This window comes from Mytilus edulis, chromosome 1 (assembly GCF_963676685.1).
Source record: "Mytilus edulis chromosome 1, xbMytEdul2.2, whole genome shotgun sequence".
Lineage (NCBI taxonomy): Eukaryota > Metazoa > Mollusca > Bivalvia > Mytilida > Mytilidae > Mytilus > Mytilus edulis.
In genome coordinates this window covers 3,518,863-3,632,137 of record NC_092344.1, presented here as the reverse complement: position 1 = coordinate 3,632,137, position 113,275 = coordinate 3,518,863, and the positions used below count along the sequence as shown (strand labels likewise).

The 113,275-nt window shown below is 32.4% G+C and overlaps 2 protein-coding genes across 3 annotated transcripts; one reads left to right on the top strand and one right to left on the bottom strand.

Annotated features, from left to right (window-relative positions):
• Nucleotides 1-15,225: 15,225 nt before the first annotated feature.
• LOC139522037 (carnosine synthase 1-like) lies at nucleotides 15,226-18,509 on the bottom strand. Its single transcript, XM_071315803.1, has 2 exons — nucleotides 18,396-18,509; nucleotides 15,226-17,738 (listed from the first exon to the last, which is right to left on the bottom strand). Exons 1-2 carry the CDS (start codon nucleotides 18,507-18,509, stop codon nucleotides 16,563-16,565), a joined length of 1,290 nt encoding a protein of 429 aa, XP_071171904.1. The 3' UTR covers nucleotides 15,226-16,562.
• Nucleotides 18,510-38,177: 19,668 nt separating this feature from the next.
• On the top strand, nucleotides 38,178-97,175 carry LOC139522011 (protein O-linked-mannose beta-1,2-N-acetylglucosaminyltransferase 1-like). 2 transcript variants are annotated; one of them, XM_071315801.1, is made up of 27 exons: nucleotides 38,187-38,290; nucleotides 40,323-40,407; nucleotides 40,898-40,987; nucleotides 41,653-41,700; nucleotides 42,284-42,386; nucleotides 48,192-48,250; nucleotides 48,739-48,789; nucleotides 50,299-50,380; nucleotides 51,115-51,241; nucleotides 51,570-51,636; nucleotides 51,873-52,050; nucleotides 52,901-53,010; nucleotides 55,298-55,382; nucleotides 56,268-56,394; nucleotides 56,843-56,912; nucleotides 57,637-57,735; nucleotides 58,316-58,411; nucleotides 58,711-58,731; nucleotides 60,890-60,966; nucleotides 61,369-61,462; nucleotides 63,238-63,287; nucleotides 64,081-64,207; nucleotides 64,488-64,620; nucleotides 67,814-67,975; nucleotides 79,871-80,032; nucleotides 81,983-82,114; nucleotides 96,717-96,959. In XM_071315801.1, the coding sequence occupies exons 2-27, from the start codon at nucleotides 40,365-40,367 to the stop codon at nucleotides 96,826-96,828; spliced, it is 2,505 nt and encodes an 834-aa protein (XP_071171902.1). In that variant the 5' UTR covers nucleotides 38,187-38,290; nucleotides 40,323-40,364; the 3' UTR covers nucleotides 96,829-96,959. The 2 variants fall into 2 exon arrangements, with proteins under 2 accessions (XP_071171903.1, XP_071171902.1); XM_071315802.1 differs by lacking the exon at nucleotides 58,711-58,731 and having other exon boundaries at nucleotides 38,178-38,290; nucleotides 96,717-97,175.
• Nucleotides 97,176-113,275: the final 16,100 nt, after the last annotated feature.

Here is a 113,275-nt window from a genome sequence, read left to right as displayed (position 1 = left end):
AGTTGTGTATAAGTATTTCAATTGCTCTGAAATTGTACCACAATGTTTAATATTATAAGTAGAAGGTTGGGATTTCTTGTAAGGATTATGGTGCAAACAGTCAAGGAATAAAGGGCCAAAAAGGGGCAAAAAACAAGCATTTTTTCGTCGTCGTCCGAATACTTTTAGTTTTCGCACTCTAACTTTAGTAAAAGTGAATGGAAATCTATGAAATTTTAACACAAGGTTTATGACCACAAAAGGAAGGTTGGTATTGATTTTGGGAGTTTTGGTCCCAACACTTTAGGAATTAGGGGCCAAAAAGGGCCCAAATAAGCATTTTCTTGGTTTTCGCACTATAACTTTAGTTTAAGTTAATAGAAATCTATGAAATTTTGACACAAGGTTTATGACCACAAAAGAACGGTTGGGATTGATTTTGGGAGTTTTGGTTTCAACAGTTTAGGAATTAGGGGCCAAAAAAGGGCCCAAATAAGCATTATTCTTGGTTTTCGCACATTAACTTTAGTTTAAGTAAATAGAAATCTATGAAATTTAAACACAAGGTTTATGACCATAAAAGGAAGGTTGGTATTGATTTTGGGAGTTTTGGTCCCAACAGAATAAGGGGCCCAAAGGGTCCAAAATTAAACTTTGTTTGATTTCATCAAAATTGAATAATTGGGGTTCTTTGATATGCCGAATCTAACTGTCATGACTGTGTATGTAGATTCTTAACTTTTGGTCCCGTTTTCAAATTGGTCTACATTAAGGTCCAAAGGGTCCAAAATTAAACTTAGTTTGATTTTGACAAAAAATGAATCAGTTAGGTTCTTTGATATGCTGAATCTAAAAATGTACTTAGATTCTTGATTATTGGCCCAGTTTTCAAGTTGGTCCAAATCGGGGTCCAAAATTAAACTTTTTTCATCAAAAATTGAATAAATGGGGTTCTTTGATATACCAAATCTAACTGTGTATGTAGATTCTTCATTTTTGGTCCTGTTTTCAAATTGGTCTACACTAAAGTCCAAAGGGTCCAAAATTAAACTTAGTCTGATTTTAACAAAAATTGAAATCTTGGGGTTCTTTGATATGCTGAATCCAAAAATGTACTTAGATTTTTTATTATGGGCCCAGTTTTCAAGTTGGTCCAAATCAGGATCTAAAATTATTATATTAAGTATTGTGCAATAGCAAGTCTTTTCAATTGCACAGTATTGCGCAATGGCAAGAAATATCTAATTGCACAATATTGTGAAATAGCAAATTTGTTTTTAATTAGAGTTATCTTTCTTTGTCCAGAATAGTAAGCAAGAAATATCTAATTGCAAAATATTGTGCAATAGCAAGATTTTTTTTTAATTGGAGTTATCTTTCTTTGTCCAGAATCAACTTAAATCTTTGTTATATACAATATACAATGTATATTCACTTTTTACTACCAACTGATAAATTAAAATAATCTTTACCATTCAGTGATAACAAGCAGTTTTTTTACATCTTAATATTTTATGATGTATTTAAATGAGTAGTTATTGTTGCAAACTCCATTAGAAATTTTAATTGAGATTAGTATGGAATAAGGGAAAGGGGGGTGTGATTAAAAAAATTGGGTTCAATTTTTCTCATTTGAAATTTCATAAATAAAAAAGAAAATTTCTTCAAACATTTTTTTGAGAGGATTAATATTCAACAGCATAGTGAATTGCTCTAAGAGAAAACAAAAATTTTAAGTTCATTAGAACACATTCATTCTGTGTCAGAAACCTATGCTGTGTCAACTATTTAATCACAATCCAAATTTAGAGCTGAATCCAGCTTGAATGTTGTGTCCATACTTGCCCCAACCGTTCAGGGTTCAACCTCTGCGGTCGTATAAAGCTACGCCCTGCGGAGCATCTGGTTGTAGTTTCAAGACAATAAATTGTGTAAAAGTGTATGAATCTTTCTGAAATTATACCACAAGATTCCATACTACTAAGGGATGGTTAAGTTTGACTTTAGGGGGTTATGGCTCACACCATTTATGAATTAGGAGCAAACAAGAATGTGTCCAAAGTACACGGATGCCCCACTCGCATTATCATTTTCCATGTTCAATGGACCATGAAATTGGGTAAAAAATCTAATTTGGCCTTAAAAGTAAAAAGATCAACCAATAGGGAACATGTGTACTAAGTTTTAAGTTGATTGGACTTTAACTTCATCAAAAACTACCTTGACCAAAAACTTTAATCTGAAACTCACACTTTTAATTTCTATGTTCAGTGGACCATGAAAATGGGGTCAAAAGTCTAATTTTGTTTTAGAATAAGAAAGATCATATCATAAGGAACATGTGTACTAAGTTTCAAGTTGATTGGACTTCAGCTTCATCAAAAACTACCTTGACCAAAAACTTTAACCTGAAGTGGGACGAACGGATGGACAGACGGACTAACGAACGAACGGACGGACAGACGGACTAACAGACGGAAGGACGCACAGACCAGAAAACATAATGGCCCTCTACTATCGTAGGTGATGGGGCATAAAAAGGGGGAAAACAAGGTTTTTTTTCTGGTGAGAGGACAGTTAAGACAATTTGAAAGCAGTGTAAGGGAGGTAATCCAAAAGTAATATTTGAACTACTTCACACTGCTTTTAAATATGTGTATTTGAAATTTGTCAATATATATAACTTCAGTATTAATAAACTTCATTGGAAATTTGCCAATAACTTCAGTATTAATAAACTTCTTTGGAAATTTGCCAATAACTTCAGTATAATAAACTTCATTGGAAATTTTCCAATAACTTATGTATAATTGGAAATTTGCCAATAATTTTAGCATAATTGGAAATTTGCAAATAACTTAAGTATAAGTAAATATAAATCTTTCAAATTTAAACGCAAAGTTTGAAACCACAAAAAGGAAGGTTTGGATTGATTTTGGGGGTTATGGTCCCTTTGGTTTAGAAATAAGGGGTATAAAAGGGGCCCAAATAAGCATTTTTCTTGTGTCCAGACAATAACTTGTGGAAGTGTATAGAAATGCCTGAAATTGTATCACAAGTTTCCACACCACAAAAGGATGGATAGGATTAGAGTTGTGGAGTTATGACTCAATCCGTTTATGAATTAGGGACAAAAAAAGGAGAAAACAAGGGTTTCCTGGTTAATGGACAATTACTTTAGCTTTATTTCTTTATGTTGGTACTCTTTGCTATTTTTTTGCTAGTTCTAGTATGAATTTTTTTAAACTGTTTCTAGAAACATCAAATACTGTGATTTAAATACATATAATAATTAAGAAAATATTATTATCTTGAGATCATTAGCTGTAAATTTATTTTTAGAAGTTACAATTTATTAATATATTAATTTTAACCATGACTGTATGTCTTTTTATATTTTAATATTTTATGATGAATTTAAATGAGTAGTTATTGTTGGAAATTCCATTACAAATTTGAATTGAGATTATTTTTGAAATAAGGGAAAAGGGTAGGTGAAAAAAATACGATTTTTCTCATTTCAGATTTCAGAAATTAAAAAGAAAATTTCTTCAAATATTTGTTTTGAGGCGATTAATATTCAACAGCATAGTGTATTGCACAAAAGCAAACAAAAAAATGTTAAGTTTATTAGACCACATTCATTCTGTGTCAGAAATCTATGCTGTGTCAACTATTTAATCACAATCCAAATTCAGAGCTATATCAAGCTTGAATGTAGTGTCCATACTTGCCCCAACTGTTCAGTGTTCGACCTCTGCGTTCGTATAAAGCTGCGCTCTGCGGAGCATCTGGTTTTCTTGTAGAGAACAACTGAATGGAATGAAACCAAACATGGCATGAATGTTCCTTATGGGGTGCTGAATAAGTGCTGTTGTATTGAAGCCGATCTATCATCCAAGATGGGCACCAGGGAGGGACATGGCGGGGGGAATACATACAGATGTTTTCTTTTATAGAACTTATGGGGTGCTGACCACGTGTTGTAATTTTGTAGGCGATCAATTATCCAAGATGGCCGCCAGGACTTAATTTAACATAGCACCCTAAGGTAAATACATATAAATGTTTTCTTTTGGAGAACCACTGAATGAAATGAAACCAAACATTGAATGAATGTTCCATTTGAGGTGTTGACCAAGCAAATCTATCAACCAAGATGACTGCCAACGGGGGACTTGGACCCTATGGGAAATACAAATCTAATACAATAAAATTGAGAATGGAAATGGGGAATGTGTCAATGAGACAACAACCCGACCAAAGAGCAGACAAATGCCTAATGCTCTTCAATAGAGCGAGAAACTCCCGCACCCGGAGGTGTGCTTCAGTTAGCCCCTAAACAAGAATGTGTACTAGTTCAGTGATAATGGACGTCATATTAAGCCGTCTTCTAGAAAAACGCTTAATGGAGTAAAACCGAACATGGTATGATTGTTTGTGGTGCTGACCAAGTGTTGTTACTTTATATTTGATTTGTCTTTGTTTCATAAAGTCATTTACTCAATTTCAATTAATGTATTGATACTTTCTGTAACCCCGCCACATTATTTATGTATGTGCCTGTCCCAAGTCAGGATCCTGTAATTCAGTGGTTGTCGTTTGTTTATGTGTTACATATTTGTTTTTCGTTCATTTTTTTTATATAAATAAGGCCGTTAGTTTTCTCGTTTGAATTGTTTTATATTGTCATATCGGGGCCTTTTATAGCTGACTACTGCGGTATGGGCTATGCTCATTGTTGAAGGCCGTACGGTGACCTATAGTTGTTAATGTCTGTGTCATTTTGGTCTCTTGTGGACAATTGTCTCATTGGCAATCATACCACATCTTCTTTTTTATATTTACAAAAGTCTAATGCTTTTGATTAAATTACAGTGTAAATATTCAATCAAATTTGGCCTCAATCATTATTAGGGTAGCTGTTATGATTTTAATCTATTTTTACATGATTTCCAAACCAATGTAAAATCAGAACGATACAGGCTCTTGGGGGCCTCTAGTTTGATATGAAAATGTTGTGGGTTTGCTGGGTCACATCATACACCATACTTTGGTTTTATATGTTGTAAGCTTACCAGAGTATTCATAGATCGATTTTTCTCGAAACTTTACTTAATTGGAATTGGTGGACTTCTAAATTTCTTAATTACTTTTAGATTTCAGAGTTAAATTTAACACAATTTGTTTACTCTTGCATGTGTGTATAAACCTAGGACTATCATACATCTACATACACAGTACAATATTGTTGGGATATGTAAATATTGAGGATCAACTGCTGTTCCCCAGGTTTAAGACTCATAAAGATACCAAAGGGATATGCTAACGTTCAATGCCATGGCAATGAAAAAGAATAAAAGACAAACAACAGTATACAAATTGAGGAGATCCACGCGTAGCCTCTGGCTGTTGGCAATCCTCTTTAAATAAATAAAGAATTAAATTTAAAAACAAAGGTATACAAACACAGACTTGAAGCAAAAGACTGTCATTGCACTCCTTGCGTTATTTATCATGAATTGATTCCGTTTATTCATGTATATTAGTCAACATCGAGGATAGTGTATTAAGTTGTCTTCTTTTAGGGGAATTCATTATAACACCGATTTTCAATCTAATTAAATATTGATCTCTGATTACGTTATACTACATATGAAGTATAACGTAATCAGAGATCAATATTTTAATTAGATTGACCGATTTTTGAAAATATAAAGTGCCCTAAAGCATAATATATTTGTTTATTTATGTGTAAAAACGGTTTCGCGTATAAATCATTATTTATTTGAAAACTCATCAGAAAGATCATGACGAGTAAGGCTTGAATTCAATCTTAATTGACTAGGCTTGTCAGTTTTCCTACCGAAGACCGAGGATTCTCTCCGGCCACTACTGCTTCCTCCGCCAGTAAAACATTACCGCTTCGAATTAGCACAATAGCACCATAGTTTTGAAAGTGGTGTTAAACACAAATCAATCAAACAATCATAAGGAGAAAGACAAACGAAACAGCTAAACAAATCATGCATCAAATAAGATCATAATCACATCAGACTAAGATTTTGTTAGAACCTTTAATGAATTGTCAGTAAAATATCTTATTTATTTAACCACGACATATAACATGGCAATACGTATGGCCAATAATAACTCGTTTTAACCCTCTTGATGTCAGAATTATAAAATGCAATGTCATAACTTGTTTATGTCTGGTAAAAATAAAAAAACAACAAGTTATGAAGCGCTTTTCTTGAATTTAACTTCACCAGGAACGCTTAAAGCTGAATATTTGAAAACCAAAGATGTCACAGAACCAAAACAGATTAAGAGCTATATGATAACATACTACCTTATAAAAAATAACCAAATCCATCGAAGGTCAACTTTGACTGAGGCAGTTGAAACGTTAGTTTCTACATAAGTCTTCCCTAAATAAGAAACTTTTATTATGTCGTATCCAAAAACAAGACCAATAGCAAAAAGATCATTTTAATCTTGCAAAAGACTATTGCGCAGCGTTATGCAATACATATTACTATAGTGGTATACGATGTTCTACCAACACCCAGAAACCTTACAATGTGGAAACTGATTAAAAACCCTAGTTGTAAGTTGTGCGTTAAGCCAGCAAATCTAGAGCATGTTGTGTCGTCTTCCAGGACAGCTCTGGAGGATAGCAGATATACATGGCGCCATGACCAAGTCCTTCGAGAGAAAGCAGCAGTCTTGGACACACAAAGGAGGAAAAAGACTAAGATAGAGAAGGGCCCAAAGTTCATCAACTTCATCAAAGGAGGTGGAGAGTCATCCAAAAACACATACAGCAAAGCCAGAGGTATCCTAGCAACAACAAATGACTGGGAGATGCAAGCAGATGTTTGGGGAAAGACCACATTCCCTAGAGAGGTTATAACAACAAGCCTCTGACCACACATTGTGCTGTTGACCAGAATCAGCAGACAGGTCATTCTTGTAGAGCTTACATTGCCATGGGAAACAAGACTGGAAGTAGCCTATGAGAAAAAGCTAGCGAAGTACCAGGAATTGATAACAGACATCCATGAGGAGAACATGGTATTTTCCAGTGGAGGTAGGCTATAGAGGCTTTGTTTCTCAGACATTTTGGAGAGCCTTGGGGTCCACCTGATGAAGGAACCAGCTGAGCAGTGGAACACTGTATTTAAGGTATTCAAACATCTGGAGACTCACTTGACTATTCGGAAAAACTAATTGGCAACCATAGATAGGATGGTGACAACAAGGAAAGACTGTTGGCAACCGAGGAAGATCGGTACCAAGACATACAACGGTTTGGTAGACCTGGGTTAACTTCAGCAATGGAGAGTCTAGAGCATGCTATGGACAGATATATAATAAGACACTCCCTGGTCGTGCGAGAGCGTGGGAGGATGAACGAACAACAGGAGGGACAACGGAAACAACTGGAACTGAAACACGCACAACGAGACAGGAAATGGACATATCTAGAGTTTGTAGTTGTTGGAAGATATTTAAGCAAATTAAAGGACTTAAGATTCATTGCACAAAGATGGCTGTTCAGTGACACCAATTCTGGAACGACGCAAATAGTAACCTGATGAGATGGGGGAGGAGATGAACCAGGAAACACACCACAGTGTTCAAAACTTTCATGTACAAGTGGAGGAACTCATGGGAGAAAACGAAGCTCATGATCAGTTAAGAATGGATCTTAACAGTCAGAAGAAGGAGAGAAACCCCAAGGGAAAGAAGAAGACCCACCTACTCCACGAATTAAGTGGACAACAGCAGCTTAAAAAAAAGAGTGGATCCAGTTTGATGCATGTTCAGGAGATGTAGACTAAGATTAAAGCAATGAGTACCATTATCAACGCAATTGGGAAAGACAGGTTTGGAATTGAAGAACAGAAAAAAGGTAAAAGTCAGGCCATGAAAGAGAAGAGAAGAGTAGGTGAAATTGCTAAACTGAGAAGAGAACAACGCAACTTAACAAAGTGCTTCAAGAAAGCAAAAGCACACGAACAAAAGTCATTAAAGAGAAAGAATACAAACACGGAGGAGAACAGGGAACCATAGAAAAAACCAAAGGGAAAGAGCAAGAAAGAGTTCACAATTTACAGCTGTAAAAAAACTCCTTGGAGATAAAAGATCAGGCCGGTTTTAGATATGAGGTTGAACAATGTTCGAGAGATACTCACAGTGATCTAGACAGAGATAAAGATTTTAGAGACCAAAACAGATTGGTAAAACAATAGAGTTTGATATGTCATAATCCAAACTTCATTAAATGATGTCAACTTTTAAAAAAGCGAGAGCAGCATCAGCACCAGCACCAGGACCAAACGGTATTCAATACAGAGTTTTTAAGAACTTTCCAAACCTCGCACAACAAGTATGAAGACTCATAAAAGTAATATGGAGAAATATTGGTTACCAGATGAGCGGTTAAAATAAGATGGTTGTTTTATTCCAAAGGAGGAAGATTCTAGAGAGCCGAGGCAGTTTAGGACCATATCACTTCTCAGTGTTGAGGGAAAGGTTTGTCTTGCAATCTTGGCGGAAACGGTAACAACATATATGCTTGAGAACAACTATATTGACACCTCAGTCCAGAAATTTGGAGTAACAGGGTGCCTCGAACATGCAAGCGTTTTAACAAAGATTATCTAGGAAGCCAAAGAGAACAAACTGCAATTTGACTATCATGTGGTTAACCCTGGCAGACGCTTACGGAAATATACCACACAAGCTAGTAGACTTAACCTTCAAGATATGCCACACAACTGCTGTGGTAAGAGAAACGCTTCAGTACTATTTCAACAACTGTATAATGAGGTTTACAGATACAGATTACACAACAGCGTGGCAAAAACTAAAAGTGGGAATCGTTACAGGATTTACCAAATCAGTAGTTCTATTCTTAACTGCAATGAATCTACTAGTAAACTCAGCCGAGAAGATGTGCAAAGGACCTGTAATGTCATCTGGGGTCAGTCAGTCACCAACAAGAGCATTCAGGGATGACATCACAAAAACAGCATAGTGAGTTCTTGAAGGCATGTGGATGTTACAAGATATGGGTGAGCTCATAGACTGGGCACGGATGAAGTTTAATCCCTCAAAGTTAAGGAGTCGTATATTAAAGAAAGGAAATGTGCAGAATAGAAAGATCAGAATTGGAGGAGATATCATTCCAACAATCATGGAGAAACCAGTCAAAAGCTTGGGGAAGTGGTTTTGAGACTCCTTTAAAGACAGAGAAAGTGCAGATGATATGGTATCACAAGCAGGAAAGTGGACACTATTGACAAGTCTTATTTTCCTGTGAAGTACAAGGCGTGGTGCTATCAGCATGGAATATTACCAAGGATAATATGGCCTCTGTTAATGTACGAAGTACCTCTAACCAAAGTTTAAAGTTTAGAGAGGATGTTCAACAGACACTTACGTAAATGGTTTAGAGGTTCCAAAGAGGTTAAGCAGCATTGGTTTGTACACCACCAGTTCAAAACTTCGACTACCACTGTCTATTATAGAGGAGTTTAAAGTCACCAAAACCAGACAAGTCATGATGTTAAGAGACACTGAAGATGACAAAGTGAAAGAAGCAAATGTTGATGTCAGGACATTAAGGAAATGGGTGGCTAAGAGCGCTGTTGAAGATGCAGAGAACATATTAAGACATAGAGACCTAGTTGGAGTGGTAACATCAGGACGACTTGGTTTTGACAATATTCAGCAACCATTATGGCAGTCAGCAGATGCAAGCCATAGAAGGAAACTTGGAAGAAGCTTGGTAGGAAAGTTGGGAGACAGGCGGAGGAAGCTTCTGGTTGGTATGGAGGAAGAGGGAAGAGCAGTGAAAGAGCTACCTGTTTGTTTCTGGCTGAGCCTGATTAACCTGGAGATTGTCGGGAACAGCGCCGAAACAGTCGAGGAAACACTGTATTTAAGGTATTCTCAACTTACCATTTTTAACTATCTAGTTCATATTATCACACATATATTCTAAAAAAAGTATTTGCTGGCATTTGTTGTTAACAAGTCTCATGTTGAAAGACACAGAAATGTCTGGAGTGTTTATTTGGTCACAATTTTGTACTCATTTGGTTTTTTTTACACCTAATGTGGACGTGTATAATATATTTTTACAAATTTATAATGTTGAAATATAATATCACATTTTATGACCCAAAAAATACTTGTGTTTATATCATCAAAAAATGAGGACGTTTCACAACGAATATATAATAAAAATATGTATTTGTGACAAATTTGCTTCTACTGATACCAAATTGATTAATCAAACTATAAATGGTTTTTTTAGGGAGAGATCCGTTTGCGCCAAAAATATACACATGGAAAAAAGTATTGCAACACCTTGATTTTTTAAAACTTGAAAAATCAGTCTCTTATTTTGGATGGAATATGATAAAATATTTGTAAAATAATATTGAAACGTAGTTAATGATGACATTGGCATTAAAACAAACAAAAAATTAATGAAAAAAAAAGTTTTATCTAACCAAAATTTTTATAACAAAATGAAGTGTTTTTGGTACAAAAAAATGCATTTTACAACTTTTGCTGTAGTCGAACTTTACAATGTCAGACATTTCAAAATTAATCTTTAGATGATTGTTAACATCATGGTTGATCGTTATACGCTAGAGAATTAGTACTTTGTGCGCAGCCTCCATTCAAACGGATAACCGCATCTTAACGTCTTCTGATTCCTGCCATAAGTCGACTAATTTGTTGCTAAGGTAGCACCAACCATTCTTGACGAAGGGTATTGTTTATTTCATGACGTGTTTGAACTGGGATATCCTTTCGTGCACTTTACGCCCAAAAGTGTACCATATATGCTCGATATGGTTCAAATTCGGACTACGATTGGGCCAAGGAAGATAAACCGAATTCCATTGGAACAATGGATCTTCCTCCACGACGATAATTTCCAACTTTGGCGAGCTCTGCACTATATTTTTTTTTCTTTTTTTTTTAATTTTCATTTTTTTTATTGAAATCTGTACATTTGTTAGTAATGAAAACATCGAATACCGGTACCTTATCCCGGCCTCGTTAATGTTAGCAATAGATCCTGTAAATATATATGTGTTAGTATTTGTTAGTTCATTTTACAAAAAAATATATCAGCTGTAGTTACAATATAATACAACATTTTTCATTTGCAATAAAAAATAACATAATAAAAGTTCAAAAATAAGGACCACAAATACATGAATTCATCATATTAGAATAATCATTTTAACAAACATACAGATATTCAAGATTTTTTCGTTTTTTTAAGAATGGAAAATTTGAGGTTAAATTAATCAAAATTTAAAATAAAGAAAAAAAAAAGAAAAAATTAATACAGAAAAAAAATAAAAATAAAAATAAATATAATTTTCTGATGAATATTTGATGTAGCTTTTTTGATAGTTCAAAAATTAACATTCTATAATTTTTTTCACATATGAATTATAATAGGACTTTAATTACAATTGAAACAAATGAGTAAATAGAATCCACAATTTATTAAAACTCTCAAGTTTATTGTTTCTTACTGCTATACACTTCTCTAGATTATATAGATCTTTTAGTACTTTCTTCACAGCATGAATTGATAAAACTTTCTGGAAATATCTTGTATTATAACTATATTGTTTAAGACACAGAAAAATCAGGTTTGAAATTTCACCCTTGTATACATGTGAGACATCACCAAACAAAAAATTCTTTTTGGTGAATGAAATACTTATACCATTAGATAAAAACCATATATCTATTTTTTCTAATAAATTCTGGACATTTTCACAATTCCATAGTACATGTTCTATAGTTTCTATTTCTTCCTTACAAAAATTACATAGCTGGCTATTTATGACATTAATTATACACAAAAATTTGTTTGTAGCTAATATTCTATGATTTACTCTAAACTGTAACCATTGTAATTTTGTGTTATTAGTAACTGCAAAAGGAAGTTTGAAAATTTCTCTCCATTCCAATTCATTAAGTTCCAAAATTTGATTCCACTTTTTCTCCCCATTAGGAACCACTTTAGGTATTAACATCCAATATATATCTTTAGTTCCCTTTTTCCTTTTTAAAATGGTTTGAACAAAAGAGGGAATAAAAGGTTCTGTGAGCTTATTATCTCCCCTTGAATACAGCTTCTTTGTCTTATTTAATGCTGAAATGATACTATTATACATCATTATATTCCCAGAAATATCAAATTTGTCTTTTATTTTCCCATATGAGAGAAACTTTCCACTATTACTAATCACATCATTTACAAAAACAATACCTTTATTATACCAACTTCTATAAAATACATGTTTATTGTTGATATTTATATTCTTATTCATCCATAATGGACTAGCAAGAAAATATTCCCATGTAGAATTTATATCTTTATCTGCAAAATATTGCCATGCTTTAAATACATCAATCCAAAATTTATTTTTGACATTTGAAATAGTATTTGTTGTGTAACTATTTCCTAGTTTAAACAATTTTTCTTTATCCATATTTGTAAATAAAATAGTTGACCATTTACAGTTAGAACTAAACAATTTTCTTATCCATGTACATTTTAAAGCTATCATAAATAGATGAATATTTATCATCTTTAAACCACCATTCTTATAATCCATGTGTAACACTTCTTTTTTTAACTCTATGAACTGGTGAGTTCCATAAAAAATAATAAATAGCATCATTAATTTTCTTAATCATCTCAGCATTTGGGTTTGGTAATGTTAAAAAGAGATGATTAAGTATTGGAAGAATAAGAGTTTTAACCACAGATATTTTACCAATAACTGTTAAGTTTCTTTTAGACCATGTATTTATCAAATTTTTTATCTGATGATACCTATCAGTATAATTTAAGTTTAAAATTTTATCAAGATCAATATCAAAGTTTATCCCTAACAGCTTAAAAGAAGTTGACCCCCATGATAAATCTCTGTTCTGGCATAACATTTCTCTACTGTATTTTTTACTTCCTATCCATACTACTTGAGTTTTTGTAAAATTTATCCTTAGTCCAGAAAGTTTCGCATACCAATCTAGCTCTAATAAAGCTTCTTCCATAGATTCTTCACTTCCATCTAAAATCAGAGAAGTGTCATCTGCAAACTGAGATAGTTTATGTTCAACTTGAGAAATTTCTATACCCTGTATTTTCTTATTACCTCTAACCTTTATTGCCAAAATCTCTGCACATAATATGAAAAGGTACGGTGATAATGGGTCCCCCTGTCTACAGCCTCGTCCAATACCAAAGAACTCTGATAAATTTCCACCCTGAATGACTGAAGAGCTAATATTATTGTAAAGTACTTTTATCCAGTTGATTATGGAATTCCCAAAGTTGAAAAAAGTCAGAACTGCTAAAAGAAAATCCCAGGATACTGTATCAAAAGCTTTTTCAAAGTCTATCAACAGTAATAAAACAGGTATATCTTTTTCCTCGGTATACTGCAAAATATCATATATAAGTCGGATATTATCTCCCATATAACGCCCACTTATAAAGCCAGTTTGATCTAAATTGATAAGTTTATCTAAAACTTTTTTAAATCTATTTGCGATCACCCCTGACCCAATTTTATAAACTGTATTTAATAATGAAATTAGGCGCCAGTTCTTCAGAAAATGGCGTGGCTTGTTATCCTTTGGCAAACATGTGATAATACCTTGTTTTTGAGTGACTGATAATGATCCAATGTGAAATCCATAATTTAGAGATTCTACAATAAAATATTTTAAATCTTTCCAAAAAAATTTAAAAAACTCAGTCGAAAAACCATCAGATCCAGGAGATTTATTATTTTTCATTTTATGTAATGTTAAACCTGCCTCAGCTATAGTTATCTCCCCTTCTAAATTATTTTTTTCATCCTCTGTCAATTTTTCAAAATTTAAATTTTTTAAATCATTTTCTAATTGTTCTAATTTACAGCCATTTAAACTACAGTCCCTATTTTTATATAATGTTTCATAAAATACTTTTGTTTCTTTTAAATGTATCACATTGCTTTGTTATAATCCTTCCATCTTCTGTTTCGACTTTTGGTATAATTTTACTAGTAAAATTTTTTGACTCAAGACCACAAAAATATTTAGTTGGCTTTTCTCCTTCCTCAATCCATTTTACCCTTGAACGTATTAATTTATCCTTCATCTTTTCTTTCCTTATATCCTCCAGTTCTTGTTTTTTATCTTTTAATTGATTTATTAATTCTTCCTTAAAATTTGCTTCTAATAAATCAATTTCCCTTTGTAAATCTAGAACCTTTTTATCCTTTTCTTTTTTCTTATAACTTGCATATGAAATAGTCTTTCCTCTGATTTCCATCAATAAAGTCTCAAGAAATAATTGCTTGTTTATAGTAAGTTGTAAATTTTCATCATAAATTTCATCAATATGTTCCAAATCATAAACATGTGCACAATATTGTTTCTTGACATCAAATATTTTATCTTTAACAATATTTACATATTCTTGATCATATAATAAGGAATTATTGAATTTCCACAGTCCTTTACCTCTTATAAATGGGTTAAATTGTAGCTCTAAAATTACAAAAGAATGATCTGAGCGATAGCTAGGTTCAATTTTACAATTTAGTAAATTTGTTAACATATTATCTGTAAAAAGAAAAAAATCCAACCTAGCCTGTTTAAAGGGCTCTGCACTATATTGGATACGCGAATCTGTGTGTCTGTTCGTAGGCAAAGGTCCCCGAAATGGTATTATCGCACGATAACCAGTATCGATGAGCCAATCTCGAACAGTTCTTGTTTAAAGGCTCCTGTATGGTCATCACTCTCTTTTTAGGATTGTATTGTTTGCAATGGGTTTCCTTCCTGGTTGAGCAATTACAAGGTCTCAATCACATACATTTATAAACTTGGTTATTTTAAGTGTTGAAAACAATGAGGATAAAAACAGCTGTTTTAGTGTTTACGAGTACCGTAGCTGGATGTGCATATAAGAACTTATAGAGTCGATATTTATTGATTAAACCCAGGTGATATTTGAATAATGTTTAATTAGTTCTATTTCAACAAATTATTTAACAAAAAAATTAAAAGTGTTTTTTTAATTTGAATTTCAATTTGGTGTTGCAATACTTTTTTCCATGCGTATACATCCTTTTGCGCCACAACTTTTTTCTCCAATGCTACGTAGCGTTTGCGCCACCTGTTTTAAAATTAGATGGTATCATTTGCGCCAAAAATAAAACATACGATTGCGCCAGTTAGAAGATAAATTACCCCTCCTCCTTTATTCGGACTTGGAACCGGCAGTTTACACGGCTAATGTTTCCTTTTCTGAAACATACTTTCTTCTTACTACTACTGCATTGGTACTTTCCAATTTAATGTATGTAGTAGCTTGTAACTTCACTTTATTATCCAAAAAGAAAAACATTAAAGGATGAAATGCATAAAACAGTTCATAATAATTCCTGTGGAATACTTCTGTTCCATTACTGATAGATGGTGGGAACACAGCACTGTGTCATCAACATATGTGGCTAAAACATAATCAGTAAAAGCTTCTATTTTCTTCTCTTTTGGCATATCTTGTATTAAACATTCAGCAAAGCAATAAGTTTTCTTCTCTCTCTGTATATGGAATGTCTAATGCACTTCAAGTCATTTCTCTCCAGATGCTCATCTTCATGGTGAAATATCTCCGAACATATGATACTTTTTAAGCCAAACATAAGAATAAACACCAAATGTTAATCATTAATATTTATGATAGATATGTGTAGAGGTAAATTGGCGCAAATGAGTTTCGAATATTGGCGCAATTGATACATTTGGAAAAACAAAATTTGGCGCAAATGATACCCCTAAAAAACAGTAATTAGCGCAAAAGGACTGCTGCTATAAATGACCTCACAATATTTTTTAATCATTGTCTATGGTAAATGTTTTAATATATAGCAAAATCACGTCGACGACGAAGGCTTATTTCATAAAACTGCACAAAGGGGTTTGTATACCTAATTCTATTAAAGTCCGGAAATGAAAGGTCACTAATAATCGTTTATTCTTCTCACATACAAACATTGCTGCCGGCTGTAACACCCGTGTCCACATCGGCTGTGCCAAAGACAACACATGTGTCCACTCCGGCTGTCAGAGGGACACATATGGCCATTTTTTTAATTTATGCAAGCACCTTCTCATTAATTTATTGTATCTCTTTCAAAGAAAGTAAGTAATATTTTGATATTACAATACCGATACAAGGAGTAGGACTGGATATTGACATGATTTTAATTAACCCGCAACATTTGATTGTGTCTGTCTCAAGACAGGAGTCAGGTGATAAATGACAGAGAAATATTTATCAAATTAGGTAAGACTTCCTAAACTATCAGTTTTTACAGTCAAATCAACTATTTCACCATTTACGTGATATATACAGCCATGCTACTATTTATTTTTTTGTATAAATGTATCCCAAGGAGGAACATAATGGTTTTAAGTACAAATGAACAAATTGAAGTGTTTCGAAAAGATAAAAAAATTATTCTATTTTAAAAGTGTTGTAAAAACAACTTAACATCGTAACTGTCCGTGTTGAAACCTATTAAATTCCAAACTTTTAATAGTTTTTCTTTTGTTTTTGTGATACCTTGATCTATGACAGCAAGAGAACAAAATGGTATTTCATTGCCATCATTTTCACACTCGCCTAGACTGTTGCTTAACTGGTGATAACTTATAATTCCCTTTTGATCCATATCTTTGAATAGATCAACCGTTTGTGACTTAGACAAATGTTCTTTGTGTACAGACGGTACACAAGCTATGCCCATTATTTGATGAGTTGAAACCGGTTTTGTCATTTCTGGTCGAATTCCTAAACAAGTCATGAAAGTATACAATAGAAGATCAATTCTATAGCATATCAATACCCAGTCCCTTATATAAAAACTAGGCATTCTAGCATTCATTTCTATAAGCTTTGGTCCATTAGAGGTCATTTTCATTTCAACGTTGAAAACCCCGTCGACCAACCCTATACCAATACAACATTTATGTGCAGCAGTCACAAGTTCTTCTACTGCGTCTTTTGATAGACAGCTAGGCATTGTGGCGGCGGTTTCTGTAAATCTATCCTTCCTTGTTGGGCCATAGTCGGTTACAAACGAAGCAATGAGCTCTCTCTGAAATAATATAAGTTCAATACCATGCTGAGTCCCTTCTATGAACTCCATCAATGTGAAATTGTTTCCATGTGTTAACGCTTCATTCTCATAAGTCACTTTGAACTGCTTTAAATCTGTAATACGTTTTACACCGGCACCACAGCATCCGTTTTCCGGTTTCATAACGGCGGGAACTCCAACATAAGAAAATGCACTTTCGATGTCAAATATAGTATTCATTTGGTAACATTTTACTATAAACTGTTTTGTCTGATCTTTTGTTTTTAAAACCTCATAGGTCGTACCTTTATATTTAGCCACATATGCTGCTTCTTGTCCTGGGCCGTATAAATTTTGTTGGCGACAAATGATTGCGGCTAAAGGGCCACATGTGTCTAAAAATGTAACACAGCCGTCTATTGTTATTCCTTTCTCCTTTAGAATTTTAATTATGCATGTTGCATGCTCCTGGTCCGTTTGGTGACTCAGAAAGTCGTATTCAATGAATGAAGTGACCTTTGAAATGGCAAGGTTTTTATCATCCGGGTCAACCAAAACAATCTACAGTAGAAAATATATTATAAACAACAATGAAATAAAAACAAAAGTCGCTTTTTCCTTAGTCATGCAGGATAGACTATAATAATAGAATAAAATAGAATGGATCAGAACGATTTAAGTTCTATGGTTGTTATTGGTTCATGCTGTCACGAAATAGAACTTCCTTTATAAGTTCCAAGTGGAAGAAATATTCTGTAATATTAATTCTATTGGAACAAATATTACAGTATTTGTTCCGTACGGAACGGAATAAAGGGTATCGAATATTTGTTTCAACAGGAACAAATATTATGACATTGTTTAGAAACAAAGTTTCCAGAAGAACTTCTGTTAGACGAAACAGATATACATTGACGATACCAGTCTGTCATATCAGTTTTTCGTAAATTGTTGTGTTAAAAATTAGGGTTTTTTTATTGAATTTCCCGTTTGCATGCCGGTGACTTTTATTTTCTAATCGGCACTCATACCACATCTTCTTATATATGTGGTTAAATGATAAGTGGCTTTTATTATGTTTATGTTCAACGTGTACTGTTAAGATGTTATTCGCTAATAATTCGAAAATGAATATAAACTATTGGAAACGAAGAATGTATATCAGCATACACCATAAAATAAGGAAGTTATGTAAAGCCACTGTCATATGCCACTTACCTTAATTCCGAATTCTTTATAAACATCCCAAATAAATCGTTGACAATAACCACCAACACCAATCACCAACACAGTTTTGCCCAGCATAGCCAGAAATTCTCGTGGTGTGATCATTGCTATGATAGATAAGGTAGACATGTATTAAAAGATCTGTTTGTTTTGTTCACACATCGTTGTCAATTTAATGGAATTTTAAGCGACTGTCATACAAGTGAGAGATTAATCTAGTATTAATCCAGGTAAAATTTACCAAGAAAATGCCTGTACCAAGTCGGGAATGTAACAGTTGTTAACCATTTGTTTGATGTGTTTGAGCTAAAGCCTTTTCATTTTGACTTTCTGTTTTGACTAACGTTCCTCGGAGTTTTGTATTGTTTGTTACTAGTATTTTACTTATTAGTTCTTACAATTAACACGGCAGTATTAATTAGTGAAACATAAAGTTAACGACTTTTAAAATCTCTCTTATTCCATTACTGCATATATGGAGTAATGATGTAAAAACAATAATGATTAAATGTGGTCTACAAGATGTGTATTTCAATCAAAACTCAGAACGACGACCACCGGCTCATATCGTTTAGTTTAGTTTAAACATATTTATTTATAGTGGATTGGGAAACAAGTTTTGCAACTTATATTAATCCCTTTCCACTTTGCGGCTCATATCGTATCTTGTGTTAAGAACAAACTCGTTGAACTGCATCAACAGGAATGGCTAAATGCATTGGAAGATATGCCTAAATTCCGAACATATAAAAACATAAAACTGACTACAACGTAGAGCCATACTTGAAAAAGTGTTTATCACCACAACGATCAGTGATAGCCTGGGTGCGAAGCGGAACTTTACATTTAAAGATCGAAAAGGGAAGATTTCGTAATGTGCAAGTCTCAATCAATAAAGGACGAATCCCATCATTTGTTGTTTTGTGAACGCTATTACAAACAACATTATTTAATGATATCCGAGATAAGTACAACATAGACTTAACTACGCTACCAGCGAACATCAAATTAAAACATTTATTTTGTAATTACAGCAAGCTTGTTTCTTACTTTATTTTGAACTGTTTTACCATCAGACAATCTGTGATCAACTGATAACGTGCCTTGCTATAATTTGCATGTAAATTTGAACTATATTTATTTATTTATTTTATTTCAATAATGATACACAATGTACAGTGCATCATAAGCCTATTTGGCTGGCTGAAAGTTACTTGTATGTATGAATGTAATTGTTTGTTATAATTCAGGTCGCACTTTAATATTAAAATATTCATTCATTCATTAATATATAAACCGATGAAAATCATGAAATTACGCTTCCTGAATCTAGTGATAAATGTTATTGTCCTTTTTAGCTCACCTGCTTTTCTCATCACTTGGTGTCCGTCGTCCGTTGTCGTCGTCTTTCGTCCGTCGTCCGTCGTCGTTAAATTTTACAAAAATCTTCTCATCTGAAACTACTCAGCCAAATTTACCCAAACTTGGCCAAAATCATCATTAGGGTATCTTAGTAAAAAAAAAAGTGTCCGGTAACCCGGCCAACCAACAAAGATGGCCGCCATGGCTAAAAATAGAACATATGGGTAAAATGGAGATTGTAGCTAATAACTCTGAAATCGAAGCATTTAGAGCAAATCTGACAAAGGGGTTAAATTGTTTATCAAGTCAAGGTCTATCTGCCCTGAAATTTTCAGACAATTCGGACAACCTGTTGTGGGGTTGCTGCCCCTGAATTGGCAATTTTAAGGAAATTTTGCCGTTTTTGGTTATTATCTTGAATATTATTATAGATAGAGATAAACTGTAACAGCAATAATGTTGAGCAAAATAAGATCTACAAATAAGTCAACATGACCAAAATGGGCAGTTGACCCCTTAAGGAGTTATTGCCCTTTCTAGTCATTTTTTTACCAATTTTTCGTAAATTTTTATAATCTTTTACAAAAAATCTTCTCTGAAACTACTGGCCAAATTTAACCATACCTGTCCCCAATCATCATTGAGGTATTTAGTTTATAAAATGTGTGCGGTGACCCGGTCAACCAACCAAGATGGCCGCCATGGCTAAAAATAGAACATAGGGTAAAATATAGATTGTTTGCCTATATCCCTGAAACCGAAGCATTTGGAGTAAATCTGACAAGGGGTTAAATTGTTAATCAAGTCAAAATCTATCTGCCCTGAAATCTTCAGATGAATCGGACAACTGGTTGTTGGGTTGCTGCCCCTGAATTTGTAATTTTTAAGGACATTTTGCCATTTTTGGTTATTATCTTGAATATTATTATAGATAGAGATAAACTGTAAACAGCAATAATGTTGACCAAAGTAAGATCTACAAATAAGTCAACATGACCAAAATAGTCAGTTGACCCCTTAAGGAGTTATTGCCCTTTACAGTCAATTTTTAACAATTTTCATAAATTTTGTAAATTTTAACAAAATATTTTCCTCTGTAATTAATGGGCCAAGTTCATTATAGATAGAGATAATTGTAAGTAGCAAGAATGTTTAGTAAAGTAAGATCTACAAACACATCTACATCACCAAAACACAATTTTGTCATTAATCCATCTGTGTTTTTTGTTTAATATGCACATAGACTAAGTCGAGCGACACAGGCTCTTAAGAGCCTCTAGTTTATTTACCTTAATATTTAAATTTCTCCTTTTGAAAACATTAGATTTTTAAACATGACCTTATCAATAATATTTCATGTCAACACTTAGCTGCTAGGGTTATGATACTATCTACCAGCAGTGGCATCGACTCAGTGGTTGTACAACACTAAAGTGCTGACTGCTGGGGTTATGATACTATCTACCAGCAGTGGCATCGACTCAGTGGTTGTACAACACTAAAGTGCTGACTGCTGGGGTTATGATACTATCTTCCAGCAGTGGCATCGACTCAATGGTTGTACCACACTTAAGTACTGACTGCTGGGGTTATGATACTTTGCTGACTGCTGGGGTTATGATACTATCTATCAGCAATGACACCGACTCAGTGGTTGTACAACACTTAAGTACTGACTGCTGGGGTTATGATACTATCTTTCAGCAGTGGCATCGACTCAGTGGTTGTACAACACTTAAGTACTGACTGCTGGGGTTATGATACTATCTTTCAGCAGTGGCATCGACTCAGTGGTTGTACAACACTTAAGTACTGACTGCTGGGGTTATGATACTATCAATCAGCAATGACACCGACTCAGTGGTTGTACAACACTTTAAGTACTGACTGCTGGGGTTATGATACTATCTTTCAGCAGTGGCATCGACTCAGTGGTTGTACAACACAATCTGTATAATATTATACTCTATTTAAAAATTGAATGCTTATTTTTGTAGCTTCATTGGGGGTGTAAAACCGTTGACCGAAGTACATTTTGTATTTATGCGCTTCATTCAACTGGTGTAATAAATGTTAATTTTAAAAGGACGCGAAATTGCTGTTAGCCAATCAAAATAACTGAATCATAATGAAACATACATCTAATGTAATTATTTATATAGATATATGTTAGACCGTTAATTTTCCCGTTTAAATGATTTTACACAAGTCATTTTGGGGCCCTTTATAGCGGCTTGCCGTGTTCGATGTGAGCCAATGCTCCATGACTGTACTTTGACCAATAATGGTTTTTCTTTTACAAATTTTTACTTGAAATGGAGAGTTGTCTCCTTGACACTAATACCACATCTTCTTTTATCTATATATAGTTCATATTAATTTGACAATCGCCATTTTTGTTGGCTGTATTGAAAAAATTTTTGTAGTATCGATAATAATAATAATAATAATAATAATATAGGGTTATTGCATGAATATTGGGGAATATTGTCCCGAGTAGAATTTTATATTGCACGAGCTTGCGAGTGCAATATATGTTCTACGAGGGACAATATTCCCCAATATTCATGCAATAACCCTTTTATTGTATAGCAATATAATATTTGAAAGTAAAAATTGGTTTAAACTAAGATTTTGTCATTGATGACGTCATGAATTTTAAAGGTTTATTGCACTAGTGCAATATTAGAATTTATTGCACGCTAACTTTTGGTTACTTTCTGTTGGAAATATTATATTGCTATACAATAATAATAATAATAATAATAATAATAATAATAATAATAATAATAATAATAATAATAATAATAATAATAATAATAATAATAACAATAATAATAATAATAATAGTAATAATAATAATAATAATAATAATAATAATAATAATAATAATAATAATAATAATGATAATAATAATAATAATAATAATAATAATAATAATAATAATAATAATAATAATAATAATAATAATAATAATAATAATAATAATAATAATAATAATAATAATAATAATAATAAAATATAATAATAATAATAATAATAATAATAATAATAATACCGTCAGGTTTTTTCCCCGATGAGTCCAATTTTTATATCAATGTTATTGATGCTATTGTACCTTATATTAAGACGATAATACTAGTACTGTCAGGTTTTTCCCCGACAAGTCCATTTTTTTTTTATCAATGTTATTGTTCCTTATAAGACGTTATAACTAAACCGTTCGTTTTTTCCAGGGTTTTTTCCCGACAAGTCCATTTTTTTTTATCAATGTTATTGTTCCTTATAAGACGTTCACTAACCGTTCATGTTTTTCCAGTTGTTTAGTAAAGTTTAATAATGTCAGACAGCATAACTTATAACCAACGCAAGCTTAAACAGGATCTTAATTCAAGTCTTTCGATCAACTACATCACTTGACTGAGTTTCTTCCCATTTATATGAATCAAAGTTATTGTTGCATGAAAAATTTATTTGCGTAGTAGCAATTTTTTAAGTGACCCCGTTTAAAGCAAAGGTCGTTTATGTTCATATGTCAACAAAACCACCCACAGTTCTCGTGATACAATATTGGCTAAAACTAGTGAACTGAACTGCTGTTATCGGTCATTGCCATGGCGTAAATAAAATTTAGCCTAATGCAATCAAAGTACTCACGTACTATTTACTCGGATGATCCCAAGTTTGTAGATTATTCTTACGGCACGGTGGGTCCTCAGATGCATAGACAAAAGGCAATTTCAAAACAAAGTGAGGAACCTCGTACCTTACATTTAAATGTATATATTCCCTCTTAAGGTGGATCAACACTAAATATTTCTTGAGACAGATTTTTTTTATATTTTATGTAAATGCAGTTTATAAAATACTCTTTCGAAAAAAACAAAAAAAAATGGGGGTCACCGTGCTTGTTTGGTCAGTACCCTCATCCAAAGTATTGTGTATTTTCGAGGTTTTTTACATAGATATTACAGGGAAATCGGCATTTGTAATCTTTCCCTAGTTGAGAAAAAAATTCCATGAGACAGATTTTTTCTCTAAAATTGTAGCAAAGATATAGATCTAAAAAAAAATAATAAGAAAACATAGGGTCACCGTGCATTTTAAAGAAATATTTCATCATTTGCTTGAATATTTTCGAATTTTCAGAAAGGCGAGATAACTGTACCCAGATTTCCCGGAAAAAAGATTAATGTAAATACTCATTACTAATAGAACTAAATTAAGTCAATTCTCAGTCCTAATTATTATTTGAAATGAAGGAAAGCCTCATAAGTAATTTTGAGATATCTGGACCAAAATTTGGGTAAAATCCAATTTTTTTAACACAAAATCCCAAATTTTGAGAAACTAATTTTTGTACTTGAATTTCAAACCAAATTTATATACAATTTAGAAAATGTTATTAAAACTTGATTTTATACACAAAAAAATAATTCGATCTTGTAGATTCTTCTCGTTTTAAAAATAAAATCACAAATTTTGAAAAATGATGTAAAGGTAGTGTTGGGCGTTCCAAATCATATCCAGATATTTATCAAAATTTTTAAATATGTTGTAAAAACTGACTTTTTGACCCCATGAATTGGAGATGCATTCACTGGATGATCCAGAAGTAGGGGTCTGCATCGGTCATGCTTCGGGGATTCCCTACATAATTAACCCCCTCCCCCCCAAGCACTACCACCACCTACACCGCCCCTTTTTCCTGCATGCATCAATCTCTCTGTGTGTCTCATAAAAATGTGCAAGTGGTTTTCTACTTTTCGTCTTCTTACCTTGTTTTCATGTCAATTTTTCTATCATGTATTTTAAGGGGAAATGCTAATTTTGATGTACTATTTGTGGATTTTGAGGATTAGCATCTCTTTCTGAACAATTGACCAAAACAGTTCCAACAATCAATTATCAATGTCTTGAGTACTTGTAATTACCGTTTTTACCATGTTACAGATTTTAGTGGAAGCCATTTTGCTAATGATAATACCATAAGATAAGGTGACCTATTGTTGCTTACTTCAAGGGGGACGAAAGATACCAAAGGGACAGTCAAACTCATAAATCTAAAACAAACTGACAACGCCATGGCTAAAAATGAAAAAGACAAACAGAAAAACAATAGTACACATGACACAACATAGAAAACTAAACTACACCTGAATAGTTGTTCCATTGTCAAAAATATCACATTCTTATTTTTACAATAAAAATTTGATTAATGTTTACATTTCAACATTTTCACAAAAGAAAGCAAACAAAGATTTGTGGCTGGCCATGTGTTGTGGGCTTTGCTCATTGTTGAAGACTATCGTTACCAATCGCTGTTTCTGTTTCTGTGTCATTTGTCCTCTGGTTGAGAGTTGTTATATTAGCAATTGAACCACATCTTTTTTACATGTATGCTCTGAGATATAGTTATATACAGACACGTGTTTGAGCAACATTTACTTCACAACTTCTGCTGGAAAATAAATGAGTATTTATATTGTGTACCAATTTGCTGAACACACATTCTTTTTACAGGTTGATCAATAATTTGAAATGGTCCTCTATATGTTAATCAAAAAGAGAGATGTCAATTGGCTTTGTTGACTTTTATTCCATTTGCATCCAAGTCAAAAAAAAAATTATAAAATTAATTGAAGAAAACACATGACCTCAATCTGATGAAAGGGATCTGTATTATGTATCCAAGATGTATAAGATTGCACTTATTCTGTTCAATATACAAAAAGAAACACTGTCATTGATTGCAATATAAATGGGCATTTGTTATTTTATTCTTAATGTCTTTCGAAAATAATAACACAAGTTGATACATATAAATTTAAGGATATATTGGTTTAAAGTCAATAGCTAAAAAACCTTTGATATTAACATGATTAAGTAACCGGCATATATATATTTGCTGCTGACACAGGATGAGTCATGGACATGTTTAATTTCTACTTTCTTTTTGGCTAATTATTATATATTTAATTGATCCAACTTTTTGTGTACTATACATATGTGGATATCTATTTTTCTTTTTTTTTCTTTTTGGGCTGCTTGTTTGTTATCTATATCAACCACACTTGTAATAAAATGCATTAGTATTTAAAAAAAAAACATACTATAGATTCTTTATCTACGTATTCTTTAAGAACTTAAATAGTTCTCGTTTAACTTTTCTTTTTTTTTTTTATCTCATTGTTTGTATTGTATTATGAAAAAATTATTGATGTTGTAATGTTTATGCCCTTTGGGGCCCATAATTGGAAATAAAAATATCTTATCTTATCTTATATATCAATTGACCATTTGCTATCTTGAAATTCAGAGTATATCTAAACCATAGCTCTGCTTACGAGACTTTTAAGTTAAGTTTTTAACTAACGTCTAAGGAAAATAAAATTGGAAGAATTTAAGGTAAAATATATACAACAGTAAACGAAAATGTCTATGCAAGGGAAATATGGGTTACAGAAATATTGTTCATGATACCAAATCCCTCACACACTTGACAAAATATTTAAGCAAAAAATCAGTACAGATATATTTGGTAAGTTATCATGTAGTATTTTATGTTTAGTCGTATAGCGATAATATTCTGCTCTCATGAGGTAACTTTTAAAGTTTTATAACATTTGCACGCATTCATGTTACAGGTAAATATGGACAAATTTAGATAAACACAGGTAATATTACCTTTTATTTATTTATTACTTAATAACAAATTCCACTTCCGTAAAATAGATATACACTGGTGGTAAGCGGATGGTCGTAACTTAAAGTTACGACCATCCGAAGATGGGAGACAACTCTAGTAATAAATTTTTCTTTTCCGATTTTCGTGCAGTAAAAAAAATGTCTCAGTCAAACCGCTTGTCTCATACATACTAATCGTCAGTGCGTTGATATTGAAACAAAATTTGATACATAAAAACATTCCAATTTTCGTAAAATGATCATTCAATAATCCGAGCATGATGGTCGTAACTAAAAAAACAAAAATGTTCAGGATGGTCGTAACTTAAAATTGTGATGGTCGTAACTCTTTATTAAATAGGACCGATTACGACAAGTCAAGATTTTTAAATGTGTCTTTTTTTATATGAATATATTATATGATATATTTGTGGAGTTGATTTCACTAAATGATAAAAACTAAAAGGGATGAAGAGAGGGATACCTGTAAAGTGCGAAAGAAGAGAATTGGAATGAAAAAAAAAACAATACAAAATGAAATGACCAGTCACTGTTACTTAAAATATAATGTATAAAATCGACCAAGAGGCAATTAATTATAAGCGGTTAAGTTTAATAACAATATAAATTTCTCAAAAGTGGAGAATTCATTTTAAAACACAGCTCTGGTTATGATCATTCTTAGTTACGAATTAAGAAAAGGCGCTTTTAACAAATTTGACATCACATGAAATAACAGTATCCTGATTTATTTTCTTTATATTTTGCATGTATTGATACTTTAAGTCGAGATAGCATAAGTAAGGAATCAAAATAATGGTATGGGGGTCGTTATCGAGACAAGACCATATCCGCGAATTCGCAGGTCCGTAATCGAATTAAAGAACATACATCTTATTCTTAGCCTGGATTTTGAGAAGTCGTATTGTCATTTGGTATATAGTCAAGCTGATTATAAGGTGCAATTTCGAAGTTCAGGTATAATTATTACCCGTGGTTTTAGAAAGTATTGAATACGCCTATTGGTACCATGCTATCCGCTATACATCTTTGTGTTTTTTATGGGAAATACCATGAACCCTGGACCACAGGTTTTTTATTCCAAATTCACAAAGGGAATGATGCATCCGATCTTAATAACCATCGAGGAAGTACAATTACTGATTCATTGGGGAAGCTTTTTTAATAAGATAAACATCTTTGTAAATTCTTAGATAAATATCATATCATTGGTGATAGCCAAATTGGGTTTACCAAAAAAACACGACCATCTGACCATATGTTCATTCTAAAAACTATTATTAATAAGTATTCGTAATACAAAAGAAGGTAGAGTGTTTGCCTGCTTTGTTGATTTCCAGAAGGCTTTTGATACTGTCATTCTCCCAGGGATAAAACTTAAGCTATTGAATATAGTTAAAGAGTATGGTAAGAGATCTCTTTAGAACTAAAGTTGGAGTAAAACAAGGAGACAATTTGACTCCAAATTTGTTTAAAATTTGTATAAATGAACTTCCTGATTGTATTAAAAGTTCCCCTGATCAAGCTGTTGTTTATTCACGACCAGTTTATTCTTTACTATATATATATGCTGATGATATTGCCATTTTTTCAACTTCAGCAAAAGGACTTCAAAGAAAACTTGATGGATTAAGATCGGTGTTTGAAAATGAATCCCATTAATACCAAGGTGCTTGTATTTAACAAGACAGGCAGACATATCAAACATGATTTTTATTTTAATAACAGACTTATTGATTGTGCTCAACATTGCAAATATTAAGGAATAACTTTTAGTGCATCTGGATTTTTTCCTTCGCTCAGAGAGAATTTTATAATAAGGCGTTAAAAGCCTACTATAAGCTACGCAGGGACATTCTGTCACTGAATCCAAGTTTAAAAAACAGTCTTCATGTTTTTGAGCATACAATAAAACCTATTCTCTTATATAGTACTAAAATTTTGGGATATTTCAACCCTTTCAAAAAAAATTCAAAAAACCTATGACTACAAATGTAGATCAGGCTTATCCTAAGATTCTTTCAGAAAGACTACGCATGAAATTTTGTAAACATTTACTTGGTGTACCCAAAAGAGCAACACATTTTGCCAATCTTTCTTAACTCGGTAGATTCACTCTGTATTTTGACATTGCAAAGTCTATGATCAGATACTAGCACAGGCTTGACAATTTGGGATCATCTTTCCACTACTAGAGGAGCCATATTTAGAGTCAAAATTACTACACGAGTAAAAAAAATCCTTCACAGTATGAATCCTTAATCTTCTTTCTAAAGAATATCAAAGGGGTTAGCAATTCACATTGTTTACTATATGCTGATGATAATGTATTTTTTTGAATTTCAGCAAACAGTATTCATACATAGCTTGTAGCCAGGATAATATTTAAAAGATAGAACTTTATGCTCAACTCAGCGCGCTGGTCTTTTAAATCTGAGTACATTCATACAATATAAACATATAACATAAACATTATTTTCAACCTGCATATGTATGTGATAGTTGCCGCAGTACATTTAGTTCTACCTTCTAATATTATCCTAGCTACAAGGCTGGCTATAAACTACTAATATTTGATCTTATTCTTAAATTCAAAGCGTGTAGCATTGTAAAATATTTACCTGCATATGTATGTAATATTTGCCGCAGTACATTTAGTTCTACCTTGTAATATTATCCTGGCTACAAAACTGTCTATAAACTACTAATATTTGATCTTACTCTTAAATTCAACGCGTGTAGCATTGTAAAATATATACCAACCTTATTCATACTTTCTAGGTTAACACAATGTTCATTGCGACACCATGGATTAAGTTTTTTTTATTCTAAACCAATGCTTTTAACAAATATCAATGATATACCGCAAGATCGTCATGCAATCGATGAAAAATAAAGACAACACGTTGAAAACACCAGGCATTTGTGGATTTTCATTAATCATGATTCACCAAAAGCCGAATATTTGAAAGCCAATGGTTTATAAAAACTGCAATAGCTGATTAAAAATTAAAGAAGATTCAATGTTCAAAATTGTACGTTCAATAATTTCATCTGCCGACATGATTGCAGGTAATAAAAAGTTGTAAATAAAAAAAAAATCTGAAAGCAAATATTCAACAATTTTATGCCTTAACGTACAGTAAAAAAAATATATTAATACTCAACCCTAACATACTATTTGGCCTAATGCGAGTAGATAAGTTTTCAATGTTTCTCCTAAATGATGGTCGTTTGGAACATATCAAAAATGTATGTTTGATAATTCTTTAACTTAATTTCTGCATACCAATATCAGAGTAACAAATGAATTAATATTTTTTGTAGTAAACTTTATATAACAACTGAGTTTATTAACATGGTTATGCATGTGCACAGTACTTTTAAAATAATTTGATAAAAGTTCGTCTAAATACTTGAGTTACGGTCATCTTTCAAAGTTACGACCATCTTTTGTCGGTTACGACCATCATCCAAAATACTATAATTGACATTACGACCATCACAAGTTAAAGTTACGACCATCATGCTCGAATTTTTGAATGACTATTTTACGAAAATTGGAATGATTTTATGCGTCAAATTTGGTTTCAAAAACAACGCACTCACGATATGGGTATATGACACAAGCGGTTTGACTCAAATGAACCTTTTACTGCACGAAAATCGGAAAAGAAAAACTTATCCCTAGAGTTGTCTCCCATATTCAGATGGTCGTAACTTTTAGTGACGACCATCCGCTTACCACCAGTGATATAGGCAGATGTGGTGTGAGTGCCAATGAGACAACTCTCCATCCAAATAACAATTTAAAAAAGTAAACCATTAAAGGTCAATGTACAGCCTTCAACACGGAGCCTTGGCTCACACCGAACAACAAGCTATAAAGGGCCCCAAAATTACTAGTGTAAAACCATTCAAACGGGAAAACCAACGGTCTAATCTATATAAAATAAAAAAACGAGAAACGAGAAACACGTATAAATTACATAAACAAACGACAACTACTGTACATCAGATTCCTGACTTGGGACAGGTGCAAACATTTGCAGCGAGATTTAACGTTTTAATGGATCCAAACCTTCTCCCTTTTTCTGAAACAATAGCATAACATCACAACATAGAAAAACACACGATAAAATATCAATTGGCAGGCTAAACTCAATAAAAAACGTACATTAATACACTATAAACGAATAAATTTGATCTGCGATATCTGAATGCAAATGCACAGTTAATAAAATATTAGGGAGTAAGTCTGTTACGGAGCCTTGCTCACCAAAAACCGTTGACGGCAATCTAATTAAAATATTGATCTCTGATTACGTTATACTACATTGCGTTGACGGAATCCTATGGATTTAAGCAAGATAAGCGTGCGGTCTTTCTTAATTATATATAGCGTCATTTGTGTTAATCAATTTTCACAACAGACTAATTACAATAATGAGATCAGAGTGTACATGAAAATGAGTAAATGTATATCTAGTATATTAGCATTGGTCAGGGTCAGTATGATCCAGTATCAGAGCCAACAACGATAATTATTAATACAGAATGAATCACAGCACAATAAACAGATGATAAAATTCAAATCTGTATGGGTCCGTCGTAGCAACGAATATCAGTTGCAGATGCAGGTGGGGAAGTCCAGGGGTTTTAACCACCCCTTTTTTAACCGGATCAATGCTTTTGTATGTGGACCTATGGTTGGACCCCCGACCCCCCTTTTTCCCCTTTCCCTTTTTTTATTAAGGGTTTGAACCCTTTTAAAAATGGCTGGAACCGCCCTAGTCCAAATAATAATGACGTCTTGAAAGGTTATTTTTTTCTGTGACGCTTTCCTAGATCCGCCCCTGAATATGGGGATGTAATATCACCAGTTTCATTAACTGCAATATGTTGCAAAATTCTAGAACACATTTTAACAAGCAGCATCTTACAATTAATAACATATTAAATGATAGTCAACATGGGTTTAGAAGTAAAAGGTCTTGAGACCCAACTTATCATCAGTATACAAGATATTGCAAAATCATTGGGATATGGTAACAAAATAGATTGTATACTTTTAGATTTTTCCAAAGCTTTTGATAAAGTCCCCCAACAAAGATTAGCCCAGAAAATAGACTTTTATGGTGGTAGGAATCAAAATTTAAATTAATCAATGACTTTTTAGCTGACAGGCAACAACAGGTACTATCAAATGGTGTTAAATCTTCAAAATTAGCTGTTGACTCTGGTGTCTCTCAGGGAACAGTTTTAGGCCCAACATTATTTTTACTTTTATTAATGACCTACCTGAACATGTAACTTGCAATGCGAGACTTTTTGCAGATGACTGTTTTTTGTATAGAAATGTAAATAATAGTTCTGATGCACAATTACTTCAAAAATATTAATCTAGTTTAGTACAATGTGAAGAGGACTGGCAAATGAATTTTAATCCTGAGAAGTGTTATGTAATTCATATTTCTAAAAAAAAAAAGTAAACCTTCCGCTTTTGATTATATATTGCACAATCATGTTTAAGAAGCAGTAAACGACAGTAAGGGAACGACCATTTGATATTCTGGAAGGGGGCAGGAGGATTTTGAAAATAAATAACTCAGCCTTGATAATCACAAAAATAAATGGTTTGTTCTGTGGTAGTTTGAAAATAAATTACCTGACTTGCAATGTATTGAAAATAAATAACTCAGCAGGTCTAATCAAAAGTATGAGATGGCTCAGGTTCTTCATAAATTCATCTCCAAAACAAAATCGGGAATTTTAAGTATTATTTGAATATACAAATGTACTTGAAATGTCTGAAAATTGGTTTCATTTAACTTGGGGTATATTTTCTCAGGAGCACTTACCTCATTTTTTATAACAGGGCCGTAACTACATTGAGGCAAATGCCTCATGTAGGAAATTTCAAAACCAAACGCTTGTCTCCATATCAAATTGTGTACACGGCGAGTGCCTCACAAGAAGCAAGTTCTGTTCTCCCTCAGAAGAAGCCCCTGATTTTTGGGGATCAATGTTTCTTATTTATTTGTCTTTTGTTCATTGATTGCCCTTCTGTATTCTGTTAGTGTTGCATTTCTTTTGAAATTTAGTAATTTTGTTGTTAACTTCATCATGAGGTTAAAAAAAGAAGACTTAACTATGTGAATTACATTTTTGCATTATCATGCATATTGGTCTTTTGATGTTGTCCCTAGAAACTTAAGTCTTGCACTGAATCTGTACATTTTGCTTTCAGACCAAAATATTGTCAAAAAATTATTAAACAGAACTTGCATTTTTCAGATTAAGAAATGGTCTGGGGAACACCAAGAAAGCATGATTTTGCATCATTTGTTCTATAGCTTCTTGAGCCTTCAGTGGCTCCAAAACCCTTCAAAAAACAAAATTTTGCCTCGCTCCGCTCGCCAGGAATATGTTTGCCAATACTTTTAAAAAGGCTAGATACAACAAAACTTTAATACTGTGTATGTATGCAATATATGTATATGAAGTCAGAATATAGAAGAGTGATTTCTGCAGAGGATGATGACTAATTCTGATTAAATGGTACATAATGACGACTATACATGTATTATTTGTAATAATCAAATAGTTTTTAAAAAATTGTAGGTTTTCGAATAACAATATAGTTGTGAAAATTAAAAATAATCAGTCCCTTGCTTTAACGAAAATGAAAAAATCTTGCTTCAATAGTGCAGAAAATAATTAATCTGTCCTCTTAGTTTACAAAAATATATAACCGATCCCCCCCCCCCCCCCCCGAATATCAAATGGTCGTCCCCTAAATATTTAAGCTTAACTATAAGCCATGATCTTGATTGGGGAACACATATAAACAATATTACCTGTAAGGCAAATAAAACCTTAGGTTTTCTTCGTAGGAACTTGAAAAACTGCACACGTAAGGTTAAAACCTTTAAAAGTACACATCACTTGTCCGTGCTGTGGTCGAATAGTCTTCCCATGTCTGGGATCCGTACAAAAAGCAACACATCACTCAGATTGAGCAGGTACAGCGTAAGGCAGCCAGGTTTGTCTTCAGTGATTATAAATATAATGAAGGTAAAATGAGGTAAAACATTTAAAAAAAAAAAATTTAATATTTCATATAGAGCTAAGTGAATCTTCTTTGTAATTGTAGAAATAACTAATTCTTGTATAAAGCTTTTTGTATAAAAAGATATAATTAGAAAGTCTATTCTGTTATGTAACTTTTAATATACTTTTAATATATAAGTATTAGATGTGAAATTCTTCTTATTTGAAACTTAGCGATATAAATAAGGTTTGACAGCTTAAACTCTTGGAAGTATTTCCGTTAGCAAATATATCTAATTCTTTTCTATTGTTCACCTAGAATACTATCTAACCAAATAATCGGATTTCTCAATGGTAATAAAAACAAAGTATTAAGTAATTAAAGATAGTAACCCCAAATTATGTAAAAATGTAAATTAGATAAAAAGAGATCTAACTAATAGAGCCTGATTGTTCTAATATGTAGTCTAAAAGTAATTTTGATTGGTGAATAAAACAAGTCCAACCAGCAAGCGTTCTAGGGGTTTAAAATAGGAAACCCTTCAAGGAATCAAACATTAATTTTCTCGTAAGGTTGGACTCGAAATAAACATATATAGACATCTTTGTTTTATTCACCAGGAGGCCCCGAAAGAACGCGAACGACAGTCCCCCAAATTGTCGTACTTAAAATACTGAAAAGAAACCAACAACACATGCACCAATGAAATACAGATACCCTCGAAAAAACTCAGTACCATATATGAATAGAGAACTAAGAAAAGCTATTTTTCACAAACCGAAATGCTGAGAACAAAATTTGAAAAATACAAAACAAGCAAAACTTGGGAAGCATATAGAAGACAAAGAAATATGGTCACAAAATTAAAAAGAAAATCAGTGAACATTTATTTTCAAGAAAGATGTGCTGGAGGACAAAAATCAAAACACTTTTATAGCACAGTCAAACCATTTTTATCTAAAAAATCTACCTGTAGCCAACTAAAAATTGTACTTGTGGATGATAATAAAATTTTAAACGATACTAAAGATGTCTGTGACAACTTTAATACTTTTTTTGTTAATGTTGCCAATGACATAGGCAAAGGTACTATTTTTGAAGAAAAAACACATCCTAGTATTTTAAAAATTAAATCTCACATACAACATGATAAACCTTTTGATTTTAAACCTATACATGTTGACACAGTAAACAAACTTGTGAAAAAGATCAATATAAAAAAAGCTACTGGCGTAGATCAAATATCATCTAAACTACTACGAGCTGGTGCACCAGTACTCAACAAACACATAACAACATTAATAAATAACACCATAGAATCCAGTGAGTTTCCCAACAGACTCAAAGAAGCTCAGGTTGTACCATTACATAAAAAGAATGATCCACTTGATAAAAAGAACTATAGACCTGTGAGCATTTTACCAACAATTTCAAAAGTCTATGAAATGGTTATGTCTGACCAGTTAACTGAATTTTTTGAGAATATATTTCATGCTTTTTTATGTGCATTCAGAAAAGGTCATGGATGTCAGACAACTTTGCTGAGACTCCTTGAAGATTGGAAAACAGCTTTGGATAATAATATGTATGTGGCAGCTATTCTTATGGATCTTTCGAAAGCTTTTGACTGTTTACCTCATGATATTCTTTTAAGTAAATTATCTGCCTACGGTCTTTCTTCTAAATCAGTGAAATTACTTCAAAATTATCTTACAGATCGTAGGCAACAAATCAAACTTCAGGGAGTACTCAGCAGTTGGGCTGACATCCAGAAAGGGGTACCCCAAGGCTCAATCCTGGGGCCCCTATTATTTAATATTTTTATTAACGACATATTTTATTTTATTGAACATGGTACCTTGTATAATTATGCAGATGACAATACTCTGTCCTATGCTGACAATGATTTTGATAATTTATTATGTACACTCGAAAGAGAAAGTGCTGTTTTAATTGACTGGTTCAGATTTAATTGTATGCAGGCAAATCCTGACAAATTCCAAGCCATTGCAGTTGGAAATAAAACATTTGCAAAAAAACCTGTATTTAATATACAGTCAGCAAAAATATCCTGTGATGAGATTGTCAAACTTTTGGGTATTGATATTGACTATCAACTTAATTTTAATCACCACATTAAAAATATTTGTCGTAAAGCATCCCAACAACTGAATGTTTTGAAGCGCATTGGCTGCTACCTTACTAAATTGAATAAACTGACAATTTTCCACACATTTATTTTATCTAATTTTAATTTTTGTCCTTTGGCATGGCATTTTTGCAACAAAAATAACACCACCAAATTGGAAAAAATTCAGGAAAGGGCTTTACGATTTATATATGAAGACTATGTTAGTTCATATGATGAACTACTTTTACGAGCAAAGGTTCCATCACTGAAAATAAGACGTATGCGTAACATGGCTATTGAGTGTTTTAAAATTTTATATAAATTGTCACCACCATGCTTACATGATTTAGTTGTATTGAAAGACTGTAAATATAATTTTAGATATTCTAATATTGTAGATATACCTAGGGTCCGAACAACAACCTATGGTAAGAACTCTTTTAAATACACAGCTGCTGTTTTATGGAATGATCTACCTGATGATTTTAGAAAAATTGCTAATTTTAGTCAGTTCAAAAATATTTTAAAGTCATGGAATGGAAATGACTGTAAGTGCACAGTTTGTGCAGACTTTTAGTTAATATATTATGCAAATCTATTTACCATCTAGATCATATCCCATTTTTTCAATTTTTATGCTATGCATTTTTACCAGCTTTTATGCCTAGTTTACACTTATATGCTTTTAGCCTTAACACCTAGCTTATGCTTATATTCTGCTTTTAGTGCTTCATTTTTGGGCTGTGATATTTATTGCATGTGTACTATATTATGTATTGTGTTGTTATAAATGTTGTACTGTTATATAATGTCTCATATGTCGGTTAAAAGCTCATTAGAGCTTATGTTTGTCTATGTTTTATATACCATGCCGACTCTAAATAAAGCTTATTTATTTATTTATTTATTACATAAACCCATCAACGGGAAAGGGGAGGCAACTGCCTTAGTCTGCGCTTCCCCCTCTTTCCCGCACAACAGAAAGACAGATCACCTGGAGCAGTTTCAAATTTAATTAAATCATTGGAATGGGAAAATTAAGACAATAGACAATATTTATTGGCAAAAACACATTTACATTTTAATGGTTATGGCATACAAAATTAAGACAATAAATTGACAATAGTTAAGATGATTATAATTATATTAGAGTGACAGTGGTATTCACAGCGAAGAAGAAAAAGACTATAAATATATATCAACAGTTAACACATTATCAATGTTCATGAACAATTAAAAAAAGAACACAAACAAAAATTGTGTTGCATATTAAAAGAAATACAAGTTATTTAGATGTTCTCAATAAAACTGAACAATCATTAATATACTTTATGGTGATTTTTATAATCATGACTGGTAGACTGCTATTTAAAAGTGCAGTCAAATGCGTGAGTGTTATAGCGGACTGCAATTTAATAAAATTGAAATTAAGATTTTTATTAATATTTTGTATATAAGTATCCCTCAATGATTTATAGCATGGACAGATTGAGTAGAAATGGTATTCATCCTCAATTTCTTGTCTGTTACAGGATAAGCAAATGCGTTTACTTCTTTCAATGTTGGTATAACGCCCTCTTTCAATTGCTAGGGAATGGGCACTTAGTTTAAATTTACTGAAAACTTATCGGTCAGTCTTGCGTTTACAGATATCAATATATGGGGGCCTTTTTCTGATTCTTTTAGTATGACAAAAGAAATTTAATTTTTCACATTTATTGATAGAGCAATTCATAATTTGATAAGCCTGGTCATAGATTCTTTGTTGGATAGTATTTATGTGATATTTTAAATTAAAAATATCAAAAGTGAGATGACCAAAACCTAATTTATTTAACCAGTCTTTTACAATGTTAACCCATTTACTTGTTTTCTCTTCATTATTATATATTTTATGGACTAAAGTGTTAGGTGAGTTCACAATGTGGTTTAGAAATTTTATAGCTGAAAGCTGAATAAAGGGGTTCTGTTTGTCTCAGCTGAACAAGCTGTATTTGTTGTTTTGCACTGTACCCCCAAAATTTCTTTAATAAATTTAGAAATAAGAAGGAAAAAAGCTAGATTAACTATGCTATATAAAATAAATTGGGGGTTAATTGAAGTTCCTAAGGACAAGTTAACAATATCTGATAGACGTACTAGGGGGAAACATAAATTTAGGTAAATATCAACAAATAAAGATTTCTATAAATTTTCATTTTATCCTCGCACTATTTCGGACTGGAACTCATTACCTGAAGCAATAGGAATCCTTCAAAAGTGGCATATCCACTCTAACATTTGAAGGATTCACAACAACTTATTAAACTACAAAGCCACTGTACATAATGTATATATGTTATTTTTAACGATTTTTCTTTGTCATATTAATTTTAAATTACGTCCATATGTACATAGCACATAAGTTCCGGGAAGTTTTACACTCCTACCTAGGAGTCTATTCCCGTATTCGGAAGACAAAGAATATTCCATATACGGAAACCGTAGTCCGAACCGTAAATTGTCAGGAGTTTTAACAAGTTTTATCACTTCCGGATTAAAAATGATCAAAATTTTGTAAAAACAATTTCTTTCAGTATATTATTTAGAGGAAGTTGTGCACAAGCAAAGCAAAAAAAAAAAAAAACCAAGGTAATAAGTTGCTTATTTGCCCCATTTGCATCCTAGATATTTTCTGCAAAACGCTTTACAAAGAACATGAATGAAGAAAAATTTATTATGTACACATGTATGGGTTGCAAAGAGGTGTGGAAGAATCCGTGTCCGTTCGCTACAATACTCTTCCAATCTTTCTGTGTGTAATTTCCATCACTTTGGTTATTTACAATGCAGAATTTGTTTTACTACAGGTGTAGCAGAGTGATTTTTATGATAATTTTATATATTGTAAAAATCATCTATTTAATTACTATATTTATTATAAAGCTTAATTACATATTTTGAATATTGTATATTCAGTTTAAATTATTACTTGCAAACCTTACTTTTATGTATAGTAATATTCACGTTATTTTCTATGAATATTCATTAGGGATTTATTTAAATCATTGTATCTGATTGGTTGTTAATATTTCGCGGTCAAGTTTAATTTCCTTTGTTTTGTACCTGTACATTTCCACGGGACGATAGCCATGACAGTCCATTGAATTTATGGTCTGATTATATTGACCACATATAGTTTACCTGTAAACCTTATATTTTGGACAACATTATTATAGAATACTGTAAGTTACTTCTTTATTAACATTATTTGTATCTTTCACGTAAATGATATTTTAGTAAAGTTTCTATTTTGTTTTGTAACGTTCTCCTCATATCGCATGTATGTAACACAAGTACACGAGATGTACATGATAGTATTTTATTAAGCTAGAAGTATATGATTTTATAATATACGGTTTATTTGCCACGGTAGAATTGTATTGTTAATTTGCGTACATAATTACTATTTGATTATTGTCATGAATAGTCTATATTTTATAAATGACGGCTTATTAAGTGAAAGACGGAAAAGTGTTTCCATTTATATAAAGTAATAGTTTTGTAGTAAATAGTTTTTATCAAGTACAAATATGAATGAGTAAAGAATATTTGGTACATTGTATATTTTTATAATTAGAGTCCGAGTATTTATGTTCGTATTTTGGTTTCAGGACTCCATGTAATGTAATTATGTAGAGCACATGATTGTGATGTTTATATGATGTGCCGTTAACCGTATCAGTACAACTCACTCCACAAGTGGTAAGAGTATATTTATTTATAGTTTAGAATTGTTTATATTGTATTGTAAACATGACTTACCTCCCGTTAATTTGGAGCTTTTAACGAATCGATAATATTGACATCATAAGTCTTTATGATTATTATATTTGCAACTTTATGATTGTTGTATGATATTATGTAGTTAATTATTATACGTATTATATGTTTTAATGAAGTCATTATTAATAAATGTAGATGTAACATTTATTATATACCGTTTGTAAGGTAAACCAGTATTTAATACAAATACACAGATACACGTAAAGTATGTATCACATTCCGATTTAGTGTATATTCAAAGGTCAAGCATTTGTAAAAGTACACGTGACACCCGATGTCAATTTCACAGAATGTAATCATTGAACATTGTCTACTTACAATACATTTTACTTGCTACTTAGTTAATAACAGTTAAAGGTATTATTTATTATATTTCTGTACTATATAACCTGTGATATTCGTAAAAGTATATATATTATGTTATATGAAATAGCTTGTTATTTATATATGTTGTATTGCTATTTCAGACTTGTTATTTACATACTGGTACAATAAAGAATCAGAACCTTAAGCTCTCATTGGTGTTATTCCTAACGCATAGAAAACCACCTACTACACAGGGATCATCATTACATTTTGCCCTACTGTGCTGGTTAATGAAAGTAGGTCTAAGAAAATGGTAACAACATATAACATGTATAATTTAGACTTTACTTGTCGATGGAATTAGAGAAACTCATCAATTAAAAGTAATATTATGTATAGGCCTGACCTACCATTTACAGTAAAATCTCTGCTAATTCAAAATGCAAAAAAAGAGACTCTTTACAAATGTGAAAACATGACAAATGCTGACAAAAACATAAGCTTATAGAAATTATGTGTTTTTCTATTGCAGGTTATAATCATGACACATGTTTGATTACTTTATAAATTTGTGATGATCAGAAGAATAAGGAGGTTGTTTGGAAGAAAGCTTGCAGGTAACTAGTAAAGAGTTTAAAGATGCTTTAGGTCCACTATTTGTTAATCATGTTAATGTTTAAAACTATATAACTTTACTTTACTTTACAATGGTGAACAGACTCAACCATTTACATATATATTATTGAGGAATAAGAAATATGTAAAACATACAAGCAATAACAAGAATCACCTAAAATATAGAACAACAGACCACACCAACCACTAACATCTTACTCCTATAAAAAATGTACAAAACAGAAGTCCTGATTTGGCTCAGGATCAAACTAAGGTTGGGGTTAAACAGGTTAACAAGCTAAGGTAGTCTCATTTGTTGGTTAAATGAATTCTGCTGCTCAAGAATTAAAAAAAAAAAAAAGGAACAATATTCCTTACAGGTATTTTAATGTCGTCTCCTAAATATCATTATATGAAATCTTATTTTTGGTAAATATTTATCATGTTTATCATGTTTATGTTCTTTTGTTTGAATCAAATTTTTATTTCCAGGTTGCAGTAAAAGTTTGGCATTGCTTTGTTTTAGTTTAGCTGCTGTATATTTATACTTCAACAGATCAAGAAGTCAGTTTGAATTACAAGGTATGAATAAAAAGTATTTACAGATTTACTGTTGATAAATATTGTTTAATGGAAGAAATTTATTTTATGTTTGTTAAGATCATTAATTTGAAAATAGGAATTTTCTGGTTAACTGTCAAGCAAAGGGGATACAGATTTTAGTTTAAAGACTGGTTGGATAGGAGTCAGAATAATGGTAGGGTACAATGGCTTTCTGCACGTTAAACATCTGACTCATCATGAGGGTTTAATTTTGCATCTTGTTAACCCTTTCTAATTCTTATGCATGTGATATTTGCCACTGGATATTTAATACCACTCCATCATTATTATCATCATTCTAGGCTACATTGCAATCACCATATCTATATATCTGTCAGTCTGATTGTTCCAACAAAGGTTTGGGTAATTTTTCTTAGGAACCACCAAAGAGAAACACTTGATATTTGGTCAGCAGCTTAACAGGTATGGGTTGTAACATTTAAGGGCTTGTGATCAGTCAGACAACTTCTTTCTGTTTTCTAATTCTTTGAATAATGAGTGCGGCCTCAATTACTGTGGGGGTGTGCTTAGCACCACAAAAACTGTCTTGAAATTATTCTATCTTAGTTTAAATGATTATCTACACAACTAAATAGAACAAAGTAATATTGATATTATAGTAACTAACTTATTTTATTTTTCAGGAGTGAGAGATGTTTGGGATGCAAATGGTGTACAGTCACCAGAAAAAGGTATTAACTCAAATGGATATCTACAATTTTTTTTCTTTCTATTGAATATACTGTTTTGCCTTAATTTATACAGTGGGTTTGAAAGTTTGAACAGGTGCCAACCTTCACCCTTACCTTGAACAGAAGTGTAATATTACAACATAAAAAGATGCACTATAGTTAAAAGATTCCACCACGTCTCTCATGAGATCATTCAAATACCCAGCAAGTCTTGTGTTTTTAATTGGAGAATTTAACTTGTCTCCAAAGAAGAAATATTGTATTACAACCAATACAGTGATAAAATCTTTATTTTTATGGTGTATTCGTAAGGCCATATAAAACAAAGAATTGTTTATATAATGAATTCTTAATAATAAATTCTTGAAAAATATCAGCAAAATGATTTTGTTAACATGTGAATATTAATTAATTTTCAATCAATTAAAACAAAAACTCTTATCTGCAGAACTGAATTTATATCATGAATGACAAATACAGTTTTGAACAAGCTTTATCCTTGTCCATCCTTTGATACTTTTTACCTTTGAAACACACCTGTATCTCAGACATTACCTATAGTGTTCAGATGATTTTGTTGTAGGTGCAGCGTGTGGTGTGGTATGTGGAATTGGACAAAAATCATTTTATGTAAAAACAGGGACTGACAATACAGTTGGACCAACAATATGTTATGATGGTAAAGTGTAAGTATCAATCTCCATAGACCTCAAGGAATGGACCAACAATATGTTATGATGGTAAAGTGTAAGTATCAATCTCCATAGACCTAAAGGAATGGACCAACAATATGTTATGATGGTAAAGTGTAAGTATCAATCATCATAGACCTCAAGGAATGGACCAACAATATGTTATGATGGTAAAGTGTAAGTATCAATCTCCATAGACCTCAAGGAATGGACCAACAATATGTTATGATGGTAAAGTGTAAGTATCAATCTCCATAGACCTCAAGGAATGGACCAACAATATGTTATGATGGTAAAGTGTAAGTATCAATCTCCATAGACCTCAAGGTATGGACCAACAATATGTTACGATGGTAAAGTGTAAGTATCAATCTCCATAGACCTCAAGGTATGGACCAACAATATGTTACGATGGTAAAGTGTAAGTATCAATCTCCATAGACCTCAAGGAATGGACCAACAATATGTTACGATGGTAAAGTGTAAGTATCAATCTCCATAGACCTCAAGGAATGGACCAACAATATGTTACGATGGTAAAGTGTAAGTATCAATCTCCATAGACCTCAAGGAATGGACCAACAATATGTTACGATGGTAAAGTGTAAGTATCAATCTCCATAGACCTCAAGGAATGGACCAACAATATGTTACGATGGTGAAGTGTAAGTATCAATCTCCATAGACCTCAAGGAATGGACCAACAATATGTTATGATGGTAAAGTGTAAGTATCAATCTCCATAGACCTCAAGGAATGGACCTACAATATGTTATGATGGTAAAGTGTAAGTATCAATCTCCATAGAACTCAAGGAATGGACCAACAATATGTTATGATGGTAAAGTGTAAGTATCAATCTCCATAGAACTCAAGGAATGGACCAACAATATGTTATGATGGTAAAGTGTAAGTATCAATCTCCATAGACATCAAGGAATGGACCAACAATATGTTATGATGGTAAAGTGTAAGTATCAATCTCCATAGACCTCAAGGAATGGACCAACAATATGTTACGATGGTAAAGTGTAAGTATCAATCTCCATAGACCTCAAGGAATGGACCAACAATATGTTACGATGGTAAAGTGTAAGTATCAATCTCCATAGACCTCAAGGTATGGACCAACAATATGTTACGATGGTGAAGTGTAAGTATCAATCTCCATAGACCTCAAGGAATGGACCAACAATATGTTACGATGGTGAAGTGTAAGTATCAATCTCCATAGACCTCAAGGAATGGATCAACAATATGTTACGATGGTAAAGTGTAAGTATCAATCTCCATAGACCTCAAGGTATGGACCAACAATATGTTACGATGGTAAAGTGTAAGTATCAATCTCCATAGAACTCAAGGAATGGACCAACAATATGTTATGATGGTAAAGTGTAAGTATCAATCTCCATAGACCTCAAGGAATGGATCAACAATATGTTACGATGGTAAAGTGTAAGTATCAATCTCCATAGACCTCAAGGAATGGACCAACAATATGTTACGATGGTAAAGTGTAAGTATCAATCTCCATAGACCTCAAGGAATGGACCAACAATATGTCAAGGAATGGACCAACAATATGTTATGATGGTAAAGTGTAAGTATCAATCATCATAGACCTCAAGGAATGGACCAACAATATGTTACGATGGTAAAGTGTAAGTATCAATCTCCATAGACCTCAAGGTATGGACCAACAATATGTTACGATGGTAAAGTGTAAGTATCAATCTCCATAGACCTCAAGGAATGGACCAACAATATGTTACGATGGTGAAGTGTAAGTATCAATCTCCATAGAACTCAAGGAATGGACCAACAATATGTTATGATGGTAAAGTGTAAGTATCAATCTCCATAGACCTCAAGGAATGGACCAACAATATGTTATGATGGTAAAGTGTAAGTATCAATCTCCATAGACCTCAAGGAATGGACCAACAATATGTTATGATGGTAAAGTGTAAGTATCAATCTCCATAGACCTCAAGGAATGGACCAACAATATGTTATGATGGTAAAGTGTAAGTATCAATCTCCATAGACCTCAAGGAATGGACCAACAATATGTTATGATGGTAAAGTGTAAGTATCAATCTCCATAGACATCAAGGAATGGACCAACAATATGTCAAGGAATGGACCAACAATATGTTACGATGGTAAAGTGTAAGTATCAATCTCCATAGACCTCAAGGAATGGACCAACAATATGTTATGATGGTAAAGTGTAAGTATCAATCTCCATAGAACTCAAGGAATGGACCAACAATATGTTACGATGGTAAAGTGTAAGTATCAATCTCCATAGACCTCAAGGAATGGACCAACAATATGTTATGATGGTAAAGTGTAAGTATCAATCTCCATAGAACTCAAGGAATGGACCAACAATATGTTATGATGGTAAAGTGTAAGTATCAATCTCCATAGACCTCAAGGAATGGACCAACAATATGTTATGATGGTAAAGTGTAAGTATCAATCTTCATAGAACTCAAGGAATGGACCAACAATATGTTATGATGGTAAAGTGTAAGTATCAATCTTCATAGACCTCAAGGAATGGACCAACAATATGTTGTAAGTATCAATCTCCATAGAACTCAAGGAATGGACCAACAATATGTTATGATGGTAAAGTGTAAGTATCAATCTCCATAGAACTCAAGGAATGGACCAACAATATGTTATGATGGTAAAGTGTAAGTATCAATCTTCATAGAACTCAAGGAATGGACCAACAATATGTTACGATGGTAAAGTGTAAGTATCAATCTCCATAGACATCAAGGAATGGACCAACAATATGTTACGATGGTAAAGTGTAAGTATCAATCTCCATAGAACTCAAGGAATGGACCAACAATATGTTATGATGGTAAAGTGTAAGTATCAATCTCCATAGACCTCAAGGAATGGACCAACAATATGTTATGATGGTAAAGTGTAAGTATCAATCTCCATAGAACTCAAGGAATGGACCAACAATATGTTATGATGGTAAAGTGTAAGTATCAATCTCCATAGACCTCAAGGAATGGACCAACAATATGTTATGATGGTAAAGTGTAAGTATCAATCTTCATAGAACTCAAGGAATGGACCAACAATATGTTATGATGGTAAAGTGTAAGTATCAATCTTCATAGACCTCAAGGAATGGACCAACAATATGTTGTAAGTATCAATCTCCATAGAACTCAAGGAATGGACCAACAATATGTTATGATGGTAAAGTGTAAGTATCAATCTCCATAGACCTCAAGGAATGGACCAACAATATGTTATGATGGTAAAGTGTAAGTATCAATCTCCATAGAACTCAAGGAATGGACCAACAATATGTTATGATGGTAAAGTGTAAGTATCAATCTCCATAGACCTCAAGGAATGGACCAACAATATGTTATGATGGTAAAGTGTAAGTATCAATCTTCATAGAACTCAAGGAATGGACCAACAATATGTTATGATGGTAAAGTGTAAGTATCAATCTTCATAGACCTCAAGGAATGGACCAACAATATGTTGTAAGTATCAATCTCCATAGAACTCAAGGAATGGACCAACAATATGTTATGATGGTAAAGTGTAAGTATCAATCTTCATAGACCTCAAGGAATGGACCAACAATATGTTGTAAGTATCAATCTCCATAGAACTCAAGGAATGGACCAACAATATGTTATGATGGTAAAGTGTAAGTATCAATCTCCATAGAACTCAAGGAATGGACCAACAATATGTTATGATGGTAAAGTGTAAGTATCAATCTCCATAGAACTCAAGGAATGGACCAACAATATGTTACGATGGTAAAGTGTAAGTATCAATCTCCATAGACCTCAAGGAATGGACCAACAATATGTTATGATGGTAAAGTGTAAGTATCAATCTCCATAGACCTCAAGGTATGGACCAACAATATGTTATGATGGTAAAGTGTAAGTATCAATCTTCATAGAACTCAAGGAATGGACCAACAATATGTTACGATGGTAAAGTGTAAGTATCAATCTCCATAGACCTCAAGGTATGGACCAACAATATGTTATGATGGTAAAGTGTAAGTATCAATCTCCATAGACCTCAAGGAATGGACCAACAACAATATGTTATGATGGTAAAGTGTAAGTATCAATCTCCATAGACCTCAAGGTATGGACCAACAATATGTTACGATGGTAAAGTGTAAGTATCAATCTCCATAGACCTCAAGGAATGGACCAACAATATGTTATGATGGTAAAGTGTAAGTATCAATCTCCATAGACATCAAGGAATGGACCAACAATATGTTATGATGGTAAAGTGTAAGTATCAATCTCCATAGAACTCAAGGAATGGACCAACAATATGTTATGATGGTAAAGTGTAAGTATCAATCTCCATAGACATCAAGGAATGGACCAACAATATGTTATGATGGTAAAGTGTAAGTATCAATCTCCATAGACCTCAAGGAATGGACCAACAACAATATGTTACGATGGTAAAGTGTAAGTATCAATCTCCATAGACATCAAGGAATGGACCAACAATATGTTACGATGGTAAAGTGTAAGTATCAATCTCCATAGACCTCAAGGAATGGACCAACAATATGTTATGATGGTAAAGTGTAAGTATCAATCTCCATAGAACTCAAGGAATGGACCAACAATATGTTACGATGGTGAAGTGTAAGTATCAATCTCCATAGACCTCAAGGAATGGACCAACAATATGTTACGATGGTGAAGTGTAAGTATCAATCTCCATAGACCTCAAGGAATGGACCAACAATATGTTGTAAGTATCAATCTCCATAGAACTCAAGGAATGGACCAACAATATGTTATGATGGTAAAGTGTAAGTATCAATCTCCATAGACCTCAAGGAATGGACCAACAATATGTTATGATGGTAAAGTGTAAGTATCAATCTCCATAGACCTCAAGGAATGGACCAACAATATGTTATGATGGTAAAGTGTAAGTATCAATCTCCATAGACCTCAAGGAATGGACCAACAATATGTTATGATGGTAAAGTGTAAGTATCAATCTCCATAGACCTCAAGGAATGGACCAACAATATGTTATGATGGTAAAGTGTAAGTATCAATCTCCATAGAACTCAAGGAATGGACCAACAATATGTTATGATGGTAAAGTGTAAGTATCAATCTCCATAGACCTCAAGGAATGGACCAACAATATGTTACGATGGTAAAGTGTAAGTATCAATCTCCATAGACATCAAGGAATGGACCAACAATATGTTACGATGGTAAAGTGTAAGTATCAATCATCATAGACCTCAAGGAATGGACCAACAATATGTTATGATGGTAAAGTGTAAGTATCAATCTCCATAGACCTCAAGGTATGGACCAACAATATGTTACGATGGTAAAGTGTAAGTATCAATCTCCATAGACCTCAAGGAATGGACCAACAATATGTTATGATGGTAAAGTGTAAGTATCAATCTCCATAGACCTCAAGGAATGGACCAACAATATGTTGTAAGTATCAATCTCCATAGAACTCAAGGAATGGTCCTTTCTTGCTGACATATTTGTTAATATTATGACACTTAGGTTACAATTAGTGAAAAATAAACAATCTTGACCACCTTGTCCAGTGTAGTAAATGTACTTACCGTAAGTTTATTTTATAAATAAAGATGAAATATTTTTGCTTTTGACTACATTAATTTCTGAAAAATCTCTAAAGAATGGCCTAATCAATGGACCTTATTATCATCTAGAATTGATGGTTTAATTGTATGATATATATTTCCAGAATTATTAGTCCAGACAACAATAATGGAGGAAGAGGTCTTAATATATTGTTTGTTGACAGTAAGTATGTAGATCATTCATTAAGTTCTTTCAGGGATAAAAGCTTTTGTTGTCAACAAATAATTTTTCAGTTAAAATGTAAAAAGATTTCACTTCAGTTTTGAATTTAAGTAATAAAATTACACCTGTGTGTTATGATGGGTTTTTACATTGTAAGTTAGAGAAATCAGCGTACTACCCAATTACAACATTCTTACCAAAATCATCATTTGTTACCTAAAAAGTTGTTTTTTTCAAAATCTTTTCTTAAGATGGTAATAAATAGAAACAAGCACACATACATTAAATTTTGAAGTACATTTGTTCAAATTTCTGTGTTGAAATGTTCCTGTAGTATCAGCATAACCCTTATATTGACAGTTATTTTATTTTACTCAAAAACTACTAATAATTGAGAAATTAGAGAAAATGACACTTTCAAAGGAAACAGAAGTGTTTTCCGGTTGACTTTCCCCATGTTTTACATTTTAATATATTTTCTACTTCAGTCAATAAGATGGAGGTGGCTGATGTTAAGGTGTTTGACACATATACTGACGGTAGGTGCTATTTAAGTATAGTGTATACATCTATAAAAAAGAAAATTAAAAAATTTGTGTATGTTACTTCTTGTAGAACTTTCATAAGCTAAGTTTTAATATACCCCCGTCTTTAAAAAAGTGGAGGTAAATTGTTTTACTTCTGTCTATAGTTCCCTCCAGCCATCCATCAATCTGTTTGTCCCAAGAATATCTTTCTTTGCATCTCTCTCAGGGGCTACATTACAAGGATTTCTGAAATTAGGTTTCAGGGTTTATATGAGTCAGCTAATACAATGTGATGCGTTTTTGGGGTATCACTAGTGAACAGTAGCTCACATATATTTACTTCTTTTATTATTCTGTTATCACTCTTTGTTAATAAATTTAGTTACTTTAGATTAATTATAAAGAAGATGTGGTATGATTGCCAATAAGACAACTCCCCACAAGAGACCAAATGACACAGAAATTAACAACTATAGGTTACTGTATGGCCTTCAATAATGAGTACATCCCATTTCGCATAGTCAGCTATAAAGTTTGCTATATAATGTGCAGTTACTAAATAGGATTTTTCGAAATTTTAAAGTTAACAAATAAAATTTATTTTAAGTGTTAGAAATAATTTTTTGCATCCGGCCATGGATGCATAGTAAATTTTCATGGTTTTCTGGTAAATCTATGAGGGAAAGTATTTAACTATGTGTAAATTTTGTATTTAGTTCTATAATGACACAACCAATAGTCTTTAAGGTGGTACCTAACACTACAGGGAGATAACTCTGTAATATCAGCAGAACGTTTTAATGACGTTGTGTTCTTAAGGGAATATTAAGCTTCTCAATGATCAAAATGAGTGTTTGTCAAACTGCTATATAACCAGTGTATTTTTTCTGATTAAACGGTTGGTTCAATTTTTTTGTTTTTTTTATATTTTTGTCAAAGGGTCAAAGTAAATACTTTGTCAAAATTAAATTTAGTTAAGGTGTTAGGTACAACCTTAAGGACAGGAAATTTCATGACCTTAAGGGAAAAAAATAGAAGACAAGATCACATTAAACAGAAGATTAAGCAATCCATGATAGAGGCAGAGGAATGTTTTGGGATGACTGAATCAGATCTTTATTTTTGCGTGAAATCAGGATGAGACGTTCATTTTTTATGGGAATTCTGGATTGGGCTTTTATTTTTGCGAGAATTCAGTATTTTCACCTATTTAACTTTGGGAATTGAAAATATTTCTTAAGGGATCTGGGAAAGAGTGCTTATTTTTTTCTGGAATTTGGAATGTCACTCCTTCCTACTCCTTCTCATGACAAACTCAAAAACTGATTGTTCATTTTCATTGACTAATTGGGAAAGATCAATAAATTTAAACTATGTAGAAGTCAACCAAAACTTCATGAATCATGACCCTTTGCCTTGTTTGAACAAGGTTAAATTAAAGTGATCTTTTAAATGTTCTATGTATATTTGTTCATTGCTTTAGATAAAGCTTACATTTTAAGTAAATTTGATTCATTATAGATGCAGCATTTTTACAATACATGAAGAAAGCACCAAAACATGCAGTTATTATCTTAGTTACACATGATGAAATCACAGAACGGTTTGTAAAATATTAACCAGTAGTCATATTCACCAGTTCTGATGGTGTTTTAAAACAATTCCTTCTGATTTTCACTGCTTAATGTTTTGAAGTAAACATTCTTTCCACCACACAGAAGTACCACTAAATAAACTAGTATACTGTGCATTTTGATTGGTCTATTCTAGGTGAAAGTTAATCTTTTTATGTCCTGCCTACAATAGTAGGGGCATTATGTTCTTTGGTCTGTGCATCTGTCAATTATTTCATCTGTCTGTTCATCTGTCCTTTATAGGATTAACGTTTTGGGAAGATAGTTTACAATGAAGTTATGGTCACATCAATTTGAGTCTCTGTAAATATGTTTGTGCGATGTGAACTTCATGACTGATAACGGTTTTGACCCCAGTTGTTCACTGAACATATAAATGTGAAAGGGTGAAATATGTACAATTTTAGACCAACCAATGGTTATAAACTTTCATATGTTTAAAAAAAACAAAGAATCCTAGATCAAAGTGATTAGTTACGGTAATTTACCATGAAGTTGTGGTCACTTCAACTGGCAACTTAGTACACATATTCACTTGAATTTGAAATTTGAACACTATATATTTATTGTGATAAGACAGATAGAAAGTCTCTAAAAGGACTTTACCCCTAATTTGCATTTCACTTGAATTTTAAACCTGTGCTAAGTATGTTAAGTTTGTAAAAGAAGAATAATATAAATTGCTTTTTTATCTATTTTTTAGACTGAGCAATGAAGGCAGACAATGGTTTAGGTTAATGGGTAGTGACTTGATAGACAATGTTGGCTTTAGAGATGCCTTTGTAATGGTGGGACAAATAGGACTGGAACAGAAACAAGCTATTGAATTTGTAAGTTGAAAAATATTCATGTTACCCATGTCAGTTTTGGAAGTCCAAATTAAAGAGTGAAATTTTACTTAACATTATATAAACTACTGCTTGATAAGAAGTTATAAGTAAATGAGTTTCATTCCCCTTATCTATATAAATCATATTAAAGAAAACTCTATAGTTACCCCCTCATTAGAAGACAACAGTTAATTACAAGGAATATTGTTATTTATAATGATTCTTGTAAACATGTAGTATAAAAAAAAACATGGTTCAATTTCTGTTCACTATTGATTTTAAAGACTTTGAGGAAAAGCTGTTCAAATTTTCATTTCTTATTTTTCAGCATAAAAAGAGAGAACGTGGTGGTTACAGCTTACCCATTGAAAAGAAAGGTTGCTTCTCTCTACCTCGTAAGTAAGACATATGTAGATTATAACAGTTACAAATAAATTAAAAAAAATAGACTTAGAAAAAAGTCTTTTGAAGCATAAACACTTGCTAAATATAACAAATTTCATTCTAAACATATGTAAGAAAACAAATTTTGTGCACTTAACTAGGTTAGTTTAAATTTTACCTGGACATATATAAAAAGAGAATTATGTTTACAAAGAATTATAATCATAATATGTCTCCTGTTTTTCAGTTGGTCCATTGAGGGATATTTCACAGTTTATACCAAAAGTGACAGAATATAAGATGGTTATAGAAAAGTTAGACAAGTGTGGATTGACTACAGAATGTGGAGAAGGTAGATTTACTGCTATGGTGGATACTGGTGACGGTGATCAGAGGAAACCTACAATCTGTATTAATGGGGAAATGTAAGATCTATTTATAGTATTAATGGTGAAATGTAAGATCTATTTATAGTATTAATGGTGAAATGTAAGATCTATTTATAGTATTAATGGTGAAATGTAATATCTATTTATAGTATTAATTGTGAAATGTAAGATCTATTTATAGTATTAATGGTGAAATGTAAGAGTTATAGGACTTACAGTGCTATTTCATTGGATGCATTGTTATGTCATGGGACAGCAAACCAACTAAACAAATATCCAAAAGACATCTAGAGGTCAACATATAGTCTTAAACAAAAGTGTCTTCACAATATATCAAGTTCTAAATTTATATCCAGTTTATTAGATAGTTGTGAATAGAAATTATGAAGCATCTGCCATCAATCCGTTATTCTCTAAATGAAAAAAAAAATAGCATCTGATAAGACAATTAAGGACAATATAAAAAAGGAGATATAGAATAAGTGTCTATGAGACAACTCTCCATCCGAGTCACAATGTATAAAAAGTAAACAATTATCTGGTCTTCAACAAGATGCCTTGGCTTTAGCTGAACAGTAAGCTATAAAGGGCCACACAGTGACTAGTGTAAATCAATTCAAACAGGAAAACCAAGAGTCAAATCAATACAAAAAACAAGAAAAGAAGAAAACTTATGAACCACACCAATAACAACAACCACTGAACAGCAGGTTCTGACTCAGATTGTCAAAGTCATCGACATTTTGTAACAGTAGATAATATATTATCACAAGGTTTTCATATGTTCATTATGACATATTAGTTTGATGTGTTTAGATAAGTTCTGATATGAGAATTAGGAATAATAAATAGACTGATTTTTCCAATAATATTGTTCTGTGTACAGTGTTCTGGGTGAAAGGGCGAACCATGCAGGGAGAGGATTTAATGTAGCTGTATTGAGTTCTACAGAGAAGAAAGTCTCCACTGTCACAGTGTTTGATACATATGAAAAAGGTTGGTTTATAAAGTCATGTTGTTATTAGAAATATTGGTTCTCATTTAGTAAGACTCTTTGGATTTTGTAAAATGGATCACATCCTGTACAAACACATATATATTGTTTCTATATTTTAAGTTTACTTCATCAGATGTAAAACATGGCTGCCATCAGCAATCTTTGATTCTGTTTATCTAATTGTCAGAAATGTCCTCTGTGAAATGTTTTTAAATTTGATGGGATAGATGAAAATAAATCAATCTGAAGCATAATTCATGATTTATCTTCACTTGAGTTATAAGGGGGGACATTTGTCAACTAAGAGATTGAGGCTCCAAGGTGACTCTTGTTTCTGACCATATTTATATTTAAAGTTTTTACTGAAATATTTTGAAATTTAATATATCATAAATTGACAATGAATATTAACAGTTGATAGACAGTCCATCTCAATAAAGGCATGTATAGATGTTTGTGTTATGTTTAATGCATGTTTTGATAAGAATTGGTTTAAAATTGTATTAGAAATGTTTTTTTATATTATGTTATTCGTTATTGTTTTAATGTTATTCACACATACTGAAGTGGTATAAATTGGCAAATCACAAAACAAAATATATTGAACATTTTATTTCCATTTGAAAATCTTATGCATTGAGATAAGAAAGATGTAAGTTTTTCTGTCTGTCCGTCGGGTATCTGGTTAATGTTTTGGGAAGTTAGTTTACCATTAGTGATTGTCACATCAGATTGGATCATCGTACACATGCTCCTTTTTATTTGAACTTTTTTATATGCCAAATAACAGTTTTGAATTCAATTTTAAGGTTCAATGAAATTGGAAATATTATCATGTTTAGGTGGTACCAAACACCTTCACTAAAATTAATTTGGCTCGTTTAATTTCAGAAAATTTTGACAAAATATTAACTTTGACCCTTTGATAAAAATTTCAAAATATTTGAACCACACATTTTATTGGGAAATTTTCCTTAAACAGTCAGGGGCATTACTTAAACAAGTAATTTTTTTTAGTTACTTATATAGGTAATATTTGTTTTAAACAATTATAAAATAACTCAATACAGTTATTTTAAATTTCAATAGAAGCATGGACTAAATGTAGTTTTCATGAATTTTTAAAGTATTTTATATCATAAAATGAAGAATTTATTAGATTTAAAAGGAGTATAGAGATTAAGGGTTCTTTAAAAATAATGACAAAAATATTACTTGAATAAGTTATTTTATACATCTTTGAAAGAATTAGTAATAACACTTATTCAAGGAACATATGTAATTGTTTTGGGTTACAAATTATAAATAACTTCAAGTCTTAATTAATTCACAAGTTTCTATCTATTTATATCTGTCTACCTTCAAGATTGTTGAGGAAAATGATATTTTAAAAGTTCCAAGAGACCAATCTTTGACCCAAAAGCGTTGCTAAGAAGGATAAGTGTGTCAGAAAGGCAATTAGGGTTTCAGAAAGATTAGATTTCACATTTCAGGGGAAAAATAACCAAATGACTGCCAAAATTTGTTAAAGCTAGTAAAATCTGTATAGTTGGACACCTTTAAAAATAATATTTAGAAAAGTAACTTATATAAGATATATTTAAAATAACCTCGTTTTCAACATTACTTGTATAGGTAATTTTAAATGTTACTTGTTTAAGTAATGCCCCTGACTGTTAAACTTATATTAGTTTGACTAACACCAATTTTGATCATTGAGAAGCTTAAAATTTCTTTAAAATAGAACGTAGTTGAAATGTTCAGCTGATTTTGACCGAGTTGACTCCCTGTAGTTAAAATGTTTGGCTGATTTTACCGAGTTGACTCCCTGTAGTTAAAATGTTTGGCTGATTTTACCGAGTTGACTCCCTGTAGTTAAAATGTTTGGCTGATTTTACCGAGTTGACTCCCTGTAGTTAAAACGTTTGGCTGATTTTACCGAGTTGACTCCCTGTAGTTAAAATGTTTGGCTGATTTTACAGAGTTGACTCCCTGTAGTTAAAACGTTTGGCTGATTTTACCGAGTTGACTCCCTGTAGTGTTATGTACCACCTTAAATCACTACATCTAAGGTTAAAGTTTTTGGTTAAGGTAGTTAACAATGAAGTCACAGCAACCTTATATTTTGTACACATGTTCATTACGATATGAAGAACATGTATTTAGATAACCCATTTTTTCTTGGAACAAGCTTGATTCCCAAGCATGTCAGTAACAAAACAATAAAACCTTTTTCTTTGTGTCAGCATGGGTGTTTTGACTAATCATTAACCTATATGACTGTAGACAGTTCAAGCATGGAAGTTTTCTTGGAGAGTTTGGTGGAGGGAGACATTATTATAGCTGTTGTAAATGATGATGGACAGAGAAAGTAAGTAAGAGTTCACCCAACGGAGATCTTATGTCATGGTCCATTGACAATTGCACACTTTTACATAGTATGCATGCTAAAGGTTGCACTTTGTAAATACAGCGTTTTCTCAAACCACGCCTCTTTTGGGAAGATATATAACATTTTATAGAAATTAATTTTGGTTACATACTGGTTACCAGTTATGATCTCTATGTGTAATCTCATAGAGACAAAACTTGGGAATGTTACCAGTAAATATACATATGCATATTGGTCATATTGAAATCTTTGGTAATCCTAAAGTCAAGATAAGGGTAGTTAAGAAATTTAGTGTTAGTTTCAACTCTTAGAAGTTCAGACATATAAACATTGAAAATATGGCGCGCAGCCCTATATTTTGATCCTTTGAAAAAATTGTAGTGCATATGAACTTTCCAATCTATGATGTAATTTTCAAAATTTCTTCATAGTAAAAATGGTACAGTTTTGGTCGTAACAAGAGCTTTTATGGAAAATTGCATTGCGGATATTTACAGAAATGCAACCTATAGCTTTTGATTGGAATTATCTTTACACCAATATTAACAAAGAAAATAAATGGTACAAAATAAAATTTACGCTTGCTCCCAAGTGCTTTGCTTGATATGAAGCTGGAATATTTTTAAGCAAAGACCGCAGTTTTCCTTCATTGTACTGTACTGCCAAACTTACTTGCATTAAGATAGTCAGACAGTGTATTATTTACCTTGTATGTGGTTTACATTAAAATACCTACCAAAATCATATCAAAACAAAACCAAAATATGGGTAAAAAATATTGAAAATCCAAAGGATGGTTATATATAGTGAGAGATTAAAACCGCAGTCAAAGAGCAACTATATTTAATAATAATTATGTTATAGGTTGAATACTCATGCCAGAGACGTATATAACCAGCTTGGTAGTAGCATGATACAGAACCTCAGATTCCGTGATGTTTGGTACTTTGTTGGTAAGAAAGGAATCAAAGGATTTACTACCACTGAACAGGTAAGCATGATTAGGCCCCATTGGGGTGTCACACATTTTCTATAATGACGTAAAAGAAGTTCTAGGTGAACCTTTGTGATGTCAGTAATTGAGGACAAATTGTACTGACAGAGTACCATGTCATCTGCATATTAAAGAATGAAAGCAAACATTTCTCTATAAATGGCCTTTTATAGCTGGCTCTGCGGTATGGGCTTTGCTCATTGTTGAAGGCCGTACAGTGACCTACAGTTGTTAATTTCTGTGTCATTTGGTCTCTTGTGGACAGTTGTCTTATTGGCAATCATACCACATCTTTTTTTTTATATTATGGTAGGTAAAACTCAACTCATCAGCCTGAATAAAACTCCTTTATTACCTTTATTGTGGTTCCCAATTCAGAAAAAAGGGACTGACTAAAGAAAAGGCATCAAGCAAAAGGCTGAATATAAAACATTTATAATTGCAGATAAGTTTTGCTGGATATGATGGTAGCTGGCCAGCAGCTATGAAGGAGTCTTTTTGTCTACCTTATAACTGTAAGTAATAGTACACAAAACACAAATTGTAATTAAATAAAAAGGTGGTTTTATTGTGGTTTTATCATGGTAAATTCAGACTGAAAAATAAACTTGATTATTCAAGGAGAAATATCACCACAGAGTACCCTCTCCAGTTTTTTCAGACCAATACTGTGTCATTGCTTTAATTTTTGACAAGTTAAAAAACTGGATTCTATGACTTATGGGAAAACAAATTAACCAAGAAAGCATCCATTTAAAAGAGATTGTTTTGCATTAGTTTAAGGGGGTAGACCTTGGTTCAGGGAGATAACTCTTTAAATCAGTTAAGCGTTTGTAAAAGGTATTTTAAGCATTTACCTGAAACAGATTGAAAATAATCTATGTAACCTAGAAGCTAAGAATATGTTTTTGAAAATGGTTGACATAAATGTACTGATGATTTTAAGAGTTATTTCCCTTAACCTAGGTCTACCACCTTAATTAGGAACAAATTTTCTTAATTATGAAATGAAGTTACCTCAAAGACATTAATATTGTAATAATTTTGTATGAGGGTATGGCCAATGATTTTTTTCTAAATGATTACTGCTGTTAGTTATATATAAAGAATTGATATTTTAGCCATACAATTTATTTTGTTAAAACTATCTCTGTACACAGTACTGTAAGTTGAATACTACCATTCTGGGTTGTCATTCTCAGTTTGAACTGTTACATTACTAATTGATATTGATTACAGTTAAAGGTACAGATGTTCCCCCAACACCTAAATCTAAGAGAAATGAAGCCAGGAGAGAATTCTGTAAAAAGTATGATGGCTATGAACATTTATGTGATCGTAAGTATATGCAGTGCTTTCTATGGATTTGAAATAATGCACAATATATTCCTAAGAAATCGTGTATCTTTTTTTATATATACAGCAGACTTTTGTGTCCTTGTATTATTCATGTACCATGAAAATTAGTATCCTTTAAATGTAAATGAATAAATCTTTTGTTATAAGCCTACCTGAGGATGGTTACAGGACAAATTTTATGGGCGATGTGTGTGCACCTTTTCTTAATCTGTTTAAGTACTTTCAGTTTGCAAATACTTTAAATTAAGAATTTGGATTAACAGTATACTTATTATGACAACACAAGTATTTTTACAGACAGAATTTATGCAAATTTTGATGAAATTTTGATGAAAATTATTATTTGAAATACCTGTCAGTATGATTCATAAAAAAAGAGGGAGAGTTTCATCCACTTGAATTTTCTCTCTCTCTCATTTGTCTGCTCTTTTGATTAAGAAGAGGGAGCAGGTAGCACCATGCTCTGTGTAAAGAATTAGCTAATATCCACACTATTAAGTTACAGCAGTCCATAGGCATAGTAATTTCTTTATGCATCTGACACACATTATTATTATAGCTGCAGCAGTAGATGAAACCTTAAAAGGGGTGGAGTTAGTAGACAGAAGCCATACTAATGATGTCATATATAAAGTACCTATAGTTATTATACCAGGTAAGAATTAAACTTGATACAGCTGCAGCTTTCTTTATTGCCAAAACATTATTATTTAAGTTATAAGGAATATCTATTTAAAACTGCTAAATGATTCCAAATGTTTTTTTCAGTCCAACATTTATTTCAATTAAATTAGTATCATTATGTATTGGCTCAATTTGATAGTTAACTGACCTTTGAAAAAGTTTGTTGTATATCATTTGAATGAGGTTTGAAATTTTAAGATGACTGAGTATATATATATATATATGTTATTAGCAGTTATTTTTATACCATTTCCATCGTAAACTTTCTAGGATTAGTGCCACTGTTTAATAGTATGTATAATATAATAAATAACATAGATATTTGCTGATTTTTAGCATCTAACCCAGAAATCTCCCTCCAAAACAGGAAAATAAAGTAGGGAATTATACCTGTGTTCTTAAGAGCACTACTAGAAAACAATAATTTAAATGATTAAACAAAATGTAAAGTTGCCTTCTTGGAAATCATTAAATAAGACAGCAAAAATAGTGAAACTTTAAAGATTTAAATTAAAAAAAAAAACAGATAAAGCTTGACAAGTTATTATATTAAGGGAGGGAGATTTGAATCCACAGTGAAATTTCTTCCCTTTCTTTCAGAAGAGTTAGATGGTTTGGTCATGTTTTTTGTTAGGGAGTAGCTTCCCTTACCATGGTATAAGGACACTAGCTTCTCTGCACATTTTGTTGCTTTAAAACATTAGTATCCCATACACATATTGGTGGTATTTCCTATTTATGTGTAGATGGGTGAAAACAAATATTCCCCATACCTCAGGGGGCACTTCAATACCCCATCCTTTTCATATAATTTAAATTTCTAAATTGTATACCTTTTAATATATTGCGTAGGTAAAAATGTTACTTTTCCAATAATGTTTCCTTTGGTGTGTAATGTAACAGTGGAATACCAAAGTGCTAAAAGAGAGAAAATTGGTTGATAAAACACAGCCGGGAACACCAAGAAAGATGAAAGACAAAGTTATGGGAACTTTATTGACCTTATCATATATTTCTGATAGTTTTTATGATCTATTCACATATTTTTAAGCTTCATAAGGTGACCTATTCCAGTGGCACGTCCTATCACCTTGTATATAGGAAGTGGACCCCCTGAGCCCCATATATAGATTATTTGTGTAAAAATGCACAAATAGTACCAATACATAGTCCACAAATTCAGATTGTTGATAAGCACTGATTGTTAGAGTTTGTTTTCATGCACCAACATAAACCCTAGGCATGAAAACTATAGTGTTTATTATCAAATCATTGGTAAATACACAAGCTTCACACACGCTTACATTTATATATGTAGAAAAGTAATCATGTATTATTATACAACTGGAGTACATATAACATTTATTTATTATATACCTTTTACGAATTGAACTAATTTAAGTTATACTTTTTGAAATAATGATATATTTCTCATTTGTTTTTAAATTAAATATTATGCTGAGGTGTTATACTTATACTTTGAAGTAGGCTTAGTTTAAAGGTGAAGGGTCATGTAGTCTGCATTAATTTGTGTAAAAATATTATGGTAAATATCTAAAGTACCAGTCCATTTATGAATCATGTAATTGGTTGGAAAGTTCACATAGAAATAGATTGATATCAGATTGAGAATATACTCCTACCAGATGAGGTATGCACTTTTATCTTGTGCTAAGGGAAAACAACTCCATTATTATCCTATAAAATGTATTGTAAAATACATGCAGTTATCTGTCCTTGTAAGGCTGTAGATGGAAAATATAACGTTTTCCTTTTATCAACACCAATATTACAGCTGATTGACAAAAAAATTGATTTGTCTTTCACAAGGTGTATTGCAAAATATTTATGTTTTGCATGACTCATGTATGGACTACTACTTAAATATACGTACCAGTATATACATACATACATAAAGACATTTTTTGTTGTTGTAATATTGTTATTACATTTATTTAAAGATGAAGTCTTAAAGACAGTATTGGTAAATTAAACACCTTGACTAAAATTAATTTGGCTCGATTAATTTTTCATAAAATTTTGACAAAATATTTACTTCAACTCTTTGACAAAAACATATATATTTTCAAAATACTTGAGCAAAACACTTTATTGTAAAAAAAATCATTGGATATATAGCAGTTTGACAAACACTAATTTTGATCATTGAGAAGCTTAATATTTTCTTAACAATAGAATGTGTTTAAAACATTCAGCTGTTTTTTACAGAGTTATCTCCCTGTAGTGTTATGTATCTAGAGTCTGGAAAATATAATAGAGTATAAACTGGGACTAAAATATTATTGACACTACACTTAAAAAGTGGTTTGTTGTAAGGAAGACAAAAAGAAACAGATAATACTGTTGTTGCATGCAGTGTCATCAATAAATGTTCATTTGATATCAAGTTGTATTTCTTGTTAAATATGTTTTAATTATTTACATCTAGGTGTTAACCACAATGCAATAGTAAGAACCATGGAAACCACACTGATGCAACCTGGGATAAAACCTAATATGGTTCTGGTATGTAAAGATCATTTTAAGATGTGCCAAAAATGCATTTTTGTTTATAATGAAAATAAAACAAGGTGATATGATATGGTTGTCAATGATACATTTATCTTACAGAGTCTAAAAGAAGTGGATGTTATTAACTACGGGTCATCATTTGACCTTCAGCAATGAGGATAACTCAATAAACCCATACAGTATAGTCGGTTATAAAAGGCCCAAACATAATAGAATGTGACACAGTTCAAATGGCCATTAAATGTGGTTACCAATTTCTGTTATTATATGTGTACTAATTCATAGAACTTTGTATCAGATTTTTTAAACAAATAATTTATTTATACACTTGCTTAATAATCATTTACAGCATGTTACCGATTAAATATTTTCAATTTTCTATCATGTTTTATTTAGGTTGCCTATGATGAAAATTTTCCAGAATATGGTGAACTTTCAACATTGTTTGGTTTCCACAATATAAGTGTGAAAGCTAGTACTACCTATGAAGGTAAGTCTTTCATTATAAAATCTAAGCATCATAGTTTTTGTCTTGTCTAGATCTGTGACAGAAGGATTTTTGGCCTTTTGGGAGTTACTTTGGGGTTAAGTTTTTAGCTTAGACAATATTTTATTATGAATTTGAATTCATCTTGTACAATATAAATTCACATTCTTGATTCATTTTTAGATATCAATAACTTTGTCCAGCTTTCATTGAATTTAAAAACTTAGATGGATGTCTACCTAATAGATATCTCTATTAACGAACAACACATTTTCTAGATAGTCAGGCTTCGTAATAGCACATAATGTGGTGGGGTTTAACCAGTTTTACATGTTCAAGCAACTTCCCTGTTGCCACCTAGACCATATGATTTAAAAGAAAAAACAAACATGCACAGTGCAGGAGTATATTTTCTTAAAAATTTGAAGTTTTTTGCGGTCGTATATTGGTATCACGTCGTCATCGACAGTGTCGTCCAAAGACAGATGGTTTCCGGATAATAACTTTAGTATTAGTAAACAGAAATCAATAAAATTTTAACACAATGTTTATAACCACAAAAGGGAGCTTGGGATTAATTTTGGGGGTTATGGTTAAGGTTTAGGAACTAGGGGCCCAAAGGGTCCCAAATCAAGCATTTATCTAGTGTCAAGACAATAGGTTGTGTATCAGTATTTCAATTGTTCTGAAATTGTACCATAATGTTTAATACCATAAGTAGAAGGTTGAGATATATTTTAATGGTTATGGGGCAAACAGTCTAGCAAAAAAGGGCCAAAAACAAGCATTTTTGCAGTTTCAAGTCAATAAATTGGAGTTATCTTTCTTTGTCCAGAATGGTTGTTGAATCACCTAAAACCAATGTTTTATATAATCTTCTTTGAAAATTGGAGTTATCTTTGTCCAGAATAGAAGTTCAATCAACTTAAATCAATGCTATATACAATATACAATGCAATATTCACTTTACTACCAACTGATAAATTAAAGCAATCTTTACCATTCAGTGATTACAAGCACTTTGATTACCATTCTAGGATTATATTACAAGTGGAAAAGTTGAAGAATTTTTTAGTTTCTGTTCTCTTAACTTGAAGTTTGTCTCAACTAAATTTAATGAAATGTGTATATAATGCTTATTACCTCTAAACTCAGTTTAAGTTCAATTTTTGGCAGCTTCACTTTTACAGTTCTTGAGTTATGTCCCTTTATAACGTAATATGCTAGCGGGGGCATCATCTGTGTCCTTTTGGACACATTCCCCATTTATTTTTTGGGAAGTTACTACATGTATTAATTAATATTAATTTTAACCATGACTGTATGACATTGTATATTTTAATATTTTATGATGTATTTAAATGAGTAGTTATTTTTGCAAACTCCATTAGAAATTTGAATTGAGATGATTTTTGGAATAAGGGAAAGGGGGAAGTGATAAAAAATATGGGGTGGGGTCAATTTTTTTTCCTCATTTCAGATTTCAGAGTTTAAAAAGAAAATTTATTCAATATTTTTTCTTTGAGAGGATTAATATTCAACAGCATAGTAAATTGCTCAAAAGCAAAAACAAATTTTTAAGTTCATTAGACCACATTCATTCTGTGTCAGAAACCTATGCTGTGTCAACTATTCAATCACAATCCAAATTCATAGCTGTATCCATCTTGAATGTTGTGTCCATACTTGCCCCAATCATTCAGGGTTCGACCTCTGCAGTCCTATAAAGCTGTGCCCTGTGGAGCATCTGGTTATGAGTTATTTGGTGTTTCTTTCAGATGTTTTAAACAAAGCAATAGAAGCAGGCTGGGATTACTTTGATTCAAAGGTAGGAATGAAGTATTCAGAACAGAATATGACAATTTTTACACACAGATACATACTCAGAGTGTGTGTAAATCATAAAGATAAGGTCAGGTAACAGTAAATGGGCTAGGTAACAGATTTTTCTCAAATTTTGTAGACAACTTCTGCTTGATTAAACTATAAATCAAAATCGAAAAAATAATGCATTTAGGTATCATTTTCATTATCTGAAATATTACTGATTGAAAATTTTCAAAATAGGTTAACATTTGTATAGAATGCACATAAAATTGGCAAAAAAACTTATAATCATCAAATCTCCAATTTCTACTACATAAATTTTTCTTTCATAGAATTATTTGCCATGTCATTAATTATAAGTCACATTTTCCCCAGAAGTCAAAGATTCAAAATAATGATAATTTTCTGAATTTATAGTAATACAAAAGTATTTGACATAACATGTGCTGTGTTAAGATAAATCAAATGTAACTGATTGATTCTGGACATTGGATAGATACTAGAGGTATATGGGAGGGTTAAGATCTCACAAAACATGTTTAAACCCTGCCACATTTTACACCTGTGGCCTTAAATAATGTTGTATGCTTTTTTAATATTGTTTCATTTATATGTTTCAGAGTTTAGTTTGACATCCATTTTCACTGTACCAGTTCATATATTGTTAAGGGGCCAGCTAAAGCCTGCCTACAGGTGCGAGATTTTCTTGCTATGTTAAAACCCCCTTGGGTTGTTTTCTGCTCTTTGGTGGTGTTGTCTCTTTCACACATTCCCCCAATTTTATCTGATTTCAGGACCACATTATTATAATTGAAGAAGAACTGATCTTAGCTCCAGATTTCTTGTCGTTCATGCAGCAGTGCCTTAGTGTATTAGACAGTGATCCTAGTATACTAGCCGTCTCTGGATGGAATTACAATGGTACTGTATAGTTGAAAGTTGGTGTTCTGTTTTATTTAATTTCTCTTTCATAGAGATTTCTCAAACATCTTTGATATATAATACATTTTAGAATATGCTTCAATTATTTAATGCAAAAGATAAGCAGATTTAATGTAAGATGTCTAATTTCTGAAATTTGGTCGAAATTATTTCAAGTTTGTTGAATATTTTATTGTGAGTATTTCAATTTCTTAATATCATTTAAACTTCCACTTTTACTTTTTTCTCTGTAATTAAGCTTTAATATTTTTGTTACTAGGTTATGATGTAACATCTGGGGATAGAGAGGTAGTTTACAGAGTGGAAGAATTTCCAGGATTAGCTTTCATGTTACGTAGAAATGTTGTAGAGAAATATATGTTAGGGAAACTCTCCAAATGTTGTCATAAAAGGTAATTATTATAAAGATTCTTGTTTTAAAAAGTGATTTGGTTTATGCTTTAAGTATGAATATATTTTTTTTACAGAAATTTCCTTCTATACATAGATTATTAACATGAAAATGTAAAGGTTAACACATCGTCTTTAATTAGCCCTAAAAAACTATTGCATATCAGATATAATATTTCCACTTTACTGAGTATAGCTTTCGAAACTAATAACAATATTTTTTTTCCACTACTGAAAATAGCAAAGGTTAAAATTATTTAATCCTTTTTGAATTTGATCTATGTATTAAGTATGTCATGTATGTAGATCATTAACCAAGGATTATGTTATAAAAGTGTTTTTTTTCTCACAAGTTTAAGCATGTAATTCCAGCTGACATTCATTTTTTTATCCATTCAAGGATAGGGCGTACAAAGGGTGTTTTTGTATATTATATTACATATCATATAAATGTTCAAAAGTGAGATGTAAGAAAATCAGGGAAATGTTTTAAATTCTGTTCATTTAGAATCCATGACTGAAAAAGAGTCATAAATGGCTATGAGTAATAAGTGTATTATACTCCAGATCCAAAAAAGGAGGAGGATATATTTGTTAATCTCTGTTCATCATTACAACCCTTAAACATGTTCTCAGCATCTATGTTCATCATTACAACCCTTAAACATGTTCTCAGCATCTACAAGTTGTAGCTGTAATAAGCTTCATTTTGCTATACCACACTGCATGATACATTTCTGATCCTTTAATGTTCTTTGTTCTGTTGACTGAAACAAGTAAAATATTTTAGGATATCATGCTACTACCAGTATATGGAATTTTTCATGATATTTTTATATTCAACAACAATGTCCGAGCAGTGGTATAGTTGTAGAACAATAACTCAAAGTACATTTTCTTCAAAGGGCCAAGTGAGCTTTTCTCATCACTTTGCATCCGGCGTCCGTCGTCGTCCGTCGTCTTAACTTTTACAGAAATCTTCTCCTCTGAAACTACTGGGCCAAATTTAATGAAACTTGGCCACAATCATCATTGGGGTATCTAGTTTAAAAATTGTGTCCGGTGACCCGGTTAACCAACCAAGATGACCCATGGCTAAAAATAGAACATAGGGGTAAAATGCAGTTTTTGGTTTATAACTCAAAAACCAAAGCATTTAGAGCAAATCTGACAGGGTTAAATTGTTTATCAGGTCAAGATCTATCTGCCCTGAAATTTTCAGATGAATTGGACAACCTGTTGTTAGGTTGCTGCCCCTGAATTGGTAATTTTTATGGAAATTTTGCTGTTTTTGGTTATTATCATGAATATTATTATAGATAATGATAAATTGTAAACAGTAAAAATGTTCAGCAAAGTAAGATTTACAAATAAGTCAACATGACCATTGTTCAAAAACATTATTAAAAAAAAAAATAATGTTTTTGGTTATTATCATGAATATTATTATAGATAATGATAAATTGTAAACAGTAAAAATGTTCAGCAAAGTAAGATTTACAAATAAGTCAACATGACCGAAATGGTCATGTAACCCCTTTAGGAGTTATGGCCCTTTATAGTCAATTTTTAACCATTTTCCGTAAATCTTAGTTATCTTTTACAAAAATCTTCTCCTCTGAAACTACTGGGCCAAATTTAAACAAACATGGCCAAAATCATTATTAGGGTATCTAGTTTAAAAATTGTGTCTGGTGACCCGGCTAACCAACCAAGATGGCCGCCATGGCTAAAAATAGAACAGAGGGGTAAAGTGCAGTTTGTAGCTTATAACTCAAAAACCAAAGCATTTAGAGCAAATCTGACAGAGGTAAAATTGTTTATCAGGTCAAGATCTATCTGCCCTGAAATTTTCAGATGAATCGGACAACCTGTTGTTGGGTTGCCACCCCTGAATTGGTAATTTTAAGGAAATTTTGCTGTTTTTGGTTATTATCTTGAATATTATTATAGATGTAGATAAACTGTAAACAGCAATAATTTTCAGCAAAGTAAGATTTACAAATAAGTCAACATTTGGAAATGGTCAATTGACCCCCTTAGGAGTTATTGTCCTTTATAGTCAATTTTTAACAATTTTCATAAAATTTGTAAATTATAACTAACTTTTTCCACTGAAACTACTGGGCCAAGTTCATTATAGATTTTGGCTTATAACTCTGAAACCGAAGCATTTAGAACAAATCTGACATGGGTTAAATTGTTATTAAGTCAAAATGTATCTGCCTTGAAATTTTCAGACAAATCGGACAACTGATTGTTGGGTTGCTGCCCCTGAATTGGTAATTTTTAAGGAAATTTTGCTGTTTTTGGTTATTATCTTGAATATTATTATAGAGATAAACTGTAAACAGCAATAATGTTCACATGGTTCAGAAAAGTAAGATCTATAAATTAGTCAACATGACCAAAATGGTCAGTTGACCCCTTAAGGAGTTATTACACTTAACAGTCAATTTTTAACAATTTTTTAAAATTTTATCAAAATATTTTCCTCTGTAACTAATGGGCCAAGTTCATTATTGATAGAGATAATTGTAAGGAGCAAGAATGTTCAGTAAAGTAAGTTCTACAAACACATCACCATCACCAAAACACAATTTTATCATTAATCCATCTGTGTCTTTTGTTTAATATGCACATAGACCAAGGTGAGCGACACAGGCTCTTAAGAGCCTCTAGTTTTCTATGCGCCTTCAAATTTTGTGTTGATTTTTGATTTGTGACACTACCATAATGTTTATGTCCACATATGTTATTGAAATTGCAGTTTTTAATATTTTTGAGACAGGTCCATTTGTGTTGTTTCAACACATCTAGATCTTTTTGATGACAAGTACAACCTATAATATCTATGATCTAGTAATTCTTTTCTTGCAATTTGAGTTATGTATTTATCATGCTGCGAATCAGTTTATTTTCTTGGGTATCAATATTTGTGGATTTGGGAAAAATGTGCTTTGCAAATAATTGAATTCATTGTTTTGCAAAAGTCTGCATACAAACCTTTTAAAAAAAAATTCACATCACTGAATATTCAATTTCTTGTTCACCTGTACTGATGAAACTCATGAAAATTTGTAGATCAGGAATATTAACTAATCCATAGTAATTTAGATAAGATAAATCCAATGCAAAAAAAGGAATGAAAAACTTGCAAGCAATTATCATGTGTATAAATTGAATACCTTTCAGAGTTTGGGATCATTGGATTCTAACTGATGAAGCCGGGAATGAGATAACTGGAGACGTTATAGTACCTGATGTATCTAGAGTGTTTCATCAACCGTATCAAAGTGCCAAAGACGAAGACAAACACCTCGTAGAACTGTTCCAGAAACCTAGACTGACTAATGTGTAAGTTAATATAAACTTTTAACTTAATTTTCAATAGGTAAACTACTTAAGAAAAGATTTCTCTAGAGAAAGAACCACAGAATGGTTAAGAAAATAACAGAATTAAATGGAGTATTAATTTTAAAATCTTCCTCTAAAGTATACTTATTACAAAACTGATGGGAAATTCATTAAATTTTTTACCTAAAAAAATTACTTTGACAATAACTTATGTGTAAAATATTAAATTTTTATTTAATTTTCTGTGCTTTATAAGTATTTATTTGATAATCAGACAATATGTGTTACTTATATATTCCCATAAGTATTTAGATAAATTTTATTTTGACTGATGATAAAGTATGACGTCTCTCTTTCCTGCTGAGGCTTACCTAAGTCACTTATAGTTTTGTGATTATTGTGCACAAACTTCAACACAAAAGACAATTAATTTTTCAGTATAAAGCATATTACAACCACTGAATTATGTGGAATATTTTTTGTCTCCCCTTTGATCATGATAAGTATTGTTAGAAGGAAGACAGGATGTTTTGTTAATTTTCTTGTCTTCGTTATTTAAACTTAATGAACAGATGAGTTAAAGGTGTCTTTAAGAATCGTCCCTGGAATGTTAGGTCTATGTACAGTTTCACCAGCGTTTACTCGTCACAATTGCATGTAGTTATGAATCCATGATCTTTGCAGCAGTGACATTGGAGAAGACATTACTAAGTTAAAAAACTTGTGTCTAATCCATTTGTCCTTTATAGCTCTTTTCTCTAGTTTAAAAATGTGTCCGGTGACCCGGCCAACCAACCAAGATGGCCGCCATGGCTAAAAATAGAACATAGGGGTAAAATTTAGATTTTGGTTTATATCTCTGAAACCAAAGCATTTAGAGCAAATCTGACAGGGTAAAATTGTTTTTCAGGTCAAGATCTATCTGCCCTGAAATTGTCAGATGAATCAGACAACCTGTTTTTGAGTTGCTGCCCCTGAATTGGTAATTTTAATGAAATTTTGCCATTCTTTGGTTATTATCTTAAATATTGTTATAGATAGAGATAAACTGTTAACAGCGATAATGTTCAGCATAGTAAGGTCCACAAAAAAGTCAGCATGACCCAATTATTGCCCTTTATAGTCAATTTTTCATAAATTTTTGTAATCTTTATACTAAAATCTTTCCTCTGAAACTACTGAGACAAATTTAACAGTTGATGATATGCACAAAAACCAAGGTGAGCGACACAGGCTCAAGAGCCTCTAGTTGAACAATAAAATATGTTTAAACTAGCAGTGACATTAGTGACATGTTGAGTTCTAAATAGATATAAATATGAAGAGGTTCTTTTTGATAAGCTATATAGGCTATAGGGTATAATATACAGTTACATCAGCATCCGACACTGTCAGTAACATACAGAATATTAAGCTCAGTCTCAATAGTTCTACCTCAGCATCCAACACTGTCAGTAACAAACAGAATATTAGGCTCAGTCTCCATAGTTCTACCTCAGCATTCAACACTGTCAGTAACATACAGAATATTAGGCTCATTCTCCATAGTTCTACCTCAGCATTCAATACTGTCAGTAACATACAGAATATTAGGCTCATTCTCCATAGTTCTACCTCAGCATTCAATACTGTCAGTAACATACAGAATATTAGGCTCAGGCTCCATAGTTCTACCTCAGCATCCAACACTGTCAGTTACATACAGAATATTAGGCTCAGTCTCCATAGTTCTACCTCAGCATCCAACACTGTCAGTAACATACAGAATATTAGGCTCAGGCTCCATAGTTCTACCTCAGCATTCAACACTGTCAGTAACATACAGAATATTAGGCTCATTCTCCATAGTTCTACCTCAGCATCCAACACTGTCAGCTACATACAGAATATTAGGCTCAGTCTCCATAGTTCTACCTCAGCATCCAATACTGTCAGTAACATACAGAATATTAGGCTCATTCTCCATAGTTCTACCTCAGCATTCAATACTGTCAGTAACATACAGAATATTAGGCTCAGTCTCCATAGTTCTACCTCAGCATCCAACACTGTCAGTTACATACAGAATATTAGGCTCATTCTCCATAGTTCTACCTCAGCATCCAACACTGTCAGTAACATACAGAATATTAGGCTCAGGCTCCATAGTTCTACCTCAGCATTCAACACTGTCAGTAACATACAGAATATTAGGTTCATTCTCCATAGTTCTACCTCAGCATCCAACACTGTCAGCTACATACAAAATATTAGGCTCAGTCTCCACAGTTCTACCTCAGCATCCAACACTGTCAGTAACATACAGAATATTAGGCTCAGTCTCCATAGTTCTACCTCAGCATACAATACTGTCAGCTACATACAGAATATTAGGCTCAGTCTCCATAGTTCTACCTCAGCATCCAATACTGTCAGTAACATATAGAATATTAGGATCAGTCTCCATAGTTCTACCTCAGCATCCAACACTGTCAGTAACATACAGAATATTAGGCTCAGTCTCCATAGTTCTACCTCAGCATCCAACACTGTCAGTTACATACAGAATATTAGGCTCAGTCTCTATAGTTCTACCTCAGCATCCAACACTGTCAGTAACATACAGAATATTAGGTTCAGTCTCCATAGTTCTACCTCAGCATTCAACACTGTCAGTAACATACAGAATATAAGGCTCATTCTCCATAGTTCTACCTCAGCATTCAATACTGTCAGTTACATACAGAATATTAGGCTCAGTCTCCATTGTTCTACCTCAGCATCCAACACTGTCAGTAACATACAGAATATTAGGCTCAGGCTCCATAGTTCTACCTCAGCATTCAACACTGTCAGTAACATACAGAATATTAGGCTCATTCTCCATAGTTCTACCTCAGCATCCAACACTGTCAGCTACATACAGAATATTAGGCTCAGTCTCCAGTTCTACCTCAGCATCCAATACTGTCAGTAACATATAGAATATTAGGATCAGTCTCCATTGTTCTACCTCAGCATCCAACACTGTCAGTAACATACAGAATATTAGGCTCAGTCTCCATAGTTCTACTTCAGCATCCAACACTGTCAGTTACATACAGAATATTAGGCTCAGTCTCCATAGTTCTACCTCAGCATCCAACACTGTCAGTAACATACAGAATATTAGGCTCAGTCTCCATAGTTCTACCTCAGTATTCAACACTGTCAGTTACATACAGAATATTAGGCTCAGTCTCCACAGTTCTACCTCAGCATTCAACACTGTCAGCTACATACAAAATATTAGGCTCAGTCTCCATAGTTCTACCTCAGCATCCAACACTGTCAGTAACATACAGAATATTAGGCTCAGTCTCTATAGTTCTACCTCAGCATTCAACACTGTCAGTAACATACAGAATATTAGGCTCAGTCTCCATAGTTCTACCTCAGCATCCAACACTGTCAGTTACATACAGAATATTAGGCTCAGTCTCCATAGTTCTACCTCAGCATACAATACTGTCAGTAACATACAGAATATTAGGCTCAGGCTCCATAGTTCTACCTCAGCATACAATACTGTCAGTAACATACAGAATATTAGGCTCAGTCTCCATAGTTCTACCTCAGCATCCAACACTGTCAGTAACATACAGAATATTAGGCTCAGTCTCCATAGTTCTACCTCAGCATCCAACACTGTCAGTAACATACAGAATATTAGGCTCAGGCTCCATAGTTCTACCTCAGCATCCAACACTGTCAGTAACATACAAAATATTAGGCTCAGTCTCCATAGTTGATTAGTTCTACCTCAGCATCCAACACTGTCAGTAACATACAGAATATTAGGCTCAGTCTCCATAGTTCTACCTCAGCATCCAACACTGTCAGTAACATACAGAATATTAGGCTCATTCTCCATAGTTCTACCTCAGCATTCAACACTGTCAGTAACATACAGAATATTAGGCTCAGTCTCCATAGTTCTACCTCAGCATCCAACACTGTCAGCTACATACAGAATATTAGGCTCAGTCTCCATAATTCTACCTCAGCATTCAACACTGTCAGTAACATACAGAATATTAGGCTCAGTCTCCATAGTTCTACCTCAGCATCCAACACTGTCAGCTACATACAGAATATTAGGCACAGTCTCCATAGTTCTACCTCAGCATCCAACACTGTCAGTAACATACAGAATATTAGGCTCAGTCTCCATAGTTCTACCTCAGCATTCAATACTGTCAGTTACATACAGAATATTAGGCTCAGGCTCCATAGTTCTACCTCAGCATTCAACACTGTCAGTAACATACAGAATATTAGGCTCATTCTCCATAGTTCTACCTCAGTATTCAACACGGTCAGTTACATACAGAATAAAAGGCTCAGTCTCCACAGTTCTACCTCAGCATTCAACACTGTCAGCTACATACAGAATATTAGGCTCATTCTCCATAGTTCTACCTCAGCATTCAATACTGTCAGTAACATACAGAATATTAGGCACAGTCTCCATAGTTCTACCTCAGCATCCACCACTGTCAGTAACATACAGAATATTAGGCTCATTCTCCATAGTTCTACCTCAGCATCCAACACTGTCAGTAACATACAGAATATTAGGCTCATTCTCCATAGTTCTACCTCAGCATCCACCACTGTCAGTAACATACAGAATATTAGGCTCATTCTCCATAGTTCTACCTCAGCATCCACCACTGTCAGTAACATACAGAATATTAGGCTCATTCTCCATAGTTCTACCTCAGCATCCAACACTGTCAGTAACATACAGAATATTAGGCTCATTCTCCATAGTTCTACCTCAGCATCCAATACTGTCAGTAACATATAGAATATTAGGCTCAGGCTCCATAGTTCTACCTTAGCATTCAATGCTGTCAGTAACATACAGAATATAAGGCTCAGTCTCCGTAGTACTACCTTAGCATCCAACACTGTCAGTAACATATAGAATATTAGGATCAGTCTCCATTGTTCTACCTCAGCATCCAACACTGTCAGCTACATACAGAATATTAGGCTCAGTCTCCATAGTTCTACCTCAGTATTCAACACTGTCAGTTACATACAGAATAAAAGGCTCAGTCTCCACAGTTCTACCTCAGCATTCAAGACTGTCAGCTACATACAAAACATTAGGCTCAGTCTCCATAGTTCTACCTCAGCATCCAACACTGTCAGTAACATACAGAATATTAGGCTCAGTCTCCAAAGTTCTACCTCAGCATTCAATACTGTCAGCTACATACAGAATATTAGGCTCAGTCTCCATAGTTCTACCTCAGTATTCAACACTGTCAGTTACATACAGAATAAAAGGCTCAGTCTCCACAGTTCTACCTCAGCATTCAACACTGTCAGCTACATACAAAATATTAGGCTCAGTCTCCATAGTTCTTCCTCAGCATCCAACACTGTCAGTAACATACAGAATATTAGGCTCAGTCTCTATAGTTCTACCTCAGTATTCAACACGGTCAGTTACATACAGAATAAAAGGCTCAGTCTCCACAGTTCTACCTCAGCATTCAACACTGTCAGCTACATACAAAATATTAGGCTCATTCTCCATAGTTCTACCTCAGCATCCAACACTGTCAGCTACATACAGAATATTAGGCTCAGTCTCCATAGTTCTACCTCAGCATTCAATACTGTCAGTAACATACAGAATATTAGGCTCAGTCTCCATAGTTCTACCTCAGTATTCAACACTGTCAGTTACATACAGAATAAAAGGCTCAGTCTCCACAGTTCTACCTCAGCATTCAACACTGTCAGCTACATACAAAATAGTAGGCTCAGTCTCCATAGTTCTACCTCAGCATCCAACACTGTCAGTAACATACAGAATATTAGGCTCAGTCTCCATAGTTCTACCTCAGCATCCAACACTGTCAGTAACATACAGAATATTAGGCTCAGTCTCCAAAGTTCTACCTCAGCATTCAATACTGTCAGCTACATACAGAATATTAGGCTCAGTCTCCATAGTTCTACCTCAGTATTCAACACTGTCAGTTACATACAGAATAAAAGGCTCAGTCTCCACAGTTCTACCTCAGCATTCAACACTGTCAGCTACATACAAAATATTAGGCTCAGTTCCATAGTTCTACCTCAGCATCCAACACTGTCAGTAACATACAGAATATTAGGCTCAGTTTCCATAGTTCTACCTTAGTATTCAACACTGTCAGTTACATACAGAATAAAAGGCTCAGTCTCCACAGTTCTACCTCAGCATTCAACACTGTCAGCTACATACAAAATATTAGGCTCAGTCTCCATAGTTCTACCTCAGCATCCAACACTGTCAGTAACATACAGAATATTAGGCTCAGTCTCCATAGTTCTACCTCAGCATCCAACACTGTCAGTAACATACAGAATATTAGGCTCAGGCTCCATAGTTTTACCTCAGCATCCAATACTGTCAGCTACATACAGAATATTAGGCTCAGTCTCCATAGTTCTACCTCAGCATTCAATACTGTCAGTAACATACAGAATATTAGGCTCAGTCTCCATAATTCTACCTCAGCATTCAATACTGTCAGTAACATACAGAATATTAGGCTCAGTCTCCATAGTTCTACCTCAGCATTCAATACTGTCAGTAACATACAGAATATTAGGCTCAGTCTCCATAGTTCTACCTCAGCATTCAATACTGTCAGTAACATACAGAATATTAGGCTCAGTCTCCATAATTCTACCTCAGCATTCAATACTGTCAGTAACATACAGAATATTAGGCTCAGTCTCCATAATTCTACCTCAGCATTCAATACTGTCAGTAACATACAGAATATTAGGCTCAGTCTCCATAATTCTACCTCAGCATTCAACACTGTCAGTAACATACAGAATATTAGGCTCAGTCTCCATAGTTCTACCTCAGCATCCAATACTGTCAGCTACATACAGAATATTAGGCTCAGTCTCCAAAGTTTCTACCTCAGCATTCAATACTGTCAGTAACATACAGAATATTAGGCTATCTCTGTAGTACTGCCTCACTCATACAGTCATATTGGAACTTTCTATTTATATAAAGATGTACTTGCAATAGTTATTGATAACATGTATGCCTCTGTTGATGCCTCTGTTGAAGCAGTTATATTGAAAGGAGAATATTTATTATACAAGGGCTCTCCAATGATAGTCATTCTTCATTAACTGTAACTATAAAAAAACAAATATATTCCTTATAGACAGGACTGAATGTGGCCCTTTAAATGACTATTCTGATTTTATTGTTTCAACAGTTATAAATGCAGCAGAATATGAGATATTTAGGAGGATTTATCCTACAGCAGTGATAACCCATACCTGATGGACAGTTTGCATCTTGGAGAAGTTGATTGTCATTGGCCTCATTTTTATAGTTCAATGACTGCAAAAGAAAACTGTATAAGTTTATTATCATGTTTTCAGTTTTTATAAGTAATAGGACTATTAATACTTTTATATCATAGCACTAAGCTAGACATACTGACCTTGACTTTGACATGAATGTTAGTACAACATTATCTGATTTGTATATGGTGTATAACTTTTATATCATAGCACTAAGCTAGACATACTGACCTTGACTTTGACATCAATATTAGTACAACATTATCTGATTTGTATATGGTGTATAACTTTTATATCAAGCACTTAGCTAGACATACTGACCTTGACTTTGACATCAATGTTAGTACAACATTATCTGATTTGAATATGGTGTATAACTTTTGTATCATAGCACTAAGCTAGATATACTGACTTTGACTTTTGACATCAATGTTGGTACAACATTATCTGATTTGTATATGGTGTATAACTTTTATGTCATAGCAGAAAGCTAGACATACTGACCTTGACTTTGACATTAGTACAACATTGTCTGATTTGTGAATGGTGTATAACTTTTATATCATAGCACTAAGCTAGACATACTGACCTTGACTTTGACATTAATGTTAGTACAACATTATCTGATTTGTATATGGTGTATAACTTTTATGTCATAGCACTAAGCTAGACATACTGACCTTGACTTTGACTTTTGACATCAATATTAGTACAACATTGTCTGATTTGTGTATGGTGTATAACTTTTATATCATAGCACTAAGCTAGACATACTGACCTTGACTTTGACTTTTGACATCACTGTAAGTACAACATTGTCTAATATGTGTATGGTGTATAACTTTTATGTCATAGCACTAAGCTAGACATACTGACCTTGACTTTGACTTTTGACATCAATATTAGTACAACATTGTCTGATTTGTGTATGGTGTATAACTTTTATGTCATAGCACTAAGCTAGACATACTGACCTTGACTTTGACTTTTGACATCAATATTAGTACAACATTGTCTGATTTGTGTATGGTGTATAAGTTTTATATAATAGCACTAAGCTAGACATACTGACCTTGACTTTGACATGAATGTTAGTACAACATTATCTGATTTGTATATGGTGTATAACTTTTATATCATAGCACTAAGCTAGACATACTGACCTTGACTTTGACATCAATGTTAGTACAACATTATCTGATTTGTATATGGTGTATAAATTTTATATCATAGCACTAAGTTAGACATACTGACCTTGACTTTGACATCAATGTTAGTACAACATTATCTGATTCGTATATGGTGTATAACTTTTGTATCATAGCACTAAGCTAAACATACTGACCTTGACTTTGACTTTTGACATCAATGTTAGTACAACATTATCTGATTTGTGTATGGTGTATAACTTTTATGTCATAGCACTAAGCTAAACATACTGACCTTGACTTTGACATGAATGTTAGTACAACATTGTCTGATTTGTGTATGGTGTATAACTTTTATATAATAGCACTTAGCTAGACATACTGACCTTGACTTTGACTTTGACATCAATGTTAGTACAACATTATCTGATTCGTATATGGTGTATAACTTTTATGTCATAGCACTAAGCTAGACATACTGACCTTGACTTTGACTTTTGACATCAATATCAGTACAACATTGTCTGATTTGTGTATGGTGTATAACTTTTATGTCATAGCACTAAGCTAGACATACTGACCTTGACTTTGACTTTTGACATTAATATTAGTACAACATTGTCTGATTTGTGTATGGTGTATAACTTTTATATCATAGCACTAAGCTAGACATACTGACCTTGACTTTGACATGAATGTTAGTACAACATTATCTGATTTGTGTATGGTGTATAACTTTTATATCATAGCACTAAGCTAGACATACTGACCTTGACTTTGACATTAATGTTAGTACAACATTATCTGATTTGTGTATGGTGTATAACTTTTATATCATAGCACTAAGCTAGACATACTGACCTTGACTTTGACTTTGACATCAATGTTAGTACAACATTATCTGATTTGTATATGGTGTATAACTTTTGTATCATAGCACTTAGCTAGACATACTAGGAATTTGTATGCAAATGCATCTGCAAATGCATCTGCAAATGCATCATTTGATGGAAAGTGTCAAATACCAAAATCATGTCACTCTTACATTGACCTTGACCCTTATAATAGTTATTTGAGTTTGGGACATAACTGTTTTCTCTGGTTACTAAGTGTGCAGATGCATTATGGGTAATTATTGGTAAGATTAGGTCAATGTCATTATACTGAACGTCACAGCAGCAACTAATATACATGCTTATTATTTTACTGCTATATTCTGTAATAAAAAAAACACCAATATGCACTATAATTAGATACCCGGTAATTGATATCATTTGCATATTCATGAATATTCATGATATAATAATCAGTGGCAATTATAGAAAACAAATCAGTAGTTTATTTTAATCGTTTTCATAGAAAAGAATTACTTGGAATTATAATTATCTTTAACCAATATTAGTGGCAAAAATAGTAATAATAAAAAAAATATCAATAATAAAAAAAAATCCCAATATTTTTTAATTTGTTCCGGTTATACATGTTATAATATAAAAAACAGCATTTCATGATGAAGATTAAGAAATCAATTAATATTGATATTACAAGAGATTAATACTTCTTTTGTCAATAAAAAAATAGTTTTATGCCATTTTCACATGTTTAATAAATTGAAACTACAATAGAAAAGAAATAAAATTTCAGAATAACATAAAAAAATGTTTGCATGTTAAATAGAGATATTTCCTTGGAGATTGTAATGATTAATATTATATAGAAAAGTGTGAATCTACACTTATAACTTCTCTCCATCCTTTAATAACAATCAGTTATATTAGATCAATATTATCTTGTTCCTATCAAATTGACAACAATATTGCTTCCAACATATTGGTCCCTAGGGCTTTCAACAGAAATTTAGAAAGAAATTTATTTTAATTGGTCTCTGGTTAGGAGCACCTGTCAGATTAACATATTTTCTTGCTAAATGAATTTGTCAAATAGAATTGATGTTTTATTCCTATCATTGGTTCAGTTACTTTTCCTCTTTATGCAGAATAGTGTTAAATGAATTGATTTTACTCATATTATCCTGTGCATATACTCACACATTTTAAGAACGACTAAAACAGGGTTTGATATCATAGCTGTTAACTACATCGCAATAGATTCTCAATGATTTTAAATTTCTGTTACAAGACATCTTAATTTTGTAGTTCATCTTATTCTAGAATCATTGGAATTTTACTGTCAGTTTACATTTTATTTCAAATGCATAAAAAAGACATTATGTATCATTTTCATTAAAGGGTACCTTGTATAATTTCACTTCCCAAACATATTAACTGCTGCTAAGTTTAGTCTTGAAAATTGCACATGCTATGTATGGATTTTTCTTTCTTTAATACTAACAGTTCAAAATTGTCATATTCAGATGTCATTGACAGTTACAAAAAGGAAAAAAAACAAATGTTCTTTTTGAAAAACAATAATAAACCATGTAAAACACAGTGGAATGCACCTTATCATTTATTATGTTGAGTTATTTTGGTGATTTCAAGTAATGAAAAAATACATATCTTCAAGTTAGCAGATTTGGCAAGAAAAGACATGCAATTGAAAACAATGCTATATAAATAAGAGGAGGATCCAAGATTTTGAAAGGGGGAGGGGAAGCTATGCATGGTTAGGAGTTTGACATGATAAAAGTCTTTGCATTTTCAATATATTTACCTCCATAAAGGGTGGGGGCTGGTCCACTGCCATAAAAATCTCTCTCTGGAAGTCTGTAAAATTCTTGAATGGTTTAGGAGCATAAAACAAAAAAAAACATAAAAAGAAAAGCAAAATCTAACAAATTACTTAATCTTGTCAACAAAGAATTTAATGATAAGCAATCCAACAATAGTGATACATGTAATACTATAACAATGTTTATGAGTCCAGTTAAGCTTTTTTGGTTTAACCTAGATCCTCTCTAAAAACAAAAGTGTAAGCCAATGATGTAGTAATTTTATAAATGTTTGGTTCAAATTATAGATCCTATTTGAAATTCTAAGTTCAAAATACAATGAAAAAGCAATGTGTACCCTACTCCCAAGCAACTTGATTTGTCTGTTATTTTTCTTGATTCAACTGTCATAACACAAGAATATGTTAGTGCCACAGTAACAGTCATGAAGACCGTACTTTGTTCTATAATGGTTTACTTTTATAAATTGTGACTTGGATGGAGAATTGTCTCATTGGCACTCATACACTATCTATTAGACTTTAAGAAGAAATATTTGTCAAATGTATTACAGTCAATGAAGTTATTTTGAAAAACATTATTTACATGCTAATAGATTTTGTAGAAATTTTTCTTATTAAAGGATTTCTTTTTTAATGTCTCTAAAAGTTAATATGAAAGTAATGATATAATTATGATATTTCTTTCTTTTAGAGAAGGCGATATGACATTAAAAAACATGGATGCTTTGAGTTCAGAAAAATATGATGCCTTAATACAAAGTTTCATTGAAAACAGTGAAGAATTTACACTAGAACATTTACAGAACTGTATACAAGACCCAGTACTAAAAGTACCCATACTGGCAGACTCAAAGTAAGAATCAAAATGGTGGACAATATTAGTCATGGTTTCATGCAACATTCACCAGTCAATATAATATTCATTGTTAGTGTGTGAACCACCTCCTCTTCTCAATACTCAAGATAAATAGTGAAACCTCGATACTGGTGTTTAGATGAGAATTTACACAAGAACATTTAATGTTAAATCTCATAAAGTTATCATTAAAGGTTATATATGATCTGTAGGAAATCTGCATTTAGCATGTTGAGCAGAAGTGAAGTAAAAATGTCTGACTGGCTACAATAATAGTTGACCGACCCCTTTAAGTGTCTTGGTTTTCAAAAATGAAAAACAGCTACATGTAACTATTTCAATATAAAAATAAGGTGGTATAACTTCCAATGAGACAACTATTCATTTATATTTACTTAACTGCTACTCTACAAAAGTGAAAGCCATTTTAGCCAAGTCACAAGTGTATTCCTCTAAATGCCTGAAAAGGAATGTATGGATGTTTTAAACAGACAAATAAGTGTCTCTGTTTTGAAAAATGAAAAACAGCTGAATAATAAGTAGATGTCACATGATTTCCAATGAGACAACTTTGTTACTACTGGTATCCATTTATATTTACTAAACTGGTGTTCTACAAAAGTCAAATGTATATCCCTTGTATAATTCATATAATGCATCCATAGTGCTGTGATGTCTTTATGCATTGATGCATAAAGACATCACAGCACTATGGATGCATTATATGAATTATACACAGACATGGTGTTACATTAAGGATGATATACTTTTCAAAGAATGATTGACTTTTTTCCTCATGCCTCAAGATAATGACCTACTTTAAGGTTAATGAATAATGGTGAGGTACTGCCTGAGGTCATGTGTCATTAGGGATCACAAACTTTTCATCGACAATATGGCCTTTGAACTTTAACTTTAATACAGCCTAGAAAAGTAAAGGTAACAATACCAAAATTTCAAAACTGGGAAAAGTAAGTTCATGCATTAATAAATATTTCAAAAACCATAAGAATTATTTTACATCATACTGATGAAAGGTATCAAAGGTTTTTTTTTGTACTTTTTTTTTTTTTTAAAGAGATATTCCATTATTTATTATGTATAGTATCATTTTACAAAACAGTCAAACGCCCATGTCAGAAAGATCAAAGAAAAATGACTATTATCTAGATATTTCATATATACATATATATATTCTTCTTAATTGAAATCAGATGATTTAGTGTTTAAAATGCTGATGAATAAAATGATAATGGCATGAAAAGGAACTCAAATGAGCTAGACTTTAGTTCATTATCATTGAAAATTTAAAAAAAATATATAAAATTCATTTTAATTCATTTGTTTTCAGTTTTTAATCACATGCTCCAGAAAGTGTTTCATGCTTCACATAATACGTTTTTGTAATTTGCTAATTATTTTCTTTTTTAAAGATATAAATCAGTAGTTTATAAAAATTTCTGTTAGATCATATGAAATAATAGAATTGTTAATGATAAGGTAAAGTAAAAAATTAACTGCAGCACTTTAATTGAAAAAACTTTGTACACAGAAGCATCATCCTGACCTTGACATTCTATTTCAGAATTAACAGTATGTAAATCAGTAGTTTATAAAAAACAAGTTATTTACAGAATTATTGAACAGAAAATCCTGTCACATATCTTGTGTTGAGTACAACCCAGACTTCACTGACTTTCAACATGCCATTCAGTAAAAAACTAGTAATGCTGGCAAACTTAAAGGCATTTGGACATCCTCTTCTTTTTACATAAAAATATGTTACAACTAATTATTATACTCATGTCTTATATATGTCTCTATGTCAAATTTATTCCTTCAATGTTAGATCTACAAATATAATGTGGTTTGTTCTTGTCTCAGTTGGATTAGAATCCATGTCCATGACATATTGGCACTTATATATTTTGTACTGTTTATTTTCAGACCCAACTTTGTAATATTTTACCATCAGAAGGATAAGAATGATTATGCTGTGTTACAGAAGATAAGTCGGTGCTTTGGATTATTCTGGGTACCAGATCATCCTCCAAGGAACCAGTTTAGAGGAGTTATAAGGTTAGAAAGTTTATATTATTTGTCAAATACTGTTTTCAGTGTCAATGGTTTTTGTTTTAACTAGATATTTTACAGGTGGTTCTGGGCTAGTCAATCTTGGCTTGAATAACAGCCTTATCTAGATAAGATAAAACTGGTAGAAAAATTACTTGCTTCTGGAGGAAACTGAATTCTAAGTCTCCTGCAGTCGATTATTATTATTTTTTCTTTTTTTTTAATTTTGTTGTCAGCAATTCAATTGAATTCCAGAGGTACATCTTGAGTACTGATTCAGTTCTATGTTTTAATTAAGCTAGTGTGTGTACTTCTTCTACTTCTACTTTTTAGTGACCGCCTTCAACACTAAGTTTATGTCACTTGCACTGCGCATTGCTTTGTGGTCAACATATTGTGGAGACGTATATACAGTAAAAAATTTTAATTTTATGATTAAAAACAAAAATTAATTATAACATTTTTATGCAGTTAAGCTGCATTATGCGAGCACCCTAGATTTGTTTTCTACCTAATAAATCCTGAAATACTTGCCATTGTTATTATCTAGCTTGCTACTATGTTATATATAACTAATTGAACACTTTTTTAATACTTTTTATTTTGGATTACAAAAAGAAATGACCAGAAAAACCTTAAATGATCGTCGATTTATCCAAAAGTTTTAAAGTTACACATAGGAAGTAGTGCTTATTAAGAATCCTTGTGTAGTTCATTATGACTTCTGCTTTTAGCTAAGATGTCGAAGAACAATTGTATGAAATATTTAATCGCCGAAAATCTCTTAAGACAAGCAGTTTAGATTACCCAAATGACAAAAGTCGTAGGAATATTGTTTGTCATCAATACGTAGTACAACTACGTCAGTAGTCTATTATATAATAAGTTCAACTGTTCATGCTGTTGGCGGCAATTTCAAATTAGAAAAAGAAATTTTCGTAGCTTTTCAATTTGGAGGCAGGTGTGCAAATTAGCGGTGGTCAGAGGTCCGCGACCTTCCACTTTTGCAAGCAGAATTTCGACTAGGATAGTTGGTTTCTAGCTATATATAGCTACACCCGACGTAGTCGCCTTACATTTGAAAGAAAATAAGAAATTACTTTGCAAACCTTTTCACCATGTTCACCAAAGTCTCCAATTAAACGAGCTAAAAACTTATTTTTATCATTATTATTCATGACGGCGATGTTCATTTTGTTCAACCGCTAGTTTATACAGAAAATCGCCGACAAATATTGTATAAATTCGAGTAAAATCGTATCTGATTGACAAAAACAACATTGTAAACACATAACAATGGCGGCCGTGAAGACAAAATTTTACAAAATCGGGTTCGATTCCGGAAGCGGATAAGGGTAATTCCGGGTTTGACGATTATTTACCAAATAAATCCAAGCCGGTTAAAAAAATACATCTACGCATGGTAAATGAATATAAACACTAGTATTGTAAACCAAAAGATATATGTAAAAGAAAGAAAAAGCAGAAAAATATTTTATTCAGAAACTCAAAATTACTTTTTGACAAATTTTAATTTAAAAATCCAATACAACGTGACAGCTGGAAACAGTATATATCTAACAATATACATGTTCATGGTCACAGTCTAAATTTTCTTTATAAATGATAAATGATGATAATGCATGTGAGATGCTTTTAAAGTGTAAACATATTACTGCAATTTCGAGGGGTTATTTGTTTTTTCTCAGTTTTGAAGAGTAAATTAAAGTAGCTGAAAGTTTCATTCTTTATTTTCACAAATAATGCAACTATATTATATATATCTTAATGTAAGTAAATCATATGATATATTGGTGGCATTCTTTGTGCCACTCTACCCCCTCCTGTTTGATAACTTGGAAACGGTCGAGCTCCCCACCCCTAAACCATATGAGGGGAAGATCCAGGATTTTAGGTTAGGAGGGGTGCAAACTTAAATTTTCGCCAAGCAGAGCAAGGCTAAAAAAAAATTGAGGTAAAATTATCGAAATTTTCTTTATTAAGCTGAGAACAACCCATGCTTTGCAAATGTAAGGGGGGTGCAAGCCCGCAACCCTCCCCCGTCTGAATCCGCCCCTGCATATATTCAAGTATAGGACAATATAATAAATAAAAAATGAAATATAGGGGGAGTCCCTGGAGTTACCGCACCCCCTCCTGTTTGAGAACTTGGAAACGGTTGAGATCCACACGCCTTAACCGTATATATTCATGTTTGTGACAATATGAAAAATCAAATGTTCATGTTTGTGACAATATGAAAAATCAAATGAAATATAGGAAGAGTCGCTAGGGGTACCCCTCCTGTTTTAGAATTTAAAAATGGTCGAGATCCCCATCCCTAAACCATATATATTCATGTATGGGACAATAAAACAAATCAGATGAAAGATAGGGGGAGTCCCTGAGGTCACTGTTCACCCTCCTGTTTGAGAACTTGGAAGTGGTCAAGATCCTTACCCCTAAACCATATATACTCATGTATGGGACAATATAACAAATCAAATGAAATATAAGGGAAGTCCCTGTGGTCATCCCAACCCTCCTGTTTGAGAACTTGGAAACGGTCAAGATCGCCACACCAAAATAATATATATTCATGTATGGATCAATATAACTAATTAAATGAAATATAGGGGGAGTCCCTTGGGTCACCCTACCCTTCCTGTTTGAGAACTTGGAAACCAATGAGATCCCCACCCCTAAACCATATATATTCATGTATGGGACAATATAACAAATAAAATGAAATGTAGGGGAAGTCCCTAGGGTCACCCTACCCCCAGTGGCGGATCCAGAAATTGTCATAAGTGGGGCCCACTGACTGACCTAAAAGGGGCAAGCTCCAGTCACGCTTCAGTGATTCCCTATATAAGCAACCAAATTTTTTCCCAAAAAGGGGGGGAGGCAGGCCCCCTGCCCCCTAAATCCTCTGCCTACCCCTACCTGTTTGAGAACTTGAAAACCGTTGAGATCCCCATCCCTAAATTATATATATTCAAATGTATGGGACAAAATAACAAATCATTTACATTTACTATGGGCAAGTCAGTCAGACCTCACCTTTGATCCCTGTTGTAGTGAACATTTGTCCGATTCGTGTCCAAGGTTAACTACCAAGTAGAACAACTGCAATCATTGGGAACTTGTACCACTGCAGACTCACCATAAAAAATATACATTGATATATGCATTGCTTATGAAACCTTGATAACATATAAATTATTTGCTGAATGTTGTTGAGGCAACATTGCCACAGTTTTCATAATTACGGTTGCGTTGGTTTTTGGTTAACTGCCTTCAGCGCTTACAGCGCTTTGATTACATAGTGATAGTGCATATTTTTTTTTATTTTTATTTATTTATATATTAAGATAAAACTATTTACACATGATGAATTTACTGACTGTAGGTGTGGGTTGATATGGCTGTTTTGAATGACTCTATAGAGTCGCTCATAACAATACTCAGAGGAAGGCTGTTCCAGTTTTTTATTGTGCGTGGAAAGAATGATTGTTGGCGTATTTGCGTTCTGCAGGATGGAATCTGATATGAGAGTGCGTGCATGTTTCGGGACTGTCTGAGCGGTTGTATAAGTCTGTCTGCTTTTGTGATGGCGATGAGGTGGTATGAAATTTTATAGAACATGACAAGGCGTGCATCAGTTCTTCTATATGCTAGGTTTCTCCATTTTAGGTGGTCAATCATGTCACTAACACTTGATGTGTTTCTATGTCGGTTAGTGACAAACCTAGCAGCCCTTCGTTGTACCTTTTCTAGTTTGTTTATGTCCTCAGTTAAGTAAGGATCCCATACTGAACAGGCATATTCTAGTGATGGTCTGACTAAGGATTTATATGCCTGTTCCTTTACTGAGGTGGAACTGATGTTAAGGTTCCTTCTTAGAAAACCTAGTGTACTGTTAGCCTTATTACAGATGGTGTTTATGTGACTGTGCCATTTTAGGTCTGATTGTATTGTCACGCCTAGGTATTTTGCTTTGTCCACATGTTCAAGAACATGGCAGTGTAGAGTGTAATTGTAAGTAATTGGATTTTTATTTCGACTGATGGACATAACATTACACTTGTCAGGATGAAAAGCCATTTTCCAAGTATGTTCCCAGATGCCTAGTGTTTAGATCTTTTTGTAGGGTTTCACAGTCGCTGTTAGATTTTATAACCAGATAAGCAATAGTGTCGTCTGCGAAAAGGCGTATGGTGGAATTTAGTAAATGTGTACAAAAGAAGTAAAATCTATTTTCAATCTGTGATCAGGCATCATTGGTGTCAAAGTAGAAAAATTGTTCATTCTAATTGAAACAAAACTGTACACTGGCTCATTTTAAATGCTTGGCCACAGTACAATACAGCAACTTAAAAATTGGGTTAAACTCCTTGTTGTTACATAAACACAGTACTTATTTCACATATCAAATATTGTTCATCTGACAGTCTGTCTGTTCATCTGTCCATCCCGCACCATGTATAGGGAGTAAATGTTGTACTTTAGAACTAAGTTTGATCAAACTAGGTATGCAGATGCATCATGGGAAGCTGGTGTGTCAATTTTCAATATCAGATCACTGACCTTGACTTTGACTTCTGACCTCTATGATGGTAAATCTAGTCTGATTGCTATATGGGCATTACTGTTGTTCTGTGGAACTAAGGTTGAACAGACTTGGTATGCAGATGCATTATGGGAAGTCAATGTATTATGTCCTTTGACCTTTGGTTCTTGTGATAGTATTAAATGCTTTGTCCATGTGATGTCCAGGACTAAATTGTGATACTAAAAAACTTAGGTTGCCTAGAATTGGTATGGCTGCATTATTAGAGTATGATGTGTCACATTCTAGAGTTAGATCATTGTCAGGGGTTCCCTATAATAATATTAGAATGAAAGCATTAAATTCTAAAAATAAACTGAAAAATTTATTTCTTGTCAATTTCTGACATTTTTATTTATCATTGTGCCATCTGATTTAAAAAAAAAACCATTTGTTTAAAACATTGACCTTTTAAAACAGATTACCTGAATGCATAGAAAAATTAGTTTGGGACTGAAAATGGCTCTGTGCTCATGCTAGAAGGTCACCACATCACCAATGATGAATTAAGCTAAGCTGTAGGGTAGTAAAGTTCTAGTTTAATCACTCACTGAATGTGAATGGCCACTTTAAACTTATTACATTAATGAAACATGCATCCATTAAATACAGCTGCTGATATGTAGATCAAATTTATTTTGACAAATAACAGTCTATTATTTGAACTTGGAATTATTTTTAACTATGGAATTTGCTTGATTTCTTGTTATTGAAATTTTTAATAAATTCCATGATTATTCTGTACTGAAATGTTCTGTGCTGCGCACAACACTATCTATTACAAAGAAAATAGTATATTTTCAATAGAATGTACTGTGCCGCGCACAACACTATCTAACCAAAACACCTTGTATGGAAAGTGTTATTAACCACTCAAAAGATCATAATACAAAATAAACATGGAATTTATAAAAAAATTTAAACACAAGAAATTATGCGAATTCCATAATTAAAAATAATTCCAAGTTCAAATAATAGCCTGTTAAATGTTCATTTCTCGTCTTTAAATCGGAATAAAACGTTAAACAATAATTAATTCTCAGATACAATGTTACCATTGTCTGTAATACTGAATTTTAATTCTATATTAAACATCATCATTAATAGAATGCATTTGTTTGAATACAAAGTTGACACAGCAGTCGGTCAAACTCGGTAAACAGTTTAAAAATTTTATTCAATAATCAGGATTTAAAATTTGACCTGTGTTAATAATTCCAGACAAAGTCATTTAATATTCTTCATAAACTGGAAGCCACTTTCTTATGCTTCCTTTGTATGTACTACTAAATAAAGGACTTCTAAAAATCATTACATTTATGCTGATTCAAATATTGACATCAAATGTCATCAACTGTCAATCAATCAGCATGAAGATAAAATTCTCTGCAGACAAGTTAAAAAATGTAGGAACTGTCCTATGTGTAGTTGATTGGCTTCATATTCTATCATTTTATTACCGAGCACAAAATAAAAAATTAAAATAATAATTCAATACAATTGAGTGTATATCCACTTTATATAGGACGCCTTTCTGAACCGTAGTAGAACTGTTTAAATTCAATCAGTTCAATAATGATTTTATTAGCACCATTCAATTTTACGGTAGGAGAATACCACTGATATTTCATTACCAGTATGTTTGTTGGAGTTTGTTACATATTCTATGATTTCTTAGTCAAATAAAAACTGTATTTCACATCTGAAATAAATATTGAAATTTTACTCTTCTGACGTCATACAACAACATGTAATATGACATTGTCAACAAAGTTGCATCAGAACAGAGTAGGGATGCATAGAAAGATATATTATACACTAATAGTTAGCATTTTCTACATAAAATGGAAATGTCTGTTTTGTCATATGAAAAGCATTTTCTACATAAAATGCCAATGTTATATGAAAGTATATAATCTTACAATTGAAAAATTAAAAAAATCAAATTGTCACAGACCAACACTAAAAATAAACTAATGTGCTAAAAGTATCTACTCTTGCATATTTAAATTGTCACAGAACAGGACAAAAAAAAAAACCAACTACAGTCAAACCTGATTAAACCGGACCCTGAATAAACCGGTTTCCTGTCCATTCCGGCCGAAAATGAAAGTCCAATTTTTTTCCCTTCAAAGTCTTTGTCAAAATACCCTTTGTAAACCGGACCCTGTGTATTCCGAATTCCGGTCTAATTATGAAGTCCCAATACTCTTAATTACATTAATTATTACCTGTCAAAACCGGTTTGTCTAATTAATTTCAATGATCGATATGCAATCAAAACATATTTGTTTATACAATATGGCTTTTCATGATAATCAATTAGTCAGGTGTTAAACTGTGAACTTACAATCGTGCAGTAGTGAGCTGTATTATTTATCAAAACATTATCAAATTGTCAATTAAACGAAAAGACACACCGAATATATCTCGGATTGAACTTACGTTGTTACTTGGATTAACAAATTTAAATCGCGGAGTAAGAAATTTACATCGTGATTTCGAAATCCTGGGTTCCCCGTTGTGAACCCCTTAACAAATGACCTTGATAATGAAAAACACGTGGTGGCAACAATCAATGGGTATTATACACTGTACGACAAAGTTTCAATGTGATGAAATTACGTTTGATAATATTCTGGCTTTTTAATCGGCCATTCCAACATTTTAAATTAATGATCACGGAAGTAAATCGAATTCTCGTCTCACAATCCAAACATCTCGAGCATTATGATGCAAATGCAAACAATGAAAAACGAAGGGAAAGTATTTCAATATATCAGATATAATTTACAATCAGAGAGAACTTTAACATGCAAAATATCGGACTCACAAGTCACTAAGTTCCGGTCAAAACGGAAACCTGAATAAACCGGCTCACTGTCCAAACCGGCCCTTATTCATAGTCCCGTAGACGGCCGGTTTATACAGGTTTTACTGTAATTTGCTCCAATGTGAATTAATGTGATGTTTGGTCTCTATTTGGGGCTCTTGTGAGTTTTATCATCTCTGGCCCAGTGACTTATGTTACAGTTTATTGATTATTTATCTTAATAGACCCTGTTTAATTAAAATGAGCATCTTATTTTTATGCACATACATTGAAAAGTTATATTGGTTTAATTCAATTTAATTTATTTATGACAAGTTTTCTCAACCCCGATGAATTTAGTTAACTAATTTAGTAAAAATAGATAATTAGTTCTGCAACAAAGGTTTTCTAACTATTTATTTGTTTAAGGAAGTTTGGGAATAAAAATGAAAAATGATAGAACTTTTTGATTCTTTGCCAATATGTAATATAAATTGTGACAAGTTCAAAAATATAATCAAAGTTATAGTTTGCTAAGCTTGTTTTCTCATGTTGTGTTGAGAAAGGACACATTTTGTTTATATTATTTGTAGAAAAAGTATCATTATATGAATAGAAGGAAAGCAAAATGGTAAAAATTTGAAATATAAAAAAAAAGAAGATGTGGAATGATTTCCAATGGAACAACTCTTCACAAGAGCCCAAAATGACAATACTTTGAGACAATCAGTTTTGTAAAATCCTTTCACAATGGAAAATGAAAAATTAGTTTTCTTTGTGTTTTTTCTTTTCCCTTGACACCATTTGCAAGTCTGATCTTTAGAAGCAACTATAGTCTGTCGGAAGAGGAGGATAAATGGATGACCTGGGTTAAGAGAGAGCCATATCTCTTGCATGTAAAAGACACCCTGGTAGAATTTGAAAAGGAGCAGGATTATGCCACTTCAAGGCAGTACTCACACCTGCAAAGTGGGAAGGATTTCTAAGAAGTTGCAATAACTTGTTTCCCAATCTACAATAAATTAAAATAAATAAATCATTAATGAAATTAACAACGTCATGATAGTTAAAATAGCGATAAACAGATTATCATTGGTCATCTAAACTTGATTGCTTTTCTTGCTTTTTGGCTGGACAATCAATGTCGTTGAAATGAACTATGATAATCTATAAATCTTTGAAAATAGCAATTATATTTTATCTTTATAAACAGCAATAATATTCTATCTTTGTAAAAGCATTAGTAACTATATGATCACATAAATTTGTTCATTTAATGAAAATTCTTAATAGTAAATTGCATTGCTGATAATGAATTGTCTGTTTTGATTGAACATTTAAACCTGTATCTTGTCTTCTGTTATTTTACTATCCTTGATTACAAAAGACTCCAATAATACCTTAAGGTCGTTCAAAGGTGAGACGAAAAACTACCTAGTTCTCATTTGGGTATGATATATTTAGAAAAAATCATTGCAAGTAATATGAAGCCAGAAACAAATAAATGTCCATGCACTTGTTTTGGAGATGTTAGCATTTACAAATTTGTTAGGAAATAGGAGTTCTCTTGATTCTTCATATAATTTGTTTACAGATGTTTATCAACTCATAGTATGCAACCTAAAAAAGTATGTCACTTTAGGTTGCATATATATGAAAAGGGTTGAAAAAAATTATTCACTTAAACTTGATAGTTAAAGGAAATTAATCCTATATTTCATTGCAGTAAAATATTTCAGTCATAAAATTATATCTTGGGCGTTTCAAAACACCATTTTTTTATTTGGTGTTTCTATAGAATATTTTGGATATTGAGATTACATAGTTACTTATAAAGCTTGTACACAGGATAAAAAAGGGTGAACATTTGATTGGATAACTTCTAGTGATGGTTTGTTTCTTATATGCATTGAAACTTTATGTGAAATTTTGTCTGTAGTACTGGACAGGATAAACACAACAAAACTTTACTCATGCCAAGTATGTCTTTTTTTGAAACAAAATTAAATTCTGCACAATGTTTAGAAAAGTGTAAGTTTAAAAAAGACTTAAATAGGGGAAGTGAATGGTGGTATTACACCTTGTATCATACTCCTGGCCATTTATATTCAACATGTGACACACTGATCACATGTACTCCTGATGATTTCCCCAAGTACCAATGAAGTATGAAAGCATGTAAATGCACGACACACAATTTAACTGTGTGTAGATGTTATAAATGAAGTACACATCTGGGAATGGTAATTTCTAGATCAATAGAAATTAAATGATATAATGTTTGATTTTGACGTGATTTGTATAATTATTACCACGATATGTAGTTTGAGGGTACATTTCTCATTTCATTACGGCATTGTATAAGTAATTACTCTAATGGAAAACCAGATTTACCCTGTAGCAAAGTAAACTATATTTTACAAATGGGAAAAGAGCATCTGATTATTATAAAGTAATAGGATGGCACTTTGTTCTTGTATTGAATGCAATCAAAAGGTGACATTTTTTTTAATTTATTGTTTAGAATCACTGTATAGCTGTCTTTATGCAATATGATTCCAAGACCTGAAAGGCCTAAACAATACTTATATATTATGTAACACTAAAGATAATATGGTGCAGAAAATACCTTGCCCTGAAGAAAGGACAAAAACCACATTGAGAAAGTTCAAAGTTTGATTGATTCATTTAATGAAGGATTGTTACAACATATATTACATTATGAATGCACTGTTTAGATATTCTTTAATTCCTAATGATTTTACACCATACATATTGGTGAAATCCTATCACATTCATATACAACTTTAAGTTCAAAAAAATATAGCAACATTAACAAGTATTTCTTCTAAGCTGATATTTAAACTGTTAATAACCTTCCATTTCATTCTGTGCACCCACAATGTTCAATGAAAACTGACAATCTCTGAACATTGTGCTATGTATGCATCAGTCTCTTTGCCTCAGCTTGGGAAAAATACTGTACCAACACTTTATTGTGACCTTTAGTTGCCAACTTTTACATCTATTGAACTGTGGTGGAAAGTTGTCTCATTGGCAATCATACCTATTATTCATATTTGCATATTGCAACATTCATACAAGCAAAATAACAATTCATTCAACTGGGGTTCTTAGGAAGAAATAATGCTATAAATTAAACCTGACAACAGTTTAATAACTTAGTTTTACTGCTGTAGAAATACTCCTTTTAAATATATATATATATCTGTTTTCAAGGAAACTTAATGACTATGTCAAGAGAAAATTTATTGCTTGAATTATCATGTGGATATATTTATGACAGACAATGGAATAATAAAAAAGATTTGCTTTGTCTTACTAGGAAAAACCTACTTTTCCACATTTATTCCTTATCATATGGCAATTCCACAGAGATTCCAAATTATTGCTATCTAGCTTAGTAGTATCACAAACAATTAAGCTTCAGATATCAATACGTCAGCCTCTTAGTTATTATTAAATGGGGAAGATGTCCTAAATATTAACATGCTAGCCTATTTGTAATAAAATGGGGAAGATATCCTAAATATTAACATGCTAGCCTCTTACTAATTAAATGGGGAAGATGACCTAAATATTAACATGTTAGCCTATTTGTAATAAAATTGGGAAGATGGCCTAAATATTAACATGCCAGCCTGATTGTAATAAAATGGGGAAGATGTCCTAAATATTAACATGCTAGCCTCTTACTAATTAAATGGGGAAGATAGCCTGAATATTAACATGCCAGCATAATTGTAATAAAATGTGGAAGATGGCCTAAATATTAACATGTCAGGCTCTTAGTAATAAAATGTGGAAGATGGCCTGAATATTAACATGCCGGCCTAATTGTAATAAAATGTGGAAGATGGCCTAAACATTAACATGTCAGGCTCTTAGTAATAAAATGTGGAAGATGGCCTCAATATTAACATGCCAGCCTAATTGTAATAAAATGTGGAAGATGGCCTAAATATTAACATGCCAGCCTAATTGTAATAAGATGTGGAAGATGGCCTAAACATTAACATGTCAGGCTCTTAGTAATAAAATGTGGAAGATGGCCTAAATATTAACATGCCAGCCTAATTGTAATAAAATGTGGAAGATGGCCTAAATGTTAACATGCCAGCCTAATTGTAATAAAATGGGGAAGATGGCCTAAATATTAACATGCCAGCCTAATTGTAATAAAATGGGGAAGATGGCCTTAATATTAACATGCTAGTCTAATTGTAATAAAATGGGGAAGATAGCCTAATATTAACTTGCCAGCCTCTTAGTAATAGAATTGGGACAATGGCCCCAATATCACTTTTCCAATTGGAGTTTTTGCATTGAAATCCTTTTCACATTGATAAATATCTCAGAGTATTTAGAAATTTTAATATTTTTTGAAATCCTGTCAGATTAGTTTATTTTTTCATCAAGAAGATTTTTTTCTTTCTTTTAATGTATTGTTTTAGTGCTGACTCATTGTTTTACACTAAAAGTTAATACAATTTATATACACAATATAATTGAGTAACTAGGTCCAGCTTGGTCCAAAATAGATTGAATTAATTTTCCCAATAGGTTTATGTCAGTCCAGTATTACTCCAATTAATTTTCATGATAAGTTTATTAAGTATGACATATCAATAATTTAAGTTTTATTTTCCCAGTATATAAATGTAGGTGTGCATACTTTTGTCATACTGTGCTGTCTAAATATCAAAGAATTTGTATAACAATTGACCACAAAGTCAATCAACATGTATGTATGAAATCTGTAATCATAATGATAGGTCTTTAAAAGAATGCAGATTTCTACACCAAACAGATAAAGTGTGAAATAGTATATCTTGGTAGAAAGCTTATGATGGTATTATAGGTAAGCCAAGCTTAATATATATTACCACAATATTTAATTTGAGATGAATACTGTAAGAACTCAGTTATGATTGTTTCAGAAAGTACCCCATTAAAGTTCAGTTGAAGTTCTTTGGTGTAACTACATGTATTTATCCACAGAGATTGTTCACTAAGAACTAATTACTATTATACTTTTATAACATGTTCATACAACGCATACAGGTATATAGCTATTTTTTTCAGTCCGTTATTTATTCAGTTTTATATATATTGTAAAGTCCTCAATAGGCCTGAAATGTTTGACCTTGGCAGTCAAGTAGGTCAAATTGAGCCAAAATCAGCAGAACAATGAACCCTATTGACTTCACAAGAAACCACTCTTTTATCAAAACTAGCACTAGAAAAAGTCTAATGAAAAATATATCTTTGTTGTGAATATATGTACTTTTGATTGGTTTTGAGTAAAGGTAGTCGTTAAGCTAAAAAAGGAAAAACTTTTTCTGTTTCTATGAGATTTTGTTAGAGGATTAACCCCACTAATGGAAAATATTGTTAGCTCTCTCAGATCTATATAATGATAAAAAGTCTTTAATACATTGAAATGTCATTCTCTAAGAAGACTATATTCATTAACACTTCATTTGATGTAATTAGCAGTGATAAATCCTTGTGTTGAATACCTATGCAATTTATAATTAAATCAATTGTTAATCCACTAAGATTTTTGTCAAGACACTATTACACAGCATCTCCTAACATAGACTTATCTCTGATTGGCTAATTTAAACAGGTGCCCTTTAAATGAGTTCATTATCACCCCAGGAGTGGAGAATGTTCTTCATTAAGATCAATGATTGATATATCACCAACAGAAGTTTCAATGGGGAGGTATTGTTTAGAAAACCGATACCAAGAGAGTTCTGCGTCAATGGGGAGGTATTGTTTAGAAAACCGATACCAAGAGAGTTCTGCTTCAATAACACAAAAGTCAATGGCTTTTACCATCATTTGTATGAAAAAATGATTTTGTCTTCATGTGGGATTTTCTTTTTGATTTAATGGATAAATTGTATGATCAAAGATTGAATTTTTTCTTACAGTGAACATCTGTGGTGAAAATGTTAGTAAATATTGTGATCAGATTAACGCTGTCAGTTTCCTGTGTGATCAGATTAACGCTGTCAGTTTGCTGTGTGATCAGATTAACGCTGTCAGTTTGCTGTGTGATCAGATTAACACTGTCAGTTTGCTGTGTGATCAGATTAACACTGACAGTTTGCTGTGTGATCTGATTAACACTGTCAGTTTGCTGTAGGTGTTGAGTACTATGAACACTGACACTTTTGAACAACAATTTTAAATTTTTAAAAAACATTAACTTTAGTTCTGTCTTGTTTTGTTAAAACTACATCAGAATTTTGGCTTCACTATGATTTTTGTTTCAAATTGTACAAACTCCTCATAATTATATCTTACATATATAGTAACAATGACGCCACATGTTCACACTAAACTTGGATAGGACAACTCTACTACAACCAACCAATTTTAATTAACTAAGATTGTCAGTTTTCTTACCACAGGAATGAATCTCTGGGCACTTCAGCTTCCCCAACCATTAAAAACTGACGCCACGAAATAGCCAATTATTCTGAAAAGGGGGCTTAAATCCAATCAATCAATCACTATGTCCAATGAGCAGATCGGTATAAAATATTAAAGATGTTAGTAGTATTATTACCAATGCAACAACTATCCATTAATGAGCAAAACTCAAACCATATAGTCAGCTATAAATTTACTTGACATGACAAAATTTGATACAATTCAAGCTGAAAAAATTGTGTCTGACTTATGACGAAACAATAACCATCAGCAATTATTTCAGACAACAACCAATGACAAGCACTCCAACTATATATTTTTATGCCCCACCTACGATAGTAGAGAGCATTATGTTTTCTGGTCTGTGCCTCCGTCCGTCTGTGCGTCCATCCGTTCGTCCCACTTCAGGTTAAAGTTTTTGGTCAAGGTAGTTTTTGAAGAAGTTGAAGTCTAATCAACTTGAAACTTAGTACACAGGTTCCCTATGATATGATCTTTCTAATTTTAATTCCAAATTATAGTTTTGACCCTAATTTCACGGTCCACTGAACATAGAAAATGATAGTGCGAGTGGGGCATCCGTGTACTTGGGACACATTCTTGTTTTTCATTTGACAAACTATTCCTCCAAGCATTGTAAAGTAAATGTATTATATTTTTGTATAAATGATGTCTATTGCTCAAATGTAACCATTGTATTTTGTTTCCATTTACAGATTCTATTATGATGACAGAAATGTTCTTTTAGTTGGATCTTCGTCCAAGTTTTACAAATACAAACAAGAAACTAGATATTTACTAACTGTTGATAATGTAGGTAAAAGCTGAGACAGGCCAAACAGAAATACAAGTAGTTGTTACAACGAACAATTATGTCATCAATAGTGTCATACAATTTATGCCAATTTGCTTTATGCAAAAGAAAGAAAGGGATTTTAGCCTAATTTATCGGATGCCAATATATAATGTCAACTGCTATTGTGAAATCACATGAAATATATTTTTTTATTTCCAGTTGGTGTATTTTATTTAAAATGAAAATTGTGTCTCAGCTAGACAGCTGTAGGTTAGATTGACATACCTGACACATAATCCTAAGGTGATGAAGTTTACCTTTATAATAGTGATTCTTGTTAGTTAGGTTAACTGAGAAACAAATTTAATATCAACAAAAATCTGTTTTATAAACAGCTTCTAATCAAATTTTAATTGAGAGAACTGTTAAGTTGCTGAAATATGAATAAAGATTGTTGCTTTTTTAAAATGATCTTTTTAGAATTATGGGAATAAAATATCCACTGTATTAAAGTAAAACAAAATTTGTATCGAATAAACAGATGCTGTACTGGTACATACTCAGATTAAAAGTTAGTTGGGGTACTGTTATACCCCCTTTCACACTAGGTCATTGCCATCAGGGCATTCACTTTTTTATTTTATTATATATTGTTTGTTTTTCCTCAGTATTATTGTGTTGAATATTGATTTATTTGTTTATTATTAGTGCAATACTGCTGGTAACAATATTAAACTATAGTAGTTGATTAATATGTGTTACCGAGACTTGAAATCATTTATTATCCATTTACAAATAACTACATAAGAGGTATGTTTCATTATAATACGTTATTCTGATTGGCTAACTGCACATCATGTGTTATTCCTTAAGCAGTTGTATCACACAATAAAACTTATCATTCATGATGACACGAGGTCCCATAATAAAGTGCACAGGTAAATTAGATAAAAACTTGATGTAAATCGTGTTTTCATAATCCTAGCTAAAAAATGTAATTATAAGTATTGAATGCTTCTTTTTGTAACTTCATAGGGTTGTTAAAGCGTTGACCGTGCGCACATTTTTAGAATGAAGCGCGGAAAAAATGTACTTCGGTCAATGGTTTTACACCCCAATAAAGTTACAAAAAGAAGCATTCAATTCTTAAATAAAACTCATATATGCTCATTACATTCCAAAAATATTTGATGTTTTGTAGTGGTAGTTTAATGTTTGTGATCAAATATTTTGAATGAATCTTTCTTGAAGCTGTCAGAACAAGATCAACTTAGTTTTTTAAGCAAAGTCAGTTGTAAAGAAACATTCTCATCTTTTAATAAATCAATTACTGGAATTACATTTACCTCTACCTTCTGCCTCAGTCAATATGAATAAATCCAGCGTATTCATAGCCATTAATTGTAAAATAATAATCATGATAAACTATTAGGATTGTTATAGTATGTGCTGACATAGTGTGTGTTGTACTGACACATTGTGTGTTGTGCGGACTCATTGTGTTTTGTACTGACACATTGTGTGTTTTACTGCCACATTGTGTATTCTGGTAGAGTATGGACTGACACATTGTGTATTCTGGTAGAGTATGGACTGACACATTGTGTATTCTGGTAGAGTATGAACTGACACATTGTGTGTTGTACTGATACATTGTATATTTTGTTAGAGTATGGACTATTACATTGTGTATTCAGCTTCTGTATATATGCAACTTGTATTTGTCAATGAGTGAATGTTGTTAGATGTAAATATAGTCTCGAATTACTATAATTATTTAAATATTATAAAGTTTTATTTTGATGGCTAACTATGGATGTGTATGTGTATATAGATTTTTTCATGTCTGTTGGTACAAATGTATTTACATTTTGATAGCTTATATATGTGTATGTCAAAGTTTCAAACCCTTAATGGCATTTAAATGCTAATGATCTCTATCAAAGTCTTATGCTTTTTATAGGTTTGATGCTTCATGAATTCAATTCCTCATACAATACATTACAATCCAGACACATCAGTTTACATCAAAGTAGTTAGAAGTAATGTATATTTTACTGGAAAACATTTTCCAGTAGATCAGCAATTGGCTAGCCTATGTATAGTTGTAAAATTTTACCCAGCAAATTACTTCTATACTTAGTTCTATTAATGCAGTTTATTGGTCAAATAACATAGAGTAAATTATTCCTGTAAAAAAAAGAGTAACAGTGTCCTTTTTGTCCATTTAGCTGCACTTTTTAGCTCACCTGGCCACCTGGCCCGAAGGTCCAAGTGAGCTTTCCTCATCACTTGGCGTCAGGCGTCGTCTGGCGTCTGGTGTCCGGGGTTGCCCGGCGTCCGGCATTGTTAACTTTTACAAAAATCTTCTACTCTAAACCACTGGGCCAAATTGAACTTGGCCACAATCATCATTGGAGTATCTAGTTTAGAAAATGTGTCCGGGGAACCAGCCAACCAACCAAGATGGCCGCCATGGCTAAAAATAGAACATAGGGGTAAAATGTAGATTTTGGCTTATTTCTCTGAAACCAAAGCATTTAAAGCAAATCTGACATGGGGTTAAATTGTTTTTAAGGTCAAGATCTATCTGCTCTGATATTTTTAGATGAATCGGACAACCCATTGTTGGATTGCAGCCCCTAAATTGGTAATTTTAAGGAAATTTTGCCAATCTTGGTTATTATCTTGAATATTATTAAAGATGTAAACTGTGAACAGCAATAATGTTCAGTAAAGTACGATCTATAAATAAGTCAACATGATCAAAATGGTGAATTGACCCCTTAAGGAGTCATTGCCCTTTATAGTCAATTTTCAACAATTTTTCAACAATTTTTGTAATCTTTTACAAAAATCTTCTCCTCTAAAACTACTGGGCCAAATTAAACCAAATTTGTCCACAATCATCATTAGGGCATGTTGTTTAAAAAATGTGTCTGTTGAACCGGCCAGCCAACCAAGATGGCCTCCATGGCTAAAAATAGAACATAGGGGTAAAATATAGATTTTGGCTTATAACTCTGAAACAAAAGCATTTAGAGCAAATCTGACATGGGTTAAAATTGTTTATCAAGTCAACATCTATCTGCCCTGAAATTTTCAGATGAATCAGACAACCCTTGTTGGGTTGCTACCCCTTTATTGGTAACTTTAGGAAATTTTGCCGTTTTTGGTTATTATCTTGAATACTATTATTGAAAGAGATAAACTGTAAACAGCAATAATGTTCAGCAAAGTAAGATCTACAAATAAGTCAAATGCCCAAAATGGTCAGTTGACCCCTTCAGGAGTAATTGACCTTTATAGTCAATTTTACTAATTTTTCTTAAATTTTTGTAATCTTTTACAAAAATCTTCTCCTCTGAAACTACTTGGACAAAATGTAACCAAAATTGTCCACAATCATCATAAGATTATCTAGTCTTAGATATTATTATAAAGCATGTAATAATGTCTAATACTATAAATGATGATTTTTAACCTTATTTTACATGATTTCCAAAGCATCAGTAAATACAGGTGAGCGACACAGGCTCTTGAGAGCCTCTAGTTTCTTTTATCTAAGATTTTAAATTCAAAATAAACAAGAGTTACAGGTTCATATATATTGTGTAACAGTTCTAGCACGCCCATAACTTTAAAGAATTACAGGTACATATATACTGTTAACAGTACTAGCACACCAATCAGCTTAAATTTCAATTAAATAAAAAGAGAAATATTTTATTGTGGCTTAGGATTTTATTACTATTAATCTTTTTGGTTTGCATAACATGTTTTGCTGTAGTTATCATAAAATAAGTTTTAAAGATAAGGAAATGTCACCACAAATGCCATATAGTTAAAATTGGTCAATGTATCAGGTACACATGTACTAATGGTTAGAACAAAGGAGGTGTTAGATACAAAGGGGAGAATAAAAACTAAAACACGGAAGAAACACCTGCTACACAATCATACCAAAAAAAGATAAGTGACAGCAGCCTACAAAATACTACATAAAGATTGAAGAATGAGCAACAAAGCTCTACCATAAGTGTGAGGTGGATTTTTATGTGCTCTGGTTGCTAAAAGATTCTGCTTCTGTTTGCCCTGTGATGGTTTTAACATTTACTCTATATGTAAAAGAAAAAATTGGGAAGTAAAACAATCTAAATAGTTTTGTTACCTAAAGGTATATTATTTGACAACACATAAAGGACATAAAGGAATTGTAATATGGAACCTTATAACAATGCTAAGTATAGTAAAAAACAAATTGGAAATCTAAGATTGGAGAACCACACTTGATTGCACTTGTATCAAAAGTGTTTTCCTTTTAAAGATCCTCACTCTAAGATATCCAGTGGTTAACCCTGTGTAATAAATTTATTGTATAATCTAGATGTCAAAAGACAGGACTATAGGCATTGGTGATGTGAATGCATTGTCACACTTTTTTTAGCTCACCTGGCCCGAAGGGCCAAGTGAGCTTTTCTCATCACTTTGCGTTCGGCGTCATTGTCGCATTTAGAGCAAATCTGACATGGGGTAAAATTGTTTATCAGGTCAAGATCTATCTGCCCTGAAATTTTCAGACAAATTGAACAACCTGTTGTTGGGTTGCTGCCCCCGAATTAGTAATTAAAAGGAAATTTTGCAGATTTTGGTTATTATCTTGAATATTATTCTAGAATAGTAATAATCTTTTATTCGTAAGCAATACAGCTTATAGAATATAAATATTACAAATATTCAATTACATCAGTGAAATATATTTACATTTAAACAATTAGTCAGATAATCATATAAGTAAGTATACCCATATAACAGTACAGCAGAGTATGATAAAACTTAACACATATTAAGCATTTATAATGATGAAACTAATAATGTGCCTTTTTGGCCAGAAATAAAATCTTTCCTAAATTGTTAAGTTCTTTTACATTATGAACAGATAGCAGTTGTATGAGTTAGAAAGAGATAAACTGTAAACAGCAATAATGTTCAGTAAAATAAAATCTACAAATAAGTCAACATGACCAAAATTGTCAACTGACCCCTTAAGGAGTTATTGCCCTTTATAGTCAATTGTTAACAATTTTCATAAATTTTTAGGAAATATTTTCCACTGTAATTACAAGGCCAAGTTCATAAAAGATAGAGATAATTTTAGCAACAAAAATGTTCAGTAAAGAAAGATCTACAAACACATGACCATCACCAAAACACCATTTTGACTGAATTTATCTGTGTCTATTGTTAATATGCACATAGACCCAGGTGAGCGACACAGGCTCTTGAGAGCCTCTAGTTTCTTTTGAAATTTTTTTAACAGTACTGTAAATATTGGATTATTTATATTGTTAAATTGTGAATGCATTTAAAAATTTGTAGCGTTGCCATATTTACCGTATCTAGATGGGTGTGAACATACAGTATGTACATGTAAACTTGTCTTCACATTTATATATTTCAATATGAACAAAATATGAAATCCAATTATGTTAACCATCATTTATTCTCCATATTAGTATTAGTGTGCAATATTTTATAGCTTTAAATTTAATCTGTCTCTCTTAGTATGTTTCACTGTTTTGTTTCTGTCATTATTTGTTTCTTTAACTGTTTGTAAAACATATCAGACAATGAAAGAAAAATTTGGACTAAGGAATTAAGCTTGTTTGATTTCAGAACTGTTTCTGACTTTTAATAATTATGATTCTATTTTTGGTTTTTTTTGTAAGTAAAATATATACAGAAAACACAAGTGGGTTAGCTCTTATCAACCACTGGATGGACAATTGTTATTTTTCATATCAGATTTACATATTATGTATTTATTATTGATGTTTTACATAGAGTCTACATTTGCCTTCATCTTTTTATTATAAAATTTTAGATAAATCTTTTACGGTTAACTAATACACAAGTATGAAGACAACTCAATGGTTAACTTCGTTTTAAGAACAAATTCTACTTATTACGATATTTAATATTTAAAGGAAAGACATGTTTAAAGTCATATGAAACGAGTGGCTGGTGAAAAATAATGTTTATCCAATTCTTGAACTAATGCATGTATATATCATAAACTTAGTCTTCTGTGCACGATTTTATCATTTTTTACTCAAAAATATCGTATACTCTTTATGTTTTTTCTCTCTGTCTGTTATGAATTGAAAATATGGCCGCTCATTAATTGTCGTGTTTTAAAGCCAAAGTTTACCGATTGTCCCCTTATAGTAAACAATCAACAAAAAAGCATGGACATTGAGCACGTGTATAACATGTACAATCAGATAATAGTTAATTTAAATGACAGATCCATGTGTATTGCGATCATCAGAATTTTACAAGAAGGGTCACGCTAAGGTCACTTTGAATAAGGAAAATATGTTGGCAAATTGATTCCTGAAATAAAAAAAAAGTAAACTTCTTCTAAATGTGGACAAATTAAAGAATTTTCTTCAGAAAAAAAGTATATGTACATCAGTTTATAAATGACAACTATCCATTTTGTTATAAAAAAAACATATGCATATTTTTTTTAATTTGAGGTTTCATGTGACTTTGAATATTGAATAAATATATAGCTTTTACTCAAGAGAAAACATAAAACCTAATATAAAAGTAATACTGCATTAGACATGTTAAACATAAACTCTATTTATAAATATTCTTGCATGACTTTTAAAGTTTTCTTTTTTTTCCATTTATAGAAAGAAAGATATATAGTTATGCTATTTTCATATTTTTTCAGTAGCATTTTGTATAATGTTAGGCACTGCTGATTTAGCTAGTTTGTTTTGATTCCATTTCGTATAATGTTAGGCATTGCTGATATAGCTAGTTTGTTTTGATTCCATTTTGTATAATGGTAGGCAATGCTGATATAGCTAGTTTGTTTTGATTCTATTTTAGCTGCTTATTTCTTATAATACTATATAACTATGTACAAGAAAATATCCTTTACATAGCAAAAGAAAGGTTTTCACAGAAAAAAATAATTAAACTTATGTTTAACCCCTTATTTAGAGATTTGGAATATAATACCTCAATTAGACAACAACCCAACAATACAGACCTTTAGCATCAACATTGTTATAGTTTTAATATAATAAACAGGTGCCATATCATTTGTCAAGCTTTCAATTCTTGTACAGACAAATTCATGGTTATATTACAATAATATAACATGGACTTTTTCTGATTTTTTTCATTTTATCATACAAATTATTTGTTTGCCAAAATATTGATCTTTTGATATAAATTAAAGTATATAAAATCAACGAATTATGAATTGCTAAATTGCTAGGGGAAATGCCAAACAATACCAGCAAAATAATTGTATATTAACGTGATACATATCTAACTAAAAAACAAAATTCCTAAGGAACTTCAATTATAAAATTATGTCCACTGGGAGGAGGCAATAAATTAATATTTTAACTATTTGTAGTCATGCTGGAAATGAACAAGTATATGTTGTTGTATATGTAAATGTTAATTTATTCAATAGTTTTATACTGTTATGATATGTAATTGCAATAAACATATTTAATGAATCCTTTTTTATATGATATATTTGCTTTATTGCAAAAGATTTACTTTCAAGTGTAAGATGATTTAAACCATCATGCAATGAATCTTATTGTAAAATTTGTCACTGGGTATCAAACAAGCCAACAAACCAATCTTATGGTATTTCTTGTTTGGAAAACATTTCAAAGATAGAAATACTTGACTGTCATATGCAGTATATACACTGATTATCTACTGTTTAAAAAAATGTAAGTTGTGTATTGTAAACTGTCTTGAATGAATATTTGTTGGTAATTGTTGAAATAGAATCAGAGATACCTGTATAAAGGCACTGATGCACAATACTATATCTGGCATCTAATTATTCCTCTGTGGTATATAGACAAGTGATAATTTTGTTTTGTCTTTGCAGTGTCCACATTTAATTAACATGCAATACTGTTGCTTTAATCTACACAATAGTAGTGTAGTCACCACGCAAATTCACAATTAAAAAGTCACAATGGGGTAAATAAAGGCAACAGTAGTATACTGATGTTCAAAACTCATAAATCAATAGAAAAAAAAACAAAATCCCGGTTACAAACCAAAACCAAAACCAAGGGAAACGCATTAAATAAATATAAGATAATGACGACACAACATTAAAATGTAACACACACAGAAACGAATTAAGTACTGGGACACGTCTTATAATAATGTGAATTCACACTCAAATATAAGAGGAAACAAACGACACAAAAGAAACACAACGTTAAAATGTAACACACACAGAAACGAACTATAATATAATAATGACCATATTCCTGACTTGGTACAGGACATTTTTAAAAGAAAAAAATAGTGGGTTGAACCTGGTTTTGTGGCATGCCAAACCTCCCTCTTTTATGGCCATGTTAAATATAACATTAAAATGACAACACAACATTACATGACTATAATACACATAAATAGGAGAACACAATTGACAACGAAACACACGAATAATAGCTAACAAAAGGCACCAGGTTTAAAATTTAATACGGCAGAAGTGCGTAAAGGACTCAATCATTAAAATTACAGATTATACTACTTTTCTGGTATCTAAAAATCTAGCACTGTGAAAACATTTCGTTAATGAGTTGAGATAGTTATCAAAGGTACCAGGATTATAATTTAGCACGCCAGACGCACGTTTCGTCTACATAAAACTCATCATAACGCTCATATCAAAATATTTATACAGCCAAAAAAGTGCAAAGTTGAAGAGCATTGAGGATCCAAAATTCCAAAAAGCTGAGAAACAGATTTACCATAATAGTCAACCAATACAAGATGAGGACTCTAAATTGTATGAAGTGTCTTTTAAGTCTTTCTCCCTCGTAACACTTAAATAAAGTTTGAGTTCGGTTTTGGGCCGAATAAAGTTCCACATCCTCTTAGTTACACCTAACATCTTTTGATAATTTATTGCTCAATGTTGTTTCTTAGAAGAAATTATTATGAAGGAAACAATGCATTATATTATAATTACCAAACAATTGTTTTTACGTCAACCAACATAGGTCAAGGAACTAAATACTATAGAAGGCCCCACACATAATTTGTTTTTTTCATTTTTGATCCTTATTTGAAATTGTTTCTGTTAATGATACCTAATACTGTCTGTCGTTAACATAGACCTAAACCTATACTGTATACTTTGTCTTTCGATAACCAGACTCATGCCTTATACTGGAAAACTGCTCTAGCACTAACAGGAATCATGTCTAAAACTGGACAGCAGGTCTTCCTGTAATACTGATCAGACCAATTCTGGACAGAATGCCTTACCATGACATGAATCAGCATGTATACTTGACAGCCCGTCTTCCTGTAACATGAATCAGCATGTATACTTGACAGCCTGTCTTCCTGTAACATGAATCAGCATGTATACTTGACAGCCTGTCTTCCTGTAACATGAATAAGCATGTAAACTTAACAGCCCGTCTTCCTCTAACACGAATCAGCATGTATACTTGACAGCCCGTCTTCCTGTAACATGAATCAGCATGTATACTTGACAGCCCGTCTTCCTGTAACATGAATCAGCATGTATACTTGACAGCCCGTCTTCCTGTAACATGAATCAGCATGTATACTTGACAGCCCGTCTTCCTGTAACATAAATCAGCATGTATACTTGGCAGCCCGTCTTCCTGTAACATGAATCAGCATGTATACTTGACAGCCTGTCTTCCTGTAACATGAATCAGCATGTATACTTGACAGCCTGTCTTCCTGTAACATGAATCAGCATGTATACTTGACAGCCTGTCTTCCTGTAACATGAATCAGCATGTAAACTTAACAACCCGTCTTCCTCTAACACGAATCAGCATGTATACTTGACAGCCTGTCTTCCTGTAACATGAATCAGCATGTATACTTGACAGCCCGTCTTCCTGTAACATGAATCAGCATGTATACTTGACAGCCCGTCTTCCTGTAACATGAATCAGCATGTATACTTGACAGCCCGTCTTCCTGTAACATGAATCAGCATGTATACTTGGCAGCCCGTCTTCCTGTAACATGAATCAGCATGTATACTTGACAGCCTGTCTTCCTGTAACATGAATCAGCATGTATACTTGACAGCCTGTCTTCCTGTAACATGAATCAGCATGTATACTTGGCAGCCCGTCTTCCTGTAACATGAATCAGCATGTATACTTGACAGCCTGTCTTCCTGTTACTCAAATTAGCTATTATACTTGACAGCCGGTCTTCCTGTAACTTGAATAAGCTCTTATACTGGACAGCCTTCTTGTAACATGGATCAGCTCTTATACTGGACAGCCTGTTTTCCTGTAACTTGAATCAGTTCTTATACTGGGCAGCCGGTCTTCCTGTAACTTGCATTAGCTCTTATACTGGACAACCTGTCTTCCTGTAACTTGAATTAGATCTTATACTGGACAACCGGTGTTCCTGTAACTTTAATTAGCTCTTGTACTGAACAGCCTGTCTTCCTGTAACTTGAATTAGCTCTTAGACTGACAGTCGATCTTCTTGTAATCTGAATCAGCTTTTATACTGGAAACCGGTCTTCCTGGAACTTGAATCAGCTTTTTTTCTTGACAGATGGTCTTCTTGTCACTTGAAACAGCTATTTTACTTGAAAACCGGACTTTTTGTAGCATGAATCAGCTCTAATACTGGGCAGCCGGTCTTACTTTAACATGAATTCGCTTTGAAACTGGACAGCAGATCTTCTTGTAATATGGACCAGCTGTTATACTGGACAGCCGGTTTTTCGGTCGCATAGATTAGTTCTAATACTGAACAGCCGGTCTTCCTGTTACTTGAATCAGGTAATATACTGGTCAGCCTGTCTTTCTGTAGCATTTATCAGTTCTTGTACTGGAGAGCCAGTCTAGCTGTAACTTAAATTAGCTCTTGTACTGGACAGCTGGTCTAGCTGTAACTCAAATTAGCTCTTGTACTCGACAGCTGGTCTTCGTGTTACTTGAATCAGCTATTATACTGGATAGCCGGTCTTCCTGTAGCTTGGATCAGCTCTTACGCTGGATCGACGGTTTTTGAAGCACTGGATAGCTGGTCTTTCTGAAGCATGGATCAGTTCTTATACTGAACAGCTGGTCTTCCTGTTACTTGAATCAGCTCTTATACTGACCAGCTGGTCTTCCTGTAACATGAATCAACTCTTATACTGGGCAACCGGTCTTTATGTAGCATTGATCAGTTCTTGTACTGGCCAGCCGATCTTCCTGTTACTAGTACTTGAATCCGCTCTTATGCTGGGCAGCCGGTATTTTTGTAGCATGGATCAATTCTTATACTGGACAGTTTTCGGAGAACTCATTAGTGACGCTCGAATAAACAAAGTTAAAAGTCTATCGGCATGTTCTCAGCCTTCTCATTTTTGAATATGTTTGGTTGATCTGATGTGGGATATTTAATTCACCTTCAAACAAGCCCCAAAACAGTCGAATTTTATCCCTTTAAAAAGGGAATGTTAACAGTACATTCAAATGGCTAATTAAAAACAAATCTTCAAATGAGTTTACTGAAAGCTAACATCTTCATTCACGAATTTAAAACATCAATAACTAACTGCTACACGATCTGTTCGTTACAGCCATAAAAAAGTGTTAAACGAATATATATTGTCTTAGTTTTTATCTGTTCAAAATATCAATTACCAATTCCAACACATCCTTAGGAAAACTACAATCCTTGAATTAGAGAACGCATCATTCTATCAATTCTTAATTGCGTTATTTCTTAAACTCTGAAGACACGCGTATATTGAATTTACTTTAATCAAATTAGATATAACATTTAATGCAGAGAGTTTCAACATATGTTATTGTTTTTAATTCACTGAGTTGCTTTGAAGTAATTGATATCAATATGGCCAGTCATCTACCTCGACTATTCCAATAGTTTACCTTTTAATAAGATGGCTTCTACTACCTACCAACAAAAACTAAAGCTTCGAATGTCCCATCTGTAAATTGTTTATTGTCAATCAAAGATGCCAATTACAACCAGAATAATCTATTTAAATTTAGATATGCACAAATTATTACAATAACAAGTAGAAAAAGAAAAGAAAACAGTATTGATATTGATAAAGGCAGTCATCCTAAAATAAATACTAAATTAGATGTTCCGGTGTTCGACATCTGCACATGCATGGATAGCATTTATATAAATTAAAATGTTGTTCTTCATTGATACACAGAATTATAAATTTGAAATGGAATAAACATCAAAACAAACATAAATGTCAAAGGAATATTCCTTTCATCCTTCACCGAACTTATCAGCACTTAGCAACGTCCTTCTATACAATTGTAATAGTGCAAAAAAAGACATCCTCAAGAAAAAGTGTCACTATATTGTTCAAATTGTCAAAATTAGTTAAATATATTTTATATACTTGAATGGTTATAACTACTGTGACTTGACTGTTAGTGTTGCTCTCCGCCTATTGCAACTTAATCAAAATTCTGACCAAATTGCAATTTGATATACATAATTAAACTGTTCAACTTTTTACAGATTGCTGTAGAAAACCACAGCCAAGTCATGAAATTGCAAGGTGATATAATTAAACATTCTTACATTCCGATAAGAGTTTTAACTCAACTTAAATGTTGTTGTGCAAATTATGTCTAACAGATTATATAGATATTTTATAGTCATTATCATGCTGAAGGTGAAATGTTGTAATTTTGAATTGCTATAAAAATGTCCAAACTAAATGTCTGGTTTTCTGTAAAAATATGAACTAAGTACTCTATCTGGTTTGCAAACAATTTAAAGCATTTTCGTGGTTTGAGTTTGAGATTTGCAGCCAAAAGTCTTTCATAAACTAAACCAAGGTTTGTTAACATTTCGTCAAAGGTTTTTCCGAAATAAAGTACATCATCTAAATATATTAAACAAACTTCCCATTGCACACCTGCTTGCACGGTTTCAGTTCATCGTTCAAAGGTGACTAGGGCGTTGCAAAGACCGAACCCAATCACTTGGAACTGAAAAGACCTTGCGGGTTTTGAACGGTCTTTAGCCTCAAATTCTACTTGTCAGTATCCTGTTCACATATCAATAGCGCTGAACAACTTTGCTCCGGACAACTTATTTAAAGTATCGTCAGTCATAGGAAGAGGATATGCATCTTCAGTGGAAACCTTATTTAACCTACAATAGTCAACACAGAAACGTATCGATCCATCCTTTTTTCTGAAAATTACCACCCTGATGCCCAAGGACTTGTTGACGGTTCTATCACATTTGTGTGTAGCATATCATTTATAGCCTGTCATACTCTCACTGACGATGGTATGGAACCCGTCTGGAGGTTCTCTTGTGAGCTTTGCATTTTGAACATCAGTTCTATGTTTTGCAATATTTGTCCATCCGAAGTCTGCGTCATGTTTGGTAAATATGTGTGAAAACTTTTATAAAAGTTCTCGAATTTTTGTAGCTTCTACCTAAGTTAAATCTTTTACCGTTTCATTGTTAATGAGCGTAAACAACGTCGGTACATAGAATCTACACTTCAAGACCATAGTGTATTATTTGTAAAGGTAATACTTCATGTTTATCAACAAGGCCTTGGTATCTTCCAATGAACTTCCGAGAAACACGTTGAGACGTTTTTTGACATATTCTTGGCTCATCAACTTTCTGATCAGACACTGGTGACGTTTTATAAAGACTCAGTATCAGCTGTAAGATTTTGAATACCGACATCAAAGTTCTAACAGCCTACACATAACCATGTAGTGACTTCACTCCAGAGTACCTATATGAACAGTAAATATGGACAAGGTATTGTGCAATCTTAAAAGTAAGTATACGGAGCTCTGACACGAAGGAAACATATAAAAACATGGATACGTGTATATATTTTACACAGAATAGCATAATAATTTGGTTGAGTACACATAAAGTTGATAATGAGACAACTATCCACCAGAGTTCAACTGTCGTCAGCGGCATACACAAATATTCACTCTGTGGGTAAAGTTTTTGAAATTTAATAACTTTCCTATCCTGAATTTCTACCAAACTTGGATAGAACCTTGTTTATGATCATAAGATAATATCCAAAACTGAAATTTGTAAAAGAAATCCTGTTTATCCATATTTTACTTTTAATACACTTAGTTTTTTCTGCCAGTAAACATTACATTCACTCTGTGGTTAAAGTTTTGAAATTTTAATTATTTTCTTAAGCTATCCTGGATAAAAAAAAATCCAAACTTGGACAGTAACTTGTTACAATCAAAAGATGTTATCCAGAGGAAAATTTTTAAATATTTTTCCCCATTTTTGTTAAGCGTGCGATTAACAGCAAAAGTAGGCAAAACACTGGGTTCCTCGGAACCATTACAAATATCTCCTATATCAATTGGAATCTCCTACCAACCCATTTTTGTTCTCTTACACCAATCAGAATATCAGCAAAAGTAGGCGAGACACAAGGTTCGGCGAAACCCTTACGATTTTTTTTTTATAACCGACGTTAGTAGATTTTATTATTATTATTATTATTATTATCTTGGCATACTACTTATACTGGTGAATTGTTGTCTTCATTGTCAGCTTGGTCAATAACGAAAATACGTTTCAAATCTTTGTTTATTTCAGTCTTGGTATACTTTTTTTTAAACAATTTTGAACTTCAACTAATTTCACACAATATTATCTAGATTTACGAAACAATGTATTCAAATGGATTGATTTCGCAAGCTACCTTCAGTCTGCGACCAGATTTGCAGTAAAGAAATTTAATATCGAATTCTTCTAAATGTATTTATACTCGATGATATTTTAAGTTAAACTGTCAGATATTCCTTTTTTTTCGCAGAAAACTGTGAATATAAATATATTTATCATGGGTGAAAATATTTTCTTTAAATATCTTTTGGAAATATAATTCGTTTTTGAAAAACATAATGTTTGTTTTTGCTTTAAGAAAACCGGATTTTGTTAGTTTGAATCGTGTTAATGCAATACCAATGGGTTAAAACAATTTTGTACATGAATTGTGCATATATGAGAATATATCTGATGATTTTTTTAGCTTTGGGACACACAAATACTGTCTTATCTGCTGTGAACCCTCTTTTGTAGTACTATTGGATCTCGACAGTCTGGATTAAATCGGATTTTGTCATTTTCCATGTCGAGTCCGATTTTGTGATTTTTCTTATGATTTAAAAAAAAATATTTCTCATTGAAATATGGTATCGAGCTTTCATAATGATCAGCTATTACTTTTTCTTATTTTTATTATAGTTTCTGTCTTTGTTACAAAGACATAACAACAACAAAATTGGATGCCATATAGCAAAAGTGGAACGTTTCCCGAAATGCACTGGTTTGACGCACTAAAAGTTACGATTGGAATAAGAGACGATAAAAAAGATACTGGTTTAACAATAAAAGGGACAACGAGGAAGTATTAATGAATTTTCTTTTTATGAGTATTAAAAATATGAAAAAAATATATATGAGATGTTAAAACCAAACCAAATGACATCAATTCATTCTGGAGCTGTTAATACTAAACCACAATATTATTTTAACCAATAAAGGCGTTCATAGGTGAAAATCTAGGCCAGCAAGATACACTGATTCTTTAAGAGTTAAAATGAAGCAAAACTATTTGAGTTCAGTATCGAATGACACTGAGTGGGGACATGTTTTATGTAAAACAATAAAAAAGGGCCATATGTCTAATTTAAAGGAGCATTATTTTCCTATTAGAATCAAATCTAGATCACGCAATGCTAAGCTTAAGTTTGACTTACTGTATTCTTATCATACATACATTTTCCCACTCATCCATTGTATTTTTGAAAACACTGACACAATATAAATCAATTCGAAACACTACGAAATAACCAACATTTTTATTTTAAAATTCAGTATGAATACCAAGCGTCATAGAAACAAAATAACCAGTTAATGACATTTTTATTATGTAAGTAAGTAAGTAATAAAATTGAAAATGGAAATGGGGAATGTGTCAAAGAGACAACAACCCGCCCAAATAAAAAACAACAGCAGAGGGTCACCAACAGGTCTTCAATGTAGCGAGAAATTCCCGCACCCGGAGGCGTCCTTCAGCTGGCCCCTAAACAAATATATACTAGTCCAGTGATAATGAACGCCATACTAATTTCCAAATTGTACACAAGAAACTAAAATTAAAATAATACAAGACTAACAAAGGCCAGAGGCTCCTGACTTGGGACAGGCGCAAAAATGCGGCGGGGTTAAACATGTTTGTGAGATCTCAACCCTCCCCCTATACCTCTAACCAATGTAGTAAAGTAAACGCATAACAATACGCACATTAAAATTCAGTTCAAGAGAAATCCGAGTCTGATGTCAGAAGATGTAACCAAAGAAAATAAACAAAATGACAATAATACATAAATA

Excerpts from the sequence above, each read along its gene's own strand:
- LOC139522011 (XM_071315801.1), top strand. The coding sequence starts at position 40,365 with ATGATCAGAAGAATAAGGAGGTTGTTTGGAAGAAAGCTTGCAG. Across the intron at positions 40,988-41,652 it reads AAGTCAGTTTGAATTACAAG|GAGTGAGAGATGTTTGGGAT; the intron begins GTATGAATAAAA and ends TTTATTTTTCAG. Across the intron at positions 42,387-48,191 it reads ATATGTTATGATGGTAAAGT|AATTATTAGTCCAGACAACA; the intron begins GTAAGTATCAAT and ends ATATATTTCCAG.
- LOC139522037 (XM_071315803.1), bottom strand. The coding sequence starts at position 18,509 with ATGATCACACCACGAGAATTTCTGGCTATGCTGGGCAAAACTGTGTTG. Across the intron at positions 17,739-18,395 it reads ATAAAGAATTCGGAATTAAG|ATTGTTTTGGTTGACCCGGA; the intron begins GTAAGTGGCATA and ends TTTCTACTGTAG.